The sequence below is a fragment of the Gadus macrocephalus genome, chromosome 3, assembly GCF_031168955.1.
Source record: "Gadus macrocephalus chromosome 3, ASM3116895v1".
Lineage (NCBI taxonomy): Eukaryota > Metazoa > Chordata > Actinopteri > Gadiformes > Gadidae > Gadus > Gadus macrocephalus.
This window is the reverse complement of record NC_082384.1, coordinates 4,799,338-4,943,516: the sequence shown is the minus strand read 5'-3', so window position 1 is coordinate 4,943,516 and position 144,179 is coordinate 4,799,338. Positions and strand designations below refer to the sequence as shown.

At 44.8% G+C, this 144,179-nt stretch overlaps 1 protein-coding gene across 3 annotated transcripts; it reads right to left on the bottom strand.

Annotated features, from left to right (window-relative positions):
* Positions 1–73,747: 73,747 nt before the first annotated feature.
* Positions 73,748–139,723, bottom strand: vegfc (vascular endothelial growth factor c). 3 transcript variants are annotated; one of them, XM_060046783.1, is made up of 8 exons: positions 139,254–139,723; positions 105,154–105,412; positions 103,956–103,992; positions 103,802–103,874; positions 93,876–94,015; positions 84,268–84,413; positions 75,895–76,222; positions 73,748–74,456 (listed from the first exon to the last, which is right to left on the bottom strand). In XM_060046783.1, the coding sequence occupies exons 1-8, from the start codon at positions 139,374–139,376 to the stop codon at positions 74,348–74,350; spliced, it is 1,215 nt and encodes a 404-aa protein (XP_059902766.1). In that variant the 5' UTR covers positions 139,377–139,723; the 3' UTR covers positions 73,748–74,347. The 3 variants fall into 3 exon arrangements, with proteins under 3 accessions (XP_059902766.1, XP_059902765.1, XP_059902767.1); XM_060046782.1 differs by having other exon boundaries at positions 103,802–103,992; XM_060046784.1 differs by lacking the exon at positions 139,254–139,723 and adding an exon at positions 108,867–109,102 and having other exon boundaries at positions 103,802–103,992.
* Between the last annotated feature and the right edge of the window lie 4,456 nt (positions 139,724–144,179).

Sequence of the window (144,179 nt, the reverse complement as noted above, 5' to 3'; positions counted from 1 at the left end):
AACGTGCCATAATCGATTATGTCGCTGTTTATTTTCGGGCCTCGAGTGAACAATAGAGTTGTGAAGTACATGCTATGCGGCGGCGCTAGTGTCGAAGATAAATCGAGATTTAAAACACTTAGACTAATTTAAGAGAGAGAGTGTGAAAGAAATCGAGGGGTCCGGAGCAAGAATTGAAAAAAGACTTTATCGTGAAGAAAAACAACAACGATAACAGCCTGAGTAGGTCTATAGAGTCACTGCTCGAACATCGATTCCAGCTTCTCTTTATACACACAAAAATACAAGAATTCCTTTGTCACAATGGAGGTTTCCTCCCAGTCAATCTTCGTCTCAGCATGTTATCAACAAAGCCCCGGTCTGAGGTCAGCATGGATTAACCCCGTTAGCCAAGATGACCCAAGGCTGAAAGGCTGAGGTCAACATGGCTTGACCCCATAGCTTCCTGCACATTCCTGTGTTCCACCATTAAAGATAAAAGACTTTATACTAATCATGGTTTACCATAGAATATACTCATTAATTTTTACCACAATTCCCCCCTTTTTTGGTCTGATAAGATCATAACAAAAACATAACAGTCGTTTAGGTCATATTCTACACTACATTTGATCATCGTTAAAAAACCTTTAAGCATGTTCAGGAATCTCAACCTGGTTAAGGCAAAAAAGATCTATCAAATGTCTAACATGTCTAACTAGAATTCACACATAACATAGTATTTTCAGCATGCATTGAAAATTAGCATCTCAGAATATATGACATAAAAATATGAAACTCAAAAAATGACATTTAAAAAAATAAGTAAATAATAGAAATTAAAAACTAAAAGAAATTAAAAACTAAAATTGTCAACAAGCTTGCATGGATTGGGATTGCTCTGATTATCGTCATGTACCGGTATACTATATAACGTGGGGGATTTGGGCACCGTAGTTGCTGCTGTTCGCAGCCACTATGCCCTGGAACCCATTAGTCCAATGTCCATTTGTTTTCACTGTCTGCAATGGTTGTGGTTCACATGGAGAGGTCACCAGTTAAGAAAATAGGACCTCCTTCTGATGTCTGATTCTCACATTCCGGTCTCCTCTCTAGTTTCACTCCAATCTATCTCCCCATAGAGCATCCTCTCCCAGTCACCCGACTCCTCCTAGGTTGTTCATCGCAAGTGTGAATGATCCATCTGGGGCAGTATTATTTGGAATGAAGGTACAACCCATTTCACCTATAAGAGCACAAACTAAAAGCCAATCTAAAGCTTGTCTGTTCTGCCAAGCCACAGCTTTAAGAAGTATATATTCTCTCATATTTAATTTATACTTTCTGTTATAGCCCCATGTATTCCTGACGTTACTGTTAAACACCATTTCATTGGATTAAATTGGATATTTACTTCACACCGATTTTTCCAATGCGCATGTTCATAATTCTGGCGGAAGGTTAATGCACATAACGGTTAGTTATCCGACATAACAGCAAACACAAATTCATTAACTTGGTTCTGCGGTGGTATCTGAGCATGTAAGACTATTTTCCCTTTCTTTTTGACTATTCCTGAGTGAGTTGGGGCCGGATTGTCCTGTGTTTCTCTTAGGCTTCCTTCAGTACCAGCCCCTGATTCCTGGCTCTTCCAGGTCTGTGTTGTCTCCATGGTTTCATTCCTCCTCGGGGTCTGTCCTTGTGCCAGCGGAATCTGGCAGAACCCGTAAAGGATCAGGAACAGGCTCCCCGTTTTCAGCATCATCATGTTGCTGTATCTCTTGGCTCGACTGGATCTGGTCCTGGGGCAGCTGGTCAGCCCCAGGTGTGTCTGCGTCTGGCTCCTCCTCCTCACGCTCGTCCCTGGCTTTAGGTTGAGCGGTTTTTGTGCAGTGGTTAAGATGATACCACGTGGCACTTCCTTCCACTTGGATGGCTGTTGGTGTTGCGTTGGTGACTTTGTATGGTCCTTCTCTCCTGGGCTCGTTCCACTTTCTCCTGAACATCCTGAGGTACACGTGGTCACCCGGCTCCACCCCCCTTGGTGGCTCCTCCTCCAACTCTGGAACTCTGTCTTTCTCCTGTTGAAAAATAAGCCTGTGTATGCCAGTTAGTTGTCCCATATAGCGTCTTAACTCAGTTTCCAATTGTTCCAATGGAGGTCCTTTGTGAGGCCCTCGAATGACAGGCGAAGGCATGGGTCGACCCGTAAGCATTTCATGCGGGGTTAGATGCGTCGTTCTGTTAGTTTTCATGCGATAACTCATTAGTGTCAGTCGTAGTGCATTAGTCCTTTAATTTAGTACTCTAATTTAATTTTGTTAATCTTTGTCTTAAGCGTCCGATTCCTCTCTCCACCATACCTTGTGGTTTGAGGAATGTAGACACAGCCTAATCTTTGTTTGACATGCAGATGTTAAATCACTTGTTTGAGTGTTTTCTGAATAAACGCTGCCCTATCGCCTGAGCTAATTTGTGACGGAATTCCAAACCTTGGCATGACTTCTCTAGTCAGAAACTTGATTACCGTAGCCGCACTTTGGTCTTCTGATGGGACTGCTTCTACCCATCTGTTGAACACTGTTTTTTCAAATATTTCACGCTCATTTAGCTGGATGTCAATCATTGTTTGCAAGTATGGTGAAGAAAAACCTTGTTTTCAAAAAATTTCCTAATTCTCCTCAATACCTCCCCCCTTGCGCAATGGTCAAAACCATGCGCATTAAATGATAAGCAAATCTAAGAACGCCGTTGGTACAACCAACGTCGAAACGTCTAACCTTAAGCATCAGCAAACTGAAACCAATCTTTTGGGAAGGGAAATCGAAACCAGTATGTCCAAATCCAAAGCCCAATATGGGTGGGTTTACCATCAGCCGCCTGAAACAACGCTGTTCCAAAGTCATGCACTAAACCGAAAAAACGTACATGCGTTAGTGGCCTTCTATACCACAAAGGTAAAATAAAATAAAATAAAACTCGACATGCCCCGTTTCAAGACCATCTCTGCTGCCAGAGCTGACATACCTGACTCCTGTTCCCCCTCCACCTTTCATCAGCCGGCTTTCCCTATGATGGTTGCAGTTCGTCACTTCATGTTCAAGTGAGCCAATGCTCACAGTGACTCTGCCAAGTAATCGTGACTGTGCCTATTTTAGGTTGTCCCGGGCTACAAGGTGGGATCTTACCCGTCGTTGGCTAACCAGCCTTCCATACTGGCTTATTGCAGGATGCCGTACCTGGGATACGATCAATCCCCACCTATATGGTGGTATAGATCGCAAAGTGGAGGGATGGAGACAGAGTCTTCAGCCGCATCTGCCTTATGCAGCCATATGTGTGCGTAATGAATACACATCAGGGCGACTATAAAACAAAAGATAATTTATCAGAGTTAAAATTATTAATGTGTTGCAGCAACATTAGTGGCATTTGAAGGTAAACCCACTACTTCCGAATCCAATTTGACAACATAGCATGTATGACTCCTTCCCAGCAGATGTGGCGTCAATCCACCTATTGTCCTTAACTAGGGAGATGTGAAAGAAAACAAAAATCACAATATAAAAACTTGCATTTTCAATATTGGGCGACTCACTTTTGTCTTAACCGTTACTCAAAATCACAATTCTCTTCATAATCCTACCCGATTGCCCTTCACTATCTATTTAAATTGGACGACCTAATTAAACCTTTTATTCTACCTATTGCTTGCATTTAGTGTTTTCCATATTCTGATTCACTACTATACCAAACCCAAACCCTCTATGTTGATCTTAACTAGTTTATTCAACACTGAATTGACTGAATTCTATTTACTAATTAACCATATTGTTTTATCTGAAGTGTGCTTGTGTAGCCCCTTGTGTACTCCATCACTCGGAGTAGGAGAGGATTCTCCCCTACCTCGGCAGCCCTGACACACACGAGAACAGGCTCACACACACATCCTTTCTTATTTTATTTTACTTATTTATTTTGAATGACATTTGTCATTGTGGATAACCTAAATTCGAAATTTGGATAACGTTCTATCATACTTATTTGGTCTAATTTTTAAGTATTGCCGATTGTTTTTTCCTAAATTATAAGATCACTTTTAATAAATTGTCTATTACTTATCATAATCTCGAAGGAAATTTTTATTTGTGTTGTTATCCTGGCACCTAGACCTCGTCAGGTCCAAGCACCAAAATAACATCCACCTATCCACGCAGAGTCCATGGGTTGGGTCCGCTCCTCTTTTGATGAGTCACTTTACCCTGGCGCCATTGAACCCATTGACTCCTGTGGAGTGTGGTGTGCAGACAATTTTTTAACGCTAATTGCTCATGTTTTGGAGTCTAAATAATTATTCCTAAATCCTGTAATCACCATGTAACTTGCTCAGGGACACATCAACACTCAGCTAGGAGAGATGGGGATCAAACCAGCAACCCTTCGGTTACTAGACAACTTCCCTACATCCTGAGCTAAACCGACCCCAGCCACCTCTCCACAAATTTATTACCTCCGGGTCGGTCCACATCGGCCCTTTTTGCTTTCTACACATTCCTCTCCCTTCTCCAAACACCTTCTCCCTCTGATCCAACCCGTTGTCTCACCAGTGCTCTGTGTACCAAGATGTAATGATCTATACCACATGGTGTTCCGACGCGTTGGAGAGTCTCCAAGAACCACAGAATCACCCATCCCAGTGGTGGTTCTACGTTTTTTCTAAAACAGTGGACATGGGTTACATTCAGGAACCAATTACAGAGTACATCCAAACGCACAAATAATCTATTCAGCACAATGCAAATTCAGTCTCTTTCTCTCTGTTGTCTCTCTGTCCAGCCCCCACCTGCGGGTTTTCCTTACTTACGTTCCTTCTCTCTAACTCTCTTTACCTCTCTTTACCTACTTCCTTTGCTTTCACAAATCTCCATAACCATTTTCACTCTCAGTAATCCTTTCCTTTCCTTTCTGGTTTATTTCGTTTTTGGACACACTCCAAAACTAGATTATTAATCTTAAAAGGCCATCGAAAGATATGAATGTCCCCAAAGAAAATTCTAACCGGAAAGCCTTCTCCAATCTCATCGCCACTTCTCGTTGCCAATCCACACACTCTTCCTCTTCTCTGTCTCACTCTTCACAAATCACTTCATCTGACCCCTCTAACTAAACTCAATGCTAACTCTTTCTCACTCACTCACTCACTCACTCACTCACTCACTCACTCACTCACTCACTCACTCACTCACTCACTCACTCACTCACTCACTCACTCACTCACTCACTCACATATACAACTTAAAATAAGAATTCACCGATTCTCATCCTTGGAGCTGTCATAGGCATTAACTGCGTGTGTTACGAGAATTCTAAAGTTTTGGTGAATTTTCCTGCCATGGGGAGGTGAGAGGCATAATTTGGACCTCCTTCTTAGAATGTCCTTCCTGGTTGCACCCAAAACATATTAAAGGACCTCTGCGTTGTCCTTGGGATCCTGGTTGTTGATTGTTTCTAAACTGTCCTTGGGGCCCCTGATTCTGTCTATTTTTATTTGTGGGGTTCCCATAATTATGGATGTGTACATGTGTAACAGGTGGAGTAGGTGACAGTTGGCTCTGAGGCTGTTGTACTGGGAGAGAAAATGCCAATCGTGGATATTGGTTTTGAAGTGCGCCCTGCTGGGCGGCTTGCGATATTACAGCAGCTGGTTCTAAAACACCTGCCTGTCTCTTCTTATCTCTTTCCTTCCTTGTGAGATCTTCCAGCTGAAGCTGATATAGCTTCCTCTGGACCTCTTTGCTTTGTTCCTGTATTCTTTGTTTATTCTGACGATATTCATCCACTGCATGAACTAAATGGTCATTAAAATCTCTATGAGATCCTGATGTAGACAGTCCAACCACATCCTCTAGCTTGGCTTTGATTTGGCTGGGAAGTGTCTCTATCACAGAGTTTCTAAACATGACAGAGAACACCGGATGGATCTCAGGATCCTCATCCGTCTCCATGCGCCATCTGTCTACTTGGGCCTGCAGGTAGGATGCAGGGTTCTCTGTGTCACCAATGGGGAGACCTCTCATGTTTTTAGGATCCATGCGGACCGGGAACTCCCTCCTGAGTGTGGCCCACAACGCCCCTCTGTAATGATCAAGTGTAGTCTCATCATACTTTCCATCCAGTATATTCAACCCTCCATTCCTCAGTACAAACTCCATCTTGGATAACCCCAATACTCTTGCCAACAGAGCTTTCAGGTCCCCTACTGCAATTAGCTTTCCCACTGTGAGCTCCTCAAATGTTCTAATCCATTTAGACGCCCCGTTAATTATGTTAGGGAGCTTAGAAATGACTCCCTCCAAGTCCTGTGAACCCCACGGTTGATAATGGACCTGTTGTCCTTTGACTAGAATGGGATAATTACCTGGGAGGGTGTCGGGTGCCTTTTTTCCCCTTCGTGCTCTCCTTAGTTTCCCCCGTGACTGGAGTACTAGGGGGCTTTGTATTGATGTAGTGCAGCCAGACACCTCTGTGCCTGGGTCCCCACTGACCCTCCCTTGTGTGTTACATTCATTATCTCCTTCATCTAGTGTGACTTCCCCTTTAAATTCCACGTTGCCTGTTACCAGCGGATACATGTTAGTTGGTTTGTACGGCGGTGGCTCAACCTTCAGAGGCAATGGTTGAGCCTTGTTGTTATTAGCTATTATTTCTCCCGCCACTCTCTGTAATGTTCGCCATCTCTCTCCTTCCTCTAAGAACAAAGCTAGTACTAACTTTTCCCTGTCCCTCTTTGCTGAGGCCGTTTTTCCACTTCTGTTATCTATGTAATTCCTTATTACTACCTCCATGTCCCTATGCATTATTGGATCAAAATTCCCTCCCAAGGGGCATATAGTGCCTGCTCCTTCTATCCTTTCTTCCCATTTCTCAGAGATCTTTTTCATTTCACCTTTGAGTAATAGACGGTCTCTACTCAAAATCTCTACCGCCGTTGGTGCCATTTTTAATTATTACTTTATTACTTTATTTATTTTATTTATCTATTCTGAAGTACACTATTTATTAATACAATTTATTTGAGTTTATTCTACTAGTTATTTTCTATACTTTACTATCTCTAAGCTACAAATGTGAACTCTTCCCAAGCGCTCGTCTCCCTCCCGAAGATTGGAATGTGGCCCCCACCCTTTACTGTTATCTTTAACCCTGGCCTGCAGGCTCCTGCTCGTCCCCTGTGTGTTTGCTCGTGCACGTGCAGTTAGAGTCAGCGCGATGATGTTTAAGTCAAAGAAGATTTACACATTTATTCAGTACTTCAACAAATTAACTATTCTCTATCCGTCTAATTTATTTATGATTATCAACTACTTTAAACAAATTAACTATTCTCTGTCCGCCTAATTTATTTATGACAGAATCAACAAAAAATGAACCGGGTCGTAAAAATCTCCGAGGTAACTTAATCCTAACACGACTTAAATACAGACAATAAGCCGATTCATACAATTTCTTTATCTTATATTGAAAAATGTCCGAATTGTTTGTAATTAATTACAAATAAAAGGTTGACCGAGTGTAGAAACTGGCCTTTTGGTTAACACATGAACAGTCGGATAGATAATGAATCAACCAGAATTTCAAACAAGAACCATTGCCACAAAGCACCAAGATCAGAATTAAAGACTGGCCCCACCTCCAGATCCAATATCTGCAGCTTAATTGAATCATGTTTAGGGCATTAAACTCATTCAAACGATGCTTCTAACAACTAGCCTATTCCTTCAAAATAATGGCTGAACACATAAACACTCGACCAGATCACGAACAAACAAGAGACTCCTCAAAATACCAACTCAAACGGTACTCCAATCAAGAAACTTATCTATTCAAAAGCGCGAGATGCCCGTTTTCTCAAGATGCCAAAACCGGAATTAGAAATTCCCCCCGCATGGAGCAGGAACTGCAGTCCAACTGGTCCAAGCTAAGAACCTAAAATTCACCAATCAGCATCCCAAGGAAGCCCTTCTCAAATAAAAATGAATTCATCGACGGCAATGAATTCCAACCCGGCTCTCTGGGATACTCTCAAACATCCAACAGGCACTTTTATCGACCTGCGGACCTGTACTGTCCTATTGGAACTTTCCCACTAATTCGATCCTCTAGAATACAGCCACAGGACTTTATAATAGGTCTATTTGACCAAAACCTCAAAACTCCAAATAACAACAACTCGTATCAAAATAGGGAGCCACAAAGCGTCTTGGTCATTTAGAACCACAGCGCCTAGGGCCTATGTGCGCGCGCACGTCAATCTCTCCCGGAGCCCCCGTATCTCTCACTCACTCATTTATCTATAATTTTGGTTCGTTTGATCGAAGAGACACTTTACCTGCTGCTGAGCGTTTCAGACGGGGCAAGAACAGATCAAACGACTCTATCCTATATATGGCAAGACAACTTACCCTAGAGCTCTGGTCGTATGATCCGTTCGCGTCCCGTCCTCTGGCCCGGCAGCTGACGAGTCCCTATTTCCTCCTGGTCGTGACGCCAATATGTCGAAGATAAATCGAGATTTAAAACACTTAAGGTGCGGCCACACCGGACGCGTATCTCGCGTACTTCGCGTATGAAATCGCCATTTTTTCCATAGGGAACCATTGGTTTACGCGCGTATTACGCGTATAAGCAACATTTTACGCGCGTATTGCGCGTATGAGGCGCGTATATTTACGCTCTATACGCGCGTATATCGCGTACATCTCAAGAGTTCAAAAAATGTAACTTTTTACGCTCATACGCATGACGATTAGCGATTAGCCCAATCAGCGTTGAGCTTGACCCAACGTCACTGGCAGAGAGTAGTGAGCTTGGACAGAAGCATACGGCCGACATCTTTCTTTATTCTGTGTGGAAATAGTAACATAGTTACGCCATTAAATGCTTTTATGGAAACATTTCTAGCGAGAAATGTGCATTTTACTTTCATAATGTTCGCTCGGTGAATGTGAAGGATGTTTGGTTTGATAGTTATGACGAAGAGGGAACGCTCCGTTCACTTGCATGGACAGAGTCTCTGGTTACTAAGCAACATCAACGTCTTGGCGGACTATTTCTCTGCTGATCAAAACTACACGAACAGAAATGGAGGTGGATCAAAATATCATCGTCGCCGTGTGCGGCCGTCCTGTCCTGTACGACACCACGATGGTGTCGTACAGGGACAGGAACAAAACAGAGAGGGCGTGGGTCGACGTGGCAGAGGATATTGGCGTTCCTGGTAAGATCAGTGAATAATGTGTGTGTGTATTTTGCTTGGCTTGGCGTATAGCGCGTATTGCGCGTATGCGACCATTTTTGACACAAAATGGTCAAGCAACATTTTACGCGCGTATCTCGCGTAAAAAGTACGCGAGATACGCGTCCGGTGTGGCCGCACCTTTAGACTAATTTAAGAGAGAGAGTGTAAAAGAAATCGAGGGGTTCGGAGCAAGAATTGAAAAAAGACTTTATCGTGAAGAAAAACAACAACGATAACAGCCTGAGTAGGTCTATAGAGTCACTGCTCGAACATCGATTCCAGCTTCTCTTTATACACACAAAAATACAAGAATTCCTTTGTCACAATGGAGGTTTCCTCCCAGTCAATCTTCGTCTCAGCATGTTATCAACAAAGCCTGGTCTGAGGTCAGCATGGATTAACCCCGTTAGCCAAGATGACCCAAGGCTGAAAGGCTGAGGTCAACATGGCTTGACCCCATAGCTTCCTGCACATTCCTGTGTTCCACCATTAAAGATAAAAGACTTTATACTAATCATGGTTTACCATAGAATATACTCATTAATTTCTACCACACTAGCTAGCAACAACAACAACACTAGCCTGATTTCCACCGGGGTAGTAAGCGCCGCGGAACGGCTGCGCTGCGGTCACCGCTGCTGATCGCTGCCACTCAGATCAATGAAACCATTTCCACCGGCTCAGCAGCATCCCAGAAGCGGCGCTACCATTCCGTAGCACTTCTATTTTTGACGCGAGCCGTTGCTGAACCGCGTCAATTTCAACAGAGCCGATCGAGCCGGGCAGGAAGTGAAAAAGTAAAAGCCATATAGCATTCGGTCAATTTTCTAAATAAAACACAATACTCAGCTCATGCATCACAACTTCACATCAACATAACGTCATGACCGGTGGCACCAGGTCAGCAGTCAATCAATCAAAAGGGTCTCAGAGGGTCGGCAACATGGACGACGAGAGACTGATTGTCGAAGTGGAGCAACATAAAATAATTTATGAAATAAATCAACCTTTTTATAAGGACAATGTCAGAAAGGACAAAGCCTGGCATTTAATTGCAGTAGGTTTGGGAGTGGAAGGTGAAAAAATTTGCCTTATTGTGTGCAGTAGAATTTTGATGCATCGCAATGCATCACAATGCATCGTAGAATCGAATTGAATCGAATCGTCACCTGGTGATACGTAATCGAATCTAATCGTGAGGGCATTGCCAATGCACACCCCTAATAGGAACGCTGTCTCTTTAAGAGATTGCGCGTGTTTTTTTGATATGCCGATCGGCGTGATGTTTGAATTTGACCATTTTTATATGATATAATGAACGACACGCCGATGAGTGGTCGACGTGAGAAATTGTCTCTTCACTTATTTAATCACAATTTCTACAGGCTGAAAGTCTTTCCTGGGGTCATAGCTGGGATATCAATATTGCAAGACATTGCGGGATGCTTGAGTGATATTGTAATGACCTCGCCGGTGACGTAACGATGTCCAGTCATAGGTATTTGAAGGAACTTTTTAATGTAACAAAACTAGGTCACTGAAACACGTAATCAACGGCAAAAATCCCGATTACCCCGGCAACCCCCAACACGGTCTCGCTCACGTGCAAGCCCCCACCCTCCTGTTCTTCCAAGGCCCTCCCCCAGCTGACCTAATGATTCGCCCCCACACTGATTAACAAAAAGAACATTGCAATACATGCACATAGAACAACTGGGATAACGGACAACGAAATACAATGCAACACATAACACACAAACTATTTAAATGTCCCAGGGTCGCTACATTGCCTCCCCCCTTCAAAGTTCCTCGTCCTCGAGGGAGCAAACAAAGTCCCGGAAGCAACCCGGTGCTCTCCCCTCCCTACGAGGCCGCGTTGGGGCCACGGGGGGCTGGGGAGAAGCACCTGGGGGCAAGAGGGGCCCACGAGTGTCAGGCCCAGGGGCAGGCAGGGGGAAAGGGAGGGGCGGGGCTGGGGGCCAAGTTGCTGACTGTGGTGATCGACAGGGAGGGGAGACAAGGTTAGGGTTAGGTGGGAACCCAGGGCCAGAACACTGAGGTGTGCGTGTCCGGGGCCCATTCGCACCGGTGCGGGGAGCTGCAGGGCTCGCTGGAACAGGTTGAGGGGTGGGGGTGCCTCGATAAGGGGCCGACCAGTCTCTGTGGAGGGCCACCCTCCTTCCCCGAGGTGGTAGCTGGACCCTGTACACCACCTCCCCCATTCTCTCAAGGACCCTGCATGGCCCGATCCACTCGCTATCGAGCTTTGGGCATCTTCCCTTCTTTCTACACGGGCTGTAGGTCCAGACCAGCTCCCCAGCCTCAAAGTGCCTGCCACGAGAACGCACATCATAGTTCCTTTTCTGCCTCACCCCTGCATTCAGCAGCTGTCCTCTGGCGAAGGAGTGAGCCGTCTCCAGGCGGGGGGAGGTCGCTCCACCAAGCCGTCACTCTGTGGGTGCAGGGGGGCAGTACGGGTCTTCTGCATGTCCAGCCTGCTACATAAAGCCGCAAAGACACGGGATTCAAAATGTCTCCCCTGGTCACTGTGGATGGACTCCGCTGCCCCAAAACGGCTAATCATCCCCCCGACCAAAGCGTCCACTATGGTCTCCGCCCCCTGGTCAGGCAGAGCGTACACCTCCGGCCACTTGGTAAAATAGTCCATGGCCGTGAGGAAATACTTGTTCCCCCTCTCTGTGCAGGGTAGCGGGCCCACCACATCCACCCCAACCCTCTCCATAGGGAACCCCACAGGGAACTGCTGTAACTGGGCATGGGACCTTTCAGGCCTTTGCGGGCTGTGCAGCCATCACAGCGGCGACAGAAGTCCTCGACGTCCCTCTTGTGCTGCCCCCAGTAGAAGCCAAGGCGGAGGCGACGCAGGGTCTTTGTCACCCCAAAGTGCCCTGAGCCCACAGCACCATGGACCGCTTGAAGCACTTCCCCACGCAGAGAGTGATGCACCACCACCTGCTACCTCACCTCTCCGGTGGCGGGTTCCTTCCAGGCCCGCTGAAGCACGCCATCCCACAGCCGCAGGGCCTCGAACTTAGCCCACAGTCCCTTGGTGACCAGGGAGAGAACAGCCACTTCTTCCCATGGGGGCCGCCGCTGTAGGTCCAACCACTGGAGCACTGGTCGAAGGTCTGCGTCCCCCTCCTGCTGCCGTCTCCATCCTGCGGTGTCAACCTCCCGGAGCTCACAGCAGACTGGGGACGCCACCTCCACCGCAGAACATCCCTCCTCCTGGCTGCACAGCTCCTTCTCATGGCTCTCCCTCCTTTCGCAGTAGCGGCAGCCATCCTGACTGCAGGGGCGTCGGGAGAGGGCGTCTGCATTAGCATGGCCTGCCCTGTGCACCACACTTAAGCTGTAGGACTGCAGCTCCTCGATCCACCATGCGACCTGCCCTACTGGCTCCTTGAAAGACATGAGCCACTGGAGCACGGAGTGGTCAGTCCTTACAGTGAAGTGCAGGCCACAGAGGTAATATTTGAAGTGGTGTACAGCTCTAACGATGGCCAGCAGCTCGCGACAAGTGACGCAGTAGCAGCGTTCATCTTTGTTAAATGTCCTGCTGTAATACGCCACCACCCGCTCCCCTTCCGGCCCCTCCTGTGTCAGCACGGCGCCATTGCCAACGTTACTAGTAATCCTCTGCTAGTGCAGAATGCAGTCTTGGGTCTGGCATCAGGGGTGAGAGGGCACTGTAAGTAGCCAGAGCGGAGATCGAGTGAGGAGAACCAGGACGAACCAGCTACGACATCTAAGGCCTCATCAATGCGCGGGATGAGGTAGGTGTCCTTCCTCGTCACTGCGTTAAGTGGCCTGTAGTCGACACAGAATCTCCACTTCTTAGGCACCATCACCTCGGCTGCTGCCCAGGGACTATCTGAGGGCTCTATGAGGCCCGCCTGCTGCATCTCCCACAGCGCCTGGTCCGCAGCCTCCTGGCGGGCCAAGGGCAGGCGACGAGGGCGCATTCTGATGGGCCTGGCATCCCCAGTGTCGATCTCATGCTGCACCAGGTGCGTCTGACCCACATCGCTCTCATTCAAGGCTAAGCTGTCCTTAAACTCCGCCAGTAGTAGCCACAGCTGCTCCTGCTGGGTCTAGTCCATCACAGTGCCCCTGCCAAATTGCCGGCAAGGTAGACAGCACAGTCTCCTCACCTGTCTGGGGAAGCTCGGCAGGGTAGGGGAAGGGGCCCAGGCTCAAGGAGTGGGGTGCTTGGTAGGTCTTTGCAAGGGGGTGAAGGGGGCCGGGGTGTGTGACTGGTCCATCTGAGCTGTTGTTGGTGGGGGCCGGATGTAGGAGGTGTTTGGCGGGGCCATATAAACTGTGGGCCCTCCTTGGAAGCCAATCGCCCCCCTCTCCAGGTCCAGCTGGCAGCCTGTGCACCGCAGGAAGTCCAGCCCTAGGATACAGGGGTCCTGAACAGCTGCTACCCACACTGGGTGGAGGACAGTCTTTCCCCCTACGCAGATGGACAACAACCCCTTCCCTTTCACTGGAGGCCTCTCCCCCGTGACTGTGCGGAGCTACACAGTTGTAGGTTGGAGTACCGTCCAGGTTGGCAAAATGTCTGGCCTCACCAGGGTCACTGTAGACCCTGTATCGACTAAAGCCAAACAGGCCACCCCCTCAACAGTGACAGGCACACGACAAAAGTCCCCCGCCCAGGCCCGCCCCACCACGACAACAGCCTCCAGGATGCTGTCGTCTGCTTCTGGGGGTGGTGGAACCCCGCCCCCCCGGCTGTGATGATGGGCTCCTCCAGACGACGACGGCGGGGGTAAGGGGGCAGGGCCTCGCGTCTCCCCAATTACGCGGACCCTGACCCGTTTCCCTGGGCTCTCACAGTTTTAGGGCACTCTCTGACAAGGTGGCCAGGCTGCCCGCAGCCCAAGCAGACCCTCTGCTCTCGATGAGACGGGGGGCGGCGGTCCGCCTGCATAGAGACAGCGCGGACGAGTTCAGTGAGCTCGTCCACCCAGGATGGCCTCTGTGAGTCCTCACTCCTCTCCCTTGCCGATCTCACCATCGGCTGAGGAGCAGGATGACTGTCGATGGCTCCTGCCCACACCAGCTCCCTCCCTATGGCCATCTCCAAGGCCTCTGGCAAAGTCTGCGGGTGGGCTAGCTGGGTCTGCATGCGTAGTTCTGTAGGGGAGAGGGCCTGGAGAAACGGATCCCGAGCGAGTTCGCTTTGCACGGCTGGCGGCATGTGGGCGTATGCTCGCCAAGACAGGCTCTCGATATCGTTGGCCAGGGCCCGCAGCGTCTCCCCCGGCTTCCTGCGCCTATTACAGAGTTCGGAGCGCATTAGCCCCGGCTTAACACACAGTCCAAAACGCCTCCTTAGTGCCCCCACTAGGGCAACATAGTCCCCCCTGTCCTCTGGGCTAAGCAGCAACAAACAAGACAACGCGTCGTCCGCCAGATACATCGCAAGCTGCAGCGCTTTGACCTTCACTGACCATCCGGCAGCATAGGCCAAAAGTTCAAATTGCGCGTGGAAAGCTTCCCAGTCAGCCTTACCGGTGTATCTAGGCGTCTTGATGGACACCGGGCTCGATGTGAGAAAGGAGCCGCCATGTCTGTCGCCGTCTTGTGGCGGCCACAGGCAGTCGGCGCTGCGAACTATGCGGGAAAAATCATGTTTTTCAACGGCGGCCGATTCCCGTTGGGTTCCCTCACCAGAGACTCCGAAGCTACTCCACACGCCCCCTCGCCGTAGTCGTCTATCTTCACCCGACAGTCCGCAGGGAGCATTATTTTTGTAGAGAAAAAGCAACAACAAAAACAGAGCTAACGGCGATAGCAACTTCAGCCGACCTGCCGAGCAGGACCGAGAGAAATAAAAATCGAAGGAAAAAATTCACGTCTGACACCAATGTAATGACCTCGCCGGTGACATAACGATGTCCAGTCATAGGTATTTGAAGGAACTTTTTAATGTAACAAAACTAGGTCACTGAAACACGTAATCAGCGGCAAAAATCCCACACAAAACAAACCCTGGTTGCCACCCCCAACACGGTCTCGCTCACGTGCAAGCCCCCACACTCCTGTTCTTCCAAGGCCCTCCCCCAGCTGACCTAATGCTGCGTTTTATTATCCATCCGTCTCAGAGGTCCGAGGACGTTGCCCTGCGACACGCACGAACGCGCCCATTTTCCTCGGACGGCAAACTCGCCATCTCGGTTGAACTCAGTGGTGACCGAGCAAAATTCCGAGACAGAATTCAAGATGAATGCGCCCAGTGTGACTTGAAGCATGAACTGTTTTCATTGTGCTTGGGCCGCTGTGGTTGTTTAAATGGCAATTTCTCGTATTACTGCAATACCTTACTGCCTCCGTATCTCTACCTATGGCCTATAGCTTACCTACTTTGGAGCGCCTGGTACTCTGCCAATTCTACCGCGACAACAGCTTTCCGGGTGGCGTCCATGTTTTCCTCCAACGACCGAGCGAAATAATAAAACGCTTTAAGTGTGGGCGTGGCGTCAGATCCGAGATCCGAGTCGTTTCGCAGAGAATACTCGCACCATAATGATTCGCCCCCACACTGATTGACAAGAAGAACATTGCAATGTATGCACATAGAACAACTGGCATAACGCAACCCAGTCGCCAAGAAAAAACTTTGACGGTGTACGTTTCCATGAACACTGGATACGTAGTGTGACGCCCCGCTCTGTTCCTTGAGCGCTAGGCCTATTCCTCCCTCTGCCTGTAGGGTATTGTATGTTGTTTGTGTATTGTACTGCTCTCTTTGGCCTGCAGGAGGAGCTTGAGTGTTCCTGGCATAATGAGGGAATTGCGGGCAGCTGTGTTCGGACTGCCGGGGATATAGGCAGTGTCCTGTGGCCCATTCGCTCTCTCTCTCTAGACGCGGTTTGACGGCTGGATGCAGCGGTGGCACTGTATTCTCTGCGCCCGTGTGTATTAATTGAAACTGCCTGTCAATAAATATCGTGAATGTATTGAGCGTTACCCGACGGTGTCTGTCTCCCTATATGTTCGACGCCTTTGAGCCGAGGCGTTCGTGACAGTAGCATTTCAACGTAAAAAATAGCGTGTTATACCTACAGTATCCACGCGTGCCGCTGTGGAGGCGGGTTTCGGGGTTTGGGTTTCACGGCTTTCGCGGCAAATTGTGGACACGACTGTTTGAAAGTGTCGCTAGTGATCTGGAGTGGACTGGTGAGGAACAAGTTTTATTGTTGCAGACTGCCTTGTACGGGAAATCCCAAGAGGCGTATGTCGCTCTGTCCGCAACCGATCGGAAAAACTATAAAACGGTTAAGGAGGCGGTGCTGAAAGCATACGAGCTTGTCCCTGAGGCGTACCGACAGCGTTTTCGGAATCATCAAAAGTCGGAGGAACAAACATACTCTGAGGCAGCCAGGGAGCAGTCCAGTTTGTTCCGCCGTTGGCTTGCAGCTGAGGGTGTTGATGATTTTGATTCGTTGTGTAATTTAATGATTGTGGAGCAGTTCAAGAACATCTTGCCCGAACGGGTGGCTACTTATGTGAACGAACATAAGGTAAAAACTGTCTCTGAGGCTAGTTCTCTTGCCGATGGCTATGTCTTGACACACAAGAATTACCCGCGTGAATTCTCTCCACGCAAAGACTATCGGCAAGAGCAGCAACCGGCTTTCCAGCGGCGCTCTGGTCAGGGTTACACAGGACCTCCTGGGAGGTTTAATTTTGAATCTGGCGGAAAAAATAAAGATGGTCATTTTGACAATAATTGCCGTGAGTGCCACAAGCCAGGGCACTTCAGACGTGATTGTCCTGATTTGGCTCGTAAACAGCCTACGACCAGCACGGGAGAGGTTGGTTGTGTGTCCTCGGTTAGGTTTGGTCACAAGAAGAGTGCGAATGCAGGTACGGGTGCGTTCCGAGTGTTCTACGGTATCGGGCGAGGATGAAAGCTTGTGTGTGGTGCCGGCTGTTCCTGACGCTGTTTATGCTCCTTTTGTTAGTGACGGATTTGTGTCGTTGGTTGGTGACTCTCAGAGAGTGCCAGTCAAAATTTTGCGCGACACTGGAGCCTCGGAGAGTTTAATCCGTCAGTCTGTGCTCGCTTTTTCCCCAGCATCGGACACTGGTAGTGCGGTCTTGATTCGAGGAATTGGATTGCATTCGTTTCCTGTACCTCTGCATAGGATCGAACTAGATTCCGGTTTCATAAACGGAGAAGTGACGATCGCTGTTCGTCCTTCGCTGCCTGTGGATGGCATTGATTTGATTTTGGGCAACAATTTGGGACGTGATTCAGTTTTTCCTTTTCAATCTCCGCCAACGGTCAGTAGGCCTACGGGAGTGGAACTGTCAGTTGAGTCTGACGAGTGTTCTGAGGAGTTCCCGGAGGTGTTCACTGCCTGCGCGGTGACTCGTGCTGTGGCTCGTGCGCAGGTAGAGGATTCATCTGGTGTTCCTGTGACGTTGGCGAAGATGTTCATTCCAGAGTTACCAGCGCCATTGTCTGTGGATAAGGTCATTGAGGCTCAGAAAGAGGACGCCACCTTGGAAGGGTGTTTTGCGTTGATTGTGGAGGATCAGGGTGTGGTGGAGCATGACTATTTTGGCCAAGACGGGTTGCCTCTTGCAGGTACTGCGTCCGGTCAAGTGGTGGTGCATACCCAATCTGTTGGTACTCCTTTTGAACACCTGATCATTGACTGTGTTGGGCCCCTGCCGGAGTCAGGGTCTGGCATTGAGTCGAAGCAAGATTGGGCAGAGTGTTTACCATGGCTCTTGCTGGCGGCACGGGCAGTCGTGCAGGAAAGTACAGGAGTTGGTCCTAGTGACCTCGTCTTTGGTCACAGGGTGCGGACAACTCTGTATGTCTTGGGCAGTGAGTTGGGCGGTACAGAACCACCAGAGAGCTTGGCCGACCATGTCCAAGGTTTTCGTCGCAAGCTGTTCCTTGCATGGAAGATGGCGAGCGAAAATCGGGGTCGTGCTCTTAAGAGAATGAAGACACCGTATGACCGTGGCCGGGAAATGTGATGGAGTGAGGGTGAATGTCTGTCTGTCTGTCTGTCTCATGTCATGTTCCGCTCTAGGTGTCCCGAATGGATGAAATAACTTTTGTAATGTTTTTCCCAGAAGCCAATGAGGTGGGCTCCTGTCTTTTGGGGGGGAGTGATGTGACGCCCCGCTCTGTTCCTTGAGCGCTAGGCCTATTCCTCCCTCTGCCTGTAGGGTATTGTATGTTGTTTGTGTATTGTACTGCTCTCTTTGGCCTGCAGGAGGAGCTTGAGTGTTCCTGGCATAATGAGGGAATTGCGGGCAGCTGTGTTCGGACTGCCGGGGATATAGGCAGTGTCCTGTGGCCCATTCGCTCTCTCTCTCTAGACGCGTTTTGACGGCTGGATGCAGCGGTGGCACTGTATTCTCTGCGCCCGTGTGTATTAATTGAAACTGCCTGTCAATAAATATCGTGAATGTATTGAGCGTTACCCGACGGTGTCTGTCTCCCTATATGTTCGACGCCTTTGAGCCGAGGCGTTCGTGACAGTAGCATTTCAACGTAAAAAATAGCGTGTTATACCTACAGTATCCACGCGTGCCGCTGTGGAGGCGGGTTTCGGGGTTTGGGTTTCACGGCTTTCGCGGCAAATTGTGGACACGATTGTTTAGGGGGGGGGGGGGGTAGACTGTTGTTGACCGGGGAGGGGGGGAGGGGAACACGTTAGTTGAAGGGGGGGGGGGGGGGGGGGGACACGTTTGTTGAGGGGGGGGGGAGACACGTTTGGAGGGGGGGGGGCACGCTCGACAACGAGAGTTGGTTTTTATTGAACGCTCGACAACGAGAGTTGGTTTTTATTGAACGCTCGACAACGAGAGTTGTTTTTTATTGAACGAGACTTCGACACGGAACAGCTGCACGAAACGATGGTCACGTCACTCTCGGTGACGGTGTCGACAACAATGAACACACGAACAATGTTAATAGAACAACACACAACCACATAACATCCCAAACCCATTAACCCCACTTAATCCTAACAACAAAACAAGTTAACAAAAGCCCCTTTTGTCAACGAGAAGCCCCTGACTGCAGCCCGCAGACGGAGCCCACATGGAGGGGGCGGGCACGTGCTGCGTTCATGCTGCGTTCGAGTATTCTCTGCGAACCGACTCGGATCTCGGATCTGACGCCACGCCCGTCCACATCGAGGGGGCGGCCACTCAGTTCACATTGAGGACTGGTCAAACAGCATTTCTGATCCCGTTTCTGACCTGAAATTAGCTGAAATGTACCTGAAATTACCTGAAATTAGAGTGTGCCCGCCCGAGCGAGTGATGCCTAAAACATGCAAGTAAGTGAGACTGTCAAAATGCTTAATATATTTAGTAATATTCATGCAATTATGTATTATGTCTTGTTAACTACTTAATCATCTTTTAAGTTTTAGTTACACCTAGCATGTTCCCCCCAACATGCTAGGTCAATTTTCAGCATCATAAGGTTGAGTGATATTGTCATACACCGTTTGAAAGCTTAGAATCTCAGGAATGTCAACCAATGTCAACCATTCGGTGGAATAAATATGTTTAGTGAATATAGATCAAATATATCCTAGTGTCTTAGGTCAAAATAGCCCCCCTCACCCTCCTCCTCCCTTGGTCCATTCTAACTTTATCGTCGTTGTGGATATCCTTAGCAATGAGTTGATACTTCATGTTGGGTATTGAAATGTTCATAAGAGTCCACAGAAATCGAATATCAATATTATTTTAGTCCAATTATATTGTGTATATGCACAAGCCATCTTATACAAAGCAGCCGAAAAATAGAAAACCGAAACGCTGCAATGTTATTTTGTAGAAAACTGCTTTTATGTTTATACTGGTTTTCTTTGACTTTTAGAGACACGTCAGTGTAATTGTGGATGGCAAGAGCCCTGAAATACAGCTGGACAGCAGCGGTCTACATCACTGCCCCTTCTGTAGATACAAAGGGTCAAAATGTGATATAGACCGTCCATCACATTAAATGCCATGCCTCGGTTAAATACAGAGGTACATTTTCTTAATTTTTTATTATTATTATTATTATTATTTATAGTATTATTGTTATTATATATTTGTATGTATGTAATGTATGCTGTTTACTCACCAAGGTCTGCAGAGGAGCTTTCAGGAAGCAGGAAGAGAAGACGGGAGGAAAAAAAGCTACAGGTACGTGTCATATACTGTAATGTGTGATGTTGTCTTAGAGCAATTGTGAAAGACTATAGTCTTACCACCCTCCCACCACTAATACATTTCAGGATAAAGATCTCTGCACAAAAAGGGCTAGAGTTGCTCCAACAGCATGCAGCTCTGAATGATCAGGTCATGTATAGACTGTTAATCCAGGTGAATCCATGTAGGCCTACACTTATTCAGAGTATTTGTGAGATATGATTGATTCTATTAGGCTTCTACTTCCATATTAAGTTGTGCACATATCTCCATACAAGTTATAGCCTACTCCATGGCTGATCTATTGCATACTAGGGCCTACTTTTATTATTCCATTGTATTGGCCTACTCAACATTACAGACAACAATCTGTTTTATTTCCAGACAAAACTGAAGACCAGGAACTGGAACCTGGGAACCTGGTATGTAATATGTGTGTAATGCTGGAGGTTGTATGTATAGCCAGATGAAATAGTCTGATGACTAGTTGAATAGTGTTTTTTATCACTGAAAACTCATCAGTAGTAGTAACCTTTGTTTGCATACCATTTTGTGGTTTTGGGAGAGTTAAGATTATGTTGTCCTGAAGGACACAATTCAGGCAGCAGCATGGTGCCAGTTACAGTCCTTCAAGGACAGCGTTTCTCTCCCAGAGGTCATTGGGATGGAAGGTTGGGAGCAGATGGCAGCATCAACACAGCGCAAATCCCATGACGGCGGGGATGAGGAAGAAACGTGGAAACCATTCCAATTCTCATTCAGATTACATACTGACTATGAACTGTTCTGTGTGGAGATGATGGACAGGAGAAACCTGAAGGTGTTTGCCTCTTTTGAGTCAAACACCTCTCCCCCTCCCCGTCCCCCCTCCCCGTCCCCCTCCCCGTGACGCCTGCGCCACACGACGCCAATGTAGTCTGATGATGCAGCATAATGGCGGCGCTTGGCAGCTATGGCGGCGGTGACGGCGATGTCGGGCGACAGAGCGTGAAGCAAGAGTGGCGTCCACCTCACTGAGGAAGGCGTCAGTGTGTTCCCCCCCCCCTTTGAGACTTTGTTTGTTCTACTCTTTATTGATTTAACTTTTATGTTAATAGTTTACAATCTATTTTTTGTAGTTGTTATTTTTTAATTGTTTTGTTGAATAAAAAGACTGTTGTTAGTGCTCCTGTGATTGGTGTAACTTAATGTGCTTCACACATGTAGCTTTTCATTATGTCTATTGAGGTACATTTTTTGCCCTTAGATGTGGTCACTTCGTTATTCCTCACATTACATCTGTTAAGGTCATACCTTTGGGTCCCAGTCTTCATAGTTCCCCAAATCTTATTTTGGCTCTTACTGGGCCTGTAACTCTCACAGACAGACGGGTACAGGAGTTCGGACACGTTGCATTGTTTACAGGCAAGGGTGGATTACCGCACGGGCACACCGGGCACATGCCCAGGGGCCCAAGGGCGGCCCTAAGCCAGAGCTTCTGTGTGAAGTCGCTGTTAGTAACTTTTAATGTTGCATTGTCAAAGCAATCAGTAGAGAAATACAAAAATTCAAGCGAAAACGGCAATAGTAGGGCTATTAATACTAGTAAAAAAAGATCACTAGGGGGCACTATTTCACTTGAGCAACGGCGAACGGTAGTAACGTGAACTCTTAAGTGGAACCTTAATAGGTCCATGAGTGGAACAGTTAAGCGAAAAAAAATTAAACAAGAGAAAATGTATTTGCAAGTCGTTTAGGCTATGCTTAACTTTATAATAGTTACATGGTACGCAGCAAGAAAGATACCCAGTCACAATACTCCCGTACCATCTGTTTGTATAATTTAATTAACAGCATGGGCTCCAGCTAGCTTAACATAGTATTACCGTTTACTCTTGCATTAACAAGAGCAGCGGAAATCTGCTCAATCGTCAATGTGGTCGGAGTGCCCGCCCGATGTGGACTGAGTGCCCGCCCCCTCCATGTGGGCGGAGTGCCGGCCCCCTCCATGTGGACTGAGTGCCCGCCCCCTCCATGTGGGCTCCGTCTGCGGGCTGCAGTCAGGGGTACTTGTTGTCAACTAGTCTGGCTGAACGGAAGTGGACAGCGTCTATTGCTTGTGCTGCTATCCATTTGGATGTACGATATGGTAAAGTCGCCAATCTCCCAGCTTTCTTGCGGCATTTCACTGAGGCACGCCCCCTTTCGGTCGTAGTGTCTCGTCGCTTTCAAAGTAGAGCGAGCAGATCTGTACAACTAGCAAACAAGATGGCTGCGCCCATAGTCAATGGGGATCGAGCTGTATTTTCTTTGTATTTGTACCACGTTGGGGGTTGTAATGTCGATTTTAAATCCTCTTACACACTTGATTTTATTGCTGCTTTAATCCGGTCACCAATTTATGGTCTTGCTTTGCGTGAAATTCAATGTAAAGTTGTGTTTTCAAGCTGGTTTGCCAAAGAGGCAATGTTGCTAATGATGACTAGCCCGCTACTACCCCTTGTGGCTCGACAGAAACACGACAGCACTTGTTGAAATAAAAATTGGCGAAAATGGCAAAATATTATTGCAATGTAAAAGGCTTGCAATGTTAATGTTTCTGTAAAGGCTGGCAACCATTATACACTTGATTATTTCTTTTTTCCAAAATAGTTTTCTTCTTAAACTCGTCGGACACAAATAGCAAACTGGAAGGCTGGAGCAAGGGAAATACGTCACGTTCTCGCTGAAGCTGGTCGTTCGTACCAGCCTACCATCAAAATGGATAGCAGCATTAGCGGCCGATTTGGCCGCGACTCCTCCCCTTCCGGTTGCTGGCGTTACCGTATTGTGCTCCCCCTCAAACTCGAAAACTAGGCAGTATGGCGAGTTTTGAAGAGGACTTTGACGGCGCTGTAAAGTTGGCATGTTTGGCTCTTTCCGTGGACACATCTCTGGACAGTATAACATTGTTTTCCAAAGAGACACATGAATAGCAGTTGGTGGTAAATGGCTATAGGCCTACAGACAAGTTTTCGAAATTGTTTGTGGAACTAGACATCCAATCTTGTTTAATTTTATGATAATGTAATTACTGATTACTGACTATCTGATTTCATTACAATGGTAGGACCACAACATAGCCTATTTTGACATTACCTTGGAGACTCCGTCTGGCAGGATTCTCCCCGGGGACGATGCGTTTGCGGTCACGACTATCGCCGGTTGGTGTGGATTTGGCGCATCGTTTCACTCTGACAGCGGCATGAGCGTTTGACATGGATTTAACCAATGAACCGATCCGTTCCACTTCACAATAGCTCCTACGGTATTTCTTTAGTAGTGTTCTACAAGAACCACATATAAATGTTAAAACGTCGTTCGTTTTTATAGGTCCCGTGAGCTCCTCAAGGGCCAAAGTGTATGGTGGCTTGAAATCATCGTGACAAAGAATCAAACGATGTTTGTTCTTTTTATCTATAAAATTATCTCCACATAGGCGACATACATCGTTAATGTTTTTTTGTGGCGTTTGGGATTGAGCCATTTCTGACAGCCTCTGAACGTCAAGAAGTTCCGTCAAAATAATTTCCCCCCCGGCACTATTTTGCATGGACACAACTGCTGCTTCCCGGGCTTAGCCCCGCCCTAGACGATTGTGATTGGTTTAAAGAAATAAAAACAGGCCCGCCCAATTTCCCCACGGATAGACGGCTCGAGGTAGCGTGGCTCCAGACCATTCTACTTGCTGTAGTTTGGTCTGGCTTTGCGAGAGTAGTTGTCAACTGACAACCCCAATTCCCAGAATCCCCCGCGGCTCCGGAACGCGGCGTAGCCTATATTAATCTTTATTATCTGAATGGGAAATGCTATATTTTAGGACAGATACACCATTAAACGCGTTTCTAATGACATTTCTAGCGAGAAATTTACATTTTCCTTACATAATCTTCAGTCAGTGAATGTGTATGATCTTTATTAATCTTTATTATCTGAATGGGAAATGCAACATTTTAGGACCGATTCACCGTTAAACGTGTTTCTAATAACATTTCTAGCGAGAAATATACTTTTTACTTGCATAATCTTCAGTCAGTGATTGTGTCTGATCTTTAGTTTTATAGTTATTAGGATTTGATCGGCTCGCTCGCATGTTTCAACGACGTCAGGTTGTTAGGGACGCTGCTTTCGCTAAACTAGCAGCTCACGTGCTTCCTGCGTTTGTGTTATTAAACTGTTACTTTATGTAACTTTTAATGATATCATCTTGTTAGAAACACGTATATCTGAGAGCCAACCCAGTCGCCAAAAGCATACGTTGACAGTGTACGTTTCGTGAACACTGGATTACGTCGCATTTCAACATAAAATAGCGTGTTATACACACAAACACACGCACGCACACACACACAAGCACACACACGCACACGCACGCAAAGACACACACAGACACACAGACACACACACACACACACACACACACACGCACACGGTGCATTTCGCTGCTAAAACAACAACAAAAAAATATTCCCTCAAATATTATTACTTTCAAAACGTTGGCCAAAATGGCCAATAATATCATTTTTTATTTGGGATGCTTCTAGGACACTTTGGGTGGATTTTGAACGGTATGTGGGCAGCACGTTTTTTGCAGGACCTGGCAACCCTGCGCTGTTGCCCGAGATCTGGATCCACCACCCCCCCCCCCCCCCCCCCCCCTAAATAAATACTATGGCAGAATAAAGAATAAATTCATGCATTATCATTAAACTTGAACATTTGTTTTTACAGTAGATTGGTGGAGGGATGACGTATGTTGGCCAACCCGGACGTTAGCGTCGCCCTGGGTTCCCTTGACAAAAAGCCAACGGGTTTTTCCATTGGATTTTGGATTATTGCAGAAAAATTACCATCTTTGAAGCACCTCCTCAAAAACTGAAAATAAATAAATAAATAAAAAGAACCGTTTTCCAAAGAACGAAATGTAAACCAATGCATTCTGAATGGGAGTGTTTCTCAGATTTTTCCATGCTACACAGAACGAAATGTAAACCCATGCAAATAAAGACTTCATGGTCATAATAATTTAAATATCATTAATCTCCTGAGTGTGTTGGTGGTATTCTATTTTTTTCAACGGGGCTGCATCCAGTCACTTGACCGTCATGGTTGCTATGGTGGTTGCTATCGACCGCCCCCTCTAATCCTTACATGGCTCTAAAAACCACGCGGCAAAGGAGCTGCCGTAAATTGTGTTGTTTTTTGTCGTAAACTGGGGTCCGACGGTTAAAAAATAGACAGATATTCCGAGGTATCCTTAAAAGGCAACTTGGATGTTTTTATTTTCTGCAGTTTAGACTTCTTCTATAACCTATTTTTGAAAGCAAAACACCAAGTTCATTGATTTAACGAGGCAGGGTTATTTGAAACAATTTATTCAATAAATATTTGTGAGAGGTCATTCCTTCTCCTGAGTTTGCTTCCTATTTATGTCTAGTGTACACCCCTACTGTACAAAAGCATCCCCCCCCCTCCCCATATGGATTTGGAGAGTTGTTGCCACGTCCCAGTGGTGGAAGTATCATATAATATGAAAGAGGGCATTCAATTATACTACAATGATCAATTAGGAGGCCGAAGCCCTAAAGGAAGTGATGCAATAGGTGACTGAGGCGAGAACATTTAAGTAAACTGTACCTTGGGGTCTCTTATATATCAAAGGGGGTTTCAAAGGACGCATACGCTTCAACCTGTGGCTCCAGCCCTACAGGAAATGACTCAGCAAGTGCTCCATCTCGTTGCACCTGCACCCAGCGGCTCGCTTGCAAGATTTTGGCCTGAAGTTCTTCCCAGACCTATACCCGAACAGTCCAACATGCATATCTGAGAATCAGGCCTCTCTTCAATAATGACAAAATGTTATGAGAGAAATACAGATTAACTTTTTGTTATCTCATAAGCGGCGTGGTGCCGGCTCCTTTTGACCTTTTGACCCCAGACTTCAAAGACGTGGCCACAGGCCAGCTGTGTCAACACACATTAAGCCACAAATGTACACCTCCATCCCGCAAAAAATGGGGCCTAGAAACAAACCTCTGTCTTATGTACATTGACTGTACTGTTGGAGGTCACGCCCCTTTTCCGGCCTTTTCGAGATAGCTAGGGATGCTAAAATGTTTACACAGATTTCCCGGGGCCCCGAGAACGACATATCCAAGATTTGTAGTTCTAGCCCATAGAGAAAAAAAGTTTTCCCAAATGGACTGTCATTTGGACAAAGCCCCTTCAGAAGTGTTGCCTGCGAGACCTAATGGTTCAGAATGTGGTGGAAAAACAGTTTTTGAGATAGGAAGGTCCTACCGCCCTGAAATTTGAATACCATATTCTAGGGCCTAACTGGGACCACCGCACCGAAACTTGGCCCGGTCGGACCCCGAGTGCAGGAAGGGGGGGCCTGGACTTTCATAATCTTCGCTCGGTGAATGTAAAGGATGTTTGGTCGGATGTTATGACGAAGAATCATAATGTGAATGGGAATATTCTATAAATGTCTTGATATCATCTTTCGTCTCAACACTTCTGCTGCAGCCGCTTAAAGTCTCACTCCGAGAACCTTAAAATATGTATCAATCCATTAGAAGTATGAAAATATCAGAGCAAACAGGGCAAACAAGGTGTCCTTTGACATCTACGTTTCGAGACGATTGCAACAGTGCCACACATGATCATATTTGAATATGTTTTGGGGTAGTAATTAGCTGTCGATTTTGGAGGCCTTTATCAATAATGACCAGCTATAGATTTGCTTCCCGATGGAGATTTTTGACAAATTACATGTTAATTAGCATCTACACGTTAAGCTGAGTCCAATGAGATCAAGATCGCCCTCTTGCTACACCGAGATCATGTCCTAGATCTAGGTGTACCATGTAAAATACATGTTACCATTAGCTAGAGTGTCATGCTTGGTGTCATTGGACTCAGCTCAACGTGTAGATGCTAAATAACATGTCATTTGTCACAAATTTTTATCGGGAAGCAAATCAATAGCTGCTCATTATTGATTAAGGCCTCCAATTTCGACAGCTAATTACTACAATTAAACATGTTCGAATATGCTCGTCTGTGGCACAGTTGCAATCGCCTGTAAGCGTAGATGTTGAAAGACACCTTGTTCGTCCTCTTACGCCACCGGGAAGATATTTACATGCTTCTGATTGACTAATGAATTGATTCAGCTATTCCCCCAGAAGTCTGGGGTCAAAAGGAGACGGCACCACGCCGCTTATGAGACAAAAGTTAATGTGTATTTCTCTCATAACTTTTTGTCATTATTAAAGAGAGGCCTGATTCTCAGATATGCAGGTTGGATGGCTAGGGTGTAGGTCTGGGAAGAACTTCAGGCCAAAATCTTGCAAGCGAGCCGCTGGGTGCAGGTGCAACGAGATGGAGCACTTGCTGAGTCATTTCCTGTAGGGCTGGAGCCACAGGTTGAAGCGTATGCGTCCTTTGAAACCCCCTTTGATATGTAAGAGACCCCAACATTTACTTAAATGTTCTCGCCTCAGTCACCTATTGCATCACTTCCTTTAGGGCTTCGGCCTCCTAATTGATCATTGTTGTATAATTTAATGCCATCTTTCATATTATATGATACTTCCACCACTGGGACGTGGCAACAACTCTCCAAATCAATATGGGGAGGGGGGGGGGATGCTTTTGGACAGTAGGGGTGTACACTAGACATAAATAGGAAGCAAACTCAGGAGAAGGAATGACCTCTCACAAATATATATTTAATAAATTGTTTCAAATAACCCTGCCTCGTTAAATCATTGAGCTTGGTGTTTTGCTTTAAAAAATAGGTTATAGAAGAAGTCTAAACTGCAGAAAATAAAAACATCCAAGCTGCCTTTTAAGGATACCTCGGAATATCTGTCTATTTTTTAACCGTCGGACCCCAGTTTACGACAAAAACAACACAATTTACGGCAGCTCCTTTGCCGCGTGGTTTTTAGAGCCATGTAAGGATTAGAGGGGGCGGTCGATAGCAACCACCATAGCAACCATGACGGTCAAGTGACTGGATGCAGCCCCGTTGAAAAAAATAGAATACCACCCAATACACTCAGGAGATTAATGATATTTAAATTATGACCATGAATTCTTTATTTGCATGGGTTTACATTTCGTTCTGTGTAGCATGGAAAAATCGGAGAAACACTCCCATTCAGAATGCATTGGTTTACATTTCGTTCTTTGGAAAACGGTTATTTTTATTTATTTTTTTATTTTCAGTTTTTGAGGAGGTGCTTCAAAGATGCTAATTTTTCTGCAATAATCCAAAATCCAATGGAAAAACCCGTTGTCTTTTTGTCAAGGGAACCCAGGGCGACGCTAACTTCCGGGTTGGCCAACATACGTCATCCCTCCACCAATCTACTGTAAAAACAAATGTTCAAGTTTAATGATAATGCATGAATTTATTCTTTATTCTGCCATAGTATTTATTTAGGGGGGGGGGGGTGGGGTGGTGGATCCAGATCTCGGGCAACAGCGCAGGGTTGCCAGGTACTGCAAAAAACGTGCTGCCCACATACCGTTCAAAATCCACCCAAAATGTCCTAGAAGCATCCCAAATAAAAGATATTATTGGCCATTTTGGCCAACGTTTTGAATGTAATAATATTTGAGGGAATATTTTTTTGTTGTTTTAGCAGCGAAATGCACCGTGTGCGTGTGTGTGTGTGTGTGTCTGTGTGTGTCTGTGCGTGCTTGCGTGCGCGTGCTGTGGTGACCCGGAGCTCGGTTGAGCCGGAATCCACGTACAAAACTCGCTTGGCCTTCGGGTTTTAGCCATGGCAGGCATTTATTAACAGTCAACTTAAATCAGACAAACAATGAAGGAGACGCGGTCTCTAGGGCCTCCGTGGGCCTCTAGGCTCTCTCCTTGCCACGAGCCCTTCCTTCCTGCACCCGACCCCTGCTGTGCTGTGCTGTGCCTCCTTTTAAAATGGCTCCTCCGCTTTCGGCCAGGTGTCCCCCAATCACCCTGATTGGGGAGCCGAAAGGGCTGCTCTTCGTCGCCGGCTGGTGAGTGGGGGTGGTATACCCAGTCCTTTACAGTACCCCGGGCCCGTCCAGGCCGAGGTCTCCGTGGCGGGATGCCACAGTGCGTGTGTGTGTGCATAACACGCAATTTTATGTTGAAATGCGACGTAATCCAGTGTTCACGAAACGTACACTGTCAACGTATGCTTTTGGCGACTGGGTTGGCTCTCAGATATACGTGTTTCTAACACGATGATATCATTAAAAGTTACATAAAGTAACAGTTTAATAACACAAACGCAGGAAGCACGTGAGCTGCTAGTTTAGCGAAAGCAGCGTCCCTAACAACCTGACGTCGTTGAAACATGCGAGCGAGCCGATCAAATCCTAATAACTATAAAACTAAAGATCAGACACAATCACTGACTGAAGATTATGCAAGTAAAAAGTATATTTCTCGCTAGAAATGTTATTAGAAACACGTTTAACGGTGAATCGGTCCTAAAATATTGCATTTCCCATTCAGATAATAAAGATTAATAAAGATCATACACATTCACTGACTGAAGATTATGTAAGGAAAATGTAAATTTCTCGCTAGAAATGTCATTAGAAACGCGTTTAATGGTGTATCTGTCCTAAAATATTGCATTTCCCATTCAGATAATAAAGATTAATATAGGCTACGCCGTGTTCCGGAGCCGCGGGGGATTCTGGGAATTGGGGTTGTCAGTTGACAAAAGGGGCTTTTGTTAACTTGTTTTGTTGTTAGGATTAAGTGGGGTTAATGGGCTCGGGATGTTATGTGGTTGTGTGTTGTTCTATTAACATTGTTCGTGTGTTCATTGTTGTCGACACCGTCACCGAGAGTGACGTGACCATCGTTTCGTGCAGCTGCTCCGTGTTGAAGTCTCGTTCAATAAAAAACAACTCTCGTTGTCGAGCGTTCAATAAAAACCAACTCTTGTTGTCGAGCGTGCCCCCCCCCCTCCAAACGTGTCTCCCCCCCCCCCCTCAACAAACGTGTCCCCCCCCCCCCCTTCAACTAACGTGTCCCCCCCCCCTACAATCGTGTGTCCCCGCCCCCCCCTCAACAAACGTGTCTCCCCCCCCCCCTCCCCGGTCAACAACAGTCTACCCCCCCCCCCCCCCTCCTAAACAATCGTGTCCACAATTTGCCGCGAAAGCCGTGAAACCCAAACCCCGAAACCCGCCTCCACAGCGGCACGCGTGGATACTGTAGGTATAACACACTATTTTTTACGTTGAAATGCTACGTATCCAGTGTTCATGGAAACGTACACCGTCAACGTTTTTTCTTGGCGACTGGGTTGCATAACGGACAACGAAATTCAATGCAACACATAACACACAAACTATGTAAATGTCCCAGGCTCGCAACATTATTAAAAAATAAATAATGTTTAGCGAAAAAGTGTTGTCTATAGACATAACGTCTCAGCTGGGAGAGTGTGTTGACGGCAGGGCTGTTATCTCGATCTTGCCATTGTCTTGCAACGTCTGCGTCCCCTGCACGTGTGTTTGCGGTGCGTGTGTGAGCGTGTGGTTTCGTTTTCGTGCGTGTGTGCTTGCAGTGTGTGTGTGTGTGTGTGCGTGCGTGCGTGCGGTGTATATGCGTTTGCGCGTGCTGTGTGTGTGTGTGAGCTGCAGGCTGCTTGGCACATGCGCATTCACCCACTTTCCGAGTAACTTGTCCTACAGGCCTGCTATTAGTTTTTAAAAGCATTTCTCTTCCTGTCCTGTCAAAAGTATCACCAACAAAACATCCCATGATGCATTCTGATGTACGAGCCCTAATGTGGACCGCAGTAAGCTAAGCATCGGTACTACCCCTTACCCTTTCATAGAGGAACACTTTCACAGACGAACTATCATAGGACAGCCCGGATGCTGCTCATAACACTGATGACCGGTCTGCTTGTTGTATGTACCAGGGCGTGGTACTCAAACCAGTGGAAATATAACAACTAATGTACGTAAACCAAAAAGTTATGGATCAGGATTGGCCACTGATCAGTTGGAAGGGTAAAAAAAAAAAAAAAGTATTCCATTTGGGGGACATTTCTATCCAAAGGGACCTACATATAACGGCGCGAGTATATAATTTGCGAACATCCATCTTTTGAGCTAGACAGCAGCGTTTTTGGATTCATAACATCTGATCAACTGAATATAGATGCCTTGTCACGGTTAGCGGGTGGCAGGCAGGCAGGTAGGACCCAAACGCAGACAGTTCAGGTAAAAGGATAATTTATTAACTCAAAAAGGCAAGGAACACGGGTGACGCGGGTAACACAGGGAACACCGGGAACACAGGAACACACAGGACAGAACTCACCACAAACTACAATGATCCGACAAGGAACAAAGGAAAGACAAGGGCTTAAATACCAAACACACAGGGAACGCAACGAGTAACAGCTGAGAAACATTAGGGAGGGAGCAGTAATCACACAGGAGGGAAACCTGACATGGGGAGAAACAGGACAGATACCAAAGTAAAACAGGTAACACACCAAAACAAGACAAGAAAACAGACAGATCATGACAGTACCCCCCCCCTCAAGGGTCGACTACCAGGCGACCCACAACATGCAAAAAAAAGAAAGTCAAATCCAAATAGGGTGGTTGGAGGGGAGCCAGGAGGAGGGAACAAAAAATGTTTTCTGGAGGCCTGCAACGGCGAAGACCCACAGGTGGTCGGCATCGGCGAAGGCGAGGTAGAGGGCGGGCCCCTTCTGGAAGGTTTGGAAGGCGGAACCCCTCGGGAAGGCAAGGTAGAGGGCGGGCCCCTTCTGGAAGGTTTAGAAGGCGGCACCCCTCTGGAAGTCAAGGTAGAGGGCGGACCCCTTCTGGAAGGTTCAGAAGGCGGCACCCCTCTGGAAGTCAAGGTAGAGGGCGGACCCCTTCTGGAAGGTTTAGAAGGCAGCAGCCGCGGCACACCTCACCCCCACTCTGATAGTCTGTAATGCACCGTCCAACCCGGGCCTTGAAGCGACAGCGCTGCACGTACACCCCAACACAGCCTCCAACAAAAAAGAACGTCCGCTGGGTCCAATGATGGTCGGATCATTCTGTCACGGTTAGCGGGTGGCAGGCAGGCAGGTAGGACCCAAACGCAGACAGTTCAGGTAAAAGGATAATTTATTGACTCAAAAAGGCAAGGAACACGGGTGACACGGGTAACACAGGGAACACCGGGAACACCGGGAACACAGGAACACAGGAACACAAAGGACAGAACTCACCACAAACTACAATGATCCGACAAGGAACAAAGGAAAGACAAGGGCTTCAATACCAAACACACACAGGGAACGCAACGAGTAACAGCTGAGAAACATTAGGGAGGGAGCAGTAATCACACAGGAGGGAAACCTGACATGGGGAGAAACAAGACCGATACCAAAGTAAAACAGGTAACACACCAAAACAAGACAAGAAAACAGACAGATCATGACATGCCTCTAGTGGTCCCTGCTAAGGATTTGAGTTCTGAGTGTTAGTGAGGCCCATGGCCTTCCCCCAACTCCGCTGATTGGATTTCCTTTCGCCGTTCGTTGACACAGGTTTGTATGTCTTTGCTTGGCAAACTTTATTATTATTTCTTCTATGCTCATACTATTTAAATAGAGCTTCACAAACATGCAAATAACTACAGAAAAAACAACACACACTACAACTGTGTGTGATGGAAATAACTACACTCACAACAACACACACTATACAACTGTGTGTGAAGAGAAGCTTGCTTTGTGCAGATGCTTTTGGACACTTATTTAGAAGGATTTAGTTACATTCATAAAAGCTGTGGATAAATTTGTAATGTTTTGCCCTGCTATTGTTATTCACATAATTACAAATAATGAATTACTTGAATGACTAATGTTTGTTCTTCCACACTTCAGCCAAACCCTGGTCAGATGTTGTGATGTATTATTGTGCCGTGCTGCTATAGGGTCTGTCACATGGACACTCACATCGTCTCCAGTGCTTCTAACGGTCACCCCTGAGAGGTGGTACATTTAAGGATTTTGTTGAAATAATTAAAGGGGAACAGTGGCTAGGCCCCTTATTAGAAGAAAAAAAAGCTGGGGGGAAATATCTAAAAGAAGACAAATAATAAATAATAAATAAATGGACGTTTCTGGTTAGAACACGCAACGCTAAACCCCTAATGGCCTCTGATGGCAGATTGTAGACACAATGCTGAAATGATGATGATGATACAAAGCTGGTGGATTGTTTGTCAAATGTAGCAAATACAATGTCAAATCCAACGTGTGTGTGTGTGTGTGTGTGTGTGTGTGTGTGTGTGTGTGTGTGTGTGTGTGTGTGTGTGTGTGTGTGTGTGTGTGTGTGTGTGTGTGTGTGTGTGTGTGTGTGTGTGTGTGTGTGTGTGTTTGCTCTCACTGTTAAATTACTTTGTGTATTTTTTCTGATGCTGGACTTTATTGAGGCCTAACATCAGACGTTCTGTTCCTTGGGGTTAACAAAGAAAACGCATACTGTTTACCAATTGGTTTGCGCCAACATTTGGGGCACCTTGGCTGTGTTCAGGCACTCTTCCCTCAAGCTTCATATAACGCTTGCGTGGCTGATGATATCATCATCATCATCGTCGTGGCCAGCTGTGGCTGTCAGCAGCTGTGAGATGAGAATAAGATAGGCGCTATATTGTTTGGTCGCGCGTCGCTGCGTCGCACCGCTGAGAAGCAGATTCGCAGCAGAAAGGTGCGCGGTGTTAATGAGCGATGGAATGGCGCTATGATGCAACCAGTCATTTAAATACAGGGCGCGTGCCAATGGGAATCTCCCTGAAGTGAGATAGAGATGGGTTCAGCCCTGGCGATGCACGGTCACCAAGGCTATTTCAGCCTTGTGCGTTAGACCCATGTTGGAGCTGTTAGCTGTTTTCTAATGGCAGGGCTCCCTACTGTAATATATCAATCTCACAGTCGCTGCCAAGCGTTCTGACAAAAACATTATGCGCTGCAAAATGTTTCAACTTTATGCGTAGAACAATGCATTAAATGTACACAAAAATCATAATGACATCCAAGGTCATATTCAATATATTATTTCAGTTCACAGTTTATGGTTCAAAATGTTTTTTTGCATGTATTCCAAACCAATGATTTGTGTTCTAGTAAGCGCAGGAAATCAACCTGACAATTTTCAAAGAAACAAAAATAGCAAAGAAAACAAAATAAGGTTACAAATAATTAAAAAATATATGTCTAAAAATTATTCTTTGTTGTTTATAATATCGTATAATTAATATTTATTTCTCATTAAAACAAGGGAACCTTCATCAGTGCAATTTGTGCGTTGTTAATCTGGTTAATTAATTGTATTAAGATTGGCTTTGTTTTGATAATTTGACAATATTTGATGACATCTAAATCAAATCATCTTATTAATTGTTTAGTTAATCATTGTTTAGTTAATTACATTAAAACACATTGTGGAAGTCTTTGATACCAGATCGATAAATGTTAGAACTTTGATGACAATATGATTCCTTTTCTAAGTTTATTGATCAATTAATTGATCATTGATGAATGATATGATTGTTTTGTACGATAACATGTGTTTCAACATTTGGTTCGCACAATATTGGACGGATAATAGGCTACTGCTTCTAAACAGAGATTTAATAATCAGCAACAAAGATTATTTTCAGTTTTACTCTAATGTATTTCAATGTAGTTTCTTTGTACGTCCAGCAGATGGTAGTATGCATCTATTTTGAACCAATATGGAACACCTTTTTTTCAGTGCGCGATGAATGTGGTAATATTTATTTGCAAAAATGACTTTTATTCCTGAGTCCGACCATATTATGGCTAGACTTCAATCTCATAAGGTCATTGGAGTAGAAATAACGTTATTTTATTATTATTACTATTATTATCATTATTAATTATTAATGTATTCATTATTCAGTCAACACATTTATAACACATGAGCTAAATGAAACCATGCAGGGTTTACTGTCGCTGCTCCTTCACTGCACTTCATTCGACATGACAGCTATTCCAGCAGAAAAACATCATTACTATTTGATTCATGGTCTAATGAAGTACCTTCCTGAGGATAACTTTTGTGGAGGGGTGGAGGGGTGGAGGGGGGGGGCATGGCTCTCTCAAGTCCCTGGTTGTCCTGACAGGTGTCCCATCACATGATACAGAGCATATCAGTGCCAGATGGATATTTGATTTCCAGCTGTGACTCACTGTAGGTTTGTGTGTCCAAAGTAAATCCCAGTTTTTCTCTCCTTGCTGAATGGTTACTCTACTACTCACATTCCGTATTCCTTGTTGTTATGCACTGGTTCAATAATATTATCACACTGACATTTATTAAGTATGTGTTCAAATAGTGGAGCTTCATAAATCCAAGGTCAAAGGATGAACCCCACTCTGTTTAAAATGAGGCCACCCACACAAACATATTCTCTCTCTCTCTCTCTCTCTCTCTCTCTCTCTCTCTCTCTCTCTCTCTCTCTCTCTCTCTCTCTCTCTCTCTCTCTCTCTCTCTCTCTCTCTCTCTCTCTCTCTCTCTCTCTCACACACACACACACACCCATCTACAAACACACACATCCAAACACACACACAACAAACCCCCTCTCTCTCTTACACAAAGACACACACAGAAACAGGTTAGCACACAGGCAGACACAGTGTCCAACACTCAACCCCACTGAGCGTGTGTGTGAGACCTTGTCTGAGCGAGGGTAGGGGGTTCTGGGCTTAGTGAAAGGCAACAGGTGTCTTTAATCTCTCCTGCTTTCATTCATGATTATTCACAGCCAGTGTGAATACAACTATCATGAAACCACAAAAGGCCCATATGAACCCACTCCCAACCTATGTGTGTGTGTGTGTGTGTGTGTGTGTGTGTGTGTGTGTGTGTGTGTGTGTGTGTGTGTGTGTGTGTGTGTGTGTGTGTGTGTGTGTGTGTGTGTGCATGAGCAGGTATCAGAGCATCAATGCGTGTCCTCAACAACCACCAAGCGTGACATAGAGGGGCCCCTATTTCTCAGAGCTCTGAAACATTTTTCACATTTTTCTCAGAAAATGTGGAGAAGAGGAAACAGGATGTGACATCATCACACAATGATTAATTGTGCAGCCAGGGCCGGCATTGTACAGGGTCGCCCAGTCTCAAGCTCTGACCCATAAACACACATTGTTTGCTACTGGGCTTACATGCACACCACCAGGGTGGGCCCGGGGGGATGGAGAAGTGCTCCACCCCCCGTCTACGGCCAGTGGTCCACACCACCCTGATGAACTGAAGTAACCACCTCGGTTCTACTGGTCCTTTACCCAGCCAGGAGGATCCCACTGAGACACCAGATCTTTCTCCTTGGTAGTTCTGGTCAAAACCGCAGCTCAAACAGTTACACATAAAAAAATAAATAAAATACTACATGCCACTCAAGGCCGATTCCGAGGTTCCTTCAAGGGCGACACATTACAGACCAAATGATCTATAATTGCATCCATGAGTTGTGTACTATAACTAGTTAGTTACGCACCTAGTTCACAGGAATCTCTTATCACTATCCAAAATATAGAATATAACATGAACAGAGATTGACACATTTTTTGATTCAGTTTTGTATCATGTCGCTTTAAGGACCCCCTCCCGGCAAATTCATGCCCCCGAGAAGTTGTTAACATTGGGTGTAACCGGGAGGCGGGACTTCTGTGCTTCAGCACGGCCCATGACACACTATTACGGAAGTAAAGTTTGAGCGCAAACAATCTGTTTCACGCGATAAACGCATGTTTATTCTGGGGCGTTCTCGGTTGCTGCGAATACTCCCCCTTGCTCAGACTAAGATTTCTCTAGCTTAACAGACGTAAAACATGTATACATAGGTCATTTAACAGTCTAAAGCAAAGGGAAAATTAAAAAAAGCATGATGATAATCACCCCTTTAACACCCTGCTATAGCATGCTCCTTCCTTCCAGTCAAATATAAATGACTGGCTAAGTTTCACACACTTTTAAAATAACAAAGCAGCAATAGAATATCCATGTTTTGGAGACATTTGTTTTTTAGGTTGTTTCCCTGTTAGATAATGTTTGCTTCTGTGACAGTTTGACCACTGTCCCATGTGCTTCTATCAGAGTGACGTAACAAGCCACCAGACAGCGATTTAAAAAAAAAGAGTCAAGTTCATCAAAAAAGTATATATATATATATACATAAATATACAATTATTGAGTTATAATCAGCACTCGAGTTGAGGGGGGATGGCATCCCTTTGGAATTAAAATTATCCAAAATCATCCCCCTTCTGAAACAGCCATCCCCCCTTCCCATCCCCTGTTATTTTATCATTTAATGTGGAAATATTACCGCTATTTCAGCGGTTTCCTTTTCAATTTGGCGCAATGGGTTGCCGCGGTGTGGACATTTTCACACCGAGTAATACATTTGTGTCAACACCAGTATTACCGAGTATAAACGGTATAAACTTTGAAACAGGTCAACCGCCATCTTCTCCGTCAACTCTCCTCTCACACTCGGTGACAGCGTCTGGCAGCGCGCCAATTCTCAGTGTCAGCGTCTTATAACGTTCTATATATAATAGTATAATATAATTTTATAGATAATATCACCAACATGGTCTCACAGGAATCCGTGAAATGACTACGGTCGGACGCTTAACTCGAAATCCGTGGCCACATCACGGAAACACGCTGATATCCGTGTGTGAGCCACGGAATAACAGTGTCATTTACTTGCATTGGAGCAAATTCCGTGGCCACATCACGGACAATTGAAGTGATTCCGTCAGACCACCACGGATTTTGAGTTAAGCCCCCGCTGTGGTCCAATGTGGCACACACACAGATTGAAACGGGAGCACACACACAGATTGAAACGGGAATCTGTGTGTGTGCCACGGAATATCATTGTCATTTACTTGCATTGGAGTGTTTCAGTGAGACCACCCCGGGTTTAGAGTTAAGCCCCCGTGGTCAACTCGCTCGTTGAAACGGGGATCCGTGTGTGAGCCACGGAACATCAGTGTCATTAACTTGCATAGGAGCGAATTCCGTGGCCACATCACGGAAATCGGCGTGTTTCCGTGATGTGTCCACGGATTTCGAGTTAAGCGTCCGACCGTAGTCATTTCACGGATTCCTGTGAGACCAGGTTGAATATCACGGCCAAAAGCTCTGTGTGCCTCCGGTTGGCCGTAGAGCTCTCGTAGGGATTGGGCTTCGCGGGGTTTGTTTACCGGCGTTGCTATGGTTACCGGTCTTGTGTGTTCCAACAGTTTATTAGGTAGCCTATCTATTATTATATCTATCTTTTATTAGCCCATTTTTATTTTCTTAATTATAATTATATTATTAATTTCTACTGAAATCTTTTTTTATTACTGGAAAAAAATAACTTCCACCAAGTGTGGTTCAGGTATACCAGACAATATTAAAATATTCATTACATGAAATCGAAGTAAAAAATAAGGTTATGGGCCGAATTCGGTTAAAATTCAGCCTCTGCTGGCACACAACTAGATCGTCTCATTTCCTTGTTACACGCTTTAATTAAATTTTATTCAAATTATTATGACCATGGAGCCTTTATTTTGAAAGAGGGAGCCATAGAGAGGGACACTGATGCACTGCGGAGCCATGTAACTGATGGGCTTAAGAGTGCCTCTCCGTATATAATGAATATATATATTTATATATAGGCTATTTATTTATACATATATAATATAGACCTATATATATACCTGTGTATATTCTGAGAAACGCTCCAATCCAAAATGCATGGGTTTACATTTTGTTCTATGCAGTAGCCTACGAATTATAGAATACTTTCCGTGAGTGTGAGAACGAAAGCATTTTGAGGAGGTCTGCTGTAAAAAACGGGGAAATCAGAGTATCCCTAATACACTACATGTACCCTTTGATGCATTTGTTGTTTTGACGCATAGTAGAGGGTTCACTGTACTAACTGCGCACACTATGGTAACCCGGTACTCGTAGGTGCGGGTTCCAGGTAAAAATTAGTCGAATAGTCAGGGTTCTAGCCGTGCTTGGCATTTATTCACAGGAAAACCGGGGTATACAGGGTCCATTAACAAGATCGACTTAGGGTCTCCGTGAGCCTCTAATGGGTCGTCGTCTCTTGGGCTTCCTCGCTCTCCATGGTTCCCGGTCCCTTCTGTCTGTCCTCGTGGCCCTTTTAACGTGGCTCCTGCTCCATCCAGCAGGTGTCCCCCAATCACGCTGATTGGGGAGAGAGAAGTGGTGCTCTCTGTCGCCAGTCGGTGGGTGGCGGCGGTATATGCCGTCCACCACCTCACCTCGGACCCGCCCGGGCCGAGGTTTATGGGGCGGGATGCCACACTCCTCCACCGCTTGCTCAGGCCTCTGGTCGCCGGGGAACACGCCCAGGCAGTTGTCCCGTCGTGAAAGGGCGTCGGCGTTGGCGTGTTCCCTGCCCGGTCTGTGGTCCACCCTAAAACAGAAGTCCTGGAGGGCCAGGAACCACCGCGTCACCCGGGCGTTGGTGTCCTTGGCACCGGCCATCCAGGTCAGGGACGCGTGGTCGGTGACCAAGGTGAACTCCCTACCTAGGAGATAATAACGCAGCTTATCGAGGGTCCATTTTATGGCCAGGGCCTCTTTTTCTACTGTCGAATAGTTCTTCTCATTAGGCAGAAGCTTCCGGCTGACGTATGTGATGGGGTGCTCGTCTCCTGCCCGGACCTGGGAGAGGACGCCCCCCAGCCCCACCTCCGAAGCGTCTGTATGCACAATAAGGGGGGAAGCAAAATCTGGGGTTATGAGCACCGGCTCGGAGCATAGGGCCTCCCGGAGCGTCCCGAAGGCCTGGTCGGCTGCCTCGGACCAGGCAATCCGATCGGGCAGGGCCTTCCGGGTCAGGTCATTCAGCGGGCTTGCCAGCGTGGCAAAACCCGGGATAAACCGCTGGTAATAACCGACCAAACCCAGAAACGACTTCACCTGCTTCTTGGTGCGAGGTTGGGGCCAGTCCCGGATGGCGGCCACCTTGCTCTCCTGCGGCCGGACAGTTCCCCGTCCCACCTGGTACCCCAGGTACGCCGTCTCCTCCTTCCCGAGGCGGCACTTGGCCGGGTTGGCCGTGAGGCCCGCCTTCCTCAGCTCCCCCAGCACCGCCCTCAGCTGGCGGAGGTGGACATCCCAGCCGGGGCTGAAGATGATGATGTCGTCGATGTATGCCGCGGCGTAGGCCTGGTGGGGCCTCAGGAGCTGGTCCATCATGCGCTGGAACGTAGCCGGTGCCCCATGGACTCCAAAGGGGAGGACGGTGTACTGATACAACCCCCCTGGAGTTGAGAACGCAGTTTTCTCCCGGACAGCCCGGGTCAGCGGTACCTGCCAATACCCCTTGGTCAGGTCCAAGGTCGTGAGGTAGCGGGCCGGTCCCAGGCGTTCGATGAGCTCGTCGACTCGGGGCATCGGGTAAGCGTCAAACTCGGACGCCTCGTTCAGCTTCCTAAAGTCATTGCAAAACCGAAAAGACCCGTCCGGCTTCGGCACGAGGACCACCGGGCTGGACCAGGCACTGCGCGACTCCTCGATGACCCGGAGCTGTAACATCCGGCGTACCTCGGCCTGGATGGCCTCCCTCCGGGCCTCCGGGATTCTGTAGGGGTGTACTCTCACCTTCACTCCCGACGCCGTCCGGATATCGTGGTGCGCGATCGTGGTCCTCCCGGGCACCTCCGAGAACACATCCTGGTGCTGCATGATGATGGTGGCGAGATCCTGCTTCTGGGCCGGGCTGAGATCCTCTCCAACCGGAACCACTGGGATCTCGCGGTAGGCCGACAACGCCAGGGGAGCCGGGTTCAGGGGTTCTCCTCTTCTCCACTGTTTCAAGATGTTAATATGGTACAACTGGGTCGGCTTCCGCCTCCCGGGTTGTCTAACCCAGGAGTTGACCTCACCCACCCGTTCTACCACCTCGTAGGGCCCCTGCCACTTAGGAATTTACACTCTGCCGTGGGCACCAGGACCAGGACCAGGACCAGGTCGCCGGTTTGAAAGGTCCGCAGCTGGGCTCCCCGGTTGTAAACCCTCGCCTGGGCCTGCTGTGCTTGTCGGAGGTGTTCCCGGACGATAGGCCAAACCTGAGCCATGCGGTCCCTCACATGTTCGACGTGATCCAGGGTAGTGCGATGGGGAGACGGCTGGCTCTCCCATGCCTCCTTTGCCAGGTCTAGGAGGCCGCGGGGCTTTCGTCCGTACAGCAGCTCGAACGGCGAGAACCCTGTGGACGCCTGTGGCACCTCCCGGACGGCAAACAGGACATGAGGCAACAGCTGGTCCCAATTTTTTCCGTCTGCGTCCATGGCCTTCTTTAGCATTTGTTTGAGCGTTTTATTAAAACGCTCAACCAGGCCATCCGTCTGGGGGTGGTAAACTGAGTTCCGGAGCTGCTTCACCTGGAGGAGTCTGAGCAGTTCCGTCATTACACGGGACATGAAGCACGAGCCCTGATCAGTCAGTACCCCTGATCAATCAGTACCTCTTTCGCAATCCCCACCCGGCTAAACAGCAACATGAGCTCCCTGGCGACCGCCTTCGCGGTGGCTGCGCGAAGGGGTAAAGCCTCGGGGTACCGGGTGGCGTAGTCCACCAGGACCAGGATATATCGGGGACCCCGGCTGGTCTTGGGTAGGGGGCCCACAATGTCCAAAGCTATCCGGTCAAACGGGGTCTCGATGATAGGCATGGGGATAAGGGGGTTGCGGACAGAAGCTCTCGGCGCTACCCTCTGGCACTCGGGACATCCCTGACAGTACCGCTCTACATCCTTCTTCACCCCTGGCCAATAGAACCTCGCTAGGACCCGGTCTCGGGTCTTGTCCATGCCCAGATGGGCTCCCAGGAGGTGGGTGTGGGCCATAAACAGAATCTTACTCACGTATGCTCTAGGGACTACAAGCTGTTCCGTGACTCCCCCCTCTCCTTCCACTACCCTGTATAATAGCCCCCCCTTAGTGCTAAAATGTGGGTGCGGTAGGTGACTCACCGAGTCCCGAGTCTGTCCGTCGTGGGCCAACACATGGCTCCAGGCGTGTTTAAGGGCCTCGTCTTGGAGCTGGGCGCTGGCGAACTGGCCTGGACAGTCCGAGCCCCCCCCTCTCCCCGGGAAGAAGTCAGAGAACTCGGTCAGAGGGGAGCTCTCCGGCTCCCCCGGTGGGCCATGTGGCTCAGACGCGGTGAGGGTGTCCGGGGTGTCGTGGTGGGGACCTGTTGAGCCGGTCCTGGCGGTCCCTCCTCTCCCTGAGGAGATCGGGGATCCCGGTGGTGAGGGTCCGTTCCCGTCAGATCCCTGGTCCTCGGCCGTTGACTCCCTGGGAGACGCTGGGATCCGCGCGGCCCCGCAGGCTTGCCGAGCTCCCCTCCCCCCTCGGCGGGGAGGCCCTCTCTTTCCCCGGCCTTCCCGATCCGGGTCCCACAGCCGGTGGAATATTGGGCAATCTCTGCCAATCAGGAGCGGTACCGGGAGCTGCGGTACGATCCCCGCCCGCGCCGTGAACACGCCATGCGGCGTCCGGACGACCACATGGCAGGTCTTGTAGACCCGTGTGTCCCCGTGCACGCAGGCCACCTCCAGGGGCCCCCCCTCCTTTCCACCTGCCAGGTCAGGACGGAGAAGGGTGACTACGCTGCCGGTGTCCAGTAGGGCCTGTGTGTCCGTATTCTTGACCCGCGCGGGGATGGTAGGGCTCCCGGTCGTCCCCCGCGCCCAACAGGTCGCCAGCAAGCAGGGCCGGTTCGTCCCCTCGCCTGCGTACGCCAACGGCATCGACACATCCCGGTCTCCCGGGCAATAGCGGGCTATGTGGCCGGCCTGGCCACACTCATAACACCGCCTCCCCTCGCAGCTCCCCTGAGCCCGTATCGGCGAGTCGGGTGGTGGAGCCGGGGCCCCGGTCGTGGGTCCCCGTCGGTCTCGGCGGGTTTCGGCTGGCCGCGGACTTGTCCCGGTGCCGGCGTTTGCTGCTGAGCCACCTGCCAGTTCTCCAGCTGCTTCACGAGGTCATCCACTGTGTCGGGATGTTGGTGGGCCGGTACTCTCCGGGCGCCCAGCGGTAGCTGCCGGATGGTGTTGTCGATCAGGACCCGGTCGATAGGACTGGGCCCCTCTCCTGTCGCCAGCCACCTTTTCGCCAGGCGTGCGTGCTGAGCAATCTGCGTTCGGACTGCCCCCCGGACGTCAAATCGCCAGTCGTGGAAGCGCTGGGCACAGCCCGCGAGGTTGTGGCCGAATTAGGCCAGGATCGCCGGCTTGAGGGCGGGGTACTGTCGGGCCGTCTCGGCTGGTAGGTCTTGGCTCGCCTGTTGTGCGGGTCCGGTGAGGAACGGTGCCACGATGTGGGCCCACTGATCCTCCGGCCAACTTTCCCTCTGGGCGGTCCGCTCAAACATCTCCAGGTACGCCTCCACGTCGTCGTCAGGGCCGAGCTTGGTGAGCCGGCTGGTCGGGGGCGGCGGTTGGAGCTTCGCGGATGGCGTGCTGAGTGAGCCGTAGTACGGCCTCGCGGAGCAGGGCAAGGCTCTCCGTGGTCTCCCGCTGCAGGGAAGCGGCTTGCACCAGCGCCTGCTGTTGTCGCAGGGCGGCGGCGGCCGTGGTTCCGTCCGGGGTCTGCATGCTGGTTCGGTGGGTCGTCTACCGTGGGGTTGTAGTCGGTTCTTTGACTGCCTGCATTCTCCACCATATGTGGTAACCCGGTACTCGTTGGTGCGGGTTCCAGGTACAAATGAGTCGAATAGTCAGGGTTCTAGCCGTGCTTGGCATTTATTCACAGGAAAACCGGGGTATACAGGGTCCATTAACAAGATCGACTTAGGGTCTCCGTGAGCCTCTAATGGGTCGTCGTCTCTTGGGCTTCCTCGCTCTCCATGGTTCCCGGTCCCTTCCGTCTGTCCTCGTGGCCCTTTTAACGTGGCTCCTGCTCCATCCAGCAGGTGTCCCCCAATCACGCTGATTGGGGAGAGAGAAGTGGTGCTCTCTGTCGCCAGTCGGTGGGTGGCGGCGGTATATGCCGTCCACCACCTCACCTCGGACCCGCCCGGGCCGAGGTTTATGGGGCGGGATGCCACAACACCCCTTCTGAAGCCTCTTTCCCTCTCTCTCGCTCCCTCCCTCTCTCTCTTTCTCTCTCTCTCTCGTTTCGTTCTGTTGAACACGATAATTGTCTGAGAAACTGTTTGTTCTGTGGAGCACGTTCGTTTCAGTTTTTGAGGAGGTCTGTTAAAAAATCTGAAATATTTACATATATATAACTAGAGGGTGCACTGTACTGTCTGCGCACACTCTTCTGAAGCCTCTCTCTCTCTCTCTCTCTCTCTCTCTCTCTCTCTCTCTCTCTCTCTCTCTCTCGTCAGATGCCATTCAAAATGCATTGGTTTACATTTCGTTCTGTGGAGCAAGGTTATTTTTATTCATTTATTTTCAGTTTTTGAGGAGGTCTGCTTCAAAAATACAAAGATGGAAATATTGACAGATATATATAACTAGACGCAGGGGTGTCAAACTCATTTTAGCTCAGGGGCCACATGGAGGATAATCTATTCCCAAGTGGGCCGGACCGGTAAAAATATGGCATAATTATGTACAATTAAACATGCTGTGAGCACACCAAACACAGGTTTCCCATTTACTTCCGTGAATAAAAAGGACGATGACCATTTTTCTTGGAAAACTCTGCACTCTGTGTCCACTTTTCGTCTTTTTGACAGAGACATTTTGGGGCAATGAGAGTGCCAAAGCGCATAATGTTGAAAGTATAAGGCAGAACGACAAGGTAGCTCCGGGCTAGCTGCACTACCTGTTTATACTTGCTCTCTGCTCAGCCCCGGTATAAAGTTTGCTTGCTTAACATAATTGCTATTGCGACTTCTAGTGGACACATTAAGAAGTTTCCTTCATTGAAAAATAGTAGATCATTTTACGTTACATTCCAAAGCGACTTCCAGTTACACACAATTGTCCAGTAGTTCAATGTACAACAAATTAATCAGTGCCAGTCAATGCAATCCATGTAATGCTAGGAAGGATTTAAAAAAAAAAAAAAAAGATTTTTACAATACTGTAGTTCCCAAAATCATCTCGCGGGCCGGATTAAACCCGTTCGCGGGCCTGATCCGGCCCGCGGGCCGTACGTTTGACACCCCTGAACTAGAGGGTGCACTACTATCTGCCCACACCCCTTCTGAAGCCTCTCTCTCTCTCTCTCTCTCTCTCTCTCTCTCTCTCTCTCTCTCTCTCTCTCTCTCTCTCTCTCTCTCTCTCTCTCTCTCTCTCTCTCTCTCTCTCTCTCTCTCTGACGGAGCTGGTCGTGTTGAGAGCAGTGCGTAATCGTTTTCGGTTTTTTGCCAATGTTGGCGTCTTTTTTATTTATTTATTTTCTAACAAGTAGCTGTCTAAATTCAACTGTAACTTTGTCTAAAAAGGTCGCGTTTGACCGGCTTGGCGGTTCGCCAGCCGCAGTTTTACTGCAAACAAACATTTGGTAGAATGGCCACGACAGGTGGTTCCGTGAAGCCCCGTCTCGTACTCACTCCCAAGCATGGCTGTAGGTGCGTGCCGGACGCCTCGGTTACGGTGGAGGATGTTTTATTGGCAATGTGCGAGGTAATTGGTGGTGGAAAGAAAATCAAATCTGCCTCTCGTATGAATAAAGCCATTGTGGTTTTTTTATCGGAAACCGCTTTGGTGGATAAATTGATCGAGGAAGGGCTTGTCATTAAGGACTTATTTGTTCAAGTTTTACCTCTATCGTCCCCTGCCAAGAGGGTTGTTCTCTCTAATGTACCCCCTTATTTTGAAGATGAGATTTTGGAGAGGATCCTCTCCAGATACGGGAAACAAACGGCACCGATAAGGCCGGTTCTAGTCGGCTTTAAAAAGCAGACTTTATATCATGTGGAGAGCTTCAGATTACAAACGTTTATGATTTCGAGTGAACAGTATCGGGACCTGGACGTGGCTGTTAAGCTGACGCATGGAGGGAAGGACTATGTCATATACATTTCCTCAAACTCCATGAAATGTTTCGCTTGTGGAGAACACGGACATTTCAGGGGATCATGCCCGGGTACAGAGCAGGGAGGACGGCCTTCTGGGGCCAAGAACACTGCAGGTGCAGCGACGGCGAGTCGGGCTTCTGGGGAGCCGGCGCAGGGTGAACGCATGCCCGGTCCCGCACCAACACCAACGGGACCTATTGCGGATTTACCGACCCCCGATCCCGCACCTTTGGCACCGGGACCGGTTGTGGACTCCCAGATCCCTGGTCCTTCTGGTGCTGGAGCACAGGGGGCGTTCAACTGGCGGGAGAAACGTTTTTTTCTGACATCTCAGCGCCCACCAACCAGCGAAGCTGATGAGGACCCAGGGATCGCCGCATCGCTGGAGGACGCCACGGAGGAGGACGCCACGGAGGAGGGCGCAGAGATCGCCGCGTTGCTGGAGGACGCCGCTGAGGACAACGCAGAGATCGCCGCGTCGCTGGAGGACGCCGCTGAGGAAGACGCGCACCGAACGGCGGGTCTGCAGCAGCTGAAACCGGCCAGTCAACCAGAACAGAGCAGCGGCAAGCGTAAAGCGAAGAGCCGTGTGAGCCAGGGGGGGGCGAAAACTGGGCGCAGAACGCGTTCTTTAGAGAGGAGTGGGGCGCTTTCGGAGAATGAATCAGAAATTGATTTTAACGAGTACCAGGAAGTGACCATGGAGAATGTGCAGCAGCCTGTACAGGGGGAGAGTGTGGAGTTTCCAGGGAAGTTTGTTCGGAAGGGTAAGCAGAATTTGTACTCTATTACCAGACTAAACAAATTTCTGGACGACACAAAGGGTCAGCGTAAGATAAGCCTTACATCTTTCTTTCCTGACTATAATTTGTTTCTCCTCTCCTCTACTGCGGCTTTAAGGAATGCCACCATGACAGAGCTTACCATACAGAAGCGTTTCCGAATCAAGAAACTGCAGAGTACAGTAAGGGCTGAATTAAGTAGTCGGGCCAACTCCACAGTACCTCCCAATGAGTGTTCGTAACTTGTTTTTACGGTTGGTTTTTCTTACCATCTTCATGGCCACTATTATTCTTGGGTCCCTAAACATCAATGGCTGTAGAAATGCTAAGAAAAGAGCGGCACTACTGGAATATATTTATCTTAAAAAGTCCTCTGTTGTCTTTTTACAAGAGTGTCACTCCGACCAAGATAACCAGCCTCAGTGGGAAATGGATTGGAAGGGACCAGTGTTTTTGAGTCATGGTTCTAGTGTCAGTGCTGGAGTAGCTACTCTTCTCTCTCCTGGTCTACCTTGGCAAGGTTTGTCTCATGTGAACATAATAGCAGGACGCCTACATAGGGTTGATGCCTCCTTAGATGGAATGGTTTTGTCTTTCTTCAATATCTATGCTCCTTGCCTAGGCCAGGAGAGATGTGTTTTTTTTAAAGCCCTGTCTGACGCACTAAAAAGCTGCCCCCCAGATAATGTTCTTATTCTAAGTGGGGATTTAAACTCCACATGACCACACTTTGGATAGGAACCATGATGAGCCTCATCCCCAATCAGCCAATGAGCTGAGGGCGTTGATAGCTTACCATGGCCTTGTGGATGTGTGGAGAGAGGAATTTCCAGGGTCTAGACCGGGGGTCGGCAATAGGCGGACCGCGGTCCGGGTCCGGACCCAACTGACGTCCTCTCCGGACCGAGACACAATTTCAACAATAATATTAATAATGCGAATTTTTTTTTATATACCGTATTGGTCCGAATATAAGACGGCCTTTTTTCCAATCGAAATAGGTCCGAAAAAGTCGGGTCGTCTTATATTCGGGGTCTAGTATTCAGAGCGCAGTTTCTCTTCTTCGCCTCTCCCTTTAAATGTCAATACACATTCGCGGCCGCAGGTTGCGCCAGAAATTGGTTCCGGGAAGAAGTAGTCCAGCGTCCTTAACAACCAGACCGTTACCGGTGTTTAAAGACAGGCTGACCATTAGAGACAAGTGGCTCAAAAGTGGGTCAGGTCAATCAACAACAGCGGAGGAGCTATGATGCCAATTTTAAAATAATGGTCGTCAATAAGGCAGAGTCAAGTAACAACTGCCAAGCTGCCAAGATGTTTGGGGTCACGGAGTGTAACGTAAGAAGATGGCGAGCACCAAAATAACGTCTCAAAGACGTCAACAGTCAGCGCAAATCCTACCGTGGTCCTCAAAGTGGCCGTTTCAGTGAGGTTGACCGGAGAGTTTTTGAAAACGTCAGAGAAAACGCGCTTTGGGCGGTGCCGGTGGAAGCGGAGCAGCTGGGGAGCGATGACAGCGAGACCAAACACAGCGGGGCAGAGGACGTGTGTGAGCGATAGACAGAGATCGGAGGAGAAGTTTGGCGAATTTTGGTTAAGTTTAGTTAAATATGTGGCCTGTATTTTTCTATGTTATTTAAAAATGTTCCCAATGTTGCTTGATATAAATTTTGAATCATACTGTACATATTTTGCCTTGAAAGTGCCGTGGCCTTTACTGGCATTATTATTATTGTCATTGATATAACAAGTGTTTAATTCACTGTTCTTTGTTCTGCAAATCTGGTCTGCAAATCTGTTTGTGTTGAAAAACGGGGGGTCGTCTTATAATCAGGGTCGTCTTATATTCAGACCAATACGGGTATATATAATTTTGACCAAGAGATTTTAACAACTAATGTTTGGGTGACTTTTATAAACCCGTTAAATACATTAAATTAACTATAACTTTATGGTAGGCTATGTTTTTGTTTAAACCTTATAATGCCAGTAGCCAATCAGATAGCCTGCCCTACGAGCTGTGCGACTGGTGCACGCAAGCGCGGCAAAATTGACAGAAGAAAAGAGTGCCTTCAGTTGAGAGAGAAAGCTTCATTGCAGTTGAAGAGAAAGGTAGATTGTGAGAACAGAGCTTTTAAAGAGGAGTGTTCATTCTGCCTGCATGCAGCTCTAAGCCTGTGTGCCTGATCTGCTCCGAGACGGTGGCGGATAGTCAGTTGTTGACCAAACTGATACTACTAGCGCCTTAAGTACTTAGATTGGCTAAATATGCCTCTGAATCATAATGCACACCTTGACTGTTGGTACATAAAACACATGCAGTCCTATATCAGTGAAAACAACGGTCATAAAAAATGTGTGATAGACCCCCGGACCCAAGCTTGAGGATTTTTTTTGAAACTGGACCCATTAGGATTTTAATTGCCTACCCCTGGTCTAGACAGTACACCTGGTTGAAAACTAATCGAAACATGCTATCAGGGGCAAGGCTAGACCGTATATATGTCAGAAAACAGGATAGGGGAAGTTTTTTTAAGACCAGTATCACCCCGATGGGCCTGTCTGACCATCACTATGTCACTGTGTCAATTGTCACCACACTTCATAGGCCGAAGAGCCCGTACTGGCGTTTTAACAGTAGGCTACTTCAGGATCAGGGGTTTGTGAGTTCCTTCACCTTTTTTTGGGAGACCTGGAGGAAAGCACGATGCAAGTCCCTAACTCAGTGGTGGGACCTCGGGAAAGTCCAGATTAGATTGTTTTGTCAGCAATACACCGCAAATTCCACCAGAGCGGTTAAGATAAAACTTGAAGCTCTGGAACAAGAGATTTTATTTATAACTGCGAAGGCCAGTGGTAGGGATATGGCAGGTTTTGAGACCTATCTGAACCAAAATAAGTTACAACTCAGGAGCCTTCTGGAGGATAGGGGGGAGGGGGCCCTAGTGAGAGCCCGCTATTTACTTTATGCAGACATGGATGGCCCCAAAAAATATTTCTTTGGACTGGAGAAGCGGACATCAAAAACTGAAAATATGCAGTGTCTCAAGCTCCCTGGTGGAAGAGAGACAACTGACTCAGCTGACATCAGGTCACTTTCATTGTTTTTTTACGAAGATCTGTTTAGAGCTGAAGATTGTGATGTATCTGCGGTGGATGAGCTCCTGCAAGGTCTACCACGATTAGGAGATGAGGAGTCCCTGAGTCTAGGGCACCCCCTCTCCTACAGTGAGCTCACTCAGGCGGTGCAACAGCAGAACTCTGGCCGGTCGCCTGGGTTAGATGGTCTGTCGGGTGAATTCTATAAGGCTTTCTGGTCTCTTTTAGGGCCTGACCTGCATACCGTCCTCCAGGAGTCTGTTGAAAAAGGAAATCTCCCTTTGAGTTGTCGCAGGGCAGTCCTGTCTTTGCTCCCCAAAAAAGGGGATTTGGGATACTTAAAAAATTGGCGCCCTGTCTCCCTCCTATGCGTGGACGCAAAGATCTTCTCAAGAGCACTCACCAACAGGTTAAAGTCTGTAGTAGGCTCTGTGGTCCATAGAGATCAAACATACTGTATCCCAAATCGATCGATTTTTGATAACCTGTTTCTGGTTCGTGACATCATAACCACAGCAGCTTATCATAAACTGAACCTAGGCCTTCTCTCCTTAGACCAGGAGAAGGCTTTTGATCGGGTCGATCATGGTTTTCTGTTTAGAACTTTGGAGGCTTTTGGGTTTGGTCCAGTTTTCATAGGTCTCATCAAGTTGCTATACAAAGACATTTTTAGTATCCTTAAGATAAACGGCTCACTCACCAGACCTTTCTCTGTGTCTAGAGGAATACGGCAGGGGTGTGGCCTCTCTGGGCTTCTTTATGCAATTTCTATTGAACCTCTCCTTGTGATGCTGAGGGCACGCCTGGGCACCATCGCTGCACCAGGGATTCCACAGGCCCCTACCGTGTCACTTACAGCCTATGCGGATGACGTAACAGTGATTTTGCAGTCGCAGGAGGATGTGCAGGTGCTTTCCCAGGTTTTACAAACCTATCGAAGAGCCGCGTCCGCTAAGGTTAACTGGGAGAAATGTTCTTCCCTATTAATCGGAGATTGGCAGGACTCAACACCACCGGTTCTGCCACAACGTTGTGCCTGGAATTTGGAGGGGTTTACATTTTTGGGGGTATATCTGGGAACGGTTGGATATATGAGTAAGAACTGGGAGGGGATGGAGGAGAAGATAACAGGTCGGTTGCAACGCTGGAGGTGGATTTTACCGCAGCTCTCATATAGAGGACGGGTGCTGGTGGTCAATAACCTGGCGGCATCAATGTTGTGGCACAAAGCGTTTGTACTTGACCCCCCTGTCTCACTCCTCTGTAGTCTCCAAAAGGCTTTTGTCAATTTCTTTTGGGATGGCTATCATTGGCTGGCCCCGGGGGTTTTGTGTCTGCCAGTGGCTGAAGGAGGGCAGGGACTGATTCACCTGGCAAGTAAGGTTGCCTCCATGAGACTACAGACGGTTCAATGTCTCCTCTATGCGCCTGACAGTGTGCTTTGGGTTTCCTTTGCGAGGTCAGTGATGCATGGTATCGGGGCTTTTTCATTAGACAGACATTTCTTTCTGATGGTGAATATTCAATGGATACAAGGGTTTCATCTACCTTTTTTCTACAAATCTGTTTTGGAAGCATGGAATATATTAACTGTGTCTAGAACTCCGGATCAGAACTATGGTACAGAGGAGCCCCTTTTCTTTAATCCTCTCATGCCCACTCAGGAGAGAGTCGGGGATAGCCTGATCTCGGCATTTATGGGAGCAGGTATAACCAAGCTAGGAGACCTGTTGGACCATGAGAACGGGAGGTGGAAGTTGGCACTGGAGGTTAGTGCCCAGACTGGACTGAGGTCTCTGCGCCTGGTGGCTGACCTGTTGGGTAGGCTCAGAGCCTCCCTCCCGAACAGTCTCAGTGCTGCAGCAAACAGCGTTGTAGCTGGAACACCAGAACAGGTGACTTTCCCTGAACTTCGGATATCTCCCAGGTGTGCATCGAGAGGAGGGGGACACCTGTTGACTTTTAATGCTCTTACTGATTTAAGTCTAGCCTCAGTTGACCGAAAGTCACTTTATAACATATGCAGCAAATCCTTGTTTTTCAATCAGCTGGTCAGTCGTCCAGACACCAAGTGGCGGGAACATGGACAGTTTCCACCGGACTTTTCTCCCACATGGAGGTTGCTGTACAAGCCTCCCATCTCCAAAAGAGTGGGGGATTTGCAGTGGCGCGTCCTTCACTTGGCCATCCCTACTAATCGCTTTGTGTCTAGGTTTAACCATGACGTCATGCCAACCTGCCCTTTCTGCCCGGCCCCGGACACGGTTTTTCATTTTTTCACTGAATGCTCCAGACTGTTACCTTTGTTTTCTCTTCTACAGACATTGTTGGGGAAACTTGGCTTTCTTTTTAACCACAATCTGTTTGTTTCCTCAGTGAGGTACACAAAAGGGAGAAAAGGGGAATGCACATTGGCAAATTTCCTATTTGGACAGGCAAAGCTTGCCATCTATAAAACCCACAAGACTGAGATGGAGGAGGGCAATGGGAAGGACTTGGTGGGGGTGTTTAAAACGATGGTCAGGACCAGGGTGGCAGCTGATTTTGCATACCTTAAAATGACTGATGAGCTTTTGTTTTTCAATCAGCGTTGGTGCATTGGTGGTGCTATATGTTCAGTGGACTCCACTGTAAATATAAATATTTATTTATTTTATTTTGTTTTGGTTTTTTGTTTTGATTTAACAGAGAGGAAAGATGAGGTTTTTCTTTTATGATGTATCACATGTCTGAGTGATGAAATAAAAGTATTTTAAAAGTCAAAGTCTCTCTCTCTCTCTCTCTCTCTCTCTCTCTCTCTCTCTCTCTCTCTCTCTCTCTCTCTCTCTCTCTCTCTCTCTCTCTCTCTCTCTCTCTCTCTCTCTCTCTCTCTCTCTCTCTCTCTCTCTCTCTCTCTCTCTCTCTCTCTCTCTCTCTCTCTCTCTGGTTTCGTTTTGTGGAGCACGGAAATATTGACATGTATATAACTAGAGGGTGCACTGTACTATCTGCGCAAACCCCTTCTGAAGCCTCTCTCTCTCTCCATCTCTCTCTTTGTCTTTCTCTTGTTTCGTTTTGTGGAGCACGTTAATTGTCTGAGAAACGGGCGTTCTGCGGAGCACGTTCGTTTCAGTTTTTGTGGAGGTCTGCTTAAAAAATGAGGAAATATTGACCTATATACAACTAGAGGGTGCACTGTACTGTCTGCGCCCACACTCTCTCTCTCTCATCTGAAAAACGCTCCAATTCAAAATGCATTGGTTTACATTTCGTTCTGTGTAGCACGAAAACATCGGAGAAACGCTCCCATTCAAAAAGTCGGACAATCGTGCCCTGGGACACGATTCAATAGATTAACGTAAATAGATTGCGTGATAGCGGGTTGCTATGGATGGACACCTATTTATCAAAAACAACCTGTATTCATGTTGAGGAATGTAAGAAGGACAATAACCGGGTAATAGGCTACACCGTGACATCAGGTCCCAATGACCACCTCCATGTATAGAAGTATGTTGATGGTAGTAAAGGCGTTTTGGTCGTTGTGTAGTCATTTATGGTGACGTTATAAGTTATTATTGGCGGAAATTTGGGTTTTAAACTGCCAGAGTGTATGAGACGTGGCAAAACCAAAAAAAAATTACACGTATATGTTCTACTGTGAAATCAGTAGATAATATACAATACCTCCAGCCCTAAAGAAGTAATTAGATGACATAGGGGTCAAGGACACTTGGGAGTGAGCTAGAGACCTGGGGTCTCTTTTTGGTAAGTGGTAAGTTTTAAGCATCAATTTGAATAATTTCCGGTGAATGTAGCCTATGATTTGCAATAGGCTAGGCTCTAACTTTTAATCTGATGTTGATTACCTGTAGCAGGCAGAGGAGATGGCCCTCGCCAATAATGAAGGGCGGCCGATGATGGCCGGAGTGGAAGGGGGGTTGTCATCTGACCCCACTGCCTCATTCTCGGATGCGTTTGTAATGGGTACGTATTCATGTATTGCCAATGAACATACATAATTGTCTTGCTTCTTAAATGAGAGATGATTGAGTGTAATTTCATATGGGTTATTTTTAGTTGAAGGTACAACAATTTTATTGAGGGAGCCGCCGACAGTGCTTTTCAATCTCCAAGCAGAGGTAGCCTATAACTGACAAAGTAAATTGTTATGTATGCTTCTAAATGTTGGCAGAATTTTTCTAAGAATGGCCTATAATAGGTTTCCCCTGATTCTTGCAGGACGTAAAAGATAAAGAGACTGTCGGCCTGTGAGTCCAGGGTGACTATGGAGGTGATTTTTCTCAGTTATAATATTGAATTTGCAGAATAAAAATGTCTATTGTGTTACTGACATAGCTGTGGGTTAATGTACGTTGAACATGCTGCCACCTTTAAACTTTCTAAAGAGCCATCACACATCAAACTCATCTCACAATCAGTGCTGTAACTGCATGTAACTGTTTCACATGACTCTTCCTTTTGATCATATATTCTAAAGAGTGAGGTGGCATTAGATGAGCCCTCCACCTCCACCTCATCCAGGCCTTCTCGCTGGACAGACAGTTTTTAATTAGGTTATTCCTTTTGTAAGGTACGAATTACGATTTTTAACCCATAATTCAACCCATTGTAACCCATAATTTCTAAAGATTGGAACAGACAATGTAAGGGTGCCGTATAAGCGCAACCTTGGTTGGACAATAAGAACAATTCTGAAGATAAAAAAACTCAAGATCGGGATTCAGCTCCTCCTTGTATTGATTCTAAAGAAACAAAAGATTTATTGAACAATAGTCCCACAATAACACGAAAAACACCTAAATGAAATGAAATCCACCTACAAATAAAACAAAATCTACCAAAAAACAGATAGTGATCTCCTGTCTGACAGCCACTCCACGATGATCAATCCTTACAGGGTTCACAACATCATCTGCCACCAATGGCACATGAGGGGCTCTCTCTTTTCTAATGGTGGCATTATTGTTGAGCACCACACATGCCGTAATGATCTGGCTTGCCCTCTCTGGCTTGACCCTCAGAGACCACGGAGGCAGTTGAAGCGGCCCTTGATGACCCCAAAGGTCATCGCGATCCTCACCCTGCATGTGCTTAGGGCCCTGTTGTAACGGGCCGCCGACTGACTCTGTGGGTCACTCTACGGATTCATCAGGAATCTCATGCAGGCATACCCATTTACAGTTAGTGATCTTGTGTATTGCACCACACCTTGCTGAAACCATTTGGCATCCACACTAGTAACTGTCAGCTGATACCACAGGACATGAGTGGCATGCCAGTGGAAAAACGGTAGGTGCCAGTATGAACTGGTAATTATCATTTTACATGAGTGGCATGCCAGCGGAAAAATGGTTGGCCTTTTAATAAAGGCAAAGCGGAGAAACTTCCTGTGCGCCTGCTGAACAGGGACGTGGAAGTAAGCACCCTTGAGATCCAGAGATGTGAACCAGTCGCCCTCTCTCACACATTGGAGCAGCGCTCTGATAGTGAGTATTCTGAATTTCCTTGGTGGCAACAGATTTGTTGAATACGCGAAGATCCAGAATAGGTCTCTCCTCCCCTGACTTCTTGGAAACCAGGAAGTAGCGGGAGTAAAACCCTAGGTGTGACTCGCGGGGGGGGGAACGGTAGTGATGGCCCCTTTCTCCAAGAGACGGGCCACCTCTGCTGCCAGAGCCGTGCTTGCCGCTCGGTCCCATAGCCTGGTCTCTACCAAACCCATAAAGGGTTGGGGACGGCGCTTGAACTGTATGGGATGGATCCCATCTCAACGTCTTGTCCACCGCTCTTGCCAAAATGCATACCGGTCGGAGAGAGGGCGAGCTGACAGATGAGGAACGCTGTCCAGGAATAACCTGTATTCCTCGGCCCCTACCGCCGCCACACTGTGTGTGAACCAACGGGGGCATCCAATGAAAGGGAGGGGGCTCAGCAGGCGTGGTAGAAGTTACAGAGTCAGTCGCTGTACAAACAGTGAGCTGTCTAGACGCCGCACTCGTGTGCGCTGAACAGGCAGCGAGCCGTCTAGCCGCTGCACTCGTGCCCGATGAACGAGCAACGAGTTGTCTAGCCGCCGCGCTAGGATCACCGCGTTGTCCGCTAGCTGTAACCACAGCGTGCAGACCGGTCATCTCACCTTCCACAGACTGTAGGAGGCAGGTAGCGGTGATAATGTGGGGAACTAGGAGACTGGTACAAGCGTCCTTATCTACGGGCTTGTGTAACGAGTCTCCAGTCCGCCCACGAAGCTCAAATGGACACAGGTGAACCAGAGGTTATGTAAACACGCCGTCTGGCCGCCACCCTACAGCCACCAGACTGAGGGGGGGAAAGAAGCAGCCTAGAGGAATGCACAACAAGCGTAGGACACAGTTGGCCTAAGGAATATCGCTCTTTAGGAAGTATGTACTGCCGTTCGGCCGAACAGTCTTTTGAATTTTTATTGAAAGATACAGAAAAACTGGGAGCCAGCTTCTTAGGTACTTCTGGCTGGTGGACCAAAATGGCTATTGGCTGGCATAGCTTGAGGATGGCGCTGGAGAACCGGGAAACTGCAAGCCATCTTACGGCTTCCTCCGGGCCGTAAGCCTCCCTGCCAGCCGACAAGGAGACCAACGCGATGTTGTTGAACGCCGCCGCAGATTGCGAGGCACAGACGAACACTCTGTCTGTCAGGCCGACAATCTGCTTCTGGAGGCAGTCAGGGGGCAGCTGGCTCTCGTTAGGACGCCATCCAGCGCCCGGACAGAGAAGCGCTGCCAGGGGAGGCTCCAGGCGAGGGATGAGTGTCAGCCCACCCCTCCACGTTGGTGAAGTCAATGAAGGCCTTCACCGGGGCCTTCAGTGTAGAGGGGTCTCGACCCGCAGCGGTGAACTCCTGCGCGATATGGTAGGAGATAGAGGAATAGCATCCTTGTCGGATTCAGAAAGGTTGAACTCTGGGTGAGTACGACATAGTGATCTGCTGAGAATAACAAGCATCGAACGAAATACCTATGCAGCAGAGAACGTGTGTTAGACTTCTCTTTATAAAGCAGGTGTAGGCCGGTGATTGGTGATTGGTAAACTGGCGCGCGTGAGTTTGAGTCCTTCTGGTAGAACTTACGCTAAAGCATACATTTCTCTTTTAGTCCATTCATTTAAACTTTTACTTGTATCCAGATTTTTGGCTGCTCTACCAACCTCAGGTTATTTTAGGTGAAGCACATTGTGTTGCCCTGTGTATGGACATGCTATATAAATCAAGCTGGACATGACTAGCGGGGAGCTAGTAAATCATGCTAACGCTTGCTTCTTAGCAAGTGTTAGCACATTCTATTGTTGCATCTTTGTTGTTTGCAACAATAGAATTTAAACAAACCGGGAGCTTCCAGCTTGGCCACAACCTGCACGTAATGCCCCTCTACAAACGTAAGGTCCAAGGGTCAAGGCTCCCCTCTGTCTGTTGGAGACTGGGGCCCAATTCGAAAAGTAAAATCTCCTAACCTTTATGCCAACTTTCCTTAACCTTTGAGGATAACGTCATCGGGTCAAGGCGAGATGAAAAGGTGCTTCCTTTCAAACATAGGAAAGACAGTACTGTTTAAAATGAATTAGACTCCAGTTTTCCTAACCGATGTCATTGTGCGATGGCGAGTATAATAATGGCGAGTAAGATGGACTACAAAAAACGCTCTTCCTATCCATGCATTCTTGTCACATTGATTTCTATCAGGTTGTCGTCAACTGTGAGAATGACTTAGGTTAGACTTGGCCAACTTGAGTATAGACCACTTGAATCCCAATTCACATGAAAAAAAGGGGCTCAATTTATTTTGATGTTGAAATTGACTGTCCCCAGTAGTCTTTTTTAAATGTGAAGCTGGCATTTTATCTTCTTCCCGTCGCTTTACCGCATCTCTCATGCATCTTTGCGTAGAGTCGGTAAACTTCATTGGTGGCCTGTTGCTTTAAATCAGAGGTCTTCAACAGGGGGTCCGCGACCCCTAGGGGGTCCGTGGAGGTACTGCAGGGGGGGGGGGGGTGATTTTTTTATGTTCCCCCTGCAATTTTTTCCACAAATTGAAATGTCTAATACACATTAACATGAATCCAACACACTAGCCGCGTTTACATGGACACTTTTCATCTGATTTCTAATCGGCATAGATCTATTCCTATCATGCGATCCGAATGTACTATCATCATGGTCATCTCCATGGCTACCAGAGAGGACGCTGGCGTTGTTTTGTTCGCCGCTTCTCTGCCCACAATCTTTTTTTTTAAATTTTATGACTGTTAAAATAGTTTTTCCTGTGATTTTACACTTTTATTATTTACATTTTTTAACAAGCTATTTTTACGAGCCCTACCCATTTTACGGGACATTGATCCTAAGACTTACCGGCGTTGTCAGCGGGGAAGCTAGGCACCTAGCTGCTTCCAACTGTCAATCTTTGCCCCACCGGGAAAGAGTCCTCTGGTTCCAACCATCTACATTGCCTTGCCGGACAACTTTCCTCCCTTCCAGTACCTGGAGTTATCGCTTGTCTGGCCAGCAGCATCCCTCCTTGCGTCTGCACCAGGTTGTGACTTTTCCAGACTGACACCGGCTGCCATTCTCCAATGAATTCGCCGTAACCTGGTCGAAGACTCTGGGTAACTACTGTCTACTTTCTCGGCTAATTTACCTGTCTACCTAGATATTCCTCGAACTAACAACCACGGTGGTGCTAAGCTACTGCTCCAGAGCCCCTCTCAGTGTTCTGTGCAGTGCGTTAGCTTGGACACCTACCGGCCAGTGTCGAAGGACTCCGTAAGAATCTCCACCTGTACCGGTGCGGATGCGGATGCTTCGGCCCTCTGCCTTCCCATCAAACAAATCCTTCTCCCATCCAGTGGACATCTTCCATCGCAGCTCAGCTGAGGGTAGAGATCCGGGGCAGGTGTCCACCTGTCCTCAGCCTCAGCCATGGCACGCTACTCATCCTTGCAGCTCCGCCAGCTCATTCCCCAAATTCCTCCTTCCACCGAACTCATCACCACTCCTAAAAATTCTCGACTTCTCCTCCGTCCCCGTTACATTCATCGAGGGTCCCGCCGCAAGTTTATGTACAGTTCCACCTCTAAAAACTTCATCCCAGCGCTGTGGTCTGATCGCAGCTCACCCACCGGCTCCCGCGCTTCCTCTCCGCGTCATCACAACAACACACGTCATCAGAACGCAACCAGAGTGAACACCTTCAACCTCCGTCCAATTCATACTTCCGCCCCATCAATTCCAAAACAAAAGCACCTAATAATCGCCCTCCTCAACACAAGATCCCTCAACAATAAAAGTCTCATTCTCAATGAATTCATCATTGACCAACAACTTGACCTCCTGTGCCTTAATGAAACATGGCAAAAAACCCTGGATTATTTTTCACTAAACCAAACCACCTCTGCTGGATATTCCTACCTGGACAACCCACGCTCTGAGGGCAGAGGAGGGGGCATTACTGCCATCTACCAACAAGACCTCCAACCTCGCCCTCTCACCATCCCTGCTGCTCCATCTTTTGAACACCTGGCTTTTAAATTACCCGGCCCAAAACCTCTCATCATTGCAATCATCTACCGCCCCCCCAAACCCAATCCATCATTTCTACCAGAACTCTCTGAATTCATCACCGCACTCTCCTCAATCTCACCATCTGTTTTACTTCTCGGTGATTTCAACCTACACATTGACTCCCCGGACAGTAAAAATGCCATGGACTTTCTGGACCTTATCAACTGCCTCGGCTTCACACAACACATCAACTTTCCCACCCACAACCGTGGACACATCTTGGACCTGGTTTGCTCCATTGGCCTCCACATCCACAATATCTCCAGCACTGACCTCTCCATATCTGACCACCTGGCCATCACACTTGTCGTTGACATTCCCGCCCCCCAACTCAAACCGGTCCGCACAATCACTTTCCGCAACATTAAATCCATCTGCCCAGTCTCTCTCTCCACCTGCATATCAAACACTCTTTCAAGCCTCACCTTTCCTGCAAGTCCAACCCCCATGGACCTCGTCAACATCTACAACAGCACACTGTCTTCATCCCTCAACAAACTGGCCCCCCTAAAAACCAAAACTGTCACCTTTACTCACTCGGCTCCCTGGTTCACCCCGGAATTTCACAAATTAAAAAAACAACTGCGACAACTAGAACGTCTCCACAAGAAAACCCGTCTCACAGTACACGCCCTCGCATACAAAGAGCACACAAACCTCTACAAATCAACACTAAACAAAGCCTGTTCAGTATATTACTCTGGCATCATTCACTCTGGATCCTCCAACCCACGCACCCTGTTTTCCACCATAAATAAACTCCTCAAGCCCCCCGACAACATTTCATCCTCATTCACCCCGGAGAAATGCAACAACCTCATTTCATTTTTCAACTCCAAAATAGAAAACATCCACAACCAGCTTGCAACCTCCTCTGCCTCCACCCCGGTCCCCGAACCCACACCTCCTTCATCCTCAGACCACCGGCTCTCTACCTTCTCACCGATAACCACTGCTGACCTCTCCAAAATACTCTCCACCATGAAATCATCCACCTCCCCCCTGGACCCCATGCCCTCTGAACTCGTCAAAGCCTGTTTTACCTCTCTCGCCCCACTGATCACTGACACCATCAACTCCTCCCTTACCTCTGGCACTGTCCCCCCACCTCTTAAACTTGCTGCCATCACCCCTCTCCTTAAAAAACCTGGTCTTGACTCTGACGACCCCAACAATTTCAGACCCATCTCCAACCTCACATTCATCTCAAAATTACTGGAAAGAGCCATCGCAACTCAACTCAAGACTTACCTCCTCTCCAATAACCTATATGAAACATTCCAATCCGGCTTTAGAACCCACCACAGCACTGAAACAGCACTAATCAAAGTCACAAACAATCTCCTACTCTCCTCTGATTCCGGCTCCCTCACCATTCTCCTCCTCCTGGACCTCAGTGCTGCCTTCGACACCGTCAACCACTCCATCCTCCTCAGCCGCCTGAAATCCTTAGGCATCACCGATTCCGCCCTCTCCTGGTTCAACTCATACCTGTCAGAAAGATTTCACTATATCGCCGTAAACAACCACAAATCCCACGCCACCCCTGTCTCACACGGAGTCCCCCAAGGCTCAGTGCTTGGCCCCATCCTCTTCATCCTCTATATGCTCCCACTTGGCCACATCATCCGCCGCCATGGACTTCACTTTCACTGCTATGCCGATGACACTCAACTCTTCATCACCACCAAAACCATCACTCCAGCTATTCTCTCCACCCTCACCAACTGCCTCACCGACATAAAAACCTGGATGAACCACAACTTCCTCAAACTCAACAGCAATAAAACTGAAATTATAATCTTTGGCCCAAAATCCACACTCCCCACCTCCCAGAACTACTCACTCTGCATTGATGGTCACTCTGTCACTCCCTCCGCCCTGGTCAGAAACCTTGGCATCTACATGGACCCTGCACTCTCCTTCAAGTCACACATAAACCACGTCACTAAAATATCCTTCTTCCACCTCCGGCACATAGCACGCCTTCGACCCACTCTCTCCTTCTCAGCTGCTGAAACACTAATTCATGCCTTCATCACCTCCAGACTCGACTACTGCAATAGCATCCTGTATGGTCTCCCCTCCACTGTTCTTCAAAAACTGCAATATGTTCAAAACTCCGCTGCTAGACTGCTCACCCACACTCCCTCCAGAGAACACATCACGCCCGTCCTACGTGGACTTCATTGGCTTCCAGTAAAACAACGCATACATTTCAAGATCCTCCTCACCACCTACAAAGCCCTAAACAACCTTGCCCCCTCATACCTGACAGATCTCCTCCAACGCCCCATTGAACCACACCGAACACGTTCCACTGTTGCCAACACCCTCATCCCCATCACCAGGACCAAATACCGCACCATAGGGGACAGAGCCTTTGCCATCGCCGCCCCTACCCTCTGGAACTCCATCCCCCTGGCCATCCGTAACTGATTCACTGCAGTCTTTCAAAAGTCATCTCAAAACACATCTCTTCAACATCACTTACAACACCTGACAAAAAATGTCCACCGTCTCTTTCTCACTGTCCTATCTTTCTCTGTATTGTTGTTTTTGGAGTATTTGTATGCACTGTACTGTTCATTTGTATCCTTTTTGTTTGGTGTTTTTTGTAAAGCGTCTTTGGGTACCGAGAAAAGCGCTATATAAAACCTATGTATTATTACTATATGGCATATACAAAAGTGGTAAGCGTACGTTCATATGTCTCTCGCGCACACCTGACACATCTGGACTGGCTGCTACATTTTTATGTATTTGATTTTAATGAAAGCCCAGCAGGAGAGAGCTTTTCTCTGCCTGCTCCTTCAATTAAGAAGGACAGCACAGCGACGTTAGTTTCTCGACCAGTCTTTTTATCTACCCCCTCCTCCGCCGCAAATAATACGTATTTAGATGAGTGCGCAGCCAAGACGGTTGGGAGAGAGGGAGTGCTGTTATGTAAGGGATAACGTACAGAACACCGGTCATTATCGGGAAAATAAGCGATCAGCAGAGAAATAATCCGCCAAAGACGTTGACGTCGCTTAGCAAACGGACACGCTGGGGTTGATAAGTTACCGGACCTCTTACGGAATGGTAAGAAAGAAACTAACAAAAACTTCGTTTCTACATTTGTTTTAAAAATTTCCATTTGAATAGCTTTTATGCATGATTACATGTAATTGACAGACATTGGTGGTCTTGGAAGGTATCCATTTATCATGTTATGCTATGTTTATGAATGGCAGTGGCATTGCCACCCTACTCAGTGTAACTTGCACATGTTTAAAATAAAAACATGAATATATGAACCTGTGTATTATTTGAATATCTAAGTATTGAATGCAAAATAACAAGGTACATTTATACATGGCACTATAGGACCAGTTTAACATAAAACACAATTTTATACAATATATATGTAGGGGTGCCCGCTCCATCTCCATCAGTTTTGGGGTCCTTGCCCTGGAAAACTTTGAAGACCCCTGCTTTAAATATTGCCGCCGCAAAGGATTATTTGTTACAAAATAAAATATCTCCTTTCATAAAGGTTGGGCAGGAGTAACCTATCTTAAAGGTGGGTTAAAGGTTCATTTGAGGCACCTTTCCCAAGCATTTTTTGAATTCAAACAACCATTCCTTCAAGGTATTTCCATCTCTTTAGGAAAGGACATTTCCAAAGCAAAAGGCTGAATCCATAGTGGTCCCAAGACTGCCCACCGTGGTAAAAGGAAACTTGCACTGAGAACTTGGAAACCGGTGACGCTGAAGAATATGAAGAACTTTCCTGATGAATAGTCCAGCCAACTCCGTTATGTTGTTACTCAGCAGTACAGTGACGTCCTTCAGAGCTCAGCAGACAGAGAGGAAGACCCAGGGCCCTATCTTGCATCCGGCACAAGTGACTTAGTCACTGGCGCATGTGTCGTTGCTAGTTTACAACTGGCCAGAGCGTTCTTTTCCAACCACCGCCACTCGTCGGTAAATTAGGGAATAATCTTGCGCCCTAAGGGGCGGTTCAGCGAAAGCAGGAGGAGTGTTCTGGCGCACACGATATTTTGCCGTTTCTGAATACAACTGCGCCACAGACCAGGAAATACCTGGTTTAAAGTCAGTGGCGCGTTGTTCAGATGCTATTTTAAGGGCGCATGCTTACATGCGCATGCGATGCATACGGATTGCTTGTGCACCTTGCGCATACACTTTGCTTCTCTCATCTACCTAGCCGCACATTCTTGGTAAATTATTTGGGAAAGAACAGCTGATGCAGCGGTAATAAGTTGTACTTTTAAATCAATGCATCTGCAAACACCGTACAGCGAACACATATTTTCTTGACACAGATGTGGCGGAGCTCAGTGCAACAGTCAATATTAACGAGGGGAGGGGGAAATAACTAAAGAGGGACCGACAACGCCACCTAGGGAATTACACCCCAGGAAATATAGAACAAAGAAAGTTAAACTGATATTACAGAAATAATAAGGACACAGGTTCAAGAACTAAAGAGGCAGAGACAATAACTATTAACCGTTTCTTTTATTACAATAACTAAATAAAGAAAAAAGGAGCAAAACCAAAGCAAACCAAACAGCAAAACAGGGGTTATGTAACCCAGCAAACCAAAGGTCAAACAATGAAACAGAAAAGGGAAAATAATACAAAAGCAAACTGAACCAAAGCAACCAAAACAAAATAGCAAACGGAACCAAAACAAAACAAAACAGCTAACCAGAACAACTAAAACCATACAAAACAGCAGCAGGGGATCCTAAAAACAAGAGACACTAATTAATAAAAGTTCAAATGGGAACTCACAACTAGAAATTAGAAAGCGGGGACCCTACTCACCACCCTAGGAGGCAACCAACAAAGGCCGAATTCAGCCATCTTGGCCTTTTTATCTGCACCTGGGTGCAGGGGGAGGAGCTTAGATGGGGTTGCATTCGCAACCCCTACTGAGGTTCACCACACAGACATCGTGTAGGCCTACATGCCCATAACTTTTAGGATTGATGAGTATTTGATAGTGAAAAACATTGTTTTACCGCGAGTGAGTGTTAAAAAGAATGAATGAATGCGGGCGCGCGTGAGTGCTCTGTTTAAACACACGCAAACTAAACACGTAACGCATAATACAATCAATGGCAATGTCTATTACCGCGGGGACAACTGCATATTAGGATAGCATACAATACTGATAAGAAACAATGTTTATAATGTATTGCGTATATCATTAAATAGAACCACAGTTACCGCATATCATATGTTATATCATACTACGTTTTCTTTGCCGAAATTTATTTGAGGACTCAGTATTTCTGAATTTGTCGAAGAAAACCCCTTATTCCATGTGTGAATTAGGCCATATTATTTGGCAATAAACTGAGCCATTTGCAGTTTGAAATTCATGTGCATCTGTCTCATCGGAGACTGCAGACGCGCTGTCAAAATATCAACTCGTCCGATTCAAATGCGCTCATGGCTCTTAAAGGGGATGGGAGCTGGCACTCTCATTGGTTTGTTGGACGTTACGCCCAAACCACACCTACGGGTAATTAGGCTGCTTCAGACCAACCCTTTTGACACTTGCGCCGCGACGCAAGTGTCATTTATCCGCCTGTAAAATAGCGATAGCGCCGTAGAACCGCCCACAAAGCTACTTGCGCTTTGCGCTTCCCACTTGCGTTTCAGACCTTTAAAATAGGGCCCCCACCCTCCTCACAGCCTTCTGCGTTGAGAGACATCTCATGCACATAGCCACCCCAGGATCTGTAGTCAGCAAACATCCAGTCCACCTCAGAACAAGACCTGTAAGAACAATCAAATCTGAAAACAGTCTTATCTCGAGATTAATTTAAAAGTTCTATATTCTTTGTTGTTGTTTGTTAATAATGTCTCTGCAATACAGACATATGGAGAGGTGTTCTACAAAGTTAGAACCTCACAACCAGATGCATTTGTTATACTGTTTTATTTTCTACAATTGTTGCATCTGAACAGCATCTCTTCAGTCGGTACCAGCAGGGGCGGACTGGCCATCGGGAATACCGGTGGGCCGATGGCCCAAAATACTATTATGTACCGGCCCACGCCCATCATCGCATCAGCCCTACAATGGTTATCACAGCGTCACAAGCGTAATTTTCTCCAAGAGCTATACCTATCTAAGCACAATCGCACTGACTGAGTTTTATACTGCTACTCGCAATCGGTCTTCACACTCATGGTGACTATTTTTCAATTTTTTTTTAAGTGTCTTCTAATATGTGTTTTACAGACTTCGGAAGTCCAAAGTAAGAAAAGATCTCCACCTTATTAATAAACACCTCTAAATTGGTTCTTACACAGCCGAAGTGTTCTCAGCTGTGCGGATTGAGGTAGAGAATTTGGATTTGCATACATACACGCAACGCGGCACCCAGTTCTATGCATGCGCTCAACCCATGAGGAGAAAGGGATTGTTTGCGGCGAATGTCTCCAGCTTGAGACCCGCTGAGGCTGCCCGGCAACGATCCCTTTCTCCTCCTTGTCGTGGTTCAGTCTACTTCACATTGATGAGGACGTTGAAGAACCAGGAACGTCGGAGAACCCAACGCGGTCGTTTGAGATTCATAATATCGGCTCACACATCTTTTGGCCGTTATAATATTATATGATATAGATATCTATGTAGGCTATATGATAATATTTTGATATAGAGCTCCAGGACTCCCGTGTGTTCTAGAATATTTGCAGAACACGGCTAAAGGCTGTGTGAGCCTCGCCATTGCGATACATCCACTGTAAACAGAGCGAATGGTACCGTGGCTGCAAGCTGCTCAGGGCCACACCCCCACCCTCCTCCTTGACCCGCCTCGCTCCTCCTCATTTGCATTATAGCTACAGCCACCAAAACAGCGCATTTGGGGGAAGCTCAATGTGCGACTGGCTCGGAGTGGCTATAACTCTGCACCACGGCTGAATTTCGGGAACGTCGTTATGTAACTTACTGTTTTGTTATGCACCTTCAGCACCCCTACACACACAAACAATCACACACCCAGCATGCAACACTACTGATACCACTGATGTTCACACCCCATCGTATGTTCTGTTCTGTTCATTTCTAATATATTGTTCATGCTAATTCTACCCTCTGATTCCAGTTTCTTTATTGTGTGGTCTTTCTCTGCTGACATTCATTCCTTAAGGCTTTGTAGTTATACTTGTATAACCATCTGATACTAGCCAAGAGTTAAGCATATCCATCTAGCAAACTATACCTACCTTGGAGTGTTACAATAGCCAATAATCATTTTATTCCATGTGTCCATCCAGGCAAATTGGTGGATCCAAATGTTATTAAAAAACAAACATACATATATGATGTAATTTCTTTGTAATCATCCAAAATAATGTTAAGTGTATGGGTATTTTTCCCAGAAGGCCACTCGATACGCGCAATCCATTGAGTGGGCAACGCGGCGTGTACTTAGTGGGCCGCGCGCCGTGTATTGAGTGGGCCGGTCTGACAGAAACTCCCGGGCCACTTTTTTCCCCCAGTCCGCCCCTGGGTACCAGGTTACATCTTGATCACTCATATAGTGCTACAAACATGTAGCACACAGTTTGAGTTGTTGTTTTTTCTATATCCCTTTGTCTAGTTTTCAGACTTTTTGGTTGTTTCACCCAAGGAATCAGAGTTAATGGGGGTGCATGTAACAGTGTAAATAGGTAATTATCGAAGAAGAGTCCTGCATTATTGGGTTCTTTACACAGGGTATTCGCTTATTGGCCAAATGTATTCTGGATAATTGGATGGTCATACCAGACAGACAATAATAAGCTTTGGGAGCTTTTGCCACTGATCTGCTGTTACTGCTTCATTGTGCAACTGTTTCATTGTGCAACACCCAACGTAAAGGGACCATTTGTAACCCATCCCTTCTGCGTCTGGATGAAGGTACCAAGAAGTCGCAACTGTCAATCACAGGTGCGTGAGATGCTACTCAAAGATGGGGAGGAGCAGAGAGGGCAGCTCTCTTCTTCTCTCTTCTGCTCTCTCTTTACAAATCTCCAAACTTACCCACAGCAGCTTTCCCTGATTGTATCCTCATGTAATATAAGTTATCTTTGCTCATAACATTAAATTACAATAAATGTCAAAAAAAAATTGCATACTGTATTCATCTAACTTTAACTTCAATGTTTATATTAGTTAGTACCAGTAGTTATGTCGAAATAAATATTAGACAACATAACATGTAAAATAAAAGAGCGCCCTAGTTTCCGTGTCCCCCGTCCCCCGTCCCCCCCCCATAGACTCTACCTGAATCGGGAGGTTGGGAGGGACAAGTTACCTTAGTTACCCAATTGATGCATCATTCTGACCGGAGAGGAGAAAGCTATCTATTTGCACATCAAAATGTCAAAGAAACCTAAACACTCTGGCGCCCAGGGGAGGAAGAGAACGAAAGAAGAGGAGGAAAAACGGGAAAAGACAGAAATACAGTGACTTTAATTTGTTTATCTTTAATGTAGGCCTGGCTGGCTATAGCCAACTGGTCACTTTGTCTGGCTCTTGTTCACCTTTATATCTTTATTTCTCTAGAGCTAACTGTTCCCTATACATAACTCTGCTTAATACGTGGCTATTGGTTTAATTTATTCACTTATCGAAGCAATATTTGGTTTTATTATTTAGGAAATAGAAATAATCCGCCAACAGTTGTCAGGGCGTAGCGCGTTGCCAAGCAACGTGTCAACAACTTAACCGGAGTTAACTAGTCATGCAGTGTTTGTTTTAAAAAAAGAAAAGGAAAGGCAGCTCTTTACCTAGCTGGTCCGCTTCTCAATCCAAACCCACACGCTTCAATGAAAATCAAAACATGTCAGCTATGTACATAGGTCCATAACAGTTTGTAACCCACAGTAAAATGGGCGTATTATCCTTAAATTATCCAATGCATTGTTCAAAGGTTTTTATTCGCCATTTGTGCATAAACCAAACAGTTCAAACACATTGGAATTCTTGTGCAGGGCTTCCCAAGTCAAGTACAGTATTAATACAAAGAGAGAGATCGAGAGAGAGAGAGAGAGAGAGAGAGAGAGAGAGAGAGAGAGAGAGAGAGAGAGAGAGAGAGAGAGAGAGAGAGAGAGAGAGAGAGAGAGAGAGAGAGAGAGGCGCAGCACAATAAATAGTAATAATAAAAAATATAAAGAGTTTTAAAAATTGAGATAAGGACAAATTGCATGTTGTGCATTGCATTTCAGAGAGCACCACAGTAGATAGTGATTAAAATTTAAAATTTAAAAATATATATAATATATATATCCCTGTGTAGTAACCATTGTTTGAGCAGTGTGTATTTTCAAGCTGATTTGGATGATAGTTTGTGGTTTGCATATCTTACATTTCCAATATCCTTCATCCAATAATATATTATTGTATTTTTTTTACACTTCCGTTGAGTGCTTGTTTAATCTCTGGTTAGAACCAAACTAGATAAACCATACTACATTTAATTGTATTTACAATAATTTGAATCTGAACTCATATCTATTGTTTTGCTTATGAATGCCTTAAGTAAACATCATGCATTTATTTGCAGTATTTTGTGCCTACCTTATTGTATGAGTGATTCATTATCACAAGTTTTGCAAGACTTTTTTTTACTGCAAAGTGTTTGATTATTAAAAGTTCTAACGTCTGCAGTATTTTGTGCATACTATATTGTATGCATGATTCATTGCTTGTTACTCAGTTTGTAATACGTTTCGTGTGTTTAATTTTCTATCTAAAATCAAAGAGTCTCAAAGACAAAGCTTTGTAGCTTCTCTGAGTTTATGAACATTGGTAGTCGAATTTACTGTGCAATCCAAAGGGGTAGGGGGCGCCAGCAGAAATCTTGCCTAGGGCCCAAATTGGTCAGGGCCGGCCCTGAACAGGATTCACAGAGTGCTTGGACACCAGGTTTGCGTTTTCAATACAAAGTCTGTTTATTTCGATCCCCCAGCAGTCCAACAAAACACAAGTCCTTAAACATAAATCATAACCCCGTTCAAAGCGGTCACGGGGTGCGTTCATGGCGATCTCTGGCGGCGATCGCCCAGCAGTCCAACAAACCACTAGTCCTTAAACATGAATCATACTCCGCTCCAAGCGGTCACAGGGTGCGTTCCTGGCGATCTCTGGTGGTGATCGCCCCTGTCTCTCTGCTCCCCATTCCTCCTCACTACAAGACAAAGCAGAGCAGGCACATAAATACACACTCCTGATTGGTCTGATTGTCAGCAGGTGCCCGCTATCAGACCCATTCCCCCCCAGCAGATCCGGTGCGCTCCCAACATACCCATACTCCCCCTACAGGCCAGACGCCGCACGTCCCCCCACATATACAAATGGGTGTGCAGCATCTCTATCCATCTGTCTTGTCCTCTCTCACTCTCACACACACAAACACACACACACACACACACACACACACACACACACACACACACACACACGCATACACACACCCACACACATACACAACGTAGAAATTTGTTTGAATGGCAGGAAGGGAGTGTAGTTGTTAATAATGGACTCTACAGATGGTGCGAGCTACTCCGAGTGCCAGCCCTTTCCCCCCGATCCCCCAAAAACACACGCACACACACACACTCTTGTGCCAGCTCCTTATCTTCCAATCTGCAGACCTAGGTTTCTCCTTTAGCTTCCTTCCTTAATAGGAAACGTTTTTTGTGTTTCTATATGATTAAGTGTGTGTGTTTGTGTGTGTGTCTGTGTGTGAGTGTGTCTGTGTGCATGGGTGTGCGTATGTGTGCGCGTGTGTTTGAGGTTAAGGGGCAGTCTCAGGGTCTGGTCCACCTTTGTTTCCTGGAAACGACAGAAACCAGATTTAGTTTCAGTTGAATCTGTGTTTAAATGGCAATATTTCTTTACAAGACTCTGAGTCTTAATAATTGTTCAATTGTCTGCAAAGACTGACTTTGAACGTGCAGGCGCCTGGATGGGCATCAGAGCTTCATAAACTAGCGTACTGAACTGACAGAGAAGATTGGACCTCACATTTCAGAGGGAAGGTAGCATTTCCCTAATTAAATCTTTTCAAAGAGATGTCAGCATGCAACAAACACACTGATAGCCCTATTTATTGGCCAGCTCCCTTTATGTAGCCGGGTACCTGGGCCAATGGACAATGTGTCGTATCTTCACCAGTTTCATAACCCGCTCCCTGGTACAGGACAAGAGCAGAACAATCATCTGTTTCATTAGTGACACAAGGGTTTGTCAGATGCCTCTGGGAAAAATATTGGTGCATGCAACAAATCAAGGACACCATTTATTAACATAATTGAATGCAGTAATAAGCATTAATTAATAATTACCAAACAATTAATTAACAGTTCACTCATGGTCTAGGAATCCTTTACTGACGGTGTTTGTTTACTGATGGTGTTGAAGTATAGGTGTTCATGTTTACACTGATGGTGTTGATGTTTACTGACGTAGTTCATGTTAACACTGATCTTGTTGATGTTTACTGACGATGTTCATGTTTACTGACGGTGTTCATGTTTACTGACAGTGTTCATGTTAACTAAGTTATAAGTGTATACATTATAAATAGCAAGATGGCTTTGCTGTATACCAACCGCCAAGCCCCTGCCTTTGGGCCCCAGGTCTCAGTGAGGTCCTCAGCCTGTGGGGCCCCAGATCTCAGTGAGGTCCTGTGGGGCCCCAGGTCTCAGTGAGGTCCTGTGGGACCCAAGGTCTCAGTGAGGTCCTTTGGGCCCCAGGTCTCAGTGTATCTAGAGATCCTGAGCCTGTCTAGTTTGGTTATCCTCTCCCTGCATTATCAATACATAGGCTGACGTTTTCACATTAAAGACTCGCACCTAGTGTAATTGTATGACACACACACATACACATACACAAACACACACACACACACACACACACACACACACACTCACACTCGCACCTAGTGTAATTGTATGACACACACACAAACCCCCCCCCCCCCCCACACACACACACACACACACACACATACACAAACATACACACCAGCACACACACACACACACAGGCTGGGGGCCAAGGTCCCTGTGGATAATTCACTAATAAAGTTGCACAAGTTGGAAAGCCAAATTTAGCTCCTAGCCTGACAAAACAAAAAACTAGACATCAGCACCAAGGGCCGACAAACTTTATGCAGGAAACTTCCATATAAAACGTGTTATTTGATTGTTTTTAACCATCCCACCTCATGTATTTTTCTTTTTAGAATGTATTGTTTTATGAGATCATTTCATCTGTAATCATTCGGAAACTTATCAGTTATTTGGTATCAGTTATAGGTAAAATTAACTAATATTCGATTTCTACCAGTGAGAACAACAACCGCAGCACACTGTGCTTTCCTATAGGGTGTTAATCGCCCTTGAAATGATGTTTGTGCTGCAGCCAGTCGGAAATAAAAGATATACAACGCCTATATTTGACATGGGATGAAACTTGAACAAGGACATTGAAAACTTTAAAAATGTTAACTGTTGAGGAGCTCGACTTCCTTTTATTTCCTGGATGCCTGTCTCCAGTTTCATGGTTTACAGACACACACAAACACACACACAGTTCCCCCATCATACAGTATAGTTCATGTCGGTGATGTTCGGATTGTACAAGAATGTAAACATAGGTATTTGCATTGCACTTCATGCACAGAATCCGTGCATCCTTCATTGATCTGCCATAACCTCCAGCAGTGACAGGGAACACGCTACTTTCCACTTCAACATGTTGATATGTCTTTCCCTCCAGGTGCACATTACATGTTCCCAAACATTGCTAAATACATGCACACAAAAAAAACACATACACACACACATGCACCCAAACCAGTGTCCTGGGCCACACTACAGACAAAGATTGATCCATGTTTACACACACACACACACACACACACGCACACGCACACACACACACACACACACACACACACACACACACACACACACACCGGTAGTGTCAGGGTTCCCGCCGCTTGGACTGTTGTTTTTGTCTCCCCCTACCTGTTCGAGTTTTGACAGTTCCTGACTTTGTTTTTAGCCATGTGTTTTTAGGTTTTTAGTCATGTGCCTGGGTCACGCCCATTTTTGAGCAACTTCCTGCCTTTGTTCTTTCCCTCCACTTTCTCTGTTCACCCGTCTCTCATTTTGTGTCGATTAGTTTGAGTTGAACCCTACCTTTGTCAGATCGTCACAGCGTGTGAATCTGTTAGTTGAGAGATTTAAAAGTTTAAAGTTTTTCCGGTTCTGAACCCTGCCTGTTTGTGACGAAGTCTTTGGCCTGTCGTTTCTGGATTATCTGCCTGTACCTGTCTGCTTGTACCTGTCTGCCGGCCTGTCCACGAACCCTGCCTGTACCTGGACTCTGTTTCGCCTGCCAGACTGTTCTGGGAATAAATTTCAATCACTCCAAAGTTATCTCGATCTGTGCTTGATTCCCGTTCTGAGTGACTTTTTTATTTGTTGAAATTGAGTCGCTGATGAATTCTAAAATAATAGGAAAAAAAAATACTTTCTTCTTTATTGTATAATCTGTAGCCTCGGTCTGGGAGCATTGGCTTTATGAAGTATATATGTCATCATGTCTCAATCTTCATGTAATGGTTACACGATAAAGCCATCGAATAATTTAACAATATACACACGTATTGTTTATTTGACAACATATACTTTAAACGTTCCAACATATTGATCACAGTGTATTGTCATGCTAAAAATGGCACCTAAACAAAGAGGTTGAAAACAAGAAATTTTAATAAATTATATAATCAATATCTGACTTAAGAATAATACGGCATTCATAAAAAAAATGGAAATATTTTAAACTTCAATACTTTGATATTCAGACAATATGAACAAATCTAAAAAGGCCCGATGGGTCCGCCGGCCTGCTGGTGGTCTCTGGGGGGCACTCCCACGCAAATGTCTGTGAGAGTAAGACCCGCACCAAACCACCACATGGACCCTGCTCCTTCTGACTTTCACTCATCCAAAGTTACTCCCCCAACTCCCTATCATCCCGATCCGTCAGCACACACAGTCATGTTCAAAGGGATCTCAACAAAACTAAAAAGTCCTACTTTTTCGTTTTCATTTTCTGCTGTTTTTGGACTGAGCGGGGCTGGGGTGCTTAGGTGTGATTGGCTAAGCAAATGGTTTGGGTTCCTGATTAGGCTGCGGTAAAGAGGAAGAGTAGCAGGTGTATAGGGAGGGTCTGGGGGTCTCTCAGTCCAGCCGTCTCCAGTGGGAGGGCACGCAGCGACACACCTCCTCGCTGTAGGAGTAGCCCTCCTCACACTTCCTCCTCCGGGGCTCACAGGGGGGCCGGTGGCAGCTGGAGGGGTGGGGTGGGGGATGGGGGACACACAGAACGACATCACATGGAGGTAAAACATACATTCATCCATACATTAAAATCATCCGCCTAAACTGTGAGGAAGTTGTTTAAGTGTTAATGCAACAATGCATGAGAGAGAAGACTGAGAACAAGATAAGAAGATCAACAAAAAACAATTGAATTCGATCCCAACAATCTACTCGGTAGTTCTCCCTCTTTGACACTAAGGACAGATAGCAGTTTCTGGTAGCTCTTATTGCTGTTTGTCTGTTGGAGATAATGTGTGAGCAAGAGTTTGAAGTAAAGCAAATTTTGTCTGCTGTAGTAATTGGTTGCTCTGAGGGAGATCCTTTGGGGAAACATGAGGGCACACACAGATCAACATCACAGACAGATTCTTACTGCTTGGCGGCTACACTCATAAATCACTCTGAACAGGGTCACGCGGGGTCACGGCTGGCTGGGCACATTGTCTGCGCACACGCACGCACGCACGCACGCACGCACGCACGCACGCACGCACGCACGCACGCACGCACGCACGCACGCACGCACGCACGCACGCACGCACGCACGCACGCACGCACGCACGCACGCACGCACGCACGCACGCACGCACGCACGCACGCACGCACGCACGCACGCACGCACGCACGCACGCACGCACGCACACACACACACACGCACGCACACACACACACACACACACATAAATCTGCATCAATGCATGTTGCATGTGTGTGTGTGTGTGTGTGTGTGTGTCTATCTGTGTGGGTTCCCTCCTGTTCCTAAACAGGGGAAATGGTTAAGTGACTGCTGGTACAAGTCATTAACTCACTGAGGTCTTGTATTACATGCCTGTTACAGGCCAATACTGACCCTTCTAACCCCCCCCCCCACACACACACACACACACACACACACACACACACCAGGAGTCTTCCCGGGAACTGCTGTTTCATGCAGGAAGGCAGCACCCCCTACCCTGAGGCCACATGCATGTTTCTGATAAAACTAATGGATCTCAACACATTATCAAATATGATGGTTTTATTACATTAGAGTTTTTGGAATGTGCTCACTAAAGGGCTTTTTTCAAGTTGAAACCCATAGAGGCTATATTAAATGTCATGAATTGCACTGCAACACTGCAAGTCCTGAAAAAGTCCTATCACCATGGATACCATTAATGCAGGATAGATTCATGCTGATGGGATGATGATGGATTTCTTAGAACCCACAAGCCCAGTGTACATCGATTAGTCGAACGCACAAGCCAAGCATCTTTATTTCAAATTGAAACGTGATAACATCTTCAAGTCTGGTTCCTTTAGCTCCTTCATTGACCTGAAACCACTGCACATAACAAGCATACAAACTGGGAGCAGCGCCGGGGACAACCTGCTGTAAGGGCTCTGTGATGGGAGTGCCTCACCTGCAGGTGGCCTGGTGGAAGCGGCGTCCTCTGAGGAAGCACCTGTTGGGCGACTCACTGCACTCGCAGGAGCAGCGTGCCCGGTTGAGGGGCTGGTGCCGGGGGCAGGCGCGCTCGCAAACGCACTGGCAGCTCTCCCTGTCGAACACGTGGTGTGCCGGGCAGGCCGAGGGGGGCCGGGCGTTGCACACACACTGACACGTGTTGCGGTCCAGGTGTTGGTGGGGGGCGCAGGGGGCCGCGGCGCCATCACCGTGGCGACACACACACTGGCAGCTCTCCACGTCCAGCTCCTTGTCTGGACCGCACACATCGGCTGCGAATATGTCTGCAGGGAGTGAGGGAGAGGAACCGGGGTGAGGGAGGGGGGTCAAACAGGGGGACGTTTCATTGGTCTGACCGCGGCGAAGGAACGTTACTCAACATGGATTAAGGTCACCGCGTGGGAACCGGGCGATCCAGCGTGAACCACACATGACCTAACCGTGTTCACTGCAGCAGTACGGCAGAACGGCGTCCAGGAATATGACTACGAACGAACGTCACGGGCCCAAGAACCGCTTGTTTCCCTACAGCAGCTGTGACCACTTTTGTGATGATTCTCTTCACCAGATACCCTCCTGAACTCAACCAGGACATGCCCTGCTACCTGTTTGGGCAGGTCCATGTCATGTGAACTATCAGAAGAGCGCCTGGACGTTGATCTAGCTCTACCTAGCTCCTACCTTTGTAGAGTGTCATATGTCCCTATGTAGAGGAATAGATCTTTGTAGAACGTGGGTCAATATAAATGCAGATCCTTTATTTGGCTTCGTATGTGTGTATATACTTATTGATGGTGTAAGTAGAGCTTCCACTTGCTGACATATAGATTTTTGTTAAAAAAACGGTAATAAGCCGTTGGAGTTTTACCTCCCCTCACATAAGTCAGGGGAGGTAAAACTGGTTTCTATAGCAAAAAGGAAATGGCCAATGGAACCCATATGTAGCTTGTGAAATAAAAACTCGTAAAAGTAAAATATTAGTCCATTACAACCAACCCGTCTCGTAGAGTCGACACAAAAAACACAAGCTTATTATTTTGTAACAGCCAGGAACACTTAATCAGAACTCTGACCACCAATGATTCACACTAAATGTTTATAGATTGCAGATATTCATATTTTCCAGCTAAATGCGTCCTATGTCCATGGGACGCATGTGAAAACATCAGAAATGCTCAAAATCACTGTTTTGCACAAGATTGAAATGTCATAATATCGTCTTTAAAAGAACACTATAATCAAGAGTCCGTAGACCAATCATATGCTTGGTCAAGCCTTCAACAAACATTCACCTGTGTGGGTTAAAGGTCAAGAAGTCGGAGCACAACAGGTCAGGTGTGTCACGGCCCAATACGTGTCATATCCCCGTGCATGTTCCTGTGATGATCTATGATGTCAGGCGCTGTCTGGAACATTGGATTCTATGGGATTATCTCCACACCATAAACTAAAAATGGATTTCCCTGTGGGGGTGGAGAATATAGGCAGCCATAGTAGTGACCCCAAAGAGCATGCAAAAAACCCCACCCCCCCCCTTCTCCATTTCATCTCTCTGGACTCTTTGGAGTTCTTCAAAACACAGCCGTAGGAGGAAAGACATGAATAACCAAGATGTGTTGTGAGCCGAAACTGACAGGAATTGTTTCACAATCCGATGATGTTGTACCATCAAATGTCAAATAAAACAGGGTTTCATAAGGAGTTACATTTCTTTTGGGTTCCAGCTCAGGTTTATGGGAAGTGCTTTGCTTGGATTTGTAATACTACAAAGCAGACTTGTTTTTCTTTGCCTTCCCCCTCATGTCCTACCACCAACTCCCATCCCAGCATTCCTCCTCCATGACCAGCTTTCTACAACAATACGCACCACTCGCAGCCTCACTGGGGCCCGAGATCAGTCAAAGGGCCACATAATAGGTTATCGTGTTTAGGGTGGGGCGGGTAATGGGGGACAGCCTGTAATAAATTATGCAGTCGATGGGCTGATGTGCATGTACGCTGGGTCCAGTGGTTAAGGGTTGGTGTTTCAGAGAGTGGATAAGGGTTGGTGTTTTAGAGCGTGGTTAAGGGTTAGAGTTTCAGAGAGTGGTTAAAGGCACCCAGTGCAACTTTCGAGGCTTAAAAATAAACATTAAATTCTTTTTTACACGTAGTAAGTTTCAATAACTCCATACCATTACATACCGACATTTAAGCAGCAAAGATGAGACGTTGTTGTGTGGTGAGAACTGATAACAACAACAATGCCGCCATTTTCTTTATTTTTTGTAACCTACAATAAATAAAGCAGGCTTCCAGTCAATGGAAAAATGGCTTCTCCCCACCGGCGATTGTTGTTGTTTACGATTTTCTATCAGTTCTCACCACACAACGACGTCTCATCTTTGCTCCTTGAATGTCGATATGTAATGGTATGGAGTTATTGAAACTTACTACGGGTAAAAAAGACTAGAAATTGAATGTTTATTTTTCATTGAATGTTTACATAAAGTTGCACTGGGTGCCTTTAAGGCTTGTTGATTCAGAGAGTGGTTGAGGTGTTTTAGAGAGTAGTTAATGGCTGGTGTTTTAGAGAGTGGTTAAGGGCTGCTGCTTCAGAACGTTCTTAAGGGCTGTTGTTTCAGAGAGTAGTTAAGGGTTGGTGTTTCAGAGAGTGGTTAAGTGTTGGTGTTTTAGAGAGATATAAGGATCCCACTGATGGGCGATATGGCCTAAAATCCATATTGCGATATACATTGCAACCTATTGCGATAACGATATATATCACGATATATAAATCATAATAGAACCATTTCAGAACAGGTTACATAGACTCTAAGGAAAGCCAAACTGCTAAATGTATAAAACAAAAGAAAGAAACTTAGTATGTCGTTTTGAGAACATTTATTGTGCAAAACTGTAATCATACAACATAATGTTGTAGCTGCAGAGACTTTAACAAAGAAAAAAATCTTCTGTGTAATGACGTATACTTCTCTTAATGAAATTAAAACTGGTGGTGTCTTGTTAAAGGTTGGGTATGCGATTTGCGAAACGCCAGCAGATTTTGAAAATACACAACTCAAATGGTCCTACCCCCTCTCCTTCAACGCTGACTCTGACTCCACCCATTCCAAGTACCTGGACGCGCAATCATGCACGAGCGCGAACAGAGATGCGCGAGAGCGAGCCAGGCTAGCGTAGGTTCTCGTTTAACAACATGGCACTACATTCAGCTGTAAGTTGCACCCAGTACCGCGGGAAGTAGGGGTGCTGCAACACCCCCTGTCCGAGGCCCTGTCTTATCACAGAAAACGATCATTTCTAAAAACTCCGGCCAAAGTGGAGATTTCTGAAAACGCCGGTTATGGGTTGTCGTGTCAACGGGGAGAAACGGGATTTTAGTTTCTGAACAGGCCCCCAGGACAGGCATATACTTCCGCAATCCACCCGTGCTCAGAGGCCAAGCCTGGTATTGCAGCTGTTTAGCTGGGAGTGGACGGGGGTCCGTCATTTCATGTGGCCCAGAAGTAGATATCGCCGTCCACTCCAATACAAGTGGGGAACAGGATTGTGTCTCCGCAAGAAATGTTTGGATATCAATCAAAGGCTCATAATTATATTTCTACCCTGTTCTAAAAAAAATGTAAGTTTTTTCTTTTCAAAACGCCTCCTCAAGCGTTTTGCAGTTTACGTTGGGTACAGCAGCTGAAAGGAGCCGTACTGAAACAAACGGCTCCTTGCTATGATCCTATTTTGAAGTGCACGGCTCCATTAACTTCCGAATTAAATTAAATTCCGAATTAACTTCCATTAACTCCATTAACTTCCAAAGTCTGAGATTTGTCCTTTACTTGACATGAATGGCGTTGAACACGGATATATAACACACATATCATTGAAATAGCTTGAACAGGCACGCACGTATTGATTACCTGAATGATTATGGGAGACCTACGTAATTTTCATAATATTGTAAATTGTGAGTCTATGGTCTTGTATATACATGTTTCATGTATTCATATGTTTTTTACATGTTGTGACTGTCTGAGTTTGTGATGTGAGTCTTTGTTCTATTGTGTCTCGTATTCATATACATGTTTTGACTGTCTGAGTTTGTGATGTGAGTCTATGGTCTTGTATATACATGTTTCATGTATTCATATGTTTTTTACATGTTGTGACTGTCTGAGTTTGTGATGTGAGTCTTTGGTCTCGTATTTATATGCATGTTTCATGTATTTATGTTTTTTACATGTTGTGACTGTCTGAGTTTGTGATGTGAGTCTTTGTTCTATTGTGTCTCGTATTCATATACATGTTGTGACTGTCTGAGTTTGTGATGTGAGTCTTTGTTCTATGTTCCCACTCTTGGCCTGCACCTTGACGTGGTGAGTGGGCTTTAAACTAAGCCAGGCCTTTTATATTTTTTCGTTTGTTATTCACAGTCTATCTTATTAATGATACAAAGCCTTAATTAAACCCCTTCTCTTCTGTTTGCAGAAACTGGAAACTTCAGAGTATATTTTATCTTAAGTTAGATAATCTTTTTTTGTTTCCTCATCAGATCCCAGTCCATCATGCTCCTCTACTTGTCTGCCGTGCCACCATCATGCCTCATGCATCACCTCTCAGCGCCTACCCAGCTGCATCTTATTCCATTTCGAAAAAGCGAGCATCTCACCAAGCAAAGTTTTGCTAATGCCTGCTCAAGTTATTTAAATTCTATGGATATCTGAAAATATTTACAGATGGTTCTAAAGATCCCAAAGGACAATGTGGTATTGGCATATATATTCCAGAATTTGAAAAAGGATATGGATATAGAGTGGGTGACTTTATCAGTATACTCAATCGAGATGGCCACAATAATAACCGCTCTTAGATGGGTGGTAGATACTAAGTTTTATAACAAATAATTCAATACGTGAAGATTTGGTGATAGAGGTAAAGCATCTTCTTTTAAATATTATAAGCCTTGGTTTAGTTATTCAGTTCTGTTGGATTCCAGCCCACCATGGAATATATGGCAATGAAATTGCTGATAAATTAGATAAAAGATACTAACCTAATTAGAAGAATTTAACCTTAAGTATATATATTTTTTATTTTTATTTATTCATTTATTTTGTTAGTTTGTTTTATTTTGTTTCGTTAGTTTGGTTTTTTCTTTGAATTTATTTGTATGATTTAAAGTATGATTTGCCAACGTCCTTGTCCTTGTCAACGTCCTTGTCACAAACTCCTGTGTAGTAGTCCAGTAGGTCGCGGTATATGGGGAAAAACTATGATCCGCCACTAAACTAGAAGAAGAAGAAGATCTCTGCATCCGGTACGTCACGGACTAGGTCACGTGTCCTGGCCACATAACGCGGAAGCAAATCGCTCCTGTATGTTGCCATGCGCCACTGAGCAGTTTGCATAGGAATGAATGGGCGGCCATTTTCCAGTCCGTGGTCCATCCTTTATTATGTCCATGGTTCTGAAGCGTCACATTATGCACCAGGAAATGCTTAACGTCATGTGAGCGCCCGCTGTACCGTATTGGTCCGAATACAAACACAAACCCCATTGTAAGACGACCTATATTTGGAAAAAAGATTTGAAGACCAGATCTTGTTTTTATGAATAAATAAATTGTATTCATTGAAATAATATACGAAAATAAAAAGGCATAGAATAAAACACTGCATTGCCACTAAACAGTAGTGCAAATAGGCCGTACTGATGTGTAGGCCTACACCAAAGACTATTCCTGACACTCCTCTGCCCCGCTGTGTTCGCTCTGGCTGTGGTCGCTCTGAACTGTTTCGGCCCGTGGCAAAGCGAGTCATCCTCGCTGCTGTCCAAGGCATTTTGAGACGCAGCATTTATTTAATGCTCATATGACCTAGTGCTGAAAAAAGGTTACATGAAAAAGTGTGAGGGTAGCGGTGGTGCGCTAAACTTGTTCTCTGAGCAGCTGGATGTGAACCATGGTGTGAAGAAAGTGAACACAACGATCGATTTTCAACTGTGCGCGCATGCACTGGTGTAGGCCTAATTGAGCTGCGCTGCTATATATCTTTTTTATCAATGTAACGAGTTGCGAGTCTAGTGCAGGCTGAGTTTTTTTTTTCAGCACCCCCTGCTGAGAATACGTTCTCGCGGCTATGGTTGCACCAGATGTTATAAACATTAAACGGTCACATAAATCATTACTATTTTTAGAAAATGTATGTTTGTTTCATATAATTGTATTGGAAGTCCTGGTTTTCACTAGGGTTGCTGCGGTGTGGACATTTTCACAACGAGTAATACACTCGTCTCAACACCGGTATTACCGAGTATAAACGGTATAAACTTTGAAACTATGTCAACCGCCACACAAGCATCGGTTTTTAGACCCTTCTCGTCCTTCAGTTGCCGCCAACGTTCGAAAGCAGCGCCTAGGATTATTCTTGATTTCAGTTTTTCTCTTTCAGCGTTTTTATTATCAATTACTCTCTGAAAAAGAGTTTTCCTTCTCTTTGCTGGTGGTGGTGGGGATGGAAATTGTCTTCTACGGAAATTGTCTTCTACTGCTAGGTCCAAATGTGGATTAACTAGTTCCAGTAGCTACCGCAGGATAACAACAAACAGGAGCTTGCTCTGGGTCACGAGCTCTGGGTCACGAGTACTGCACGAAGGGGTCGCGCGCGGGGGAGGGGGAGTGCAGTACGACCGTTTGATTGACGTACTTACTGTCCAATGCAACGAGGTGGCAATCCAAATGATTGGCTGGAGTTTTTCGAGCCCTGCCCGTTCCACAGATGATTGACTTGTTTAATTTTCATGTCAGTACTTCTAACTCAGTGGCTGTAAGCGGGTTATGATTTCAAGTAATTTTGCAAAAATGGCCAAAAAAGCAAATTCCGTACCCAACCTTTAATAAAGGAACGGATACTGTGATTCAGGGAAATACGTCCAGTATTAGGCATGGCTACTTTAAATAAAGAGAAATCTTCCAAGTGTGTGCACAGATACTTGATATTAAAACATAAAAGTGCAAAATGAACGCATACAATTTTGAAATGAACATGAAATGAGCGCAATCACCAGCTCCTCCGTTTCGCTTTCAGACATATTTACTTAGATGACGATGATGTGTTGAAGCCGGTTGCAGCTCATGGCTCTTTAAATTTCGCGGGTCGCGGATGATGCGATGCAGCTGGTTGCAGCTCGTGGCTCTTTTTAAATTTCGCGGGTCGCGGACGATGCGTTGCAGACGGTTGCAGCTCGCGGCTCTTTATATTTCGCGGGTCATGGATAGATCGCGTCAAACATGCATTATCGCGATAGAGCAATATAACTAAAATCTCTATCGTAAATCTCTATCCTATTTTTTATCGTTTATATCGTATATCGTTTATATCGCGCATTCCTATCCCAGTGACAGAGAATCATCAGCATAACAAGGGAGTTGTTGTTTTATGATAGCAGTTTTTATAGAGTGCTGGTTTAGTGTGGAATAACCTGTGTATGTCAATGAGCTTATGTGTTTGTGCTCGCTTTTGCATACGTGCGTGTGTTTGTGTGCGTATTTGTTCTGGCCTGCGCAGAGGCATTCTTCCATGCATCTGTTTATACTGAGTCCACATCATGTTATTGTAGGGAAACACATTCATAACAAGTCCAGTGTGATCAGGTTTCACTGCGGACGCATGCACATGCAGTCCAGCACATGGCCATCAAGGAAACTGAAACAGTTGCAGACTTTTGAATGAATTCAGCATAATACCAATAAATGTACCACAATACTTGTTGTGAAGTATTTTTTACCTGACAATCAAATTATTCCTTTCATTCACAGTTTCTGCCAAAGTAACGTAACAGCAGAACATTTTGCGAACACAATATAGCAGACAAATATCCCGATTGACGATAATATATAGGCCAATATTGGGTTCCAGAGCTCTATCGGTATGACATTTCACTTCTGAGGGCTGATAGATTTCTTAAACATAACATAATAAACAATATAAATGCAGGCTTTATAACTCCACATGATCTGAAGACAGGGCAGGTTGCCCCCCCAAAAAGGTAATAGTGGTGCTGTTGCGCCAAGCTTCATGACTGTGTTACTAAATAGGGCTGCTGCGACGCTGACATTAAGTTAATGTCCTTGTTCATTCCCATATCCTTCTCAATGATTATTGCACTATTTGTAAATGTGCTATAAAATGTTCTGTATGATGCCATGAAGATACTTCCAAAGTCTAGCATATTGTATCTTTTGATGCGTTATTGGGACCCGTTTCCTTCGTGTGGTTTGAGTCCTCATGCTGAGGGCATGTGCGTGCGATGCATGGATGTGCACGTTGCGCATTACCTATGTGCTGCGGGGCAGGCCTCAGAGGTGGAGGAGGAGGTGGTGGAGGGTGGTTCTGTTGCCAGGTGGTTGTCTTAGCAACACAGTGGCAAAGCCTGCTGTTCCAGGCATGGCTTAACGGGCACGTCCTATTGGCTATGGGACACCTTTGAGAAAGAGAGATACAGAGAGGAAGAGAGGGAGAGGGAGGGAGGAACAGAGCGGGAGAGAGAGAATGGGAAAGAGGAAGAGCGAGAGAGAGAGAGAGAGAGAGAGAGAGATAGGGACAGAGCGGGAGAGGGAGAGAGAGCGATAGGGAAGAGGGAGAGAGAGAGGGATGGGATATAGGGACAGTGTTGGAGAGAGAGAGAGAGAGAGAGAGAGCGATAGAGAGAGAGAGAGAGAGAGAGAGTTGGGGATGAGAATGACAGAAGGTGGAGGCTGTGAACATATGAACATAAAACATGAACCTGGTGCTGGATGAAAATATAGAAAAAAGCAACATTTAATGTAATACATACACACAGATAGGGACACGAAATCAGAGTCCAACCAATCAACATCAAGCGAATGAATAAGAGGTCCACTAGAAATGTATATATCAATAAACTGGACATCTTCCATTGCTAATAGTTAATGCTTCATCCTTGTTTGTATTATTTGTGAAAAAACGTTTGCAGTTGATTTTTATAACTGCAATAATAAGGCTTTAGCTTATTGCAGCACACCTTAGGAAGCCCCATTGATATTAAATATCACGACAATAAATGAGTCTCTACTGGACTCCTGTTTCCTGTGTTTCCCAGGAAGTGAGGGGGTAAAGGGGATATGACCTCAATGACTTGGACCAAATGTGATTGACCGTTACCGTAAATAAAACATCAGATTTCTCTGGGTTTGAACATTGCTGGAAACATTTGAGATAATGTAAGTACACAGCGCAACTAAAATTATAACATAATTGTTTTTTGGATATTTTTTTAGAAATGTTACATATTATACTTCAAAACAACACAAATCTTTGACAAACTTAATGACTAAAGTGAAAATGTAAAAGAATAAAATGAATCCCAAAATAATTGTTTTCGGATTGGATTCAGATACAGAGTTCCACATTTCTCCATTGACCATTAAGCAAATCTTTAAGTTCACTTAACAGAGGTTTCATCGGAGAACACACTGGTCTTAAAAATAACACAAATTATGGGTCTGCTACTTTTACATACCAAGTAGGCAAGGCAAGGCAAGGCAACTTTATTTATACAGCACTTTTCATACACAAGGCAGACTTATCTTCATAATTTAGTCTGCTGCTCTACTGCTGAAGCGCCCTGTCTACCATCTGCTGCCCTGGTACAAGAAAGGTTGAATTGGGTATTTATCTTGGACCTTCTCCTAGACTGGGTCCTTTCCCCCCTGGATGATGTAATGAGATGAGCCGATTAGAGGCTCCAAGCATGTGATTGATCAGAAGCAGACTGGAATTTGCAGCTTCGACTGACACATCCTGGCAGCTAGCCTGAAACGCTGCAAACCCCTCTAATGGCTGGGACTTTCCTTTGAATTGCCCTGAATATGATGAAAGAGACTTCCTGGCCGAGAAACTGAGGTTATCTAGTCGGCCTATGAGGGCCAGATTACCCGACACTAAATCTTTAAGACGGGTCATAGTTTTTTCTTTATGTGCATAACCTGTATGCATTTCTCACTATTAGCCAGCTCATTGTATCTCTACAGTAATTGTATGTACAGAAACCCACAACAGTATGTGTATATAGATGTAAAACAGTTCTGAAAATGGAATATGAAAGGTGATGCTCTCATCTTTGTAATCAACAACAACATGTTCTGTTGAAAAATGTGCAGTAATTGTGGGCAGATGTTTTAAACAGTATGCTTGCATTAACAATTCTAGTCAAATATTGCACAAACTCTATGTTTATGCTCTTGTTATGCATGTTTTGCTGTTTTGACATGGAGTACAAATAGTTTGTGTCTGCTGTGTCAAATTCCACTATTGAGATCCACTGTTGATAAGAAAACCCAGAGAGACTGTGGTCAAATAAACAACATAGATCAAGAAGGTTTTTCTTGGATGTAGTTAATTTAACAGCAGAAGATGAGATGTCATTCATTTATTGTTGCTTACTGATCTTATGTATATGTACTGCGTCAGCGAGTACAGTTTAACAGTGTTAGAAAATGACTGATTTGCGTTAGGTCATTTGGGTTCCTTATCTATTCGAATGCAGCGCTTAACATTTTCAAATGTGTACAGATATTTCAGTTCATATAATCATGGCTTGCTGGTTTTTCGGATGATTTGGCTCAGGGAACCTTAAGCAAAGGTATTTTTTTGTGCTTTAAGGGGCTCAAGTCGATTTACATACCTATATATTGGGTAACATATGAGCTAAACTGCACTAGCACAACATACATATAATAATGATGATAGAAATCTTGGAAAGAGTGATAAACATTGAAGTACACAAAACTGTATCCGCTTTAAACAATGAGTTCGGATTAAGGTGAAACTGTAAAGGTACACCTTTTATGTTTAAAACATAAAGGTAGTTATGAGGAAAATGCATAACTTAAACGTAATACAACATCAAAAGAATAGTAGCAAGTGGAACAAATGAAAAATTCTGATTATAAATAAGAATTTAAAATAATTGCTTCACATTTTTTTAAATTTAGGCTACCCCAGCCTTTAACAGGGGCGCAGAACTCTCTGGTTCTTTAGGGGTGGACCCCAGCATTAAACAGGGGCGCAGGACTCTCTGGTTCTTTAAGGGTTGACCCCAAGAACAGGACTCTCTGGTTCTTTAGGGGTGGACCCCCAGACCAGGACTCTCTGGTTCTTTAGGGGGGGAACCCCAGACCAGGCCTCTCTGGTTCTTTAGGGGTGGACCTCCAGCGCAGGCCTCTCTGGTTCTTTAGGGGTGGACCCCCAGACCAGGCCTCTCTGGTTCTTTAGGGGTGGACCCCCAGACCAGGCCTCTCTGGTTCTTTAGGGGTGGACCCCCAGACCAGGCCTCTCTGGTTCTTTAGGGGTGGACCCCCAGACCAGGCCTCTCTGGTTCTTTAGGGGTGGACCCCCAGACCAGGCCTCTCTGGTTCTTTAGGGGTGGACCCCCAGACCAGGACTCTCTGGTTCTTTAGGGGTGGACCCCCAGACCAGGACTCTCTGGTTCTTTAGGGGTGGACCCCCAGACCAGGCCTCTCTGGTTCTTTAGGGGTGGACCCCCAGACCAGGCCTCTCTGGTTCTTTAGGGGTGAACCCCCAGACCAGGCCTCTCTGGTTCTTTAGGGGTGGACCCCCAGACCAGGCCTCTCTGGTTCTTTAGGGGTGGACCCCCAGACCAGGACTCTCTGGTTCTTTAGGGGTGGACCTCCAGCGCAGGCCTCTCTGGTTCTTTGAACCCAGAGAACCAGACTGGAACATCTCTGTTTACTATGTTTAGATCAAGTGACACTGCTGTTTGTTTTCTCAACTTAATCGTTCCTTCTTTCCTTCCTCCCTGCATGTCCAGGCCTTTTCCCTTTTTTTCCCTCTTCTCTATCTTTCACACCCTCAACCTTTGCCTGGCTTAAGGACAGGGAAGTTTGATCGGGTAAAGAAATATGCGAACATCTAGTTCTTCATTGAATGGGCTTTTAACAACAACATGAATATTTGAGGTCTATGCAAATTGTCTATGTTTTGAGGAGGGATATTTGTTAGCACAGCGCTAACAAAAGAACCAAACGCTAACCTAACACAATCTAACAAACCAGAAGCAAACCTAAAATGCATACATTTCGAGCGTCTTGCTAGCCCTCACCCTATTGAGTGAGGGCTGAGGGGTCATCATAACTTTTGGAGGGAACCACGTAATCGTGTCCATTTCACATAATTCAGCACCTAAAGAGGTATGAGGCATGACACATTATCAACAGAGCATCAATTAAAAAGACGCATCTCAACTGGCAAAAATATTAGCGATTCACATGTTGACCCTCATAACATTGTTAACGTTGGCCGTCTCTTGATCTTGTGCTGTCTCCCTCGAAGTGAGATGGTACACATTGAGAAGTTCATGAGAACAGTCAACTGATCCTGCACAACCTCTATAAAGACAGTAGTTAAAACCCTGTAGCTTCACAGCCTCAGACCCTGTCACGTCTATATTTGTCTGGTGGTTTTTGTGGTTCAAATACTACATAAACTGCAGTTGTTAAGATCGTAAAAACACAAAACGTTGTAACCACCTCTTCATACAGGCCAGGTTCACACAGGACTGAGACAATACTCTTTGAATACTCTTATATAATGTAATATAACTACTGTAGTATAACTAGCGTAATATAACTATCCAGTATCCTTGATGAATCAGTATTTCATTATCCATGTGTGTTTTGCAGAGCTATGGAATTTCGACAATTCCCACAGCATCTGACATGGCACAGCTTCTGACATACATAAAGTGCTCTGCCAGCAAACCGATGTTTCCCTGATGTTACGATGAAGGAGAGTGGTGTGTGTGGGCAGCAACCTTTCCCAAGTGTTGATTGTGAGACCTCCGAGCGGTGAAGAGAACTTGGCAGTATCAAAAGGCTAAACTGTCGGGTCAAAATAATTGAGCTTCAGTAGAGGAAACAATGGCATGGAAAAAGATTCTCACGCATCCACACACACAGGACTGGACAGGGGATCACAGTGGAATAATTGGAAGAAGCAATGCAGAGAGAGATGGAATCAATAGAGATAAACTGAAGATAGACCAGGAAAGATCAAGTGAGAGAGTGACATTTGGGAGCGAGAGAGAGAAAAAGGAAGATAAAAAGATAGCTAATAAGACTTTCTTCCTTCTAGCTCCTTCTTCCAGCCTGGTTCCCGCTCTCATTAGCTAATAGGAGACATATGGGTGTGTGTGGGTGTGTGGTAATGCAGCTTGATGCATGGAAACGTGGAACGTGGAAAAGTCATTTTTTTAAATATGAACTGAAGTGAAACAATCAACATCGATATTGTGTTGGTTATGACCACTATAAACAAAATGACACTCAAAAAAATATTTAAAAAAATCTATATATTGCTTTTTTTAACAACAAAAGAAAATGCGTCTGTTAGTATTAGAGCGCCGATATTTTTGATGACGTCACTGGCATGGTAGGACTAGGTCGTTGCTGCAGACACGCGAACGTCTTCTACACTCCACGGCAGAAAATAGTGATCTTAATATGGCTGGTTACGCATTTGAGCCTGTGATGGACATGCCTGTATTGTCCGACTACCACCCGGTGGAGAGGGATCAATTTCCGGCTCCAGCTCCTCCTTCGGATTAGTGTTGGCTCGTTCGTTCGCGAACCGGTTCGAATGAACGAGTCTTTAGGAAGAACGAACCGAACCGGTTCGTTTCTCTCGTTCGTCTCGTTCACCATTCGATTCACTGGAAACTCGACTGAACGAACAAACAAATTCCCGGTAGCACTAAGGCTGATTCGCGAACGACTCCTCCCAGTTCAGTCGAGTTCCCGGTGAATCGATTCACCGGGAACTCGACTGAGCTGGGAGGAGTCGTTCGCGAATCGTTTGTTCGTTCAGCCTGGTTTCCGGTAGCGGTAAATCGCATCATGGAATACACGCCATTGCACGGTTCTCACCTGAGTCAGTCAGACTCAGTGGAGTTAGTGCTACCGGAAACTCGACTGAACAAACAAAAGAACGAACGAATGATTCGCGAACGACTCCTCTTGGCGAACTGAATCACGCAAACTGTGTCACGGAAAGTAATCATTAAATCCACCACTACTTCGGATCGTGTGGGTGTGACTGGTGTACGTGTGGGTACTGCCGGAGCATGGACACTGCCATTGAATCGGTCTGCTGCCGAGAGGTCCCGGTCAACCTTGACCATCGAATGGTGGGATGAGGTTGCGTAACCATGCATAGGGCATTTCGGATAACGATCTTTCCCCCTCCGTTTTCCTTTGATGCGTTTAAGGAATATCTCCGTAAAGACGGACTCATAGCGGAAACACATCGAACTGTAAAAAACGCTGTAGTACCAACATATTCAAGGCGCTGGTTCTCCACAAAAAAAAAGTGGAGCGTATCAAGCCTGCGCGCATCCAGCCTGCGCGCTGTATAAAAACATTCAAGTCGAGGAGGAGATAGCAGTTGTTTAACCTTTTAGATTGAGTAGAAATACTTTTTAATGTACAGTTAGTAATTAAATTGACCAAGGGGCTGTATTTAAATCTACAAAAATAATACAAAAAAAAACTGTAACTTTCAACGCAACTCTAACGTTGCTTCAGGCGTCCACACGAATCCTAACACGAAACCGCATAGGTCCGGTTTTATTTGAAACCACCCTGGGACCATGGACCTATTAAAGAACATGGTTTATTATCTGCCTGATAACATGGTTATTAAACACATGGTTTCACCAAAAAATTGGCTCTGTGTGGACGGGACCTGAAAGACATGTTAGATGCACTTTGGGACCCGCGGATGAGCATAGATGCGAGGCGGATTCACGAGTGTCACGTTAACTTTAGGTGGATGTTTGAGGTTTACTTTCTGGTGGATGTTGATGGATATTGCACACATGGATATTGCACAGATACATCTTACTATGAAACTACTACTTCGAGTTTAACTCCCTCTGCATCAGCAATCGGCTAGTCGCGAATATCGGGGTGAGTAGAAAGGGACATTTGTGGAACTTCTGTTTACAGAACCGCCGTGGTTTAATTAGCAGCTTGGAAACATAGATCTGCGATATCATCGGAGTAGTAGTTTACACACTTTATGGTCGGATAGCTAGCTTGTGGAGATTGACATGACAGGGGCTATCGGAGTGTTAGCCAGTTTTAAGGCTGCCAGCCATGTATTAAGGGCTGGTTTCCTATTCAAAGGTATCCTGTGGAAATGTATGATTACCCCAGCTGCCTTGGCCCTATATAATTCATTACTGCAGTCCTCCTGTAGCCCTGGTTGTTTGCTTTTCCATAGCCATTTCAGCGAGCCTCAGAGTCTGACTAATTACCTGCTATACTGCTAGAGCCACAGAGTAGGAGTAGGTTACCATGCCAGTGACGTAGCTGATTGTTGAAATCCAACATGGCGGCGCCCCGTAACATAAATAACACTTTTACCATACAATGTAATCCCTTTTAGCAAGTTCAGCCATTTTTAGTTATTGTACCAATGAGAAGGCAGTCAATCCATCTGTTATATCAACTAAACTTCAAATTTCAGTTCAGTTCATCTTTAAGGACACATCAGACACAGTGTGCGCTGATTATTACAGCTTCCCACTGTGCTTTGTGTTTCTCTGTGCCTGTGTTTGTTTGTGGGTGTGTGTGTGTGTGTGTGTGTGTGTGTGTGTGTGTGTGTGTGTGTGTGTGTGTGTGTGTGTGTGTGTGTGTTTGTATTTTTATTTGTGTGTGTGTGTGTGTGTGTGTGTGTGTGTGTGTGTGTGTGTGTGTGCACGTTTGTGCGTGTGTGTGCGTGTGTGTGTGTGTGTGTGTGTGTGTGTGTGTGTGTATGTGTGTGTGTGTGTGTATGTGTGTGTGTGTGTGTGTGTGTGTGTGTGTGTTTGTGTGTGTATGTCTTACGTAACCATGTCTTGTTTTCTGTTTTGCGTATTCTGGAATCATAAAACTACCAAGGCCACAGTTATATATATGTGTTGTTTATAAGTTTCATTTCATTCATTAATGTAGGGAAGTGGCAGGATATTTACACATTTCCACAAAATTGAATTACCCTATATCTCAATCAAATGGACATTTGACAGAACATTTAATTGAGATATAGGGTAATTTCATTTTGAAGCATGCTTTCTTAAGACTTAAAGGTAATGTGTGTCGAATCAATTGGCTTCTAGCGGTGAGTGAGCGCTGAATGATATCATCGTCTACGACCGCACAGAGTAGCCAAGTGTCAAATAAAAAGGTTACTTATAGACATAAAAAGGTTACTTATAGACAGTATAGCCCGCCTTTCCGTCTCCGGTCAAGGAGCAATGAGTCTTCCAAACGAAATCAATGGATTTACAAAATGCCGAATAAACACGACATCAATTGTATTTTGCTACGATACTTGATTTGGAACATCAACAAACACCACTAACCACTCGGTGAGTTGCACATTTCTGAAAATAAACGTTTAGGGTTGTTTGAAGGACAGTTTTGTGAATACCCATAGCCAGCCATTGTGAAGCAGGCAGGGGCGATTTAAATGAGCCAAATACCCGAGACAGGACCAATAGTCAAATTTCGGTGTCAACCACTCTATTTCATCCTAGACAAACCAGAAAGGGGGCTCAATGTTTTGTTTTGTTTTTACAATCTACCTAGCTCTATTGATTTCAATATGAATACCTAAAGTTACAATATTTATATTATAAAATGTATTGCACCATGAGCCATAACTGCTTAACATAATTGTTAGCCTTAAGCAAAGCTCCGTCATTATGCCATACCACATCACCTCCTGCTGTGTAATGAGCTTCAATGAGCATTGAACACAAGAAGATCTATTGAGAACACCAAATCCATATTTCCTGTTATTTTGGTGAAAGTAGGCTAATGCAAAAGTAATGTAAAAGTAGTGTAATGCCTTACAATTATAAGACAGTAATATTGTAATGTAACTAATTACTTTGAAATGACAGTAACAAGTTATAAATAATGCATTACTCTTGTGAAGTAACTTGCCCAACACTGCTTATAGATGTATACATTGTATTTAGTGATTCAGTCTCTATAATGATATAGGTCTAGATCAAAGCTTACAAGTAAGATAGTGAATATTGTTTTTAATGTGGTATTATGTCTTGTTTAATTGTCAACATAATAATCGACTTGGTTGCTTTTAATTAAATAAGACAGCGGCTCATGTTGATGGCCACCTGCGAGAAAGTGCAAAAGAAGTAGGGATAGCAAGCCCCTCCTCCATTACTAGAACTTCCAGGCCAAAATGCTTCCTTTTTTGTATCAGGAATTTGACTGAAACACGGGGCTCACTTATACTAGAATTGAAAGTTGATTAAATTAAGAACTGAGAAACTTGCCAGATCAATTCTCTGAAGAGGAACTAGATACAAAATTTATTTTCATGGGATTATATACACTGATTAAAACATGCCTCTGAATATTATTTTCCAGATCTGTCAATCTGGCTGCTAGATGCCTCCAAATTCTACACACTACCTTTGCACATTTAGAACGCAACAGGAAAGCTTGTGATACTGACATTGGGTCTCTGCTGTCCCAACCTTAGTCATGTCACCATATTGGAGGTAGACATGAATATAAATGTATGTGTGTGTTTTAAACAATGACCATTAAGCTTCACACAATCAGCTATCTTGAAAAAGATAGAGCCTCATTGAGAGAGAAAAATAGAGCGAGAGACAGAGAGAGTTAGAGTAAGAGAGAGAGAGAGTAAGGTTGAGAGAGTAAGAAGGAGAGAGTAGGAGAGATAGAGCGAGAGAGTTAAAGAGAGATAGAGAGAATAAGACTATGAGAGAGAATGAGAGAGAGCAAGAGAGCGGGAGCAAGAGAGAGATTAAGAGTGAGAGAGAGAGGGAGGGAGGGAGAGAGTAAAAGAGAGAGGTGGAGGCTCTTACTCTGGCAGGGCTCTGCGGATGATGCTGTGGACCTGTTTGTAGACGTCGGGTTTGGACAGACAGTTGCAGCGGGTGTGGTTGGCCACGCTGATGGTCACCGGCTTGGTGTCCTGGGTGTTGGGCACCGTGATCTCAAAGAGCTGCAAACAGAGAGCGGGAACATCAGCAGGACGAAGGGAAGCCAGCGGTTCATCCAGCAACAGAATCAGGCCAACACGGTGTGTGTAAGCACATGAGCACCTGTTGTGAACTGAGAATGTGTGACTGTGTGTGAAGCTGCATCTTGGCAGAGGGGGGTGAGGGCTGACAGGGCTCAAACCGCAGCCTGTTGAGGAGCTGTGTGTTGCGCTGAATGTCCAGGGGCTCAGAGAGCCTCTTTATCTCGTTGTATAAGGCGCTTAAAAGGCCTTTATGGAAGGCTCATTAGTCTCTGTGCCTGCATTTCAAAGACTCTTCAAACTTTCTCCCTCTCTCGCATACTCTCTCGTATACTCCCTCTCTGACACACATGCAAACACACACACACATGCACGCACGCAGACACACACACACATACGTTTTCATATACTCACACACAGACACACACACACACACGCAGAAACACATATGTGTTCATATACTCACACACACACACACACACACACACACACACACACACACACACACACACACACACACACACACACACACACACACACACACACACATTCTCTTGCTGTCATGTCTCTAGAAATCCTCTCCCTCAACACAGATCAAGACCATTAAATCTGACCTGACCTTTAAAAGTGGTCTATGCTAATGGCTGCTTCAGGCACACACACATACCGGCACACACACACGCACAGGCACACACACATACAGGCACACACACAATCACACACAGACACACACACGCCAACGTTTTATGGCCAGAACCAGGTATAAATGGCGAATCCAAAACACTATGGAAAAGGGTACAGGTGTCAAATGAAGTCAACATCAAATGAAGAAATACAAACAAAGGTGCAGACACGGTCAGGAAGCCATCTTAAAGATACCTGAAGCAGAACAGCCCATTGAAACACTTTATGACCACATCTATTATCCCCGTCTCAAATCTACCACCACACACCAAGCCCCTCCTGAATGGCTTCCAGATGCCTCAAGATGCTTAAAACAATATTCAGCAGCAAAGTGCTCTGCTGGACCAGGAAATGTTGGTGTTTCAGCTCTGCTCCAAGCCCCTTCTACACAGAATTACAGCTGAATAAGACGCTTTTTATGACATTCAAAAGCTCACTTTACTCTTAAAATCCTCTCTTCTAAGTCTCGAGTTACATAATTTACCCAGCCTGCGCCAACCCTTTCAGGAAAGTGCCAGCGACAATTTTTTTAAGGGAACACTTAACTAGCAGACTAACAGTATGTCTGATGAAACCTTTGGCCAGCAACCATGTCCCAGCACCGAGAGGGGCTCTGTGGAGGCTGAGCTATGTGATGATGTGCTTAATAGAGGAGCTGATACGTTGGCTGGGCCCCACATGGATGGGACCCATCACAGTTGGCATTCTGTGGTCATTTGGTGGTGGAGGATTGTCATTTTTCAGCAGGACAAATAAGAAACATAGTTGATAGGCAGCTTGATTTGAAAAGGGATATCCTACTAGACTGAGGGTTGTTCATTGGCTTTACACAGGAATTTTCAATCTTGTGATTCTTGGATTTATCAAAAATATTATATTTTTAATCAGCAATAGATATTTGTATTAATTATTATTTAAAATTATTATTAATGTTTGTTATGTGGAATACAGTTACATGCACACAGTACAGTTATTTATGTTGTGTTTATGTTATCTTTTTTTGCATTTGATTATATAAACGCAACTATCCCAGCCTTCATCCATCTGCCTGGGAGAAGGCCTTAAAGTAAAACCACTAATGAGTTCCCAGCCATCCATTTATCCAGCCCAGAGTTTGCAGACCAACAACAGCTGTGCAACCTCCTGAACAATCCAACTTTGTACAGCTCCTCTTCAGGACCGCGTCCCGGCTCCAAACGTGCAATGTGTGGACCACTTCTACAGCTTCTCTGAGCAGGCGAGAACGTTATGTCGACGCTACTCTTCCACCCACCAGAGGACAGCCCCACTGCCTTCATCTGACTCTCCCGACTCCCTGAAGACCCTCGCTAACTCAGTTTCACGGTGGTGGGCGGCCAGTCCATCATCCCTTCTGCCTGCTCTGCTCTTAAACCAACCACATCGCACGCATGTTCCCTCTGCAGGCTCCCTCCAGACGACACGCACCACCCTGACGTAGCAGCGATCACCGGAACTCCCTCAATCTTTAAAGCTTAACCTAAAAATGAAACCAAACACAACAAGTGTATAAAAGAACCAGCGGTTGAGACCTTCTGCGAGATGAGTGCAGAGCTAATTCAGTTCAGACTTGTTGCTTTATGTCCACTGTTTGGGACATCGGTCATTTATTCAGCGATAGATCTTTGTATTCATTATTGTTATTGTTAGGGGGGGGTCCCTAGTTTTCAAACCCTGACTACGGCCTTGCACAACATTCTGTTCATCCTCCCATCTGCTGCCTCTGCTCTACAACCCCCCAGAGCAAGCGCATGTCCCCCTGTCCCTCTGTCCTCATGTCCCTCTGACCTCATGTCCCTCTGTCCTCATGTCCCTCTGTCCTCATGTCCCTCTGTCCTCATGTCCCTCTGCCCCCATGTCCCGCTGTCCTGATGTCTCTCTGTCCTCATGTCCCTCTGTCCCCATGTCCCTCTGCCCTCATGTCCCTCTGTCCTCATGTCCCTCTGTCCTCATGTCCTTATGTCCTCATGTCTCCATGTCCCTCTGTCCTCATGTCCCTCTGTCCTCATGTCCCTCTGTCCTCATGTCCCTCTGTCTCCATGTCCCTCTGTCCTCATGTCCCTCTGTCCTCATGTCCTTATGTCCTCATGTCCTCATGTCCCTCTGTCTCCATGTCCCTCTGTCCTCATGTCCCTCTGTCCTCATGTCCCTCGGTCCTCATGTCCCTCTGTCGCTCTGTCCTGATGTCTCTCTGTCCCTCTGTCCTCATGTCCCTCTGTCCGCATATCCCTATGTCCCTCTTTCCTCATGTCCCTCTGTCCTCATGTCCCTCTGTCCGCATGCCCTCATGTCTCTCTGTCCCTCTGTCCTCATGTCCCTCTGTCCTCATGTCTCTCTGTCCCTCTGTCCTCATGTCCCTCTGTCCTCACGTCCCTCTGTCCGCATATCCCTATGTCCCTCTGCCCACTGCCTTCTTCCTCTTCCGGCTCCCCGAAGACGACCGCCCACAACGTTCGGTTCATCCTCTGTCCTGCCTGTTCTGCTCTTCAACAGACCAGAGAGCACGCATGTTCCGGCCACACCCCCCTGACATAGCAGCGATGAGCTCACCGACAACCGGACGACTCATTTCGTTAGAGCTAAAGATCAAACTGGAGACTAAATACAATTGTATGGAGAAATCTGCATTTGAGACCTTCTCTGTTCAGACTTCCTCCTGTTCACCTTCCGCTTTGTGTCCGCTGTGTGGGACATCTGTTATTTAATCAGCAAAAGATATTTGTACTATTTTTGTTTGCCCTCTATAATTATAAATGCCCTCAGAAACAATGAGGAAAATAAACTAATTCTGAGTTCCCACAAAGAAAGGTATAGAAAATAATCTGTGTGGAGAATATGAATGTGTCATTTTTCATATTCATATAGAACACAACCAAAAATCTCATGATTCTGAATTGGCGATCAGTTCATGGGAGGTCTAGGGTGATTATGGGCGTTCCTAGGACCATGTTTGCTTAACGATGGGATGTGACGGGTTTGGACTCTCAGCTTGTTCTCTTACCATCTCAGGACGGTTGGTAAGTATGAATAGAAGCCCTGTACCTTGTCTCCATGCACTGTTTGAACCCATCAGTAGTTCTCCACGCATGATGACAAACCAAAAGGAATATAACTGCATTCACTTAGTCAACTTTGACGCCGAGGCTGAAAGTCTGAATAGTAGTGAAATCACGTGGGATTAGTTCATTAATGGAACCGTTACAGAAAAAAAACATTCTGCCCATGGCAAATTAATCCAAACACTTATTGATGAAGTGAATATAATACTTATAATAATTACAATAATACTATGTACCATTTATGTAACTCCTCAATTATATTCAAAAATGGGCAGTTGTCGTGGGCAACAGCTCTGGTCCTTCATAGCATGAAATCATGAAACAGTCTGGGCCGCTTGTGTTCTCCAGCCAGCACCTCCTTCTGCCTCCCACGTCCTCAGAACTCTGTGGCCACTATCCTTCATCATGCTCCTCTGCTATGGTTTGCTTCAGCTTATCTCCCTGTTTAGCCTTCTCCCCCCCACTGTTCTACTCACAGGCCTGCTGCTGAGCTTTTGGAGGACCTAAGCATAATTTGCCCACCCATCCTCCACACGCCATCATAGAGTATCAAAATAACAGCCTCAACAGCAGCACCATCAGTAATATATAAAGTAATATCTATAATATATAAGTAATATATAAAACTTTCTTAAAAGCAGCATTACAATATAATAACAACTGCCGACTTCAAAGATGAACGAAAATAATGATGCACATGAATAAGGTATAAAAGGAAGTCATCAAAAAAAAAAATTTTTTTCACACAACCAAAAATCTACTTCAAAGTTCAGTAGTGTCCTAATCAAAATATGTTCCCTACACGATGGAGAACTGTTACTTTTGGATAGTTCTCATTCTCATTCTCAGCAGATTCAAAGGAAAGGATGCTCCGCCTCCGATGCGAAAAGACGAGAGCTTTGAAGGCTGTACCATTTCAGGGAAGCGGGGGGGGGGGGGACAATTTTCATCTATATTGGGTAAAAACTTGTAATTTGGCCGAATTCAGCGATAGGGTACACAATTAAGAAAAAACAACCGTTCATAACTAATTTATATATTTTGTAATGTAATAATTATCATGGCGTTTTTTTAGCAACCTAATTTTGGAGTTCCCCGCCAGGTACTTGGGGCCCTTTGCGTATAGGGAGCGGCGGCCCTGTCTACTCACACCCCATTTGACTCCCTCTCTCTCTCTCTCTCTCTCTCTCTCTCTCTCCACGATGCAACGGGATTGAAATGGATGGAGTTTGGATGGAGAGGTGTCCATTTCTGTTACACGTTTTTGATATGAATTGGTCAAATTCTTCAAACTCCATCTGCGTTCTCCTTGTCTCTGTTGTTTTTCTCATAGGAAGTAAGAGAACAGAAATTGTGTTGCGGGGGAGCGGGATAATGCTCATGACCCGACATGGCCCGACCTACTTCCTCCTTCCCTTCTGCCTCTTCACTCCCTTCCTTCCTTCCTTTCCCTGCTGGCTTCTACATAATTTTGCTTTCCATCCCATCCCTCTCCACTGCCCATCCTCTGGATGAGGGCTCAAATCACTTCCTAGATTACCACAACTTATCACGCTCATTTTACCGCAAGGTTTTATCAGAAATATATCTGGGCATCTATGGAAGAGTTGGCAAAATCTCCTATTTCTTTCCTCACTTCTGCTTCTATTGCTATTCTTTTATCTTCTATACATCTTTTCCCCACTCATACTCACACCTCTCCCCTTTCTGCCATTCTCCTCCTCCCCTGGTCTACTTTCTCACCTCCCCGGTGTCACTGCCAAACTTCATCTTCATTGTGAATCAGTGAAAGCCCCCTGCCTGCTACTGAGTTCCTCTCCTCGCTCTATATTCTCTTACCGTCGCCGATTCCAACTCTTTCCTTCTGTTTATCAGCACACATATTTTTCCGGCGACCCCCTTCACAGTGGTATAATGAGCACATGCCACTGACTGAAGTGATCTATTGCTTTTATACAACGGTTACTGTTATGGCGAAACGAAAGTCATAGACACACTACATTTAAAAAGAAACCAAGAAAGTCAAAGTAGCCGTTTTATTAAAGACTACCAAAAAGTAGTCCCTCCTGGCTGCCTTCAAAATGCACGACGGTCGCTATGCAACACACTTTAGCGTCCCTCCGAGAGAACGGTTTTAACGGTTTCCACTTCAAGGCGCGGAGTGATACTTTCACAAAATGATCGGGCGTCATAGCAGTTATGTATACGCTCATTATACAACAGTTAGGAACCAATCAGATCGCTGGATTTAGGCCCCCCGTTGTATAAATATATATATATATATATATATGCATACATCATCTGATGCGGCCACAGGATCATATACACACACATAGATATTGGAATGTTGCCTTGCCTGTCTTCCCTCAACTCCCCAACCTCTCCTATGTCCTCCTCTGTTTTTCAATCAATCTACCGCCTGCAAACATTTGATTCACATCCTCATAAATACACCCACACCCACACACACACACAACCTCGCCCTTTCCTACCTGATCTAATGTTGAGACTCGAGACTTGGAGGAAATCATTTGAGCCGCCGCTGCCTCTGCCAGTTCATTAAGTTTACAAGCTGCAGGAAATGAATAAAGCCGCTGGGCTAAAACAATAGGTAATCAAGTGCTATCGTTAGATCTTCAGTAACCACTGTTGTATCAATTGGACCAACTCACTAGGAGGATATACATACTACTTTTGGAAAGTCAATCACCATTAATGGTTGTTGCTGTGGAATTCATTTGTCCATCCAACACTTTAAAGTCGACAACAAAGGGTGTTTGCAGGGAACTGCTAGCTAGCGTATAGCTCGGGGGCGGGTTTAAAGAGGGGTTTCACAAAAACTGGAACACGGCCAGCGCCCCACTATGGGCATGGCTTGGTGGGCTGTATGATGAATACGCCAATTTATAAATCATACACAATTTGGCAAATAAATAACCGAAACGTTTTTTGGGTTTCCAGTATTTTTCAGGCTTGAATTGTCCAGTTGACCTTTCATTCTGCAGTAGATTTCTCTGTAATAACCCAGTGTCCCTCATTCAGACAGTAGAAATAGATTTCTCTGCAATAACCTCATGTCCCATCATTCAGACAGTAGCAGTAGATTTTTCTGTAATAACCCAGTGTCCCTCATTCAGACAGTAGAAATAGATTTCTCTGTAATAACCTCATGTCCCATCGTTCAGACAGTAGCAGTAGATTGTTCTGTAATAACCTCATGTCCCTTCGTTCAGACAGTAGAAGTTCTCTGATAACCTCATGTCCCATCGTTCAGACAGTAGCAGTAGATTGTTCTGTAATAACCTCATGTCCCTTCGTTCAGACAGTAGAAGTTCTCTGATAACCTCATGTTCCATCGTTCAGACACTAGCAGTTGATTTCTTTGTAATCTATTGTTTAGACATAAGTAGTAGATTGCTCTGTAATAACCTAGTATCTCCTCGTTCAGACACAAGTTCATTGATGTGGAAGAGAAACACAGATCCTTAATTAAACATATGTGTTTACTTTCTCTCACAACGAGTGTTCTGAATGAACTAACAGAATCTTTATTCAATCGACCTGGGCAACACCCACCACAGTTGTAATGCCTTTAAACTCTCTGGGCCTTTTCCTAGTTACCCACATGTAGACATTACATAGCCTCCTTTGATGAACATTTTCCTAAAAGGGTTATCTAAGAAGTAATTATAGCATTGCCATACCCTCCCATGCATTATTCATTCCATGTATATGTACATGTACAAAGAAAACGTAAGGATAAAATAAAAAAAACATTTGGGGCCATTCCAAACATTACCACAGATGCTGCTTATTGGCAGCATTCCCCATATTTCCATTATTGACCACTGCCCATGGCCTGCTAATGGAGAAGAACATTCTGGGCTCCATATTCTCACTAAAAGCATTTTTTTGGTGGAATAGAAAACACATGCTTGCCTTGAAACCGGAGGGCAGATCCTTTCTGTTCATCAACGGAAGCTGTCCCTGTATTGTGGGTCTACATCTCAGTTAGCTATTGTTTTATTCAGTGGTCACCGTATTTGTTCTGCACTACAGAACATCAACACAGACCCAAAGACAAACACCACGATCTTGGAATAGTCACATCTTACCCATAGGGCTGTAAATCGAACAACAAAGGCACCACTATTTTCTTATGCTTTACGAGTCATTGAGGAGTTCAAGGGTCATCCATCCATTTTCCGGGACCTTCTGGTCAAGGTTGCAGGGGAGGGGGGGGAGGCTGACAGGCCATTAGCAGGCGTGTTCATGGGTGGCTGACCCTGCCGGGACGGAAGAGGTCAAGGATGGGAGGTCGGCGCCCATTAGCAGCCGATCCTTGCGTATTCAGATGAGGAGAGCCATGAAGTGTGAGGCTCAGACACAGAGAGGCCAAACAAAGGAGAGTGAATGGCAATCCGGATGTGTTTAACATCAGTCAATATCAGTCAATATTTATAGTCCTTTGCACCCAATGTAGTGCTACACCTCGTAATCACCCTGTATCACCCAAAGGGTGGGTATCTTTGTTCATTAACATACTTTAAAGGAAGTCACCTCAGAACTCTGCTAATATTTGAACACACATTCTTTCTCTCTCACTATCTCTCTCTCTCTCTCTCTCTCTCTCTCTCTCTCTCTCTCTCTCTCTCTCTCTCTCTCTCTCTCTCTCTCTCTCTCTCTCTCTCTCTCTCTCTCTCTCTCTCTCTCTCACTCTCTCTTACTCTCTTACTCCCTCTCTCTCTCTCTGTCTCTCAAGGGCTGATTATGGTCCCACGTTCAATGACGCAATGACCACGCAGACACGTCGACGCAGTCGTGAACCTTTATGGTTCTGCGTCGGGTATTAGTGAGCGGACCAATCACAGCCCTTGCGGCTGCGTCGCCTAAACGGAAGGTTGCAATTTTTGGGAGGCACACGTCAGGCCCTTGCGGTGGACACAAGGAGGGTCCGCAAGGACGTGAGGGGTCCGTAAACCCCTTGGGTTGCATGAACGTGGTGGGACCATAATCAGCCCTTTAGTCTCTCTCTCTCTCTCTCATACGGAAAATAGAAAAAGGGCTTGTGTGTATTCTGCACCCAAGACATGGAATATGTTGGAAGAAAAGTTGAAACTGAAAGAATGTATTACATTAATGCTTTTAGATCCAAAAAATAAAGAATTATAGGCAGATTCGTTAAGATGTCAATGTTTTAATTTCCATGGTTACGAGTACCCTATGCTGACTCCTAGTTCTTCTTGAATGTTTCCTTTTTTGTCTTCTGTCTGTAACTTTATGTGCTTAGTATGCTGCTGCCTGTCTTGGCCAGGTCTCCCTTGAAAAATAGATTTTTAATCTCAATGGGATTTTCCTGGTTAAATAAAGTTTAAATAAAAAAATTAAAATGGATTTACCAAGTAGAGAGAGACGGCCTTCATAAGAACGCAACCTAAAGATATTCCTTAATACTTGCTTCCAAAACCAAGAGGAGCTCATTTGGCTGTCATCAACCGAACCATATTCAACGTGCATTCAATCATTTTTCACAGCGATTTAACACGCTATTCAATCGTTTTTTACACATTAATAGCGTCTTATAGGGCGTTAAATATCTGCCTTAACACCATTATAGAGAAAAATGGGTGTAAAAGACAGCGTTTTGAACCGCTGAAATGGTGTAGTAAAATACAACAGCGTATGATGTGCATTTAAATCAATACACTTGACTTCCAATTATCTGAGATGTTATGAGACAGCGGGACACACCTTGCACCTGTTCACAGGATGAACACAACTTCCACAAACCCTCAAAGTCACCATCTCCGTAATGTGTAGTGTACACGATCAATAAAACAATCAGCACTCAAAGAAAGGCGCCGCAGAGGGAGGGGCTAGGCAGCCGCGTGCGAGCCCTCCGTAATGGCTAATGTAAATGTGTAAATCAGACCACATTCGTGTGTCCCTAAACGAGTAGGGACACATCGCCGACGACACACACAGACACAGAGAGGGGTGCACTGACCGTTTTGCTGAGGAAGCCAGTGGAGATGTTCCGGCACTGTTTATCCTCAGACTGGCAGCAGCCCCCACATCTGTAGACGGACACACAGGGCGGTTTATAGAAGACGTTGGTGGGAGCCCCGAACTCTCGGCCCACGTCTACACATACCTCCCTGGGCATGCACTGGGTCTTCCTCCACTCCGCGTCAATGCCTGCAACACACAAGGACCGTTACAGCTGGGCCCCGCAAGGTCACAGAGACCTCCTGCACATCCCCTCCATCCTCCATTAGGATGGCCATTCTGCATGAACATGCATCTACACACACATACTCACACACACACACACACACACACACACACACACACACACACACACACACACACACACACACACACACACACACACACACACACACACACACACACACACACACACATACACACAGCCACGCACACAAGTTAAAACAAGCTGTTCTTTTATGGTTACATTTTAGACACATGGGGAAAGATACCAGACTCAATGTAAGCCGGTTTGGTGATTGGTCCGAATGCTGCTCTTTTTTTCACGATGCCAGAAGGCTTTTCGTTTTTTGCCCATATAAAGGGAGGAATGTGAATCTGTCCAAAAAATTATCTCTTTATACAACAGTTAGTTCCGACCAAGTCACTTGATTGGGTTACAGGGCATTCCATCAGTGCAGATATGGAGTATAACAGAAATGGTTCTTTTAACAGCACATGTATCACTTTACAGGTGTTTCTACCGTCAATGAGCCTACATTCATGATGGTAAGCTAGCCTGGGAACCAGACAAATCTCACCAGATCATCTTAATTTGATCTGCAGATAAGGTCTGGTCTCCATCCCATACAAAACGGAGTGGTTCCAGACTAGTTGCAGTTTGCCATTCTTCTGGTGATGCCAGGCTAACTAAGCTGCTAATGCATCAGAATCACACACGCCTACTGAGCCAAACCCACCGACTCTAACTCCACTGGCTGTGTAATACAGGCTCTCGGCCTACCTACGGTACCTACGGCAGACTCCCAGCAGGCTGACACTCAGTATAACAGCACCCTGACGGGCCCTTCACTTCAAATCATGAGACACATTCTGAAGCCTCCCAGTTGGGTTCCACTTATTCACTATCTGAACAGTTTACTATTTTATGGATCCATTGTGTTTCTTATAATAATGTGGATAATTGTGTGTCATGATAGTCACTTTTCAGTCTCAACTTGTATCGTCAGGTTGATTCATGTTGTTATTGTTTATTTGTTTGTTTTGGTTTACTACTGCACCTTAGAGATGTTGTATGTTTGTAATGGAACAATCAGCTAAAATCCAAACAGGAAACATAGAAACTCTTACTCTTCATGACGTCCATGTTGTAGAAGGCGGCCGCGTAGCCGGGCTCCTCCAGGGGCCGTGTGGGGGCCCCATGGGCCCCTGACAGGCGGAAGGCGGCCTGGGCACCGGAGCCCATGCCCCCCATTCCGCCGGCCGCCGTCGACAGCTTAGAGCGGCACTTGAGTGCGGACCAGTAGGAGGGGTAGACCAGGTTCATGAGCTCGTCCACACTGGAAGCCGAGCGCAGCCTCTGCTCCATGTCGGACTCCGGGGGGGCGTCCTGTGGGGGGGACAATCATCATCTCTGGATCCTCACGCTCTCATATCCCCTAAACCCAATGGGGGTTTGCACTTTGAACAAAGCCAATAGGGTTTTAACACAGAATGCATCGCAGTACCTTTTTAAATACGTTGTACGGTGCCTTAAAATCCTCATCAAATCAACGTAAACCAGGCTAATCAAACCCTTGTTTACCTACGTCCCGCATGAAAAAGCTGCATCATTTTCAAACACGAAAATGTCTCCCCATAATGACCGATCAGTTCAAGATTAATTAACGACCAAAACACCCTTAGTACCAACCACACTCCGTTTAGGCGACGTATGCTGCTCCACTCTTAAAGTATTGGGGTCATTGAGATGAACAAGCTCTGTAGCTGCAGTGAAACACTTTAAATAAGTTTGAACATAATATTATAGCTGCATTGTACACATTGTGTTGTATTATTGTATAATAACAATGAATCAATGTAATGTTTATATATTCTGTAGATAATTCTAAGTTATTATATTCAATATGAATTTAGTTAACTCTCACGCTTCCAGAAAGGCCTCTCTCCCTATGAACAGTTTAGACCCTTTTTCAACGCTTCTTAAAGATATTCTTGTAACAAGATAACAACTCGTAGTAATGTATTATCAAAATCAATGTATGAACATCGATTTTGTACTTTCAGTTGCCAATGGCAGAAAGATTATCGCATATCATCACTAAGTAACCAAAGACTCAACTCAGAAGGCCAGCAAAGACATGGAGACTAAATACCGGAATGAATAACTGGAGCAGATAATGTTCTATCTCTCGCTAGAAGACCCTCCCATTCTCCTGTCTATCACCACTAAACCCATGGAACTGAACCGGATAACTCTCTATTAGAAGACCCACTTTCTCTCCTGTCTATCACCATTAATCCCATGGAACTGAACCGGATATCTCTCTCTAGAAGACCCTCCCTTTCTCCTGTCTATCAGCACTAAACCCATGGAACTGAACCGGATAACGCTCTATTAGAAGACCCTCCCTCACTCCTGCCTATCACCACTTAACCCATGGAACTGAACCGAATATCACTCCCTCCACAGTTTGCCAGGAAGTCCCGCCCTCTCTCACTAATATCAGACAGGGTGATCACCCCATGCTGAGCACCCCATGTTGTTAACCCTGTTCAGGTGTTCTGTCCAGGTGAGAACACTGTGGAACGAGGTAAGATAGCATTATGTCCAAATAAATCACCTTACTGGAGTAGTAACTTCAGATTGGCTCAAATAAAAAAATCTTTCAATTCTGATTGCCCTGAGTCAAATCATCAGTGCTGACTGACACAACTGGCTAACAATCTGATGAAGGCTACTGCAGGCACATAACTGATCTGCTCTGCAGGAGCTACCTCTGCTATTTAAACATGCAGAACAACATGAACGAGATGCTTAAGGTATATAAATGTATATCGTTTATAGGGATATTAAGTAATTGTCTAATAAAGTATGGTCTGTGAACAGTCAAATCAACAACCGATCATCATATCACCTGAGTATCGTGCGTGTGTATGTGTGTACACACACACACACACGCACCAACACTCCAACACACACCCCTGCAGACACACACACATACACACACAGATACCACCACCAAACCCATACCACCACTTGCAAGCACAAGCAAACATATACACACACTAACACACACATCCAAACACACGCACACTTAAACACACACACACATACACACACAAACACCCGCACCCCAAATCATACACACACACACACACACACACACACACACACACACACACACACACACACACACACACACTCACATTCCCTGGGCAGATGAAGTGTGAAAACAGAAGCCTGTTCTCAGTAAGTTGTAACACGCATGTGCTCTCACACACACACACACACACACACACACACACACACACACACACACACACACAAACTCTGCCACTGAATACCAGACTGAAGGACAATATTAGATTGTATATATATATATATATTAGACTGGGACATCAAATAGGACACAAGCAAGCATCAGAGTTTACATAAACAGATTGACAATAAGCACATGCATGCACAAACAAACACACACACAGACTTGTAGGTAGCTAAGCCAATATAGTGAAAGACAAAATGAAAAAGAAACTCACATGCACCCATGCAAACAGACAGACACACCGCACACACCGTGTGTGTGTGTGTGTGTGTGTGTGTGTGTGTGTGTGTGTGTGTGTGTGTGTGTGTGTGTGTGTGTGTGTGTGTGTGTGTGTGTGTGTGTGTGTGTGTGTGTGTGTGTGTGTGTGTGTGTGGGCTGCAACACTCCTTACAGGACACATGTATCACAATGTCTGTATTTCCAATTTGTTTCTTGGATTCACGTGGGAAAAAAGAGGTTCTACAATTCACAGTTCCACTCAAAGGAGTCCAAACCAAAACAATTGACAAAGGGCCTCAGGCATACATCCACAGTGTCTGCCTTAATACAAACGCTGGTCTGCTTTTGTTCTTCGCCTCACAAACAATTGGCCAGGCCAAGTTATTTTTGCAGGATGTGAGCCAGCCTGTTACCCCTCGTGGGACACGGGCCCTACTTCCCCAGTCCCTGAACGCGGCTGTATGTCCATGCATGGGGTGGACTGTTGTGATGGGGGTCCTGAGAGAATCAATCAGGGCCACTTTCAGTTTCCCCACCAAAGTAACCTTGATTGTCTTCAGCAATACAGACATCCTCAATCAAAATCAACTGCTTTGATTTCGGACGCATCCAACAGAAGTCCAACATTGACCCGGTGTTATGGCAAATGCTGTTTGTTAAATAGACCAAGCAAAAGACCTGTGTCCAAAATATATGAAACATAATCACATGGAGATCTCCACATCACAACAAGGTACAATAGCAGAAGAAACAAGTAACAATGTCCTTGTTCCAAATCCATCCAATATTAGGACTGCAACGTAGGGAAATTTCTTTCAGAAAAATATGTATTTTCTGTTTATGTTCCAAGAAGTGGGTACCATCACTTGCCAATACACCAAAGTATAATTTATTTGGAATAAAATCCTATCTAGTTAAGTTTCAATTTGTATACACTAGGCTAATATTGTGAGTTCAAAAGATATCAATGGAATACATCAATGACGCAGCAAATATTAATTATACACATCATACATCATACTCAGAGCGAACTTGCAATATTATTTGATCGCCAAAAAAGATTTGTAGACAGGAAAATATTAATCCTTGCAATGGGAAGGTGGCTAAAGCAAAGCAAGGCCATGGCCACACTTGTCTAGATGAACCTGGAACAATGTAGTAATGTAGACAAAATTCTCAAACTGAGAAAATTAGACATTTTCAAAGTATCCAGAATAGTGTGTACTGTGGGATCCGGAAGCTGCTGAAAACACTCCCCTGTCCTGGCATTCTCATTCCCTTCTGTCTGTATGTCTGTACCTCTCACAGTGCGTTTCTCTTTGTGTTCTGCATCTGGAATTGCACTCAATCCCATCTCAGATAGTCATGGCCACAAATCTACTGATGCCGTGTCTTGGTGGGTTTGGTCACGGCTGCCAGAGGCACCACGGTTTCTTTAGGCTCTGCATGCATCTCACAGTCTGCTGTGAGAGGGACCAGAAGAAGGAGGGATTGCTTGTCATCGTAAGCTAGGATAATCCTTATATGAAGTATCTCCAAATAACTGAACAGGGCAAGGAAACTGATTCACTTCACAGATTTCTTGATATGCTGTCAATAATTTAGAAGTTCTGAACAGCAGTTTAAATTCAAATGAGTATATACATTTTTTCATAACTTGTGCTCAACATGTTTGTGCACACACACACGCACGCACACACACACACACACACACACACACACACACACACACACACACACACACACACACACACACACACAAACACATGCACACACAAACACAAATAGACACACATGCATGCACACAAGTGAAATTGCATCATCAGTCAATTACATACTCAACCAGATACACTGCAGTCACACCTTTACCTCTTTAGACCCAAAGCCACATTAACCTCAAGTCAGTGCACTGCCTGACAGACACAACGCGTCCTCCTGACTGACAGACACAACGCGTCCTCCCTGCCTTGTTCACACTACTTGCGTCCGTCATCGGATGACCGAGGGCGTGTCTGACGTATAGGGGCTAGTCTTTGTAGACGCATACTGCAGCCAATCAAATTGCTTCCCGCTACAAAGCCAATGTGTGGATATAAATACAAAAGATGACACAAACAACACGCCAGGTCTTAACTAAGACCTAATTAGCAGTTACTACCAGGCTTAGTTTAGACCAGTTGGTGCAACCGGAAAACAATCCTATCATTCCACATTTCTTTGAAAAAATATAATGGCCAGATTTTTCCTGCTTCTTCCTGCCCCTGCCCCTCAATGCATTTCCCGAGCGCCCCATGCAAAGTCAATGAGATCCGTCCACGGACGGAGGTAGTGTGGGGCTTGCTCACACTAACTCCGTCCGTCGACGGATCTCATTGACTTTGCATGGGGAGCTCGCGAAATGCATTGAGGGTCCGTCCTTCCATTCGGCTCCGTGGCCTGCGTCAAAAGTTGAGAAATGGTCAACCTTTGGTCATTAATGGTCAACCAATCAGATCGCGGTTATGCAAATACACTCCACGTGTCTACTGGATCCAATTTGCAATATTCAGGAGGAAGGAGCAGGAAAAATATGGCCATTATATTTGTTAAAGAAATGTGGAATGATAGGATTGTTTTTAGTCACCTGTTGTTTGTGTCATCTTTTGTATTTATATACACACCTCGGCTTTGTAGAGGCAAGCGATTTCATTGGCTGCAGTATGCGTGTACAAAGACCTGTCCCCTATACGTCAGACAAGCCCTCGGTCATCCGTCGACGGACGCATTTAGTGTGAACAAGGCGACAGACGGACACAACGCGCCCTCAGACGGACACAACGCGTCCTCCCTGACAGACGGACACAACGCGTCCTCCCTGACAGACGGACACAACGCGTCCTCCCTGACTGACGGACACAACGCGTCCTCCCTGACTGACGGACACAACGCGTCCTCCCTGACAGACGGACACAACACGTCCTACCTGACTGACGGACACAACGCGTCCTCCCTGATAGACGGACACAACGTGTCCTCTCTGACTGACGGACACAACACGTCCTACCTGACTGACGGACACAACGCGTCCTCCCTGACAGACGGACACAACGTGTCCTCTCTGACTGACGGCACCAGCAGGCACCGCCCCCAAAGCCTTGTAGAGGCAAGCGATTTCATTGGCTGCAGTATGCGTGTACAAAGACCTGTCCCCTATACGTCAGACAAGCCCTCGGTCATCCGTCGACGGACGCATTTAGTGTGAACAAGGCGACAGACGGACACAACGCGCCCTCAGACGGACACAACGCGTCCTCCCTGACAGACGGACACAACGCGTCCTCCCTGACAGACGGACACAACGTCTGTCAGATAATAATGTAATAATTATCATGCCGTTTTTTTAGCAACCTAATTTTGGAGTTCCCCGCCAGGTACTTGGGGCCCTTTGCGTATAGGGAGCGGCGGCCCTGTCTACTCACACCCCATTTGACTCCCTCTCTCTCTCTCTCTCTCTCTCTCTCTCTCTCTCTCTCCGAATAAGCTTTTTATGTCACCATTTTACAACAAACTGTAATTCATCTTAAGAACCATACAATTGCTTTAAAATAAAGCCTCCACCAGAAAACAGTGTGTCCGTAAAGCAATTACACCTCTTTGAGTAATAATTTCCCTTTCTGAGTTCTCTGTTGGAGTGGATGAACATGCGTGTATGCTGGAGAAGGAGAGCGAGTCAAACACAGAGCAGGAGGTTAAACGCTGATCGCAAAATGCTCTTCATAGCAGATGGTAGAAAGCTTGTGGGAAGGAGAGAGCAAGAGCTTGAGAGAGAGAGAGAGAGAGAGAGAGAGAGAGAGAGAGAGAAATAGGTTGACATAGCTTGTTGAACTGATTTATTGCAGTCATTAATAGGCAGTAGGGATAGAATCAATCTGTATCCTTATCCAACATTATATTAGGCATATTTTATCATGTTAACTTCTTACTATCTACAATAAGCTTCCCCAGACTCTGTTTGAGAAACGATGATATCACGGTAACACAAATAATAGTGAAATAGTTTAAATCTTTCATTTGAAGCATTTTTTTTCATTTCTTCACTTCACTAGAATAATTTCTCTCAGGTTCAGTTTGGTCTGTGGGGAAACATCAAAAGTCAACATTTGCAGAAAACCACACACATTTAAACATGTTTGTCTTTGTTTGCACTTCCATGCAGTCTTTTAAAGGTAGCAGGCAGCTAAGCGGTTTACATTGCTGCTCTGTTATGAACTGTTTAGGCCTGTTGCGTAAAAACGATGTCTTCAACCTCTTAGCACTTGTAATACAGTCCGTGAAATACTCATGTTTACGTTCTAAAACACGTTACTGTCTCATTTGTTTTGCGCTGGTCCCTTGGAATGCACACACCAATGAGATCATCCCCATGAGTCTTAGCGTGTGTGTGCATGTGTGTGCGTGTGCGTGTGCGTGTGCGTGTGTGTGTGTGTGTGTGTGTGTGTGTGTGTGTGTGTGTGTGTGTGTGTGTGTGAGAGGGCATGCTTATGTGTTTGTGCTTCAGTGGTCAAGGCTAGCCAGGCAGACATTTAAGCAAACATACAACTCCATTAAATCTTTAACTCTTCTGCACACACACACACACACACACACACACACACACACACACACACACACACACACACACACACACACACACACACACACACACACACACACACACACTTAAATGAAAAAGCCTTTCTATTCTTTATAGGACCACCTATAGAGAGATGTTTTTGGTGAACCTTCATGACTTGTAGATAGACAACACTGAGTTTGGATCGAATTGCAACACATAAACAAACACATTTTCATGAATAGTTCTGGAGAACAAAAAACAGAACCGAATATCTGATGGACCCAACAGATTGACAAGGACGGTGATCTCCTGGCTCCCATTGCCAAACCTGAGCAGACGGAAAGCTATGTTTCACTTCATCAGGCCTCGTAGTCATTTTTCTTTATAAAGATACTACAGTTCTGCCACAATTTTATTCAGCATGAATGAAGAGCTTTTAGAAAACATGAAAACACCTGAAAACATAAACAGGACTTTGCTTGAGTAAGAACTCTGTGAGACGCCTGAGGTCATTCCTCCCTTAGTCGACTGGTCTCTATTCATATTTAAGGGAGGTCCTTACCTCAAGTCCTTAGTTTCTATATTTAATAACAAATATTAGGTATGCAGGAATTATGATTATGATTATACTGTTTTGAATACACGTTCCCAACATCAACGAGCGGACCTAGTTGTTTTGAAGGCACTTTTTTTTGGTTCGCAAAAAACATTCTGCAGTATTTTCCACCAATTTACCAGAATGGAAAGTTGGTAACACTTTATAATAAGGTGCCATAATAAATAGCAAACTAGTCATTACCTAACCCTTTGTTAATATTTGTTAATATTTGTTAATTGTTACTAAAATATCTATTTGGCACAAGTTATTAGCTTTTTTTCACTGTGACCACAGAGTTTCGCTGGTAAGGGCTAGGGTTAGGGTCGTGTGTTAGGGTTAGGGCCATGTGCTATGGTTAGGGTTAGCGTTAGGGCCGTGTGTTAGGGCTAGAGTTGTGTGTTAGGGCTGGGTTAGGGTTATGCAAACAACTAATATTTAATTAATGATGAAAATACTATTAACTTATATATAGCCAAATATATATTTTAGTAACAATTAACAAATATTAACAAAGGGTTAGGTAATGACTAGTTTGCTATTTATTATGGCACCTTATTATAAAGTTTAACCGGACAGTTTTGTGAATATCTGTTCAATATCCAATACATTGCTAACAAACGCTTGACACCTGAGGAGACTGTAATAACATGAACCCTGTGAAACTGTTATAACATGAAACCTGAAGAGAGGGTTATAACATGAGACCTGGGGAAACTGTTATAACATGACACCTGAAGAGAGGGTTATAACATGAGACCTGGGGAGACTGTTATAACATGACACCTGAAGAGAGGGTTATAACATAACACCTGAGGAGACTGTTATAACATGACACCTGGGGAGACCTTAAAAACATGACACCAGAGAGACTGTAATAACATGACACTTGGGGAGGCTGTAATAACATGACAACTGAGGAGACTGTAATAACATGACACTTTGGAGACTGTTATAACATGACTCATGGGGAGACTGTAATAACATGAACCTGAGTAGACTGTAATATAATGAGACCTGAGGACAATGTATTAACATGACACCTGAGGAGACTAATAACATGATACTGAGGAGACTGTAGTAATATGACATCTGGGGAGACTGTAAGACATAAAAGTGATAGAGTTAACTTACTTTAGATAAGCAAATGTTTAAATTAACACGTTATAAGTTCAATAACATCAAGCAGTTAACAAGACTGCGGAAATACGAAGTCCCTTTCAAAATAGTGAAAGGGACTAATGCTATGGCATTGGCTTGCACTGGTCCACAGGACTCAGATGTGATGAATATACCTACATCTATATCTATATTTTTTAATCAGAGAATATCACAACATAGTTACAACAAGGTAGAAGTTCCAACCATGTACCTAGGCAACAGTGATGCGTTTTAATGCTGCAGCCATGGGGGACAGTACTGCCAAAAGATATTATTAGTAGAATTCACTTTATTTTTTTACTCAGAAATGAAATTGAGCATTTTGAACAGCACTTAGATAATGGGGCCAGTGAAGTAACATTAGTCATAGTTCCCCAATCACAGACCTCTGTCCCATAGCCTGACTTCATCAAGGAACAAGAGAAAATCCTTCTATTCTGCTCCCTGCTCCTTTGTGCCATTTCCTCTCCCGAAGGCCCCTCTTCTTTCATACTCATTTATATGTATTAAAGGCTTTTCCAGGACCAGGGAAGCTGCGTTTGAATAGGAGCCGGAGCTATTTCCTGTCTAACTTAGCGCTATAAAAGGCCTGCAACAATACATATGGAGGAGTTTGTAGGCCAGGATGTACAAAAATGAACTGACATTTTTATGGGAATTTTATGACCATAATTATTTAAAAGAAAAATTAACTATAACATTGCATTTAGTGGTGAACAAATAATGTTAGTCATATATCGGTCAAATCCTCAACAAATTAGACAGCCGTGTTTTCATGTTTACATGGCCTAATCCATACATCATGCCACATTTCATACAGAATTCTCCTTGAACTCAAATCCCAGCTGCATTTTGCCTCTGCATTTAGTTTTTTCTGCACTGAGCATAAAATAAGTCACATTTTATAATTGATGTTGAAAGTTAAACCAAATTGAGAGAGATAAACACATAGAACCACGATGGGATTGCTACACAAAACAAAGCGGGAGCCTGGGGGGTGACAGATATAAATTGTGCGCTTAAGTAAGTTGCACGCGCCCTTTAGTAAGTCACACGAGCGGTTTAAGTAAATCGTGCACTTTCAGTAAGTCGAAGACGTGCTTGAGTCAAGTCTGCTATTTTAATTTTTTTTTTTTCTGTTATTTTTCTTTTTAATCTAGTTAGTCTTTTATGTTGTATTTATTTTTTAATGTGCATTGTAGCACTTTGAGGTCATTGACTTGATGTAAAGTGCGTTATAAATAAAATGTATTATTATTATTATGAAGTAAATAATAATAAATCGCGTAAGTGGCCCGCGTGCTTACAGTAAGTCGTACGATCGCTTTACTAAAGTGAGCGTGTAACTTACTAAAGCGCACGTGCGACTTACTGTAGCGCTAGTTATAAATGGCAGGCACGCTCCATAAAAAAAGGTCTCCCATGTCACCTCCCAGGGTCCTGTAAATTATAGCTTCTGAAATGCAGTTCCATCTGCTAAGACTAAGATTGCTCGCCATTGATTCTGATCTAAATGAGTTTGTATTCCCTAAGGAACGTTTCTCAAGAAATCTTTCTCCTCATTTCAAGAACGGGTGACATGGATTACATGCTTATTTTCTTCATCATCAATATTTATATATTTCAAGGTCAAAGTCAAAACCCATTGATTAATTGTGTGAAACTATTAACTACTATTTGATTTCCCACAGTGCAATGAAATAACAAAGTGTTGGTATCTTTTGTCAGGCTTTACCATCAACGTGGCATTGGAAAACAAGGATGAAAGAGTCAACCAATGACTTGCTACACATCCCACCCCAAACGCTTCAAACAATATCGTTAAAAAATATTTAAAATAAAAGATTTAAATAGTAATCATGGTATTTGACAACACACTAGTCATATTACATGTGTGTGTTATGCTATGTGTGTTGTGGCACCACAATTTTTTGTAAAAGCCTTGGAAAAACCGATTTTCCGGTAATTTGGGGTCCCAGGTTCTAATGCGGACAACAATTTTTTAGATAGGTTATCCTTTAGAGTCCTTTGAATGGTACCCAGACAATGTATATCCTCTGAAAGTGCTTTCAGCGGGTCAGATTATATTTCTAACCTTATGTAAAGGATCCCTACAGAGAACAAAACTAGTCTCTTTACCTTTCGGTTAATCTGGCACTAAGACCCAAATGATCAGAACTAGGGTCCCGGTTGAAAAATCCCAAAGCTTTCCTTTAACATCTAATAGTATGTGTTCAAAATCAAACAAGTTTCTCTGCAATAGTTCTAATAAATGTTACTGGAAGTAATCCCCTCATATCCCCACATTTCTGATAACTAGTTACAATGATTGTGTTGTTAATTTTCCAATAACAAAATGGGAAATATTGAAACCCAGTTTTGCAGTCTTGCAACATTAAAGGGCACAGTCTCCCAAATGTCTGTTTAAAAGAGTGCAGAAGTCCCAAAGAGATTGTCTCCCAATGAGGCTACAAAAAAGCAATAGCCTCTAGGTAAAACAATGGCATTAACCCTTTAGCCTGTAGTTAAAACTTAACCTTAAGGGTCACAGAAAACATGACCTTAACTTTACCAATGCTCACCTGAGCTCTTTCGACCCTGACGCTATATAAAAAAGGTCAGCATTTCACGTTGTTGCCAAACTGTGATGGGTGATGCTAGAGAATGACCCAACGGGCCATTGAGGAACCACTGTTACGCACGGTCTGATGCTCCAATCTTTTGCAAGAGCATTTAAGGAGAACCTCTGGCCTCCACCAAGGCCCTCGTGTTTAGAACTTTTCCTTAGGTGAGCACACAATCTGCGAGGGGTCTGGACTTGTCGTCAGAGTCATGAAGCCTGTTATTATCTTTTTAATCTAGTTAGTCTTTTATGTTGTATTTATCTTTTAATGTGCATTGTAGCACTTTGAGGACATTGAGTAGATGTAAAGTGCGTTATAAATAAAATGTATTATTATTATTATTATTATTATTAAGTAAATCGCGTGCTTTAGTAAGTGGCCCGCGTGATTACAGTAAGTCGTATGATCGCTTTACTAAAGCGAGTGTGTTACTTACTAAAGCACATGTGCGACTTACTGTAGCACTAGTTATAAATGGCAGGCACGCTCCATAAAAAAAGGTCTCCCATGTCACCTCCCAGGGTCCTGTAAATTATAGCTTCTGAAATGCAGTTCCATCAATCTAAGACTGCTAAGACTAAGATTGCTCACCATTGATTCTGATCTAAATGAGTTTGTATTCCCTAAGGAAAGTTTCTCATGAAATCTTTCTCCTCATTTCAATCACGGGTGACATGGATTACATGCATTGAATTTATTTTCTTCATCATCAATATTTATATATTTCAAGGTCAAAGTCAAAACCCATTGATTAATTGTGTGGAACTATTAACTACTATTTGATTTCCCAGAGTGCAATGAAATAACAAAGTGTTGGTATCTTTTGTCAGGCTTTGCCATCATCGTGGCATTGGAAAACAAGAATGAAAGAGTCAACCAATGACTTGTCCCCTCATAACATTTCTGATAACTTTACAATGATTGTGTTGCTAATTTTCCAATAACACAATGGGAAATATTAAAACACAGTTGTGCAGTATTTCAACATTGAAGGGCACAGTCTCCCAAATGTCAGTTTAAAAGAGTGCAGAAGTCCCAAAGAGATTGTCTCCAAATGAGGCTACAAAAAAGCCATAGCCTCTAGGTAAAACAATGGCATTAACCCTTTAGCCTGTAGTTAAAACTTAACCTTAACGATCACAGAAAACATAGCCTTAACTTTACCAATGCTCACCTAAGCTCTTTCGACCCGGACACTATATAAAAAAGGTCAGCATTTCACGTTGTTGCCAAACTGTAATGGGTGATGCTAGAGAATGACCCAACGGGCCATTGAGGAACCACTGTTACGCACGGTCTGATGCTCTAATCTTTTGCAAGAGCATTTAAGTAATAGCATTTGTAATTTTATTAGTTGATATCCATTAATTATACAACAATAAACATTTTGCAAATAGTTTTAAATATAACTGCAAGCAGCATTAACTGGTTTCCAGCACACAGCTGTGCCTGAAGTTGGAAACATTTAGGATTGAATCACTTGAAATTAAACAGTCATAATCAAAACTGGAACCTTCTGAGAAAGTCCCCTTATGAGGCCAAAGCACCCCTGTTACTGGAATGGCTCCACTATTGATGGTGATTCTGTTGCATGCAATCTCTCGGTCCAGATTGCAGGAAGTAGCCGTATGTAGACCAGGCCATTACCGCTGCCTGGCCCAAGGTTTGCTCTGTTCCAACCACACCATGTGTGTTCAGAGATAGTGTGTTGACTGCTGGGAGTTTTAGGTCATCACTTAGAAGTAGACAATAGATTTTAGGATGGTGGCTCTATTGCTGAAAGGAGTGGACCATTCTAGCACATGGACTCAAGGATAGGGCCTTCATTGCAGGAAGTAAACCGTTGCTTAGTATTAAACCATAGAGAAGCAGTTTCCTCAGATAATATGAGGAACCCGGTGGGATCGAGTAACGTACCAACACTGGGAGGTCAGGACATGTTTTGCAAGTGGGTGTCTTCTCCACACTTAGTTGCTTTTTGAACTACATTGTTTTGTTTTAATGGCAAAAATGGGGTCGATGCTTCGTGAATTTGAGTCATTGATACCATTGATTTACATTTAAATTCTCTCTCCAACAATATAAGGTACCTGGAGGGATTTAAACAATTCTTGGCCTTCAGGCGATTTTTTTCAGAAGTAGGCTCTTTCTACACACTTATGATTGGAGCATGACAGACAATAGGATGTGGCGGATTAATAAAAAAATGTAACTAAATATTAATGAATTAGAAAACAATGTTATTTCAACATGATAAAGGACACTGGGATAATCTCAAACATTGACAGGCATAGGGCAAGGTATAGAGTGGAATCAAACCACAAACCTCTGGAATAAACACTGTGCTCAAACCAAGGAGCCGCTGGGCGATGAGAAAGATCAGATTAAGGAGTGTAGTTTCCTCCTTGTCGTTGCGGAATAATTATAATAAAACAATAAAGCAACAACAATAAGTACCATGCACCTTCAGGGTTTGAATCCTAATACAGTAAGCATAGGCATAGGGATTCGTATGTTGCTAGGATATAGAACAAGTGAGGAATTGGTCAGAATGCAGACACGAGTTATGGTCATCAAGCCTTCTATTTCAAGAGTGTGGCGATACAGCTCTTGGATGGTTGACTGATATATCAACAAGAATGACTGTAGAGTGTCTGGGTTTGTATGAGGTGTGTGTGTGTGTGTGAGTCTGAGGGCCCTATTTTAACGGTCTGAAACGCAAATGAGAAGCGCCAAGCGCAAGTAGCTTTGTGGGCGGTTCTATGGCGATGTCGCTATTTTACCGGCGCAAAAATGACTCTTGCGCCCGGCGCAAATCTTAAAAGGGTTGGTCTGAAGTAGCCTAATTACCCGTAGGTGTGGTTTGGGCGTAATGTGCAATAAACCAATGAGAGTTCCAGCTCCCATCCCCTTTAAGAGCCATGACCGCATTTGAATCTGACGAGTTGATATTTTGACAGCGCGTCTGCAGTCTCCGATGAGACAGATGCACATGAATTTCAAACTTCAAATGGCTCAGTTTATGGCCAAATAATATGGCCTAATTCACACATGGAATAAGGTTTTCTTGAGTCCTCCGAAATTTAATTGAGTCCTCAATTAAATTTCGGCAAAGAAAACGTAACACACATATGATATGCGGTAACTGTGGCTCTATTTAATGATATACGCAATGCATTATAAACATTGTTTCTTATCAGTATTGTCATTATCGTTATTGACTTGTATTCCTGACATGCATGTGTCCCCCCGTTAACATACATTGCCATGGACTGTATTATGCGTTACTTGTTTAGTTTGCGTGTGTTTAAACAGATGGACGCACACACACGTGCCCCCGCATTCATTCATTCTTTTTAACACTCACTCGCGGTCAAACAAAGTTTTTGCTATAGCATAACAACGCGCAACTGACTTTAAACCTGGTTTGTGGCGCAAGTGATTTCTGAAACTGCAAAATAGCACCAGGGAACGATTGCGCCGAACCGCCCCTTGGGGTGCAAGATCATTCCCTAATTTAGGAGGCATGTATGAACTAGGGAGTCATGTATAAATAACTATATCCAGGAGTCAGTCCACCTGTGTGTGTGTGTGTGTGTGTGTGTGTGTGTGTGTGTGTGTGTGTGTGTGTGTGTGTGTGTGTGTGTGTGTGTGTGTGTGTGTGTGTGTGTGTGTGTGTGTTGCAGTGGCCAGGGCAAATGCATAATCCCTTCCACCTGGTTTCTAATGTTAGATTAGAGGTGTCCAGCTCACACACACTGATCTACACAGTGCAGTGAGTTAAAACACAGATGGCCAGACACCATTCCTAACAGATTATATTATTATATGTGAATCACTATATCTGATCACCTAAAAAGCAGTTTTTAGGTGTTCAGATAAGATAAACATGCCCGGTTTAAAAGACATCCTCAGCAGTGTCTTGCAATTGCCTCGCTCGCTCTATCTGACAGTGTCTTACGTCAGACGGACGTCCCCTTTCCGTGCCTCTCCCTGCAATGTGACTGCTTTTATTCACATCACAGCTGTACAGTGATCTGAAACGTCACTCATTCTTGAGCAGGAAAATTGCCTCTGCAGATTTCCCAGAATATCGACCCCTGTTTCCATTCACACATGACCCCCTGCTGGGAATCCTCCGTAATTTTGCAGGGTAAGACTGGGTGAATGGGCTACGCACACAGCGTGATGCTTTCAACAACTGAGGAGTTCCACAGACCTCAACCTTTTTTGAATACTATATCTGATATAGTATTCAAAAAAGACTCTCCAGGTCATCTGGGCCAGTACCAAGAGAATAAGGGCCAGTACCCACAGATTACAGGGCCGATGCTCACAGATTACAGGGCCAATACCCACAGGTACAGGGCCAATGCCCCCAGATTTAAGGGCCAATACCCGCAGATTAAAGGGCCAATCTGCACTGATTCCAGGGCCAATGCCCCTGTAAGTGGGAATGAAGACCGGCTGCCCCTTGAGTGCTCTGAATGTCCTCCAAGGAGTCCCCATGTCAAATCTCCAAACCATGTTTTATTCAGACGACGTCCAGATGGCTTCCAGAGAAGAACATGCCATACTACTGGGGCTGTAGTCATCCACAGAAAATCTTCTACAATTCAACCAACATCTAAGACCAATCGATTGGTCTAAAAACCTTGTTAATAAATTCATTTAATCTGCCACAGTGCATTCTACATCAGATAGCATATATATCAGATTAGTGCATTTCGGAGGCAGTCAGTGGGTTTCAGATCCATTTTTGTTCCAAGTCGACTCTGTTACAGAAGGGCTTCAGTATGAAGCAGGTCACACCAGGCGAGTCACAGAGACAACGACTTGACTGGAGAACTTGAAGAGGTTGAAAACCTAATGTATGCACCAAGGCAGATAAACTCATCAGTTAAATGACTCAGGTCACAACATGGCTTAAAGAGTGCTGCCTCCAACAAAACGTATCAAACAGTCAATGTGAATTCAAATATGTAAGGTTGTTCATTGAATCTAATCTCTCCTTTAGCTTTAATGTTAAACCTGCAAACGGGTAATGTTATCTTGCACATTTTTGATCCATTACAAAAGTCTGCAGAGGCTTTCAAGATGTTTCTACATTCTTTGATTTTCACAGATTTTCTAACGACTGTTTAACAACCTGGTCAGGGGCTAATCAAAGCATGCTGAAACCACATGACGATCAAAACAAGCACTCAAACCACTTGAAAATTATCTGGCAATTATCCGCTGCCCAATTCTTAAAAAAATATATGATTTCAAGCTGGGATGACCTGATAAAATATGCAAACTTGTGGTTGTTATACAAAGTCCTCCTTTAAGGAGGATGGGGGCTGGGTCCCCATTATTTTCCCTGCCCTCTTAACAAGGTTCTGGAGTTGTGCTTTGGCTCGTCATGTTACCGAACCATGTTGTGATGCCATAGCGTATTATGGTCTCATAACTTATCCACACCATGGACCCTTAGTCTACACAAAAAAATATAGACAGATCTTTGAACTAACATAGAGGAGAGTGGGGTGAGTAGTGCCACTTTATACTCAAAGTGACTTTAAAGTGAGGCCATGACAGTAATGTCGCCAAATTAAATATGTATGTATATTTCAGGATGTGCTGCATCCCTGGCAACAATAACTTTAGATCTGAAATAAACTGTTTAAGAAATATAGCTTTCAGAAAAAAAGTGGTGTCGCGGCACAACTTGCCCCCGGTGCGGGGTAAGTTGTGCCTTTGGAGAGAATACGTTGGGGTAAATTGTGCCATTGATATATATCTCATAAACTGTAATGCTATATAAAAGCAAGACAAATCCATTAGAAAATTAATAATCTAAGGTTTATTTAAAGTAAATAAAGAGTTCCAACCAGGATAATGCTGAACATCCTTTCTTCTACACCAAGAAGAAGACAAGAACACAAGAACAAAATGAGAAAGATTCAAAATCAGGCCTTAATTGACTGCAACCCACAGATCCGGCCTACTACTTAACATTCCACTTTTTGATGCTGCAGGGGGATATGAACTTCTCCTCCCTTCTGGCTGTACCACCAAGTCTTTTTGGTGTTGGTAGTCTGTTTAGCACATCACCTCTTCATCGTTGTCTTTAAATGTGAAGATGGGCTTTCCATCCACAGACCTCTTGCAACTTTGCCTTAGAAATTTTGCACTGATGTCGGCATCATCAACCTTCTCCACCAATCCAATGTAAGTATAGGTTGCAGTTTTACCTGCAAAGCTCACAATGACAAAGTCACCAGCAGACAGATCTTTGTCATCATCATCATCATTCTGGCCATCTGAACTCTCATCAGTGGTGTCGTTAAGTGGAATGGAGATGTCAGACTCTTCTGAGCTACTGTAGACAACCACTTTCTTTTTGGGCTTGGTTGGTTTAAACCCTTTCAGAGCCCCTTTCTTCTTATATTCATTCCTTTTCTCCTTTTCAGCCCTTTTATTTTCTCTGTTGTGTGTGTTCTCCAGGTCATCTTCTGCTTCGTCGTCAGTGTTGTCCTCAAGTGGAATGCCAATGGTGCTTTCTTCTGAGCTACTGTACACAACCTTTTTCTTCTAGATTTTGGTTTGATGTGAGCCTTTCAGAGCCCTTTTCTTCTGCCTTTCAATCTTTTTATTTTCCTTTTCATCCTTTTCATCTTCTTTTTCTTTGTGTGCCTTCTCCAGCTCCATCTTCTCAGGTGTATCGGTCACGATTCTTGTTTTTACTTTCTTATCATTCTGGGCCTTCTTGTTGTGGCTTTTGGCAGAGGATGTATGACTTCTGGAGACACATAACCCAAATGAGCACAAGAACCAGTATCGTCACTTGATGAGTGCTTTGGATTTGGTTCTGGAAGAGTGGCAGGTGGCTCCACTGGATCTACACCTGCTTCAAGACCTGTGGCATGGCTCCTTGTGTGATGGTACAGGCAGGTCAGCAGCAGCACTGGTGGAGGGCTCTTCTGGGTTTGGCCTGTCTGTTACCATTGATGGGGCCTCATCTTCACCTGGGAAGATATTCCTGTTAAACGGGAATATGGCCGTTGCTCTGAAACCTGATGTGATATTTGTGGGTGTCATTGCAGGCATAAATGCTTGCTTAACAAGTTCTGCAACCTCGTAAATCGATGCGGTTCGACCAGGATGTGTGCGCATCCAACCATCCATCGCTCTGTTGAAGTAGGTTTCCAGTGGTCCATACACTGTTTTGACCAATGGTTGCAAACGGTGTGAGGTGGCAGGGTGAGCATAACTACACCATTTTCTTTAGAAGTTGTCACCGCCTTCAGTGAGATGTGAGATTTATGGTTGTCCAGAATGAGCAGGACTGGGTGATTGATGGAGCAGTTGGTGTGGCGGATGAAGTGCTCCAGGTAGATGGTGAAGGCTTCTTCATTCATCCATCCAGACTTTGTAGAATGACCGATGGATCCTGCAGGTGATCCGTTCATGAAGTATTCTTTGAAACTGACACGCGGGAAAATAAACATGGGTGGGACTGCATTTCCAGTGGCGTTTACTGCACAGGCCACAGTGACACTCGCAGTTTTAGACTGCCTGGTGTGTGTGTGTGTGTGTGTGTGTGTGTGTGTGTGTGTGTGTGTGTGTGTGTGTGTGTGTGTGTGTGTGTGTGTGTGTGTGTGTGTGTGTGTGTGTGTGTGTGTGTGTGCGTGTGTGTGTGACGGACATGTAATCCTATCACCATGTCAAGGCCAAATGATTATTACCTGTCCATCACTGTAGAGAGGTTATCAAAGAACTCCCCCACGTTGTGCTTATTAAAGGCAGTAGCTCCTCCAAGAGAGGTGGCCTCAGGAGTGCGGCATGACATGTGGTGGCGTGTTTTAAAGTACATGAACCAATCATGGCCTAGAAAAGGTTGAAAGTTTATTAGCATAAAGGGTATCCCTTAATTTTCCCTTATTGAACCATTGCAGTTTACAATCAGATTTAGATAAGTTGAAGCTTTGAAAATAATTGTAATGTTCCCTATTACGTTTTCTTCATAAATGCACACTTAACCTAACCTGCTTTTTCCTCTCTGATCCAGCTGGCAGGGATATCAATGGCATTTCTTTGTGCATACTCAAAAGCCAGTTCACGGCATTTCATGGCACTTATACCGTGAAACATTGCTGCTCGTGCTTTTATATGATCTGCCAGCTCTGTCTCCATGTTTTCATTGAAGACTTGGTTGGCATGTCCTGTTCTCTGATACCCTGTCTTTGTTACTTCTCCTCTCTTTTTCTTCTCCATAAATCTTTTCAAGGTCATCCTGCAGATCTTCATATCCCTTGCTACCTGACGTATGGACTTCCCCTGTTGCACCTCTTTCGCTGCTCTGTTCAGAATAGGAGTTGAAGCCCTGTCCGTCTTCCGTTTATAAATGCGTGGCATGATGGGTTTTGGTCTAAAATTAAGAATGTCACATAGCTTTAGTGATAAAATGTAAGAATAAAATCAACAATTCCAATAAAATAGTAAATATAATAATAATCATAACTAGGGGTGAGTTGTGCCACTGGCACAACTCACCCCAGGCCCTTTGGCACAAATCACCCCACCCCCACCATTTTGCAAAACTAGCATTATTCAGCAGTTTAGGGATAACATCATGCTAAATGTATAGGCTCATAGTGTAGCATACTAAAGCACTAAAACATGTGTCAAATGTTTTCAAACGTAACTATAATTGTTCAGATGCAACAATCAAAAAACCTTGATCATAGAAATTTTACTTTTTACGGCAAAAAAATGTTTTGTGAGCTTAAAGGTGCATACCTCTCATTCCATGTGTCTTCTTTCTTTGCAGGATGAGTCAAATGGATGGCTCTTCAAAAAAATGTGGTCACATGACCAATTTTTTCTATGGTTTTTGAGAAACTGTGGTAGCATTAATAATAACGACTTATCTAATTCACTTCAACTAGCTATAAGCAAAGAGGAATCGGAGAGTCCAGGTCAAATATAGATGGAGAGTTTATTGCCACCCGCAAACGAGAGAGAACAAAGCCGAATGGTATTCGTGAATACACACTGCTGAATGAATCCCGTACAGCTCCTTATATCCCCAATCCTTACACAATACAAAGTTGGACTTTCATCAAATATTGATGTGCATGGAATGTTTTTCTGGGTCATACTGTGTGGGTGTCAGCATATTCTCATGTCTTCTGGATCCCAATGTGACCTTAGAACATATATTATCCTTATACAAACAGAGATGATGCACACGTGTGAATGTAAGCATTGTCTTCAGAGAGTACATCAAATGGGAATAGACTGGACCCACTCACTGGTGGTGTGACACATGTAACATCAGATGGGAATGGACTGGACTCACTCACTGGTGCCACATGGCACATAACATCTAGGCTAAAGGTGATCAGCTGTTTTCCACTCTTAAAGTATATATATGATATGTAGGCCTAATAATAATCATAGTTTAACATAAAATGTAAGGTTAACTTACCCACTGGCCCACTTACCCACTGGCCCACTCTCCCCTACTCCACATGAAAGCTCCACTGTAACTTGCAATCCAAAGTAATACCCAAGTATTTTAATTGAGTGATTTGCTTGACTACCTGTCCTTTAATGGACACAGGCTTATGATCACCCACGCAAAGACTGGGATCCCACGCCCCTGGGATTAAAGACCATCTCTTTTGTCTTTGTCACATTTAAAATAAGGTTGAGACCGTCACACCATGATACTATGCGCTGCACCTCTGTGTGATACACAGTTGTGTCTGAATGAGTATACAGAAGGCTCAATAGAGCCGTATCATCAGAAAACTTAATTATGAAATGCTCACTGTGCTTACTTTTACAGCTATTAGTATATAATGTAAAAATAATTGGAGAACTTACACATCCCTGTGGAGCTCCCATGTTGATATCCTTTACACTAGAGAGAGTAGAATTGACCCTCACCTGTTGCTGCCTTCCAGTGACGAAAACAAAGTACCACTTAATAACTAAGGGGTTCACCTTTGTTAATCATATTGAAAGCTGAACTAAAATCCATGAACAATAGTTTGGCATAAGCCTTGGGGTTTTCAGTATGTTTTAGTACAAGATGAGTTGTTGTGTTTAAAGCATCATCAGTACCCCTGCTGTTCTGATTGGTAAGGATCCAGGAGATGTTTTACCTCATTCTTTAAAATGCCCACCATTATACGCTCAAAAACTTTCATTATTATTCAAGTCAGGGCCACAGGTCTAAAATCATTATTATCCTTTGGGCAAGGTTTCTTATTGACTGGAATAATAATAGCTTTCTTCCAGCTTTTTGGAACTGTATAAGTGTCAATGGAAAGTTGAAAGAGAGGTCTCCAAGCTGGAGTTCACTCCTGGGAAAAAGATTTAAGGAGGAAGGCAGAGATGCCATCCGGCCCACTAGCCTTTTTTATATGTAGCCCCCTGAAAACCCTGGCAACCTCCTCAGGGTTAATTAAAATTAACCCTAGGACGTCCAAACAAGGACATCAAACTTTCGCGTGACATTTTCTTCAATAAACTAAGCTTTCGCCTTTGTCCAGAAATACCTTGCGGGTACTGTGTTTGTTGCATACTGAACCGACCCGAACCCTCTAGTAGAAATGCGCCATATGTGAGGAGACAAGTAACTTTAGCCCACCATCCTGGTCTGTCAGAGGTGGAAGAGGGTGGAATTGAGGGTGGCACTGTCCCTTCTCTAAATAAACTAAACTAACTCCATTTTCAAACACTCCCATGTAATGGAGAGGTGGTTTAACAACAGCGCTCAGGATGTGTCCTTAAAGGGGACTTATTATACCACCAGGTGTGAGTGTGATTAGCCTTACAAGCCGTTTCGAAAATCTGCCTAATATGACATCACTAGTGGGTGTGTCTGTCCACCTAGATCTGTGCTGGATCTATCTACCAGCCTACCCAGTGGACTGAAGTAAACATTGCTCATCTATCCAGCACAGATCTAGGTGGACACACCCACTAGTGATGTCATATTAGGCCGATTTTCGAAACAGCTTGTAAGGCTAATCACACTCACACCTGGTGGTATAATAAGTCCCCTTTAAACACCCCAAACACACCTGGCATTGTTCTGCTATACCAGGAGAGGGGCTTGTTATAGAGGTAGGCTGCTCATACGAGCTGAGCCTGGACCATGTTTATAATGCATTAGCAATTTAGGCCATGGGAGTGAAATCACAGCTCTTGTATCGGGCAGCCTGGGACATGTACAAATCTAGCTGTGACGAGGCTGCAGCCTGCAGGCTTACCAAAGAAGAGGTTTAGACAGCTGGCTAGGTATTGCTCAACCTCGGCCACCATGGGCAGCCTGGCAGAGTACTGAAGATTGTTTAAGGGCTTGGTGATTACTCAGATCTTAATTTCAATAACGATTATGAAAACAAGATTATCTGTATAAAACGATGATAATGCCTCATTCAGTTTCGCAATGATGCTCTGTTTTGTGTTATGAATCCAGGACACCGCTTTCCTTCCTTCCTTTATGAATCGCTGCAGTGGTAAAGACAGATGGATTCAACTCTCCACCTCGTATAGCCAGTGAATACCAGTGTATGCTCCGTTGCCTTATATAAAGGATTATTATTAGTTCAATTTTTTATCAAAGTGTACATTTGTGTAGCGAAGGGGTAGTTTGCGGAAATAGGAGATTATGATGAGTGGGTGGGCATTCTTTAATGCATCCATGTTTTGGGGACATTCTTTTTTTAAGGTGGTTTCCCTGTTCGATAACTAAAAGTTGGCTAAACCCCTTTTTTGGAGAAACTTAGTATCCAATACGACTGTTGCATTATTCTGCACACATTCATGTTATCAAAAGCAAAATTTATTAAGGTGCCGCAGTGCTAGTAAACATTGACTGTAGCGCTGACTACTATCAAGATGGATGATCAATTAATATAACAGAAAGCTATAATTATTTGAGTTCACCGCTATGGATGAAATAAGAGGAGTGTGTGTGATGCACTGCAGGTTGATCTGTTTGCAGCAGCAGATGTTGAAATGTCTGAATAAAAATACTTTGAGTGATATACTAATCAGATATGTTCAGCGCTGCTAGCCCCAACCCCAAGCTTCTGTACTTTTGGAGAGTACATCCCCCGAGCAGGGACTTTTTTGGGGTCACATGATGTCCTCGGAACTTAATTTAGACACTGGTTCCTGCAGTTGATACGCACAGAGCTTGCAAGATTCCTAGTTCCTGGAAAAAGCCCTATGGAATAGTTTACCAAAATGTTTCACAGATAGTTTTCAGTAGGTTTTGGACAGTATACTGTAACATATTTGATTATTTTGGTCTAATTTTATTTATTTATTCATTAAATAAATGTAATATGTTTGGTCATTTTTAGTAGGTTCTGGAAGTGCACTACAACTACGTTTATGCTATTTATTTTGATCATATTGTTGTTTTTAATTTTTTTAAATGTGAATATTTATAGTTAGTAATATTATTTATTATTTATATTATTATCATAATTATTATTATTTTTCGTTTTTCAATTTAATTACATTGAAGGAAATCCACTGTTAGGTAGACAAAAGTTCCATAAACACATGTTTCCAAGTCAATGAGTAATCGAGGTCTCAATATTGACCAAAATAATCATGACTATGATTTTGCCATAATTCAGCAGCAATTACACTTAGGGGAAGTGCCTAAATGTCTGTAAATCTGTCTTTTTTGAATTCCACTGGAAACAAATTGAAATTGCTAATTCAAATAAAGCATTCAAAAATGTTCTGCCTGCATTGGTCAATGTTAGGCTAACGTTTGCATGGCTTAAACATTTTACTTTATAACACTAAATACATGCACTTCCTATGCATTTTTACTAAGCCACCTCTGTCATTAAATCTGACCATAAAACACAATAGGACATTTAGAACCATAGAGATTCAGTTTTGCTGATTTAACAGGTACAGGTATTTTAATGACCTGGATAAGATTTCTTGAACCTTGCTGAGCCATCAGTCACACGTCATTGTAAGAACACAAGGATATTTTTTTAGAGATGCCAGTCATTGTTCTATTGATTTAAAACAATCTTTTGTGTATCTCCGGAGGTCAAAGCACTCAAAGGCTGACTTTTGTTTGTCGGCTTGGTTTAATGAGTTTCTATATGGTGTGCTATAGGGGTCATCCTTTAGTTGAATAATGAGTGTTGGGAGGCCAAACGGTGTGACCAGATTAGTGCCATGGTCAAAGCTCTCACTGAGGGTGTTTGGGGGGGATACCCTTTGTTTTTTGAACATTTCATATAGAATGACTCCCTGTTTTTGCTTTTCTCTAAGCCTTCATCAAGTTCTCCATTCAATTTGAGTTTGCCGCCAAAGTGGTCATTCAACCCATAATGCTTTGTTTTGGTTCGCTTCCGATAGTATGGTTGGATCAAGTTCACCCCAAAAGTGAACCGAACCAGAGATCACTTGGGGTGGAGCGAGACCCTGGTTTTCCAGCGGACGTTTGGTCCACACCAGAGCTCAAATGAGCATCACCAACAGAACCGTATGATTGGAGGAAACGCTGCCGGTTTGGATTGAGACGAATAAAACGTTTATTCCTGGCCAAGATGGCCGTCAAGATTTATATTAAGTGGACAATTGACATTGTTGTCAGCCAATAGCTGGTAATTGCCAGCTGTCGGAAACCTTGGGCACCTCCATGCCGTGTGAGAGATATGAATGTGTATCAAAGCAACACGGTCCTTAACTAAGAGAAATCCTCTTCGATAGATTTTTCTTGTTACCTCTTCATTTAGTATTTTATAGAAAAATTTGCATTAGGCCATAACAATTCAATTTAATGTTAACAGCAACACTTTTGTACCCCACTGGGAAAGAAACCAAACCCTATCTACTGTATACCCATCTCTCCTACTCCACTTGATTCCCTCTCCAAATCCTTTCCTTGTGTAGCTGCCCTTGAATCACAGTCTGGACGACGTTCACAACCGATACTAAAGTCAAGCATAGAGACTCCAAACTTCAAACTTCCAGATTTGTGTATGAGCATCACATCGAAGCATTTAAAGGCTACTGTGGATTGAGAAGTAATTTAGAATCAGTTGGTGCATACAGGAAATTAAATATGCATGCATAATAAGTGAAGGCAAATTGAAAATGTCTCACACACAAATCCCCATGGATTACATAAATACAGAAATGTAGGAAGCTCTGAAGTTTAATAACATACCTTTATGAGCGATATAACTTGCCACACATTTCTTAAAGGGAGAAGGTGAATCTGGCTGGTAGCCATTATACTGTGGCTACACTGAGAGGAGAAATCGTCCTCCTTCAGGGAAGTTACTTGATGGAGGTCACGATTTGGGCCAGAGTGCCATTCAGTTCTGGTGTTTGTTGCGCAACATACAATTTATATTTGGTGATCTGGTGCAGAGAGAAGATAAGTACTGGCAACATTTAATGTTGTATCTGCAGATAGTGGATATTGTTTTTATTATTTTATTACGTAGTATAAGGAATATTGGACCAATTCCTCACATTTTATTTATTTACTTTATTTTACCTTTATTTTGATCAGGCAAGAATCAAATGACCCCTTTGTTTGAGCAAGGCTTGGCCAAGATGGCAGCAGTAAAATATAGTGAAAATATAATACAAACCTAAAAAGAAAAAGAGCCAAATACAGTCCAGAGGATGAAGAAGGAGGGGGGGGGGGGGGGGGGGGCGGATACACAATAAAAACACAATTTTGTGATGATGATAAAATACTATGCAGGGAAATGTTTACACACTCCCAATTGTGAGCCGAGTTTTAAAATCATTAATAGTGATAAGTTGTTCCTGCAGTTTTTTGAAGACTGTTCCAGGCGGAGGAAGCAGACTACATGAAGGCCCTCTTCCCTAACTCAGTGCGAGTTCTGGGGACTGAGGTAGATAGAAAGTCCAGAGAGCGCAAACTGTATGATTTGATTTAAAAGTGAGGTATGTGAAGCGGTATGAAGGGAGTAGTCCGGTAATTGCATTGTAAATGAAGGGGTACCAGTGAAGAAGCCTGCTACATTAGGTGTACGTGTGACAAGGCAAAGCATAACTTTACAAGACCCACCTAGAAAGTTAAAAAAATATGACAAAAACATTGTCCATAAAGCACCAAAGATTCATGACCTTGCATTGGGAATCTGACAGCCGGTGCAGTTTGACTATTGGTCTAGAACAGATGGCGAACAATTGAAAGGAGGCCTTTCAAATCAGATGCACGTGAACCAACCAATTCCTCACTTTATATAGTTCTATATTTCCATCTTATGCAGCATTGGCTAGTGCATTTGGTGCTGATGTAAGGTTGAGTTTTTTCACATGGACCTTGATGGATTTCTTAAGTAGAGATAAGATGACCTTTGCAGACGTTTCCTCATTACTTGAAAATGTAATTTTCTAATGCTTTAACAGAATCAAAAGTTGTTAGTTGTCTGGCTAGGCAATCGTGCTTGCCTATATATCCCCTAATGGAAGTTCCCTTGGCCAGCTGTATTTCCCTAAGGGTGGATTGTTTTATTTGGCTATGGTTAAAAAGGATAGTTAGTGTCCTAGGTTTAAAATGTCTAAGATTATCCTCTGATGCGTGTTTCCTCTGAAAGGCACTATTTCAGTGAAAGGGTTACAAATGGTTAAGATCCAAACTCCTTCCTCATACTAATACTTTTAAATGTGCCATGTCTTTTAAGCAGTGGATGAACTATAAATAAATGTTATTTGTATATATATATATATATATATATATATATATATATATAACATTACATTTATTATATATATTAGTGCTGTCAAGCGATTAAAATATTTAATATAATATTTAATAAATTAATTATCCCTTGATCTCTTTGTCCCATTAATTGTTCTAATTTTAATGCTCTTATCAACATGGAGAAGTGCATCGGCTTGCCTTGTGCAAATGTTTTTTTATTGATAACAACATTGGCATATACTGATCAAAACAGGACGATACAAAAAAAAGCCTATAGTGCATTAAACGATGAACATACAAACATACTGCCTTGAACATAGCAGTCAGGCTACTGCTTCTTTGTTTTGAAAAAAAAGAAAAAAAAATGAACGCCGTTAAAATTGGTTTGCGTTAACGCCGTTAATGACGCGTTTAACTGATATCACTAATATATATATATATATATATATATATATATAGAGAGAGAGAGAGAGAGAGAAGAGAGAGAGAGAGAGAGAGAGAGAGAGAGAGAGAGAGAGAGAGAGAGAGAGAGAGAGAGAGAGAGAGATATAAGCATTTAAAGGTTTTAAAGGCTGCTTTGAATGATTGAGAAGTAGTTTAAATGTTGTTTCTGCATATAGTGAATATTGTGTGTTCTCCAGTCCTAATAGTGCAGCAGATTAATGGCAAATTCAAAGAGAATCGTTCAAATTGCAGTGTTTCCCCTAGGATGGAGCTGCGGCAGCGGAGGTGAAATGTTTTTTTTTCAGAAAAAAAAGCGCACCCTGCCGGGAGGTTTCTATGTGTATGCCGGCACCAGAAGAGGGTGTACATACAGTACATTTGTGCACAGTAATGAGAAGGGGAAATACGGAGAGATTGAACATGATAAGTATAGTCGTTAAAACAATTATTTACATTTATTTACCAAAAAAAAAATTAGATCAACAACCACAGTAAAATCACCTAACACAAATACTACAACAATCGAAAAGGACTGTGCCTCAAACCAATGCATCTTCCCACTCCCTCCCCTTTCCCCGAACACAAAGGTTGTAGTAGGACCATAAAGAGGGCATGCCTCTATTGAACAAGTTTCGGGGCTCTAGAGTCAATAATGGCGACGCTACTGAAATTGTTGCTAAATAAAAAATCCTCAAAACTAAGAAGAGATATATTTTTCAAAACTAAAGGTTTTAGTAGGACCATAAAGAGGCCATACCTCTATGGAACAAGTTTTGGGGCTCTAGAGTCAATAATGGCGGCGCTATTTAAGTTTTCAGTTTTGCACTTTGCAGACACAACCAGGGCACACTGGTGACTTCACTGCTGTGGAACTCAGCATGGGGTTCAGTTTCAGCTGATCTAGTTTTTTTTTACTTACACTGTAGTTCTTGACTAGTAGTAATAGTATAGCTAAGTTTAGTGTCCCAAATGCTGTCTAACAGCCCCTCATCAATTGGCTAGTAATATATGTAGTTAGATAGCCGCACCTGAATTGACAGGTTGTGCCAGCGCGGGAGAGCCGAGCCAAGGGTAAGCGGGGCAATACATGACTTCTCAATGTATGCTTACCTGGAAGGTGTACAGAACACACAGTACTTAAATGTTAGTGGATGAATGATCGGGCTAGGTGTAGGTGACCCGAACCTAGTTGTATCCCATACATGAATGTGTACTATGATTGAGGTGGTAAAAGGTTAACCCCTCAGCCCCCAATCCCTCCAGGATCTTGGTCTCCAGCAGCTGGGTTGCATTTCGGCATGGTGTGAGCCTACGGTGGATTGGTGTTCAGGACCTGTACCATGTTATGGGCCGGTTAAGACCAAAGGCATTCTATTCTTTCACGCCTTTACAGGTTGTGATACTTTATTAGCCTTTCGCTACAAAAGGCAAAAAGACTGCCTGGCAAACCTGGGACATTTTCCCTGAGGCCTCTCATCTTCAGCAAACTAAGTCAATACCCTCCTGTTCTGACTGATAGTGACCTGGAGATCCTTGAGAAGTATGTGGTCCTGCTGTATGAGTGATCAAGCACAGCTGTTAGTGTAGATGAGGCTAGACTTGGCATGTTTGCCCGAAAGCAGAGGCCATATGAAGCCATTCCTCCAACAAGAGCAGCTCTGCTTCAACACATTAAACATGCTTTATATCAGGCAGGCTGCATATGGGGTCAAGCAACCCAGTGTCAGCCAGAAGCAGAGAGTTCTGCTGACTGGGGATGGAAAAAGCTTGGTGAACAATGTGGGGTCTTCTGGACAGCAAATGCACCAGTTGCACAAAGTTGTGACCAACTAGCCAAGTTTGGCTGCAAATCAGAGTGCTGTGGAAGATGCAAATGTTTTAGATTGGGTTTCACTTGCACATAACTGTGCAATTACAAATGTGAATAAAAAAGTAGGTAGCCTTGCGGCTGGCCGAGAGCCGATTTCCTGATTCTGGACCGTGATGGATATGTACACCTTCCTGGATATGTTGCCCCCAATACAACACTTGCTGACTGCCAAGCAGGGAGGCATTGGCTACCATTTTCTTTATTATGACTCAGCAGGGCACAACCTCTCAATCTCAGGTTGGACACTCTATCCACAAGGCCTTTGAGCTGGTAAAAATGTGAATAGAACTTATGTTTTTCTTTTTCAATCCTTCCTTTTAACTTCCTTTTAAAATGACCACCTTAAAAAAATGAATTTTGAATTTTTGCGATTGCCTTTTTCTAAAAGTGTGGCCGTTATTTTTGCTAACATGCATGAGTGCATCAGTGTACATACTACCGAAATGACGGCCATCTTGGAAAAAGTCTTCATCTTGAATTTTCTATTGGCCATCCAATTTTTTCCAAAAAGTGGCCTTAACAGAGTTTTTGTGGCATATTTTCTGTGTCACTATTTGGAAACAATGGCAATGAATATAGGACATAATTGGCAGCCATCTTGAAAAATGGCTGCCATATTGAATTTTTTCTAAAATATTGGCCCTTAGAGAGTATCTGTGCCAAATTTCATGCTTGTATACCAAAGTGAATGATTTTTTTGCTAATCTGCTTTACTATAACTGACGGAACGACCATCTTTCTGAAACACATTATTGTTTAGCCTCAACAGCTGTTGAGTGTCTGTTTCCTGATAGAAATGGAGCCACAATTTTCTGACACGTTTTCCCCGATGTATTGCTGTGTGTGTTGTTATTGGACAGACTACTGTTGAAGTAGAAGAGTGTGGGATTGGTGCTTGAGAAAAGGAGCATAATGGAGGCCACATGAGCCTGAAGTGGTAGAAACATGCTGTGAGAGTGGGGGGTGTGGATCATGTCCTATTTATAGTGGACATGATGAAGCAACTGTTTTGTAGAAGCTAAACAGGGGGAGAGAGAGGGAGATTCTACAAGATTAATATGAATCAAGAAGGGTGGAAGGTGGATTGTAAAGATAGGCCAGATAGCAGGTTGAAGGCGCTGGCAGCCCCTGATGGAAAGCATCATCATTTTTCTGCACTCATCAGATTTCAAAGAAAACAGGCTTATGTTGACTTGGAGAGAATTTAGCAAATCTTTAAGGAAGGGGAATACAGGACAGAATAAACAAGTCTGTTGTTTAACAACCGCACATTATTTTATGGGCATTTCAGGAGATGGACTTTCAAATTATTAATAGTTTCTATCGTATTGTTGGCTGAGAAAAACAGGAGAGACTTGATTTCAGTCTCTGTTGTGAAACAACAGTATGGTCCTAAAATATCGTTGCATTACAGTGTGCGGATGTTCTACCGACACGCAGAAAAAATAATGCTATGATTGAGCAATTAATTTATGTAGATAAGGAAATATCACACTTTCCGTTCATGCGTGGCCATATTTTCTGACCACCCCAAACCATTTCTGTGACAACAACCCAATGATGTGCTATACATCAGTGGGCTGTGCGGCCCATGTTGTCACAAGAGAACCATTTGTGTTTGAGGGAGGCTGTGCTACATTAGCTAAACAATGGCTGAGGGACCAAGGATTGAAGCTTTTTGAAGCAACCTATCCCTGACCTAGCGATATAACCGAACCCTATAGTGGTAATTATAGGTTTATGAACGTAGTTTACCACTATGGATGATCAATACATATAACAGAGAGTTATAATTGTAGGTCTATCAATGTAGTTTACCACTATAGATGATCAATACATATAACAGCTAGTGATAGTTATAGGACTATGAATGTGGTTTAACACAATGGATGATCAATGCATATAACATATAGTGATAATTATAGGACTATGAATGTAGTTTACCACTATGGATGATCAATACATATAACAGATAGTGATAATTATAGGTATATGATGGTAGTTTAACACAATAGATGATCAATACATATAACAGATAGTGATAATTATAGGTATATGATGGTAGTTTACGATGATCAATACTTATAACAGATATTGATATAATGGTAGTTTACCTCTATGGATGATCAATACATAAAACAGATAATTATAGGTCTATGAATGTAGTTTTCCACTATGGATCCAGTTAGAACAATGTCTGTTGGGAAACGTTACTCGGCTGTTACCTTTGCCTTGTCCGACTCAGTTCAACTCAGATACATAGCATAACCCACATAACGTGTGTGGCACATTTAATAATCAACATGGCCAATGTCATCTAATGCTACTTCACAACAAGGCTACTAAAAAGTAATCGCAAATGGACCAACCATAGCCATGGGGATAACACCCCCCCCCCCCTTCCTTCCTACAACTCTTGGCAAGACAAAACACACCATTTGTAAAGGTATAAATGTAAAATCAAAACTATGTAAAATCAAAGCTAGAGAGAACTGCCTTCTCTCTAGGTTTTCTGTCTGTCCTGGGCTCCTGTAAAGGCATTGGCCATGTCCATTTCCTTAAAAGAGCTGTCTGTTTGTCTGTCTGTCCTGGGCTCCTCTAGAGACATGGCCATGTCCGTTCTCTCTCAGGCTTTCTGTCTGTCCTGGGCTCCTGTAGAGACAAGGCCGTTCTGAGATGCCAGTGAAGTCTAAACACTGCCTTTAATAAAACTTGTGAAGTGAAAATGTGAAACATCTCAAGTAGCTCATAAATGACAATGTCAATGCTGATCGATAGTGATTTCAATTATATTATTATTATATAACTGATATATTCTACAAATAAAAAATAAACTTGAAACTCCCAAAACCCCTCCCATTTAAACCCTCAGTCAGCCAGTACTCAGAGTGGACAGAACATTGTTATTGAGTTTTTGAATTCTGAAAGTCTTCCTCCAATTCAATGGGAGGGGCCCAATCGTGCACAGGTCTCTCTCCAATGTATTGAATCTTGATTGTGAGTGATGTTGACATTTTACAACAAAACCATAAATGCTCTCAAGCAGAGCTCATCAGACCAATGAAGTGTGGGGTGTGATCTAATATTGGATCAATAAGTGTGTGACTATGTTATACGGTACAGCTGGGCCGAAATCCGAGAACTGCATGGGGCGGAAGAACAACTGGCTGATTACGTAAATATTGAAAATGAATTTTTGCGCGAGGCTGCAGCTGCACCCTTCCGATAGGGTGTATTTCCGCAATAGGCAGTCCATACGATGCTGATTAGAAACCTTTACAGAGACTTTTCCCCCTGCCAGCCAAGTTTGTGTCTGGACATGACATATCCTTCGAGCAACATGATTGGTCGCAACATATATGAAGCCTAAATTGAAACACACCCGTTGTCTTCTGTCCGACTTTAGATATAATCTATAAATCAGATTTGTAATGTGATCAAATAATTGCCTGGTAGTGCTTCAAGCTTATAAAGTTTATAAACTACTCGTATCCGCACAAAACGGTGTACTCACAAGCATGGCCCCTATATATCTCTCTCTCTCTCTCTCTCTCTCTCTCTCTCTCTCTCTCTCTCTCTCTCTCTCTCTCTCTCTCTCTCTCTCTCTCTCTCTCTCTCTCTCTCTCTCTCTCTCTCTCTCTCTCTCTCTCTCTCTCTCTCTCTCTCTCTCTCTCTCTCTCTCTCTCTCTCTCTCTCTCTCTCTCTCTCTCTCTCTCTCTCTCTCTCTCCCACACACACAAACGTATACAGAAACCCACCACTACAACAGAGACACGAACGCAGATAGGGCGCACTTGACCATCTGACACCTGCTTCCATTGGCTAATATAAAAACACCAACTCTCTCCCGGACCATCAAACCTCTCTCTCTCTCCCGGACTATCAAACCTCTCTCTTTCCCGGACCATCAAACCTCTCTCTCTCTCTCTCTCTCTCTCTCTCTCTCTCTCTCTCTCTCTCTCTCTCTCTCTCTCTCTCTCTCTCTCTCTCTCTCTCTCTCTCTCTCTCTCTCTCTCTCTCTCTCTCTCTCTCTCTCTCTCTCTCTCTCTCTCTCTCTCTCTCTCTCTCTCTCTCTCTCTCTCTCTCTCTCATAACCCGCAGGAAGCGAAGACGCAAATGGAGCAGCTACAAGTGAGCACAAAGGTTTGGATCAAACTACAGTCCAAACATGTTCGATTTAGATTTGTTTGTAATGATTACGGGATTTTTAGGAATGGTTGACATGATGAGGATGAGGTCAATCGGCCACTATGTTGGTCAGGGTGATTGACCGCTGAACCTGACACGTGCTGTAGATACAAAGTGCCGCTCGCTGTGATCACTAACCAACTCAGGACTGGCAAAAGAGCTGCTTACCATAGTGGAGTTACGCTTACTGCTGTTAGTAATGCTGTTAGTGGTAAACATGTAATTAATAACATGTTATATTTTGCTCAGTGAAAAACAACTCTAGTGTTTGCGTGTGCGTGCGTGCGTGTGCCTGTGTGTGTGTGTGTGTGTGTGTGTGTGTGTGTGTGTGTGTGTGTGTGTGTGTGTGTGTGTGTGTGTGTGTGTGTGTGTGTGTGCGTGGAAGGCGAGGAAAAAAAGAAAGATTGCACATCTGGGACGGTGTCAGCGGTTACCGTGAAGCAGTAAAGCAAGGCAAAGACGTTACTCTCTACGTACCGGCTCGTCTCCCTGCTCCTGCTCGTAGTAGTCATCATAGTAGTCTGTCTGGCTGAACTCGTCACTGGCGAGGCTGCTGCAGATCAAGTATACGAGCACCACCGATACTCCGAGTAAATGCATGGTTTACAAAGTTCCAGGTTGTGATAATCCGTGTGGGGGTCCCGGGACGGGGTCAGGTTTTCCTGTTAAAGTCCTGTCTCTCTGCTTGGGTTAGTGCTGCGGTGGTGGTGTGGAAGTCTACACCGCTTTCCCCCTCCGGCTTTCAAGGTCCCGACGATAGAATTTGGAGCAGCCGACGTAGTATTGGAACTCACTTAGTTCAGGGAAAGTATACGAGGCGGAACAAGTTTCACCCTGACGTGTAGCCTCAGCTCTGCAGCGGTTCACACGTGTGAGTGAGTCCAGCCAGAGGAGACGGGAGGGGGTCCGGTGCAGACAGATGAGCGCTCAGCGAATGAGAGCAGAGGGCAGTGGAGCGGGACTAGGGGAGTAGGAGGCGAGCCTAGGGGGAATGATGAATGGGAGGTTTATCACTAAGTTTCACGCCGTCACACTTCTCTTTCATTTGCTGTAAGAAAATAAACTTTTAAATGACCGTTCAGATCGGTTACTGAATGACGTCGAGTCTCTGGGGGGTAGGAATTCGGCAATCCTATATAGGCTAGCCTATAGCCTATAAACCCCAATAACTAAATATATAATTATCATTACAAGAGGTTAAATGATTACAAGAGGTTTTCTGCAGTAAAATACCTAAAACAATTCAAATAGCAAAAGCATATTGTAGGCCTAATTAATCTCTTCAGAATTTGCTACCATCCTGGCTAAACAGGATCAACTGAAGACAACAAATGTAGCCCATGACATTTGGCCGAGCATGACTTTGAGAATGATCTATCTCGCCTCCAGACGATATTATGAATCACAAACGACTTTGTCGGGTTCTGAGACGTCTCTGGTTCTTCCACTGGCAACCGCGCGCTGCCTGCTGCCGGCTGCCCGCTGCCGGGCGATGGTGCCTCGCGGCAACCGGCGGCATGTCGCAGTTCATGTACTTCAGCGAGTCAAAGCCAAAGTTCCTTTCCCCCAATTCCTTCTCAACCATAGCTCAGATAACCCCCAGTGTCTCATTGTGGAAATACAAGAGACGTCAAAGAACCGACAAGAAACACTTGCGTTACAGTGTGTGTATTCACACACACACATGTGGCGCTCGCACGGTCGTGTCTCATTGGCGGGCCAGGCAGAGTAAGGGGAGGAGCTTAGATGCTTTATGACGACATAAATAAAGACATTCCAAATCAGCGCGCTTGAGCCTCCGTTTTTTCAAAGGCGAGCAGAACAGCTAGTGCTCGTTTTACACCAAACGCAAGTTTTAGCCACTGGGGGACCATAGGCAGGCTAGGGGAACTCATATTTATGTTAGAAAACCACATAAAGTGAGATTTTCATGTCATGGGACCTTTAAGACAGTCGTCTACGTAGAAATTTCTCTTGACTGTTTTGTCAGTTTCGTGACCAAAGTCATCCTCAAAATCTGTTGCACATTTCTGCAGTGCGAAGTTAGCAACACTTGGCGACGATGTTGCACCGAAGATGTGGACCAACATCTTGTGTTCAACCAGCCCTTGCTCGTAGTTCCCATCGGGCCACCAGAGAAACCTGAAGAGATCCGTGTTTACATTGCTGAATCTGATCTGGGGGAACATGGCCGCCACATCCACCATAACCGCCACACTCTCTTGTCGAAAACTCATAAGGACCCCCAGTAGCGAGCTCGTTAGGTCTGGTCCCTGCAGGAGTTGCTGGTTCAGCGATGTTCCTTGAAAGCTTGCACCGCAGTCGAAGACAACACGTAGCTTTTGTTTGACTGGATGTCTGACTCCATGATGAGGCAGGTACCAGGTTCTTCCTTCTGTTGGCTAATGCTCAGCACCGTGCAACAGACGCTGCAATGACCATCCACAAGTTTTGAAGATTCGGACACCATGTTGATGAACTGGTGATCATCCTTGGACATTTCGATGTCTTCGTCTTGTCCTGCATCAGGAAAATCCTGCTTGAATTGCAGCTGCCAAAGCTGTTCTAGCTTAGCTATAGAGATGCAATTTGCTGTGATTTCTGTCACTTTTTTTCCTTCCATAGCATTACTTCAACCTCTGAGTGGTCCGTTTACTGTCCAGCCTAATACTGTCCTGACGTCGTATGGTCCATCATCCACACTGCTGATCACCTGTAACGGCTCCATTGCCTTGGGAACGTTAGCTCCTATGAGTAACCCAACCTCTGCTTGGATAGTCGGAAGATTCACCTCTTTAAGGTAGGGCCAACAGTTAACGTCCTCTTGGCGGGAATATTATCCATGGTTACAGGGATGTTTTTTTGTTAGAAAACCTCAGCAAGCTCAGTAAACTGGTTGCAATCCAGGCTACTGATTTCCAGTACGGTTACGATGCGGGTGTTGACGATAGATTCATTACCCATTGTTCTCAATGAGATGCTTGTATTGCGTCCACTCATGTTCAGTTGATTAATCAGTGAATCTGTAGCAAAAGTCGCTGAGCTACCTAGTTCCATAAACGTGTAGGTCGCCACTGCCTTGGATCCCTTTTGTGCCTTAACATACACTGGAATGATTGAAAGAAAGCAATCTTCTTTACCGGCCCCTGTGACACCAAAAGTTTCCGTCATCTGTACAAGGGCGCTTGATATGGATTGTTGATCGCAGCTTTCCTTTGTTGTTTAATCTCTGGAGGATTTAGTGTTCATCTGCAGCAGGGTAGGATGTGGTCGGGAGCATTCTCTGCATTGAGCCTTCTCCTTACAGCCGCTGCTCATGTGACCGTGTTTCAAACAAGCAAAACACAATAAAAGAAAAAAAATAAGTCAATCTTCTCCTTGTGTGGCTTGCTCTTTAATTTTCTGCTGACTGTTAGACTGTGTTGCTCTTCTTTGCAATAAAGACAAGGCTTGCCATAGGAGTTCACTGAGACAGTTTGTGCATTTGGTGTCGCTTGTTTGTCGTTCTCCATCTTGATTTGGGTTTCTGGGGAAACAACCGTTGTTGTGAACACCTTCCTTGATTTGAGTGTCTCTGTATATTGTGGGTTTGGTTTCTGTCGCACTGGGTTTCTCGTGCCTGCTTTAGGGTCTTGAATGTTTCCGTAAAGTGGGTGTAATATATATTTAACCTGCTTGTTGACAAAGTCTACAAAATCCTTGAACTTGACTCGTTTCTTTGTTTTTTCTTGTAGGTCGCAGGCAGACTTTCTCCATGCTTCCTTGAGCCTGTATGGAAGCTTGTTGGCCAGTGCTTTTATGTTAGCTGTGTTGTCCAAGTCTTCCATGTAGCTAATATCTGCTATTGTGTTTGAGCAGCCTGTGAGGAGTAACGCAAAAGACTGGAGTGCATTGCCATCCTCTGGCTTGATCGTCTGCCAATCCAAAGCTTGCTTTATGTAGGCCTCGGGGTGTGACGAGATCTCGTGCCACGAGATCTCGCAAGATTAAACTCGACGGTATTACCCGTTGCGTTAAAAATCTGTCTCGCGAGATTTGTGAGCTATCCAAACTTTTAATTCTGCCCTTTGGGGAAAGTAATGCGCCTTTGCTACGTCTAGACTGCCAGAACCTAAAGAAGGAAGAGGAAAATTAGAAGAGGAAGAGAAGGAGGGGAAGCAGGGGAAGCAGCCATAAGCCGTGTTCGAAATCGTTCGCTATCACGGATATAGTGCATTATATAGGGTGCTCGCCATTTTGTAGTGGTGTTCGAATTCTCAGTGGTTAATTTCATGCACTACATAGTGCACTTAAAATACCCAAAATGTTAGTGTACATACGATGTTCCCTACATGTTACTCCCGTATACCACAATGCAATGCGGTCATGTTTTTCCGGAGGAGAAGAAGAAGCTGAATAAGCGCGAAAACAAATACATTTAATGATTCTCCGGCTTTCGTTTAGAAATGTCAACAATTTATTTTGGATTTAACATAGAATATTGCAGAGTTCTTCCAAGAAAGGGTTCCAATCCAGGATAGCTTTTAACAGTTACTTTATTTGGTAAAGTATTTCTGTATGGTAACTATGGAGCAAAAGGAGAGGAAGCGTGTTTAACACGTGTGAGAGACATAACTTTAGCTACTTCGAGCCACGGGCAAAGGCCCATGTCTCTCTGCGGGTGTGGGTGAAATCTCTGGCCTCTCCACTTCGAATCCCCCGCTAGAGGACGTAAAGTGGGCGTGGCCTATGCAGTGGGCGTGGCCGGGGTGACGTAATGGCTCCGCCCCTGTCTAAAGGTGCTGCTATCTGTGGCTAAAGTAGTTATTGCAGCTTAAAGGTTGGGTACGGAATTCGCTTTTTTGGCCATTTTTGCAAAATTACTTTAAATCCTTATCATAACCCGCTTACAGCCACTGAGTTAGAAGTACTGACATGAAAATTAAACAAGTCAATCATCTGTGGAACGGGCAGGGCTCGAAAAACTCCAGCCAATCATTTCCATTGCCACCGAGTTGCATTGGACAGTAAGTACGTCAATCAAACGGTCGTACTGCACTCCCCCTCCCCGCTCCCCGCGAGCGACCCCTTCGTGCAGTACTCGTGACCCAGAGCTCGTGACCCAGAGCAAGCTCCTGTTTGTTGTTATCCTGCGGTAGCTACTGGAACTAGTTAATCCACATTTGGACCTAGCAGTAGAAGACAATTTCCATGGCAGACAAGACGCCACCATCCCCACCACCACCACCACCGCCAGCAAAGAGAAGGAAAACTCTTTTTCAGAGAGTAATTGATAATAAAAACGCTGAAAGAGAAAAACTGAAATCAAGAATAATCCTAGGCGCTGCTTTCAAACGTCTGCGGCAACTGAAGGACGAGAAGGGTCTAAAAACCGATGCTTATGTGGCGGTTGACCTAGTTTCA

What these genes read in the sequence shown, in the direction of transcription:
- vegfc (XM_060046782.1), bottom strand. Translation starts at nt 139,376, where the DNA reads ATGCATTTACTCGGAGTATCGGTGGTGCTCGTATACTTGATCTGCAGC. An exon ending in ATCCGCAGAGCCCTGCCAGA is followed by an intron (nt 84,414 to 93,875) that starts GTAAGAGCCTCC and finishes TCTTTCTCAAAG; the next exon opens with GTGTCCCATAGCCAATAGGA. An exon ending in GCCTGCCCCGCAGCACATAG is followed by an intron (nt 76,223 to 84,267) that starts GTAATGCGCAAC and finishes CACTCCCTGCAG; the next exon opens with ACATATTCGCAGCCGATGTG.